This window comes from Magnolia sinica, chromosome 3 (assembly GCF_029962835.1).
Source record: "Magnolia sinica isolate HGM2019 chromosome 3, MsV1, whole genome shotgun sequence".
Classification (NCBI taxonomy): Eukaryota; Viridiplantae; Streptophyta; class Magnoliopsida; order Magnoliales; family Magnoliaceae; genus Magnolia; species Magnolia sinica.
Window position 1 is genome coordinate 105,150,451 of NC_080575.1, and position 144,179 is coordinate 105,294,629.

The 144,179-nt window shown below is 40.6% G+C and overlaps 5 protein-coding genes and 1 non-coding gene across 13 annotated transcripts; 2 read left to right on the forward strand and 4 right to left on the reverse strand.

The window, feature by feature from the left end:
• Positions 1 to 39,242: 39,242 nt before the first annotated feature.
• Positions 39,243 to 50,182, reverse strand: LOC131240544 (uncharacterized). 2 transcript variants are annotated; one of them, XM_058238833.1, is made up of 6 exons: positions 49,776 to 50,182; positions 46,152 to 46,904; positions 42,894 to 43,082; positions 40,171 to 40,296; positions 39,699 to 39,767; positions 39,243 to 39,522 (listed from the first exon to the last, which is right to left on the reverse strand). In XM_058238833.1, the coding sequence occupies exons 1-6, from the start codon at positions 49,827 to 49,829 to the stop codon at positions 39,415 to 39,417; spliced, it is 1,299 nt and encodes a 432-aa protein (XP_058094816.1). In that variant the 5' UTR covers positions 49,830 to 50,182; the 3' UTR covers positions 39,243 to 39,414. The 2 variants fall into 2 exon arrangements, with proteins under 2 accessions (XP_058094816.1, XP_058094817.1); XM_058238834.1 differs by lacking the exon at positions 39,699 to 39,767 and having other exon boundaries at positions 49,776 to 50,181.
• Positions 50,183 to 53,082: 2,900 nt separating this feature from the next.
• LOC131240546 (nicotinamide/nicotinic acid mononucleotide adenylyltransferase) lies at positions 53,083 to 58,983 on the reverse strand. Its single transcript, XM_058238837.1, has 5 exons — positions 58,829 to 58,983; positions 55,729 to 55,808; positions 54,156 to 54,257; positions 53,566 to 53,624; positions 53,083 to 53,455 (listed from the first exon to the last, which is right to left on the reverse strand). The coding sequence occupies exons 1-5, from the start codon at positions 58,920 to 58,922 to the stop codon at positions 53,353 to 53,355; spliced, it is 438 nt and encodes a 145-aa protein (XP_058094820.1). The 5' UTR covers positions 58,923 to 58,983; the 3' UTR covers positions 53,083 to 53,352.
• Positions 58,984 to 70,821: 11,838 nt separating this feature from the next.
• On the forward strand, positions 70,822 to 71,749 carry LOC131240545 (GRF1-interacting factor 1-like). The gene is given in 1 exon segment (XM_058238835.1): positions 70,822 to 71,749. A coding segment is annotated over 1 exon segment (669 nt). The 3' UTR covers positions 71,491 to 71,749.
• An 8,014-nt stretch (positions 71,750 to 79,763) lies between these two features.
• Positions 79,764 to 91,294, reverse strand: LOC131240547 (nicotinamide/nicotinic acid mononucleotide adenylyltransferase-like). 7 transcript variants are annotated; one of them, XR_009168798.1, is made up of 6 exons: positions 91,121 to 91,294; positions 89,348 to 89,429; positions 85,432 to 85,658; positions 85,187 to 85,268; positions 84,254 to 84,327; positions 79,764 to 80,584 (listed from the first exon to the last, which is right to left on the reverse strand). XR_009168798.1 is itself a non-coding variant. In XM_058238838.1 (3 exons), exons 1-3 carry the CDS (start codon positions 85,261 to 85,263, stop codon positions 80,451 to 80,453), a joined length of 285 nt encoding a protein of 94 aa, XP_058094821.1. In that variant the 5' UTR covers positions 85,264 to 85,417; the 3' UTR covers positions 79,770 to 80,450. The 7 variants fall into 7 exon arrangements, 1 of the variants encoding a protein (XP_058094821.1); XR_009168799.1 differs by having other exon boundaries at positions 79,765 to 80,584; positions 89,385 to 89,434; XR_009168796.1 differs by having other exon boundaries at positions 79,766 to 80,584; positions 89,385 to 89,429.
• A 17,094-nt stretch (positions 91,295 to 108,388) lies between these two features.
• LOC131239022 (MDIS1-interacting receptor like kinase 2-like) lies at positions 108,389 to 111,058 on the forward strand. The gene has a single exon (XM_058236584.1). The coding sequence runs from the start codon at positions 108,404 to 108,406 to the stop codon at positions 111,056 to 111,058; it is 2,655 nt and encodes an 884-aa protein (XP_058092567.1). The 5' UTR covers positions 108,389 to 108,403.
• Positions 111,059 to 135,184: 24,126 nt separating this feature from the next.
• On the reverse strand, positions 135,185 to 135,291 carry LOC131241735 (small nucleolar RNA R71). Its single transcript, XR_009169295.1, has one exon. It is a non-coding gene; the product is annotated as a small nucleolar RNA R71 (small nucleolar RNA).
• Between the last annotated feature and the right edge of the window lie 8,888 nt (positions 135,292 to 144,179).

Below are 144,179 nucleotides of genomic sequence, written 5' to 3' on the forward strand. Positions count from 1 at the left end.
AAAATCTCGAAATTTTGAAAAAATTGAATTTTTCATTTTTTATTTTGAAAAACCATTGATTTTCAACATTCGTCACCAATAATGGACCCCACCAATCATTACAGTGCAAGAAAGTGCGCAGGCCCCTGTTTTCACAAGCCAGCGAATTCTGGATGTTTCGGGATGCTATGGGCCACCATCTTAGGTCAGTTGGTAAATCCAAACCGTCCAGAGGGAAGCCCAATCAGAGCAGATCCCAACCAAGGAAGCAAAATGGAGGTTGAGATGGTCCGCTTTGTCAAAAACAGATTCCAAACACGACCCTGTTTGCGTTTTCGGCTGGCGTTACGCAAGGCAGTGCTACGTAAACCGACTTCACCACCGACTGGAAACTCCTATAAAGGAGGACACACAAACATGTAAGAGGGGCATTGTTGGGAACATGGAACAGCCATGGAGGCATCTGGTGCACGTGGAAGAGTTTTTTTTTTTTTTTTTGTTTAAGATATTATATCCCTGGCTAAACCTCTTAGCTTGGGCCAAGAGGTGAAGCTTGTAGTGTGATGGGATTCTGTCTATGTTTTTGATTCATGTTAGACTGATTTTGATGCTAGTTTGATTAATAGAAATCCTTTCAGTGTTTAATGGTTTGTTGTGACTAAAATTACAATAGATCTGCGATGGCTTTGAGTATTTTCTCTCCCTTTTATGATTATGAAGTCAGGAAGTCCTGTTATTCACCATCACCCCTTGGACATGATTGGATGATGGAATCCTTCCTAATGATCATACATCTCTTAGATTGGTTGTGGATTGGTTTAATTTTGTTGTTTGCTTTGTCTCATGGACATGGTTTTGTGATGGAATCCATTCTAATTTACTTCCTTCTTATCTCTTGAAAACTAGATTAAAGGAAGTTCATATTTAATTTTCATGGTTATATTTTCTAACTGGATGAAGATGGGACTTGAAGTCCAGTTGAGTTCATGAATCAAGCGTAGAATTCCCTGATCTCTACAAGTGGATCTTTGGCACCCTAGTTTCCCATCTTTGGTTTCTACAAATTTTAGATTAATATTTTCACTATTATTCTCTCATATTCATTCAATTTAGATTTCATCTTTTTCTAATTCTAGTTTTAGTTGTTTCCAGATTATGTATAGGTTTTAATCCCTATGGATTCGACCTCGCCGAGATTATTACTGCATAACAACCCTATACCTAGGATGTGAACACAGGGCTCAAATAAAGGGTTTGGATCTTGTAAATGTGTGCCTATGAGTAGATGATGATATTTAGATATTTGACTTTAGCGCAGGATGCGTACACCTTTTCTCCATGTAAAAAAGAATGGTAAAAAGGAAAAGAAAATTAAGAGCTGATTAGATACAGCCATTTCTTTTCCAATTCTTTCCAGCTAACACTTCATTTGCCGTAATGACTGATGAATAGAGGTAAATACATAATCATTTTTTTTACACGTGTATGAAACCGTGCGAATTTCACCTTGAAAATCAGGCAAAACACCACCTTCTAACATGTGTTTACAAGCCAAATTTTCATGGGCCCCACCATGATGTGTGTTATCCATGACGTCCAATCATTTTTTTAGATCATCTTAGTGTATGAACTCAAAAAATGAGGCAGATTCAAAGTCAAGTAGACCACACCACATAGGATAGTGGGGATTGAATGCTTACCATTGAAAACTTCTCGGGGGCTCCAGAAGTTTTGGATCAAGATGGTATTTGTGTTTTCCCTTTATCTATATCTGTGTAACCTTATGAACAGGATGGATCTCAAATAAGCATAATGGTGGCCCTACATAGGTTTCAATGGTACACATCATTATTCCCACTACTTCTTGTGGTGTGGTCCATGCATGCTTTATATTTTCCTCCTTTTTGGGCTCTTACCTCAAAATGATCTGAAAAAATGGATGGACGGTGTGGATAAAACATATACATCATGTTGTGGCCCGTAGAGTTTTGGCATGTAACAATGGACCACCTGCGGAGGAAGAAACTCAAAAAGTATAAATGTCCACGTCATAAATACTACATTAGTCCAATTACAACTAAATACAGCACATCACAATGACCCTAATACAATATCCAATGTACAAAGACAGTGAGACACTACTATAATCACCATGTAAGAAAATCAGGCTCAAGCACTCATTTGGTAAGCCACAAGGTAAAAATCCGTGGGCTACCCGCCAATGGAATGACTCAGAATATTGTATTGGTGTTGCCTAACGAATGAGTAGATTGACCTCATTCTCATATCAGGTGGAAATCATAGTGTGGCCCACTCTTTGCATGGATTGGATAGTCCACAAATGGGACATGTTTCATTACTTGGAAATAGTTAAATCAGTACGCCGTTTGTATGCTATAATTTCTCAATAAAAGTAGAGCATCTTATAAATAAAAATAATGCAGATGGTTTTGATATTATGTTAGACCACAAAATTATAACTTATATATATATATATATATATATATATATAGAGAGAGAGAGAGAGAGAGAGAGAGAGAGAGAGAGAGAGAGAGAGAGAGAGATTTGCATACTCGTAAGGTGATGAATTGCCTACAAGAAGATTTCTCATCACAAAGAGATAGTTTCTAATTTTATTTTATTTTATTTTTTATTGTTATTATTTGTATGCGTTGGCAACTACAGAATCCTTTCGTAGCTGCTGCTTTTATAGAGTTTCAATTGTAACCATTTTGGGATCTTTCATTACTTTCAAGGAAGTTGTTTTTGTACATTTATCATATCCATCCTAAGTGGATAAAGGAGGGGTTGTGTTTGCTATGGGAGAGAGAGGGTGTCATTAACGGTCACACGCTTTAACAAGTTTTTCACTAACAATAATACATAATAACGCATAGAAAAGATGAGAGATTATCAAGGATTTGTAAAGATCATATTAAATAAACATCTTAATAAAGAAGAAAATATCTTACTCTATGAAAATTATCCTAATCCACTCTAACACTAAGAATTGGGAAAATGCTCGATGGTTGATTTCATCCCCAATTAAAGCTTGCTTTAAATTGAGAATTCAAAGTTACTATTGATACTGCGGTCCTAATGAGATTGTGAAGTGCATGTTTAGAAGGATGAAAAGGGAGAAGTTAACTATTGTGAATCTAGAGAAATTATTAGAAAGAGGTGGATTTTGATCCCTAGACAAGGAAGATTGGTCACTTGTCCAATCTTATGATGGTGCCCAGATAGTTTGCTTGCACAGATGTGATCCAGACCATTCACCTGGAGGATTATATGGTATACAAGTAAAATGCATAAATTTACTGTAGTTAAACGATCCTATTTGTGTAATTAATTAATGGTGGTGAAAATTTTAGATGAAAGTAATGCATCTTGCTTGGTTGCCTTTGGATGATCTAATTGAATTGCAATAACTCAAAATCAATAACATGGAACAGGGGCCGCACTAAGAACTATTAAATAACAATAATTTTAGTGAGCTCATCTGATAAGTGCGATAGTTTCCAGTTGCCTGATCTGATCATCCAATCTCCCATGGGCTTGATTTCAAGTGATGCTGCTTTATGCATGTGGACAGTTTGATCCCACCCAGATGTGACACATTTGGATGTTTCGGTTGATATGTACTGGTATTGAACGATACACCAAACCTTCGGGGCATAAATGAGATGTGCGCATTCTCGGGTAGCGCCCAAACATGCCATCACATGGATGGCTAGCCTCATTTGCATGTTAGGGCCTGTTTGGGAGCTTGGATTCAAAACCCATGGAGTTGAAAACTCTTGAATTTGAAATTCTCTTGTTGTGGTTGGCAACCTGAATTCAGAATCGGTTATAGTCCAAAAGTAGTTAGGGATGTTATATCTACAGGGGTTTGAATTTAATTACTAAATTAATTTTAATATCTATAGTTAGTGTATGTAATGTTTAATACCATGGTTGTAAATTGTAATAAGCCCGTTGAAATATATACTTTGCCTGAAAATGATAAAATTCCAAGTCTCAAATGGCCCACAAGCATAAGATCACATCCGAGTCACTAACAAATGATTTTTAACTGTTGATTTATATGGACAATGTATAGACAGCGTAAATCATCATATTAAACTAATTATAATGATGCAATTGATAATATGATTGTTTAGGAATATCATCAGTGGGCCATGTGCCTAATAAATTAATAGCCTAGTGACACATTTTAGATGCAATCCAAGCTTTCACTTTAGATTTGAAACCCCCAATTAGTTTATGATGCCAAACATACTGAGTGATTTGAAATCCCTTCGAACCCCCAAATCCATCACGCCAAACAACCCCTTGGGTATTGCTAGGTTAGTATCAGTATTGCCATGATATTGTCATTGCTAACCATGCCACCAATAACAATCACGATAACTTCATATGTTGGATTTCAAATGGATGAAATTGCATAGGAGTTTGGTCGTAGTTATGAATTAAAATAGCATCACTACTCTTAATTTGGGATTTCTTTAGTGTTGGATTGGATCATTACAATTCACTCAATCAAGCATAAAAAACACCCAGTAATGAAATATATACAGACATTTCTGCAATGCTTCAATTAATTACTACTTTCAAAGAGCCATTCCTTCCTTATTCTATCTGCTGCAATTGGAAGCTTTGTACAAATAAATACAACTTCTAATCTTCAAATAAAGTAGTCTACAAAAATTTATACATTGCTTTTTTGCAATACCATCTCACTTATTAGAAGTGCCAGGCTATTCACCACACACTGCTTCAAGTTGGTATGGACGTGTGAGATCAACTCCATTCATCACAAAAATCAGACCTATCAAATCAACAAGTGGGACATGCCATATATTTTGATGTACAGTTGTGGCCCACCTGATGTGTGGTTATTGTTTTTTTGGGAGAAGGTAAGGTATGTTCATGGTGCCTGCTTATGATGAGCGGCTAAGATCCTGCCAATTCAGCAGGTGTCACAGAATGGCCATTACATTCTAAAACGAGAATCTATCCCCATCATTCATCATATCGGATGAGAGATGAGGACCGGTTACATAGAAATGGAGGTGAAAAAAAAAAAAAGAGAGTACAAAATCGTCATCTTGATGGAGGGTTCACATCCAAGATTGGATAGGGTAGTTGCACATGAAGGAATTCACTCCACTGATAAGTGATATGGGCAAAGATTTCCGAGCAATCAAGCATCTCTTCTTCTTTCACCCCTACCTACATAGGTATTAAAAAAAAAAAATGTACATTTTCTTCAAGTGCTTACGTGGCATATGGGTGAGATCATCCAAGCCGCCCATCAAGTGCACTATACAAGTGATTGGTTTAAAACCAAAGTGGTCCACTTATCAGGTAGGTGATTGGTTTAAAACCAAAGTGGTCCACTTATCAGGTAGGGTATATATGTACTTTGAATGTGGACTGTTGGCCGGGCTTACCTGATGCGTGAACTGGCCTACTTTTGTGCTTGGGTATGCAGATGGACGGATGTGATGAACAGCTTGGATCTAAATAAACATGTGCTATATTAGCATGGATTGCTGCATATATGTAGATCAGAAAACTTCAATGAAATTAGAGGAATGATCACATACATTTGAATTAACATACATTCGAGCTGTGTGGAGCCCCTCGCCAGAGAAACTTCCAGATGGATCATATATGCCATCCAATCCATTCATCAGGTGGGCCGATAGGGCATGCAAAAAATCAGGCCAGCTGTACAACACTCAGGTGGGCCACACCACACGAATATATTGGTTTTAGGCGTGTTGTGGATTGTCCCACCTGAGCTTTTCATTAGGATGACTTTCCTGATGGACGGTGAATATAGGAAGGCCCACCAGATGAACGGTTTGAATTCTAAGGAAAAACATATGGGTGGGCCCCACAGATCAATGTATGGTAATTACTATAACGCATGTGACCGTCCACTTGAAACTACGGCATTTTGGAAAATAAAGCTTACTTCATCGTCATCTTCATCTTCATGATTGCTGTAGCTGGGCCTTGCCACCTCTCCGAATTCGTCGCTCTTTGCGAATCTTCCCCTGACACGTGGACGGCTGTCGGCTTGCGTCTTCCGGCATGCATACTGCAATTTTTATTGCATTGCTAAAACTTAGAAGAGAAACATGCAATTCACATTCCACTCCAATATTAAAATGAAAGGAATGACTTTGAATTTCAGACATTCACGTGATACATACGTGCTCTGGCGTGTCTCTCTACATGAGCAAATGTGGCACGTGTGCACCAGGACGAGCAAAGTTCATCAGGTGGCATCCACTTCGTGTGTGCGTGGCACAAATATCAGGTGGGCCACGTGTGTATGTTGATTAATGTCGACCGTTGGTCGTGTTTGTTAAACGTTGACTTCGTACATGTGGTCCACATGATGACCGGCGATGATCAAGATACATACTCTAGGAGGCCCACTGAATGAACGGCGATGATCTTGCACACATATCCTTCTTTATCCGATATCGGCTGAGTGTGGTTTCCGATGGCTCAGATGGCAAGTAGTCATTCCATTTCTCAAAAATTAGTAAAGGGATGAATTGCAGTATCCTGACAAGGCAATTAGTACATGTGGGGCCCATCGATCTGAGATCAGGGCCGTTTATCTGAAGGAAGCCACAATGGATCATGGGTGAATCCTAAGAAGCCAACCAGACTAGACAATTGTAATCCTTGGTTCATTGGCCTAAAAATAAATGGTTTGAGCTTAAAAAAGAGCGGTTTGATCATCAGGTGGGCCAAACCATCAAAAGGTCTTGGCGGTTGGATTGGCCATAAAAATCATGTCATGGTCCCTTTGATGATTGGGTTCACTTGATGAGTTTTGGTCGTCCCATTTTCGTGGTGGGGTACACCTCTTGGATTGTATGTTCGGCATGTTTCCATACGATGGGGATCCCCTGAAGGGCCCACCAGGCCGACGGTCTAGATCTAAATCAACTGCCTGTAGACCCATATGTAGTTGGGCTCCCAACTATTTAATGCTTGTTTATTGCAGGATGTGCTATAGCAGGCGGGTACGTTTTGCCTCCCTTGTGTGGCCATCTGACAAGATGAACGCCCCGAGGTCCATCACCATCTTCCTCAAGGATTCAATCATGGGCGTGATTTTTGGATGTGCCCATGAAAGGGTAAGACATCCATCCGATCAGATGGTCTTCTAATTGCATGTGGAATACCCTTAAAATAAGGCCGGGACACCATCTACGTTGAATGTTGACAAGTGTTGTCATTTTCAGACCGTTCATTTATTTGTAACGCGTGGCCCAGGATTTTATGTGAGGAGTAGTTATCTCACGACAACCCTACAGGGTTATTTGGATTTAGGCAAAGCTGGACGGTCATGAACACACACAACCTATTCCTGCCTTTTTTTGTTTGTCAAGCACTCTGGATCATGGTGGACGTTATGTATTGTGGCACTCGAATGATGGCTGTTGCAAACGTAGACTTTCATGCATTTGACTGAACCCAATTGACTCAACCCCAAGTTCACGGCAGGTAGGCAGGGTCCTTGGTTTGGGCTAAGGCTGGAAAACTCCCCGCCCATTTGAAATTGGGTTGTGTGTGTTTAGCAATTTTTGGTTAGGTTAGGTCGAGCTAGTAAATCACATGTATTTCGGTTGGGTTTGGTCCTGTTGAGGTCAGGTTAACCCTCGAGCCTAGGCAACCCATTAAAAAATCAGGCTTGACTAGATGATTTTAACCATCATTATCTATTAAATATATAGCAATCATCGTCATCAACCTCATCTAATCTAGTCTTTATCTTTACTACTTGAGTCGACGATATGATCCTTTTATACTATTTTACGCCATCAGCAGTCATAATTTTAGTTACATCAAATATTATCAAGTCTTTTTTTATTACCTCCACTCATATTCTTTTGTGTATATTTTTATCTTTTTAAAACCTTCAACTTTGCAACAACTCACTCCTAATCAGCGTAGTTCTTAAACTTTGTTGTATATAACCGATTTATATTAAGACTATTTTTTCTTTTTTTATTACATATAGGTATTATTCCTACGTCATTTGAACTTATTCATTTTAAATCTTTTTTCTTGTCTTGCCACGTATCCATCTTAACATGCTTATTTCACCTATGCTTATACTATAAAAATTGGTTTTCTAGCTATCTTATAAAGTTTTCCTTTTAATTTGAATGATACATGATGAGCACATAAAACTCTAAAGCTACATTTCCATTTCTTCCAATCTGCTTGAATTATATGGGCAACATTCTTCTTAATCTCCCTTGTTGTGTTTTTAAGAATAAAAATAAATAAATTTCAAAAATAAAAGTTATTTTTAAAAAGTAAATAAATATATTTATTATTTAAACTTTTCATAAATAGTGTGTATACCCAGTCGGTAAGAGAAGGGATTTTTGCTTATGCAACCAGGGTTCAAATCTCCTCGAGAATGGTGCTTCGCACCGTTCGCGCACGCGTGGTGTGGGCTGTAGGGATGCTTGGGCGCTTTATTAGGCGTACTTAGCACTTGCGCGCGTGGCGTGGGCTGTAGGGCTGCTTGGGCGCTTTATTAGGCTCCTTTATTAGGAGCAAAAAGATAATCTTTTTAGCACATGGTTCAAACTTTTTTGGCCATGGTACAATTGGAATTAAATGAGGGTTTATCCTGATGATTTTATGACATTTATTGATTAAGAGTAATTGTGACATGATTGTACATGTGGCAGTTATGCCATGTGTCGCTTATGTGGATTCAGTTTTTCCTGTTGGATAACTGCTCCTGTCTGAATGGGTACAAAAATAACTGCCATATGACATAGAGTCATGTCCTTTCATAGAAAGACAATTATTTGCTGTGAATGGGTATGAATTTCTTGAAGAGGCTCTTTAGCACCTCTTCAGGAAGAAATCCATAACCTTTCAGTTGATATAAATCCTGGATACTATAATTCAGAAGATATACTCTTAATTCTTAACATTATATCATTTTCTGTGCAATTACTCTCAATCTAATCTCTTACTGAGTTTTTTCTGAATGTCTTAAGGCATATCGGTGTCAAAACTAGAGATCTGTTCAACACTTAAATGTGCAAATTTTCGTGTTGAAAATTGGATTGAGAATTGATTATATCCTGAAGACAATTTGCAGATTTCCTTGCACTTGCTGAAATTTCCAGAAAAAGGACAGCAAATCTATCTTGAGAAATCGACTATTCAAGTCGAGCCTTGAACCCGATAGATCTGGTCGTTTTCTTCTATCTTCCATTGTGTATTGGTTTTCTAACATCTCTAACATCCCTATCACATCTCTACTGATTAGCAATCTTAAACCATTTTCCTTTCCCACTACTATATATTATTATTAAAATTATATTATATATTCTCTATTTTAATTCAATTTAAAAATATTTAGTTTTTAAAACACCCATCCTTATATTTATCTGTCTTTATGTTCTTTATTCTCTTGCCAATCAAAACTATTATGGGAAAATCTTAAATGCTCCGAGATTCGAAGGGTCTGATAAGGACTGAGGCGATGATAAATAACCGAGCAGTGTAAACGAGGCGAGCCTTTGAGTGGGAGAGACTCTTAGTGTCTCTCGAACAACTTAACCTCGGGAAGACATCCGAGAGATGAAACTTCAGGAGGTCATGCTCAGCGTAATATTAACTCTAAGGAATGACCTCGAAAGAAATCGGAAGAATCAGAGCAACAGGGAAGAGTGAAGCGACTATTACGGTGCCTTGTTGTCGCACGATCAACTGGATAATCGTATAACCTCTGATATCCGCACATCTTTCGGTTGTGGTTAGTAGCTAAGATCACGTTGAGTTTTGTGGACACATCCACCCCTATTGAAAGGTATAAATAGTAGTCGAAAATACAAAAATAGGTACACAAAATCTCTCACCCAAATCCCTACTACACGCAACTTAGACCCAGGTTCCTAGCTTGACTTAGGCATCGAAGCGTCTCCTGTTCTGTCCAGGGTCTCCTTTATCATTCCTTTGAGCAGGTAGCAGTGGTCAGAACCTGAGCTCGGTGCTCGGAGCGGGTGTGCCAGATTTCTGCATCAACAAAAACTATATGTCATAGGCAAACAACATAAACCATAAGATCTCTTCTTGTAAATGCCTTGTTAACTCGTTTATAATCAATTAAAAAATGCATAGGTTTAATATCAACCCCTAATGCAAGCTTGCAATAATTGAGAACACACTTGTCTACCCCACCCGGTTCTTACATGTTTTCTCGCTCCCTCGTGTATATCCTTAATCATACTAATATATATAATTTTCTAAGGGTGTCAATGGCTAGGCTCGAGCCCGAAAAGTAAGAATTTTAATAGGCCTGGCTCGAAGACCCAGCCTAAAAAGTTAAAAATCTAGGCTGAGACCTACCCTAGGCTTAGCCTGCTAACAACCGTCCTCTCAAAACTTATGTTTTCAACACCCACCAAATTAGCTATGTGGAGACTCAAACTTAAGCCTTCTCCAAGTCAAGAAAAACCATGCGGAGATTCTCTCCTTGCCCTATATTTCTTCATTGATTGCCTAGGTAGGAAAAAAGTTTCAGTGGTTAATCTCCCCGAAGTGAAATGAAACTAATTTTCAGAGGTAGTTGTTTGATTTCTTAGTCCTTGCTGAATCATTTCTTCTCAAGGTTTCACAATACAGCTCACTTGATCATACAAGAATGAAAATTAAGGAAGACTTTAGTGGCTCACGTTCAACAACAACCAAAGGTTAATGACCATCATTGAATTGTGATTATGTGATAGTGGCCTTTATTTGGTTGTAATTAGAATATCGGACAGTTCTAATCATTAGACCATTTGCATCTTAGTGGATGGTGTGGACCTGACGGATCTCGAGGCTTGGCAAAGTCAACACGAAGCCTTGAGACAGAAAATAGGCCGTTAGATTTGGCTGATTTAGTGGCCTGGTGGACCACCATTCTTTTAGCTTCCATCACCATATGTGAGTCTATGGCATGCATGCATGCATGTTGAAAACAGATCGATCATTGGAATCTTGGACCATTGCAGATGGGGCATACCACAAAAATCCTACTGATCTTGTGATGACAGATCTGAGTGTTTGTTGACATGGTTGGACGACTGTATGTAGGTCCGTCAGGTGCACCACCTAATGTCAGGCTACGTGATATTGATCCAAAACTCAGGTGGGCCTCACCATTCCATTCAATGTAAAATCTGCCTAGAGCCTCTATGTTCAAGGGAGGTATTCCACGCTATACAAGCCACCGTTAATTAGTTGGTCCCATATACAACTAACGGTGGGCATCCCATCCCAACTGATCTTCTTATGGTGTGGCCTACCTGAGTTTTTTTTCTGGCCCAATTTTGGTTTCTAAAGCGAATATACAGGCGGTGCACCGAATGGACAGTGTAGATCTCATGTATGTTCTATCCAGACCCCTTCCAACTAGAGGTGGCGTGGTTCATTTACAACGGGCCCACAGTTTGTTTGCAAAAGCCCCAAAATCATGAAATCGGATTGTGTACTGAGTTACTCAGTACGCTCTTATCGTACTGAGTAAAATCAGTTGGGCAAACCGCGAATGCATGTGGTTTATCCACGCCGTCCATTGTTTTTCCGGATCATTTTATGGGTTCAACCCAAAATTGATGCATATACAAAGCTCAAGTGGGCCATACCACTGGAAAAAGTGGAACTATTGATTTCAACCGTTGAAAATTTTCTAACGCCCACAGTGATGTTTATTTGTCATCCAACCTGTTCATAAGATCAGAAGGACATGGATGAAGGGAAAACACAAATATCAGCTTGATCTAAAACCTCTGTTGTCCCCAAGAAATTTTCAACGGTAGATGTTCAATTCACACAGTTTCTGGTGATGTGGTTCATTTGAGGTTTAGATATACTCCATTTTTGGGATTAAGCCCTAAAATTATTTGTTAAAAGAGATGGACGGAGTGGATATAATGCATGAATGACACAGGGGCTCACGGAGTTTACTCAGTACGCTTACCGTACTGAGTTACTCATTACGCAATCCGCTTCCCAAAATCATACGGATTTGGGCAGTCATAACCATCTTTTTTTTTACCACTGGATTTTGACTGATGAGAAATATCTTTCGAACCGTCCAACATATCGTTAACATCGAGCAATCACCTTGATTTTCAGCTTATACTCCATCCTCAAGGTGGCCCAGCACTTGGACGGTTTGGATTGGTGTTCGTGGATGCCAGTTAAGAGTTGACAAAATTTAGTGAATTGTGGTAAAAAGAACACCGGGTGAAGGGATATAACTGTGTGGGGCCGGCAGAGATGTCCTTGACCAATCCACTCCGTCCATCTGTTTTTAAAGACTACAATAGGAAGGGTTCCAAAATCAGGTAGATCCAAAACTCAGGTGGGCCATCCCAAACGAATGAGTGGGGAATTAATGCCTTGGGGTGTCAAAAATTAATTTTTTATCAGGTTGATATTTGTGAATACAGTTTATCTGAGTGGTAATAACCCCATGAACGGTTTGGATGGAATATAAACATCATGGTCAGCTACAAAAAGGTTTCAACAGTGGACGTTTCCTTTCACACCGTTTCATTTGGTGTGGCCCACCTGAGTTTTGAATCTTCCCATTTTTACCATGTTGGCCCAATGTAGTCTTGCAAAACAGATGGACGGATTGGATATGTCAAGGACATCTCTGTGAGTCCCACACAGCCCCAGGCACATGAATATCTATGGGTGCCCGTGGTCACAGGCAATCCGCTCTCTACTTTTGGCATTTCACAAGTAGATTTATGTTGGGATTGGGCGATTATAGTCATTTGGACAATGTGGTTATTACAAAAGAGCAGGTAGAGAATGAAAGGTGGAGAAGCGTTTGTTGGCCCTTTTTGGGGAATCCCAAGTCCTTTTTTCCGAAAGCATGGATTCTCTTATAGAAAGAGACACTAGCTTCTCCAACAATCGAATTGCTAGATGCTTGCCCGGACCCACCGTAAAGCATGCATAGGACGAAATCCAGAACGTCCAATTTTGTGGGCTACATTGAGGATCGTAGACCTGACTCATCGGTGATATTCACAGTCGCAGTGTAAACCAGCGAAAGCAATCAGATTCACCCAATCACATTCGCAAATTTTCTAATTTCTATTGTATTTTGGCTCTTAAAAAATCCACCTATTTATAGATGCCAGAAAAATCCTTTCAACTTCACCAAAAATCACAAAAGATCAGATCATCTTGGCCGTCAATTAGAAGGCATGAGTATTGTCCATTGCTTCGAGTCTTCCCAACCACTCGATGAAAATCACGGAAACGTACAATCGATGGCTAGGATCACTCAAACGGTGAATTTCTTGGGATATTCCAAGTCCACATCAGGGCCGAAATGAACGGTTTGGATCTTGTAAATGTGTGCCTATGAGTAGATGATGATATTTATATATTTGACTTTAGCGCCAGATGCATTTACCTTTTCACCATGTAAAAAAAGAATCATAAAAAGTAAAAGAAAATTAAGAAATGATTAGATACAGCCATTTCTTTCCCACTTCTTTCCCACGTCACTTGCTGTAATGACTGATGAATAGAGGTAAATACATAATCATTTGTTTTCACGCTTGTATGGAACCGTGAGAATTTCATCTTGAAAATCAGGCAAAACACCACCTTCTAACATGTGTTTCCAAGCCAAATTTTCATGGGCCTCACCATGATGTGTGTTATTGTAGACATCCCACCCAGGCTAACATCTCGAAAAGGCTAAGACAATCTGGAAACCATGATCATAAATCCTAATCCCATCCTAAACCTAAAACCTTGGGCCAAAATCCCCAAACTTCCAATCCGCAGTCAGAAACCGTAATCCAGACCGTTCAATCCACATACAACCCCGCCTTTATCCTAAGCCCTAGTTAGAACCATTTACCCGAACCTAAACCGACTTATCCGAGTTGCAAAAAACTCAGAGAGGACCATCGGACGAACCAGCGTGTCACATAAAGCCCACATGCTCGGGCCCGGCCCGAACGCGGCCCAGTAGTCTGACTACCTCCTGCGGTACTTCGACTGCCACCGCTTGCGTGTGGACAGCTGTCCCAGCATCCAAAAGTCAATTTTTCTTCAAAATTACCCCCCCTACCCTCACTATTTACCAATTTACCAACCCCATAAGCCAATGAGAGAATGCCATGTGGCATCTCTCTCTTCTCCACCAACCACCACTTACCACCTCAGCATTTAACCCTCTCAAACCTAGTAATTATAGCAATGCCCTTGGAGAGGGCTATAAATAGCCCTCTCCTCTTCTCATTTCAACAACAACAACCAAGAGAGGGAGAGAGTAAGAAAGAAAGGGAGAAAGGAAGAGAGTAAGTGAGGAAGAGAGTGAGGAAAAGGGAAGGAGCTCCCAAACTTTCAAAGTTCTTATTTTTCAGCCACCCCCCTAACCACCCTCTTAACCTTTCCAACCCATAAGCCTAACCCAAATTGGTCATGGTTCAGTTTATGTCTAAGCCTAATTAAAAATCAAGCCAAGGATCCATCATCCTACAAGCATTCATCATGACACCTACTTCCTTCTTAACCCCCTTGCTTCTCTAGATCTCTCATGAACATATGCTCTGTGACTTGCCGTACACCGGATCCTGTCACATCAGAAATTTCTAGTGATCTAGTCCATTCTTCTTTACCTTTTTTACATAAGCATCATCACATCCGCTTTCTAGGTACACCATTGGACATATGCTCTGTAGCTTGCCGAAACCTCGGATCTTGCTACATCAGAAATCCGTGTGTGTGCCTAGTTCCATCTCAACCACATCATCCATCATCCCTTGAGAATATTTTTACCACACTAAGTAGAGATTGTACATTTGTACGGGCAGAGTGGGTGCATAACACCTTCCCTCTCTGTAACTGAGGTCCCTTACCTAGAATCACGGATCGCAGACTAGGAGTCAATTTAAGGTAGGAGAGTCTTCGGATTTCTCCAACCTTATATATTCGCCGGTTCTAGCCGACGGCGGGATTTGGAGATTAATTAGCTAGTGGCGACTCCAATATCCACAAATTAACCTAATCACCCCACCATCAAATCCATAAAATTTAAACCAGCGTGGGCGCCGATTTTCAGTGTCTACAGAATGACAACTCCGCTGGGGACATGTTAGCTCGCACGAGTTGAGACCCGACTTGAAAACGTGTGGTATTCCAATCTTAAGGGATATTATCTTTGCATTCGTACAAAAACAAAAAAAAATCTTCGGCCTGTTCTTCCTTAGGCAGAGAATCGAACCATGACCACTCGATCCCGTGCAGCCATGACCTCTCAAGCTACCCATGAAGAAGAGCCGACGGCTCAGCTAGCTCTCGAAACATCCTCACTCGCACCCGCACCTACACCCACACTGCTACCAGCAGCTCAAACAGAGCCACAAGTCAATACCACTATGCAAGAAATGGTCCAAAGCGTTCGAGCAATGCAAGAGTTACTACTTCGCCTAGTGCCAAATGCTACACCGAATGCACAGGCAACCCAGCCTAGTGTGCAAAATAGTTCACTCCCTCAAATCCCTTTTGCCTTCTCCCTCATTCCTCCAGCAAATCCCATGCTTCCTCTCCCAGAAGAGTCAGCACAAGATCAACAGCAGTCAGCAATTGGGAGCAACCCTCCTGCACATCACAACAACTCGGTTACAACACAAGTTCCCCCTCGTGGGAACCACAAACAAGAATTGGCGGATGCCCATGAAGGGGGCCATTTTCAAGTCCAACTCACTCCCCCTAACGGGAGTAACATTCCGAATTTGGCAGATACCACAGGCGAGAGCCATTTCCGGACATCACACCCTTCTCCGAAAGGGAGCGGCGTTCAATTCCAGCTTCCTCCTGCCACAGGGAGTCCACCGTTTTTCCAACAACCTCCCATTCTTGATCCATACGAATAAGAAGCAGCACAAGCCCTACAGCAAGGGATAAGATACCATCCTCAAAGCAAGTCTGAGATTGAGGAATTACGAGAGCAACTACAGATGGTGCAAAATCAGCTCCAGAGACAGCAAGGAGTGGACCACCCATCCACCAAATTCAGGGACCTTTGTCCCTTCCCAGATGCCCGATACCTCTGAACTTCGAGGTACCAAAATTTAAAAGGTATGACGGCAATGGGTGCCCTACAGCGCACCTAAAAGCATTTTGTGGGGAACTCAATACGATAGCAGGGAACGATGTAGCCTTGATACGGCTCTTCCAGAAATCCCTTAAGGGTGACGCTTTAGATTAGTACAACTCATTAGATAGCCATTGAATCAGAACCTGGGAAAAGCTCTCCCAGACAATCATTGACAGGTTCTCATACAACTTGAATATGGCTCCGAGAAGATCTGACCTGGCTGCCTTGAGACAAAAAAGCGATGAATCTTTATCGGCGTACGTAGGATGATGGCGAGCCATGGTGGCTCGAATGAGAAACCCCATCGATGACGAAGAGCAGATATCTATGATCGTACATTCAGTAAACACAGCATTTCTATATATCTAATCTCATATCCATATGTAAATTTCTCCCAACTCATCCAAACCGAAGAGCAAGTGGAAGCAGGGATCAGGGCTGGAACCATTTCCCCGTGGCCACACCAGGCCCCTTCAATCAAAAGAAACAAAGTCGAGGGAAAACCCATTGGATACGGGAATGGAAACAGCACTGCTCCCACGCAACGCCCTACGGAAGTTAACAACATTGTTGCTAACACTCAAGGCAACAATATGCTTTATAACCGGAGTCGCGGCAAGATAGGCAACATCAACCACAGCCAAATAGACAGTACCAACCACAGCAAGCCCAACAGGGATATCAGGCACAACCGTCTCAATAACAATAGCAACAACCTTGGGGGAATGCGCCAGACCCATACAAACAGGCAATGTTAGGGAGGAAGTTTACCCCTTTAGCACAAACATACAGTCAATTTCTGACTATGTTAATGCAAAAGCAACTTCTGACACCGCTTCAACCACGACTTCCTCTTAACCCTCTGCCACCTGGTTACAATGAAAATCAATATTGTGCTTATCACCAGGCTCCTGGCCACCTAACGGTCCGCTGCTTCGCCTTAAAACATGCGGTCCAAGACTTGATCGAAAGCCAGAAGATTGCAATCACCCCACAGGCCAAAAATACAGCTCAAGCCAACATTCTCCAAAATCCCTTGTCGACGCATCAAGCAGGATCCAGCACATCTGGCACCTCAATCGTCAACCACATTGAAGGAGGGCAACCCATGTACTCATCCCCGCATTATTCCATTGAAGCAATCATGCCCGATACAGCAAATCAGACATGGGGATACTAACAAGCGCCATCGCCTGGGCCACAGGTATTCCTTGAAGCAGCACCAGTTGCTCAACATCTTATTTTTCTCGAAGCAGCACCAGCCACTCAACCTCTTGCAGCACCATTAACATCGCCTCTTGTATTCCTTGAAACAGCACCCAATAGGTCACACCTTCAGCATCTTGCCCCACAAGGGGCACATTTAACTCCATCCTCGGTACATCCAAAAAGGTCAAATCTTGAACCCATGTTCCTCCCGATAGGCCTCCCTGATCTAACCCCGCTAACCTCGCAAGGGGCACCCTCAGTTCAAGCCCCAACATTCCTGATGCCTCACCAGCTGGCACATGCCTAGAGGATCCTTCCCACACATCAAAAAAGGGAAGAAAACTCTACTTTCAAAACCAATCAGGACTTGGTAGCACCTCAAGAAAAGTCATCGGATCCATCACAAAACATTCCAGCCACAACTCCCCATTCGCAAGAACCGCTGATATTCCTGGAAGGAAGGACAGTTCCCTCTTACGACCCAAAAGCAGTCCCATGGCATTACCCAAAATGTGATGACGTGGGTAACAACGGGAGGTATTTCAGGGGAGATAATCAGAATCCGAAAGAAACCCGAGGAACTTTGTCGGAAACCACTTGCAAGACTAATACTACTTATGACATAGCAGCTCAACTCAAAACCATTCCCGCACAAATATCCATCTGGGAACCCCTATGCACATCAAGATCGCATCGAGAAATCTTTACGAAAACATTAAATGATGCCCATATCTCCCTTGACGTACCCCCCGAAATGGTGGCAAGTATGATTGGACAACTCCTCGCACCACGAGCTATCACTTTCTCTAACGATGAGCTACCACCTGAAGGACGCAAACACGGGCGCTCACTAAATATAGTAGCCCGCCACGAAAATTTCAAAGTCCCACTCGTGCTTATTGACAATGGATCTAGTCTCAATGTTTGCCCTTTGAGGACTGTTGAACGGTTAGGGATAGAACCATCTGCTTTTAGGCCCAGTACCATGAGTGGTAGGGTTTTCGATAACTCCCGAAGACAAGTTGAGGCAGAAATCGACCTTGAGCTACAAATTGGACCAGACATGACCCTTGTCACATTCCAGGTCATCGACATCCCTGCCTCATTTAACCTTTTGTTGGGCCGGCCATGGCTCCATGCTGTTGGAGCCATCCCATCTACCCTCCATCAAAGGGTTAAATTTCCTTCGGGAAACAAAATCACCTCGGTGTTGGCCGAGCCAGAAACCATCCTCCCGGTAACGGTTAATATCCCAGAAACTGACATCCCGGTGATTGACGTTCAGCATGCAGAAGGTGGCGTATCTTATCACAGCTTCGAGTTCGAAGTTGTAAATTCAATCGCTAATCCGCGTCTTCTCGCTGTTGAATATGTCATCCCTCTTGCTGAGCGATTAATTCTGAACTACCGTACCGAGTTTCATGAAAAAGGTATGGTGGTAAAACCAGCACCTATCAATATACAGAGACGGGGACTGGGATATCAGCCGGCACTAGAAGATCAAGCTGAAAGGCCAAAAAAGTGTCAACCGTTTAAGTGCACACCCATCAAATTCATAAAGGCTGGGACAGTTTGTGAAGACAAGATGACTTCTCTTGAGGACCACCTCCAGCAACTCAAACTCGCAGAGCATCCTAACCAGGAGTCCATCTGGCCACCAATAAGGTGGGATAGGATCCTTAGGGCATCAAAAGCACATCTAAAGCCAGAGGCAGAACCCCCAGACCCATCATATGAAGTTAGGGGCATGGAAACAGGTCCACCCACAAGGGACCCGGAACCAGGAGTGCCCCTTACAGGTGATACAGGTAAGAACGCGGAGGAACCTGTCCCCGCTCACAGTCAAAGGGACACATCCCCACCACCAGCTCAACAACACAAGGGGCAGAGGCAGCCCATTCACTGGATCGATAAGGGAAAATGGCCTGCCCTTGACTGGACAGACATGAAGGTCCCATCACAAAAGGAGTCTGAGGAACCAGAAGAGCTCCAACTGCGAGGTGAAGAAATTGAATCAGATTCCGACACTGAGCCTAGGCCAGCAGACATCATGGTCATCAGGACAGATGACCCACAAGAACAGACAGAACAGAACAATGGGGTCGGACGGGGGAAAGAACCACCATGGACAGCTGTCCCCCTAATGATCGAATCAGTCGGCGAACCATTCAATGCCGGCCTTTAGAAAAAATGCCAATGTAAATAATAGGTGGTACCCCGAATTAGGACAAGACCAATCATGGTTTGCAACACCGTCCTGTTCGGGATACCTTGGCGACACAAAAAAATTAAAAAATTTTCAAAACACAAAAACATCATACATTTCAAAAAGTACAAAAAAACCAGATATTCCTCAAAATCACAAAATATCAAAAAATTCTCAAAATACAAAAATAATAGAAAAACTTTCAAAAACCATTATGCCAAAAACTTCACACGCATTGCAGGAGTTTGAAGTTGACTTGTATGATTTTAATCTAGAGTTGGACTTCAAACTCATGGGTTTGGATGAAACCCTGGATAAGGGAAATGATGATACTGCTCTCGAATTCGAGGATTCACTCGAAAAATTCGAAACAAAGACCAATATTGTAGTAGAAGATTTCGAAATTGTGAACTTAGGATCAACAGAATTCCCCAGAGAGATGCGCATCGGTAGATCTCTCTCCCCGGAACACAAGCAGAGAATGATAGAGTTTCTAAAACCGAGGTTGTCCAACTTTATTTTCTCTTACGAGGATATGCCAGGCCTCGATGAAAATCTGGTGGTGCATCATTTGTCAATAAAGCCAGACATGAAGCCTATCAAGCAGAAGCTGCGAAGAATGAAGCCAGAATGGGCCCTAAAGATTCGTGATGAAGTCATCAAGCAATACAATGCGGGATTCTTAGTAGTCTCCAACTACCTGGAATGGCTCGCAAACATCGTACCAGTTCCAAAGAAGGATGGGAAAGTCAGGATGTGCATCGACTTTAGAGATCTCAACAAAGCAAGCCCTAAAGACGATTTTCCTCTACCTCATATTGACACACTAGTAGATAATACTGCTGGACATAAGATCTTCTCTTTCATGGATGGCTTCTCGGGCTACAATCAAATCAAGATGGCCATTGAAGATCGAGAAAAAACTTCCTTCATCACACCATGGGGAACTTTCTACTACTGGATCATGCCCTTTAGGCTGAAGAACGCAGGAGCTACATATCAGCGAGTCATGATTGCCTTGTTCCATGATATGATAAATAAGGAGATGAAAGTCTATGTGGACGACATGATCATCTAGTCTCGCACAATTGAAGGACATTTTGATGACCTCAAAAAGCTCTTCGACAGGCTAAAAAAATTCAAGCTCCGCCTCAACCCCCAAAAATGTGTCTTCGGTGCAACCAGGGGCAAGCTGTTAGGCTTCATCGTCAGTGAAGATGGTATCCGAGTGGATGAAGCCAAGACCAAGGTGATTATCGAAATGCCACCACCCAAGACTGAGAAAGAAATTCGGGGGTTCCTTGGGTGGATCCAGTACATCAGCCGATTCGTCGCACTGTAAGACCCCTATCCTAGTATGTACCGTTCCGTAGGCTTTCGCGGTCCTCCCGATCGAATTTTAGCGACCCACGATGTGTAAATAGCAGTGGCGTGTGATCCTAAGTTGTATCCCGTATTTTAGAGTTGGTTCGACCCGAGACTTATACCCTAGCGACCGCGCCGTCGTCGTGGTTCTGATGTTGCATCTCGAGCGCCGAGGTGATACCCAGGCCAGAAGATGTGGGCCCATGTTCAGTTCGAGGAAAATACCGTGTTGTTGCAAAACCCAAGAGAACATCACATCAAATCCCATCAATCTCATCAATCAATTACACATCACCTCACATGTCAAAGTACAACCCCATCCCTAAGCAACCCCCAAAGTCAAACTCTCTCTTACATAAAGTACACCCACCACATCACTCACCCATCTCTCTCTTTCAACCTTTCTCTCCCTCATTCTCTCCAAGCAACCGTCCATGGCTTCCATGGGAGAGAAATTAGTGTGGCCCACTTTCTTACCTTCCATCTCCATCATCCAAGTCCGATCTCAACCGTTGAAGTCCACTCATTTGAACTCTAGCCTGCATTGGTGGAAGAATGAAGAAGAGATCTAACGGTGGATGCTTTTATTTGTTGATTTTGATGATTTGAAGGCCCACTTGTAGTGGGACCCATCTTGATGTATGCATGTATAAGGAGGGCGTATAGTGGCAGGGTCCCTACCCTCTCACGCTCGTGTCTCTCTCTCTCTCTCTGTCCTTGATTGCATGGCCCACCTTGATGTATTATCCTCACCATCCGATCTTGAGGCCCACCATGTTGCTGCCCAATTTTGGGACAGATCTGATGAAGGGAAAAACACAATATTAGCTCGATCCGTGGAGTGGCTCGTTGGTGTGGATCCTATCATCTATGTATGTATTGCATTTGTACCGCACTGCTGGGCGTGTGCAACCACATATGTCAGCTGATCTAATCCCTGGTGGGCCACATCACGTGGACCCACCCTGCAACATAAGAAACCCTAAATAACTATCCGGCGTCCAAAGAGTCTGGATGCTGGAATGAATCTTGATATAATATATATTTATATATAATATAAATATGCATATTGCGGTATTGCGGTGGGACCACATCCACGTGGGAGCCCACCTTGCTGCATATATTCAAACCGTCCATCAATGATGGTGGGACCCACCCCACGCGTGGGGGCCTACCTTGATGATATGTATATCCTCACCGTCTAAATCCCTGGATGGTGGAAAAAAAACGGATTGGCTGGTGTACTTCACGCCAACAAATAGCTGCCGATACGTCAGCAAGCTAAGTGGGCCTGATCATGACGTATGTGCTATATCTCAACCGTCCATCTGAGAAGCAGGTCCCACGCAGCTGATTTGCTGCTGATTTATGTCAGTAGAAGGGTCTGATCATGAAGTATGTGTAGTACCTGGGCCGTCCATCTGCTGGACGGCCAGCAGCCACAACTGCTGTGACGTTAGCAAGCCATGTGGGTCCCAATCGTGAGGTGTGTTTCATATCCAAACTGTTCACCATGTGGGACCCACATGTGGTGCATCTGCCTTCCATCCACACTGTCCAGTGGTTTGGACGGTGGGGAAACACCATGATATATGTGTCTTAGATCCAGGCCATCCGTCTAGCGGCCTAGACAGCAGCAGCTGCATGTCATCAACTCCGTGGGTCCCACCAGCCACGTGGCTGCCCAAGACGTCAGCAGATCTACTTACCAGGTGGCCCCGACCATGATGTATGGTATGCATCCACACCGTCCATATCATGGTGGACCTCACCGTGATGTGCACGTGGATCCTCACCGTCCATTGCTTGGACGGTGGGCCACCTCCATGTATATATTTCATCTAGCGTCCATTTAGGATGCTGGTTGCTGTTTATAGTAGTGATAATAATAATAATAATATATTATAATTTATATATATGGGATGGTGGGCCCTATGTGGGAACCCACCTTGGTATATGTAAGTGCATCCTCACTGTCCATGTGCTCTAGACGGTGGGACCTCTGTCCTAGACGTGTTGCATCCAAACCGTCCATCCATTTTGTGATCTGGTGGGCCACACGTGTGGACCCCACCACGAGGTGTGCTTTAATTATGCCATCCATCTCCATGGGCCGCTAATGCATGTGTTGCATCCAAACCGTCCACCTTTAAAACCTTCTTTTTTTTTTGGGGTCACAAAAGTTTTGGATCAGTATGATATTTGTTTTTCCATCCAACTTCGGTCTTTGTGACCATATAATCTGGTTGAACGGAAAATAAAATGATGGGCCCCACAAATTTAAACGGTGAAAATCAGTATCTCCACTATTATTGTGGTATGGCCAAGATGATCCTTCTATGGGATTTATTTTTGGTAATGCTCTAAAATGACCTTTAATTGATGTGTGGGCGCCACCCTGATGTGATGTAGGTTGTGCCCATTTGAGAGCCCCTTTTGATATATTTAGGCCCACGTGATGCGGCCGATTTGATGTATTTATAGCCCACGTGATGCGGCCTGATTTGATGTATTTGAAGCCCATATGATGCGGCCTACCTGATGTATGAGAGGCCCATGGATGTGACTCATTGTGATGTGTATTAGGGGGGAGCCCTCTATATGTTTGACCTTATGTGGGCTGCCCTTTAGGGGTAATGTCGGTTGAATGTCCACATTGGTAGGCAATGATGGTTAGATGTCCTCATTGTGACCTTCCCTTGGGCCCTGTTAAGCCCATTTTTACTGATTCCGATTGTCATGGCCGATTGCCGATTTCGATTGATGTGACCGATTTGCCGATTTTGATTATCGATCGATCCGATTGTCGTGACCGATTTACCGATTCTGATTATCGATCGATCCGATTGATGTGACCGATTTGCCGATTCTGATTATCGATCGATTCTGATTGTCATGACCGATTGCCGATTCCGATTAACGTGATCGATTTACTGATTCTGATTATCGATCGATCCGATTGTCGTGACCGATTTGCCAACTCTGATTATCGATCCATCCTGATTGTCGGACCGATTTGTCGATTTTGATTAGCGATCGAGGCTGATTATCATGACTGATTTACCGATTTTGATTATCGATCGATCCGATTGTCATGACCGATTTGTCGATTCTGATTATCGATCGATCCGATTATCGTGACTGATTTGGCGACCCTGATTATCGATTGATCCGATTATCGTGACCGATTTACCAACTCTAATTATCGATCGATCCCGATTGTCGTGACCGATTTGTCAATTTTGATTAGCGATCGAGGCTAATTATCGTGACCGATTTACCGATTTTGATTATCGATCAATCCGATTGTCGTGACCGATTTGCCGATTCTGATTATTGATCGATCTGATTGTCATGACCGATTTGTCGATTTTGATTATCGATCGATCTAATTGTCGTGACCGATTTATCGATTCTGATTATCGATCGATCCGATTGTCGTGACTGATTTACCGATTCTGATTATCGATCGATCCGATTGTCGTGACTGATTTGTCGACTCTGATTATCGATTGATCCCGATTGTCGTGACCGATTTGTCGATTCTGATTATCGATCGATCCAATTGTCGTGACCGATTTACCGATTCTGATTATCAATCAATCCAATTGTCGTGACCGATTTACCGATTCTGATTATCCATCGATCCGATTGTCGTGACCAATTTACCTATTCTGATTAGCGATCGAGGCTGATTATCGTGACCGATTTACCGATTTTGATTATCGATCGATCCCGATTGTCGAGGCCAAGTATTGAAGCCGATTTCGATTGTCAAGGTCGATTGTTTAGGCCGACTCCGATTGTTGAGGCCGATTCCAAGTGTCAATTCCGATTGTCGAGACCTATATGATGTATATACGAACCGTAGTCGAGGCCTACTGTGATGTATTCATGGCCCATGGGCAAGGCCCATTGTGGTGTATTTGTGGCCTATGGGCAAGGCCATTGTGATATGTATTAGGCCCATGATGTGTGACGCATTTGATGTATTCATGACCCATGTGTAGGGCTCACATTTCATGTATTTGAAGCCCATGAGCAGGGCCCACCTGTTATGTATATGTGGCCCTTGAGTAAGGCCCATGGTTTTATATATTAGGTCCTTGTGTGAGGCCATGAGTCTACTATATATTAGGCTTTATGTGGGTCATTCCTTGAGGGTAATGCTGGTTAAATGTCCACATTGTCGAGATCGATTATCAATGCCAGTTCTTGATACCAATTATGAGTATATGACAGCATAGCATCATGATACATGCCCATACGCATCATCTGTATGTTTATTATGAGATGTGATTGACCATTGCATATGCTATAGGGTAGGTTGTTCATGGGGCTTCCTGATAGGCGGAGTGCCCCACATGAGAGCACGACATATGCAAGATTGATGCATGATTGGACTGTGTGACTCAAGCATCTTGCATTTATGTGACATGACCACCGTACGCCCTAGCGACATCAGGGCCATAGCCTCCACAGGTATTTTGTGGATGGCCAGATGGGACACCGAAAATCTATTCTACATGGGGTGCTATAGATATCCCTGGGTGAAAGTCCCTGAACCCTCTTGGTTCTAGAGGTTACTCCAACGTCTAGACCGAGTGGATGCATGAGCGCATGAGGGCCGTATACCCTTAGGCCACATCTCCCACTGTGTCGTGGTCGGTTGGAAGGGGGTATGGCCTTATCTGCTTGAGAGGAGGGGGCAATGCTAGGCTGAGTTTGACCAGCTCGAGGAATGGGTCCGCTATCAACGAGCCGGGCCCGATATTGGTAGGCGGATAGTGAGGTCTCTTCCACTCACCTTGTTGCGCGCGATGGGGCGGCAATCTGGTTTGGAGTGTAATAGACCCTAGTGATTTTCCAGAGAGGAACTGTACTGATATGTGGACTTATTAAGCAGGCGTTGCATACTCATTTATTCATTCATTCACTATCCACTCGAGCTGGTGGTGCGCAACTATTTGTTACGTGTACATTCGCATGACTAGGATTTCGGTTGGGCGCGCGACTAACCTGAGATCAGGAGTTTACCACATTGAGTCTGACTATCTAAATTTAGGTATGGGACTGGTTTGGATAGAAGTCCCTTGTGATGGACCCCGTGACCTGCGATACTACATACTATCATCCCGACTTCACACTCCAGCATGGTCATTCCATTCGCACCACATATCGCATTACATCCGCTGCATATGACATTTCAGGTTACTATGTTTATGCATTTATATGACCTAGATACAACTGACAGTATTCATGGACTCATTAGGATTTGTATATTGCATTGCATCAGCGGCATCTGATATTTGGCTTGTTGTCTCCGCATTGCATAGCTGATCTACATTGCTTCATCAGTATATGATATTGTTTTTATTATGTTTCTGCGTTGCATAGCCTGGATAAGACTGATGGTATTTATTGGCATATCAGTATGTTTTCGTATTTCTCTAATTTTGTATGATTTATGATCTTATTAGTGTTTTTGATATTGTATGACTATGGGTTTATCAGTATTTCTGCTTACTCTAATTACTCTGATATTGCTTACTGGGCACTTACCTTGTGCACACACTTTCACCACCCACTAAGCTTTTTATAAGCTTATGCACGATAGATGCGTGCAGGTGGCGTAGGTTGCAGCAGCATTGAGCTTGGAGCGTGCAGTGAATTTCTGGAGCTTTGATTTTTGACATATGTATTTTCCTTTCAGCATTGTATTCAAATGTTTATATTAATGGATATGTGATGATGATGTTGTTCTTGTGATTTTGGTATACCTGTGGTTATGCTTCTTATGAGACAAATGCACGTTGAAAAATCCTCCTTGTAGGATCTCAAGATCGAAATTCGGCGCATGCGCGCTGGGAGCTGAGAATGGGGTACTACGGAGGCTGTCGGCACCGGATTTGGCGATCAGGAATTTTGTAAGCCCGATTTCCGAGTTTGGGGTGTGACACGCACAGCTCACACCCATCTATGAGCCCATATTCAACCTACTACGGAAGAACTCACCAAAGGAATGGAATGACGATTGTCAAGCAGCCTTCGACAAGATCAAAAAGTATCTGTTAAATCCTCCGGTGCTCATGCCACCTACTCCGGGTAGGCCATTGCTGCTTTATATTTCCGTCGCAGCAGAAGCAATCGGATTTGTTCTCGTCCAACACGATGATACCAGAAGAAAAGAACAAGCGATCTACTATCTAAGCAGACGATTCACGAGCTATGAAGCCAAATATTCCAGCTTGGAAAAGACATGTCTTACCCTTGTCTGGGCAACACAGTGGCTACGACAGTATATGATCGCTCACCCAATCTTTCTGCTCGCTCGCATGGACCCATTGAAATACTTGTTCGAAAAACCAGCACTAACGGGTAGGATCGCAAAATGGCAGCTATTGCTTTCAGAATTTGACATCACATATGTCACCTAGAAGGCAATCAAAGGACAAGCATTGGCCGACCATCTAGCAGCACACTCTCTGCTTGACTACCAACCATTAAAGACCTTCTTTCTCGACGAGGACATCCTCCTGATTGATGAAGAAGAAGAAAAGAAGGCAGGAGGGTGGACACTCTTTTTTGATGGAGCCGCAAATTCAAAAGGGAGTGGAGTAGGCGCCATACTCTACTTTCCCGAAGATGTCCCAGTTCCCATATCTAGAAGACTAGCATTCCAATGCACTAATAACGTGGCTGAGTATGAAGCATGCATCGCTAGTTTAAGAGAGGCCATAATCCTCAACGTGAAGAAGTTACGAGTCTTCGGGGACTCGCAGCTCATTATCAATCAGATAAACGGCGATTGAAGGACCAAAGATGAAAAGCTGATCTCGTATCACGTCTATCTAGAAAATCTAATCGAAGAATTTGAAGAGATCACTTTCTCTCACATGCCTTGGATCAAGAATCAATTCGCAGATGCCTTAGCTACCCTTGCTTCGATGCTGGAGATCCCAAAAGGAGTTGCTAAATGGGTACTCACTGTCAAACTTCAGGAGGAACCCACATTTTGCCTACAGATCAACGAAGCTGAACCACCCTCGAATGATCGGCCGTGGTACACAGACATCAAGAAATACCTCGAACATCAGAAGTACCCGGAAGGAGCAACACCAGTCGATTGACACACCATCCAACGACTAGCGGCACAGTTTGTGATCACTGGAGGCATTCTTTACAAGCGATCCTTCAACCAAGTCCTCCTCCGTTGCGTGGATGAAACAGAAGCAATGCAGGTTCTGTCAGAAATCCACAAAGGACTATATGGCCTACATATGAATGGACACATGATGGTGAACAAGATCCTACGACTCGGCTACTATCGGCTTACAATGGAGACAGATTGCTGCAAACATGTCAGGAAGTGCTTCAAGTGTCAGGAGTACACGAACCAAATCTATGCGCCCGCTTCCGAACTCTACAACCTGACGGCACCATGGCCCTTCTCTATATGGGGGCTAGATATTATCGACAAGATCAGCCCTAAAGCTTCAAATGGGCATGAGTATATCCTGGTGGCAGTAGATTATTTCACCAAGTGGATAGAGGCAGCATCATACACCACCATCGCAGCATCTCATGTGGTCAAGCTTATGAAGAACAACATCATTAGCCATTATGGGGTCCCTCAGGCCATCATCACTTACAACGGAACTCCGTTCGTCAATAAAAGGATGGGCGATTTTCTCGACAAATTCAAGATTCAATGCCATCGATCAAGCCCCTACCGTCTTCAAATGAACGGTGGAGTCGAAGCCGCAAACAAAACTATCATTCGCATACTAGAGAAGATGGTGAAGACATATCGTGATTGGTCAGAAATGCTTCCTTATGCACTCTGGGCCTATCGGACGTCTGTACGGTCTGCTACAGGCGCAACTCCTTACGAACTCGTATACGGAATGGAAGCAGTACTGCCAGTCGAAATCAAAATCCCCTCACTGCGGATATTGCTGGAAAGCGAAGTCGAGGAAGGCAAGTAGCAACAAGCAAGACATGATCAACTGCATCTAGCAGATGAAAAGTGCATGCGAGCGCGAAGCCACTCTCAATGTTATCAAAGAAGGATCGCTCGAGTCTACAACAAGAGGGTCCGGAAGAAGAGTTTCAAGGTCGGCGACATGTTCATGAAGCGTATCTTGCCACCGCATCTACCAGATCCTAGAGAAAAGCTCAAACCCTCGTGGGAAGGACCGCTGATCATTCAAAAAATACTCCCAGGAGGTGCTCTCCGGCTCACTAATCTGAAAGGAGATGATCTTTCCGAGCCCATCAACACCAATAATGAGAAAATCTATCACGAGTAATCATACCTAACCTTGTCAATGATTAACAATCGCAAAGCTGCATCCCTCACTCCCCCATCAAAAATAAAAACATGTATCCGCCATCTCTCCCATCAGAAACATCAATCGTCTCTCCCACAAAAGAAAGAAAAAAAAAGGAAGAAAAAAAGCGAGAAAGCAGAAAGAAAGAAAAAAAAAAGAAAGAAAAAAAAAAGAAGATCTCAAAAAGAAGACCCAGAAAGGAGAGAATAAGCTTATACCACATCCCCTAAATAATCCAACCAGAAACCAGCTTACGATTGTAATCAAAGACAAGTACAGGAAGGTAACCAGTCGGCCGGCTATGAAAGAGATCTCTCCATCTCCCACAACACTAAAAAAAAAAGAGAGAAGGACATGTCTAAGCAAAAAGGGCGAGGTGAAAACCCGAAAGGGCGCCTCGAGTAAAAACAACGGGCATGTAATGGACTTGATGAAAACCTGAAAAGGCGCCAAGGGTAAAAACAGCACAGCTGCCAAGGGGCAGGCAAGATCAAAAACTCAGGATGTAGTGAAAATCTGAAAGGACGCTACGAGCAAAAACGACGGGAAGAGCCGGACGTAGTGAAAACCCAAAAGGGCTTTATGGGCAAAAATGGCTAGAAAAAGAAAAAAATAAAAATAAAAGTGCAGGCATAGAAGAAGCCAAGACAGCGAGCATCACAGCAAGATACAAAGGAAAGATCAACTGCGGATTAGTTCTCTATCAAACTTTGCTCAAATCCAAGGAATGCGATCCTGGACACCCTCTCAGGTAACCAAGACCCTAAGTATACAATCCAGAGTACTGCACACAATGTGGGCTGAGCCTAAGATTCTGATCCCAATCATCCAAAGCACAAATCCAAACACAAGCGGACATTGACAAATATGGCACAAATAAAATATTTCATACCTTTAAAAACCTTTTTACAAGTACACTGCTTTTTTCTATATTGTGTTTCAAAAACAAAATCCTTCATGCATACAAAAATAAGCAATCGATCGAAAAAAGGGATCAAAGGTAAGCTCCTACCTCTCATTCAGCGATAATTTCTGTCTGAGTCTCTCTACCTCCATGTGCATGTAGAAGACTTCATCCCTCTCTAGACAATGTGCTGTAAACATACTCTCATCATATCGTCGTCCCACGCCGAGTCGACGAGCCATATCCTCATAAGTGTGGCGGAGGACAGCGATCTCAGAAATCAGGTGACCATGTGTGGCTAGTAAGAAAGACGGATTAATGAAAGGACATTCCTCTAAAGCCTCAAACGAATCATCAATGCACGAGGAGGAGGAAGCAACATCGTCCACCATGTCCTGATCAGAAATCTCGTCCTCCAAATGCCAACCAGGGACCTGACGATATAATGACTGCTCTGCCACCCATCGCTGGTATGGTACCGTCGCCATGGGAGGAGCCCAAGACTCGAGCTCCAGCATCGTCGCATCTAGAGATCCCTGCCATGAAATCCAGACTCGCCTATACAAAGTAGGCAGATCAGAAGGAAGTGGGGCATGCCCAAATCCAGAGGAAGCGAACTCCGGAATATCCTGCTAGAAACCAAACTGCCGAAGGAAGCGCACAGGATGATAGGAGCAGTACCCCCGAAGCCTTAGTAGCAATAGAGGAGTGCGTGCAGCGCTACAGATCAGGGGCGTCCGACAAAGCCAAGTAGCCTCCCAACTGATCTCCCACCCCCGAAGCTGAGTGAGCATGCAACGATAAAGCGACTCAGTAGCCTCAGCACCTAGCGGAAGGCGATCGAGCAACAAGCACAGCACGTCATCGCGACGAGAGTCCGGCCATAGAAGCTGAGGAGTCATGAACAAGTGCTCCCACAACCAAACCTTTAAAAAGTTATGGGTCAAGCTCAGGATGTTAGCAAAAAAAAAAAAGAAAAATCATGCCAAACAAGGAAAAAGAAAAGAGCAGAGAATACCTGAAGGAATGTGCAACAGCCCCGGAGGATGCGGGTCCGCCCCAATGAACACTTAGTCAGCCCTAGGAAGATCTCTGCCAGCACCGCAGAAGTGATACTCCTACAATGCAGAACACGGCGGAATACATCCAATAGAACCGCCAAAGAGGACCGCCGCCAGCCAGAGAAGAGCAGCTCAGCCAAAACATAGAATATCAACGCATTCAAACATTGAAGCTAGCGATCAGATCCAGGGGCACCTCGCGAAGTAGAGCAACGATCATACAGAACCGCAAGTGAAAGCTCACCAACCCTACCCTCCGCATTAGGAAGAGCCGTAAGAAACCCAAACAAAGAAATCAGATCAGAAGAACGAACCAGCTCAGAAGAAGGAATGTAAGGTTCCCGGGAGAGAGGAAGACCAGACAAGCGTGAGAACTCCTCCAGTGATGGGCCCAGCTCCAGATCATTGAAGGAAAACAGGTTCAGAGATGGAACCCAGTCGTGTGACACCGCACTCAACAATCGCCAATCTAGGCAAACTCGGTAGAAATGGAGAACCTCTCGAAAGCCCAAGGAGCTCAACTCGAAGATCTCGGACTAGGTCAGGCTCTCTATCCAAAGGTGCAGATGCTTTGAACAAGTATCACAGGGCTGCAATCGACAGGTCCGGACAGGCACGCCCTCCACAATCTGAATCCCCGGGTCAACAGGGGAATCATAAAAAATGGGCATCCCCTCGTCCAATAGGTCTATCTCATGATGAAAAAAGAAGCCAGACTCGCTCATCGCATTCCGCAAGGTGTCCTGAAAAGCTGCATCTGGTGGGCCTAAGCCACCAACAACCGTCACATCAGAAGCAGTCTGAAAAACACAAGCCCCAGGAGTCGCAGTATCCCAGTTGATGAACAGGCCTGTGCCTGATCCCCGACAACAGCTACCTATCCCAATGCTGTCTTGAAATCTGCACCAAGAATCTGACCCAATTCATCCGCGGGAAGTCCATCACCTGTCGGATCACTAAGATGGGGCCCGCCACCTACCAAAGCCTGATCCATCACATCTACACCGTCCATCAACGCTATACCACCATCCACACCACCCATAGCCATCGCTCCGCCAATCAAGCTGTCCCTCACCATCATCCCACTATCCTCACCATCCAAACCATCCACCCTCATCATATCAGCCCCTACGAATCTTGGTGGCCCATCTGGTATGGACACATCAAAATCCTCCAATCCCGTCAGCCCATCCCCAAACCACCATTGTTGGAGAAATCTAAGCCATAAATGGCATTTATTTCTTCAAAAGAACCCATCAATCCACCCATAAATAGCCCTCCTCTACCATTTATGGGCCCACCTACCTCTCATCACTCATAAACCCATCAAACCCCTCATCATGGCCTGCCATAGTAAAGCCAAAAGAAACAAGAAGCCAAAGAAAGAAGAGGACAAAGAAAAAAGACAAAAAGAAGGAGAAGAGGACAAGGGGAAGAACAAAAGTGATAGACGAATGGACAGGGACAGAGAATAAACGAGGAAGAGCAAAAGGAATGAGCAGAGAGGAAGGGTACTCGCTGGAAGAAAAGATGAATGGAGGCCGCACCCCGATTACTGCCTGCAGACCTGACACCTTTTGCATCGTTACACCACTGACAGGACAGAACGGAAGGGAAAAAGTTAGCGGGCGGCAGTCCGATTACTGCCCGTGGTAGTCCGACTACTGCCCGGGCCCACTTTCGGGCAAATTTCGAGCAGGGTCCGCTCCGGAAGGCCAAAATCCAAGAACAAACATCCATACACCCAATTGTGATTGCAAAGGTGATCAAAAGGGGAGCAACGTTGATTAACTGAGATTTCATATAAACATAGAAATTACACATCCAAGGATACAAGATTACATGATAAGATAAGCTAATCATCATCAGGAAGATAAGTATTCGTATCCTTGCGGTGAAAATGGGGCCCAAGATCCCTCCTCCAGCAAAACGTGCGCCGCCCGACCAAAAGCATGTTTGGGACAGCGGGCTGTCCTCAAGGGCTGTTGTGAGAAGATTGGTCCTCCCTTTGGACCAGCAAACAATACCCAAAACAAAAAATGAGTTTTTACCAAAACAGCCCCCAAATTTTTAAAATTACCAAAATAGCCCCGACATTTTGAAAAAATCCCAAAATTTCCAGAAAACCCCAGGAATTCCAAAAAAAAAACTCCAAAATTTTCAGAAAATTCCAAAAAAAATCTCCAAAACCCCTCAAATTCCAAAAAATTCCTAAAATTTTCAGAAAATCCCCAAAATCCCGAAGTTACCAAATTGCCAAAAATAGAACAAATCCTCAGGGAGTATAGCCTCAAAAAGGACACTTCTTCTAACTCATCAAGCCCCATTAATTTATTAGTGGAGGCCATCTGACCTTTTTACAAATAAAAACCAAACAATGATGCCCACCCGCGAAATCGAACGGATATTTTCCAAAAGAAAATCCAAAAATATATATATTTCAAATAAAATCCCCAAGGAATCTAGCTCCAAAGGGAATAGCTTTCAAACAAAGTTTTCAAAAATGCACGCGGCACACAATATACTGAGGAATCTTTTATATTCTCCAATTGCGGTCAGTGCAAACAGCTAAATAAGATTCTATCTCTCCCAATTTTCCCGGAGAATGATCGGATCCGTACATGATACATGTACGATTGGCTAGATCTCTATATCTGGACAGTCGTACGGATGCTAGTAAAATGATTGGATCTATCTCTAGAAAGAATAATCAAACTCAAAATGACAACAATCCATTATAACTAAAGTATCAGAATCAGTGGACTACATGGCAAAGGATTACCTGCACATACCTAGTTCTGAATGTTCACAAAATTTGATCGAGTCTAAGTCGGCGTAGTGAGTTCCCCGTAAGGCCGCACCAACGCGCGGGGCAGCTAACCATTTTGACGATCAAATGTAACGAACACTCCTAGGGTGATTACGTAGCAAAGGAAACGACAGACCAAACAGTATGGGAATCCTTGTAAAGCCGCGACAAATGCGTAGAGGCCCTTACTTTTCATACTTACTCTCCGATGCCATTAACAATCTAACGTAAAAGGGTTGTGATTGGTGACCCGTAAAGCCGCGACGAATGCACAGGGGACAATCACAACGTTTTCCTCAACCCTCGTGATGTGTGCAAGTCATCTTTTTCCAAACAGTCAACTGATAATGATGCAACGGCAGACAACAGATTCGAAACACTATCCTTTCTGACCAGAAGGGTGGGGTGTCCACTTGCTTTGGCCTTCGGTTGCCCACAACCTCGGTCAAAGAGGGGCATCTGTAGACACCCCACCCAGGCTAACATCTCGAGAAGGCTAAGATAATCTGGGAACCACGATCATAAACCCTAATCCCATCCTAAACCTAAAACCCTGGGCCAAAATCCCCAAACTTCCAATCTGCAGCCAGAAACCGTAATCCAGACCGTTCAATCCACATACAACCGAACCTTTATCCTACGCCCTAGTTAGAACCCTTTACCCGAACATAAACCGACTTATCCAAGCTACAAAAAACTTAGAGAGGACCATCGAACGAACCACGTGTCACATAAAGCCCACATACTCTGGCCTGGCCTGAACGCGACCCAGGAGGTAGTCTGACTATCGCGGGCGGTAGTCTGACTACCTCTTGCGGTACTTCGACTGCTGTCGCTGGCGACCTGCATGTGGACAGCTGTCCCAGCGTCCAAAAGTCAACTTTCCTTCAAAATTACCCCCCTACCTTCACTATTTACCAATTTACCAGCTCCATAAGCCAATGAGAGAATGCCATGTGGCATCTCTCTCTTCTCCACCAACCACCACTTGCCACCTCAGCATTTAACCTTCTCAAACCTAGTAATTACAGCAATGCCCCTGGAGAGGGCTATAAATAGCCCTCTCCTCTTCTCATTTCAACAACAACAACCAAGAGAGGGAGAGAGTAAGAGAGAAAGGGAGAAAGGAAGAGAGTAAGTGAGCAAGAGAGTGAGGAAAAGGGAAGGAGCTTCCAAACCTTTAACGTTTTAGTTTTTCAGCCACCCCCTAACCACCCTCTCAACCTTTCCAACCCATAAGCCTAACTTAAATTGGTCATGCTTCAGTTTATGTCTAAGCCTATTCAAAAATCAAGTCAAGGATCCATCATCCTACAAGCATTCATCATGACATCTACTTCCTTCTCAACCCCCCTGCTTTTTTAGATCTCTCATGAACGTATACTCTCTGACTTGCCGTACACCGGATCCTGTCACAGTAGAAATTCCTAGTGATCTAGTCCATTCTTCTTTACCTTTTTTACAGAAACATCATCACATCTGCTTTCTAGGTACGCCGTTGGACGTATGCTCTGTAGCTTGCCAAAATCTCGGATCTTGCTACATCAAAAATTCGTGTGTGTGCCTAGTCCCATCTCGACCACAGCATCCATCATCCCTTGAGATTATTTTTACCACACTAAGTAGAAACCGTACATTTGTACGGGCAGAGTGGGTGCCTAACACCTTCCCTCTCTTTAACCGAGGTCCCTTTGAATCACGGATCGCAGACCAGGAGTCAATCTAAGGTACGAGAGTCTTCGGATTTCTCCAACCTTATATATTCCGCGGGTTCTAGCCGACTGCGGGATTTGGAGATTAATTAGCTAGTGGCGACTCCAATATCTACAAATCAGCCTAATCACCCCACCATCAAATCCATAAAATTTAAACCAGCGTGGGCGCCGATTTTCAGTGTCTACAGTTATCCATGCCGTCCAATCATTTTTTCAGATCATTTTAAGGCATCGAATAAAAAATTGAGGCAGATTCAACGTCAGGTGGACCACACCATAAAAAATAGTGGGGATTGAATGCTTGTCATTGAAAACTTCTCGGGGGTTCCAGAAGTTTTGTATCAAGATGATATTTGTGCTTTCCCTTCATCTATATCTTATATCTGTGTAACTATATGAACAGGGTGGATCTCAAATAAACATAATGGTGGCCCTACATAGGTTTCAATGGCACACATCATTGTGCCCACTACTTCTTGTGGTGTGGTCCACGCATGCTTTATATTTTCCTCCTTTTTGGGCTGTTACCTCAAAATGATCTGACAAAATGGATGGACGGTGTGGATAAAACATATACATCATATTGTGACCCATAGAGTTTTGGGATGTAACAATGAACCACCTGTGGAGGGAAGAAACTCAAAAAGTATAAATGTCCACATCATAAATACTACATTAGTCCAATTACAACTAAATACAGCAAATCACAATGACCCTAATAGAATATCCAATCTACAAAGACAGTGAGACACTACTATAATCACCATGTAAGAAAATCAGGCTCAAGCACTCATTTGGTGAGCCACAAAGTAAAAATCCATGGGCTACCCGCCAATGGAATGACTCATAGTATTGTATTGGTGTTGCCCAACGAATGAGTAGATTGACCTCATTCTCATACCAGGTGGAAATCATAGTGTGGCCCACTCTTTGCATGGATTGGATAGTCCACAAATGGGACATGTTTCATTACTTGGAAATAGTTAAATCAGCACACCGTTTGTATGCTATAATTTCCCAATTAAAGTAGAGTATCTTATAAATAAAAATAATGCACAGAGAGAGAGAGAGAGAGAGAGAGAGAGAGAGAGAGAGAGAGAGAGAGAAGAGATTTGCATACTGGTACGGTGATTAATTGCCTACAAGAAGATTTCTCACCAGAACGAGATAGTCTCTAATTTTTTTTTTTATTATTATTATTATTATTATTATTATTATTATTATTATTATTATTATTATTATTATCATTATTATTATTTTTTAATGTGTTTGCAACTATAGAATCCTTTCATAGCGGCTGCTTTTATAGAGTTTCAATTGTAACCATTTTGGGATCTTTCATTACTTTCAAGGAAGTTGTTTTTGTGCATTTATCATATCCGTCCTAAGTGGATAAAGGAGGGGTTGCGTTTGTTATGGGAGAGAGAGGGTGTCATTAACGGTCACACGCTTTAACATTTTTTTCACTAACAATAATACATAGTAACGCATAGAAAAGGTGAGAGATTATCAAGGATTTGTAAAGATCATAATAAATAAACATCTTAACAAAAAAAAAAAAAAAATCTTACTCAATGAAAATTATCCTAATCCACTCTAACACTACGAATTGGGAAAATGCTCGATGGTTGATTTCATCCCCAATTAAAGCTTTCTTTAAATTGAGAATTCGAAGTTACTGTTGATATTGCGGTCTTAATGAGATTGTGAAGTGTTTGTTTAGGAGGATGAAAAGGGAGAACTTAATTACTGTTGTGAATATTCTAGAAAAATTATTAGAAAGAGGTGGATTTTGATCCCTAGACAAAGAAGATTGGTCACTTGTCCAATCTTAGGATGGTGCCCAGATGGTTGCTTGCACATATGTGATCCAGAACATTTGCCTGAAGGATTATATGGTACAAGTAAAGTGCATAAATTTATTGTAGTTAAACAATCCTAGTTGTGCAATTAATTAATGGTGGTGAAAATTTTAGATGAAAGTAATGCATCTTGCTTGCTCACCTTTGGATGATCCAATTGAATTGCAATAACTCAAAATCAATAACATGGAATAGGGGCTGCACTAAGAACTATTAAAAAATAATCATTTTAGCGAGCAATAGTTTCCATTTGCCTGATCTGATTAATTATCCAATTTCACGGGCTTGATTTTTCAGTGTAATGGTATTGGACGATACACCAAACCTTCGGGCCTAATGAGATGTGTACATTATAATTGCTAACCCACTTTCGGATTAGCCCCCAATCATAGCTTGACGTATTGTCTAAAACCGTTAGGGCCTGTTTGGGAGCTTGGATTTGGAACCCCCTGAATTTGAAATCCTCGTGTTGTGTTTGGCACCCTGAATTTAGAATCTCCTGTAATTCAAAAGTAGTTATGCATAATATATTTATAGGGGTTTGAATTTAATTAATAAATCAACTTTAATATATCTAATTAGTATATGTGTAATGTTTAATATAATGATTGTAATAAGCATGTTGAAATACATACTTTCTCTAAGAATGATGAAATTTCTAGTCTTGGATGAGCCACAAGCACAAGATCATATCTGAGTAACTAACCAATTATTTTTAACCGTTGATTTACATGGACAATGTATAGACAGGATCATCATATTAAACTAATTATAGTGATGTAATTGATAAACTAATTGTTTTGAGATATCATTAGTGGGCCATAATCCCCATAAATTAATAGCCTAGTGACACACATGTTACACATGCAACTCTTGGAAGGATTTTAATTAGATGTAATTCACCTTGTATTTCAATCTCTCTTAGAGGGGTCAAACACTGAGAATTTAAAATTCCTTCAAACCCCCTCAAATTCATGGTGCCAAACGACCCCTTAGGTATTGCTAGGTAAGTATAGTATTGCCATGAATGATATTGCCATTGATAACCATGCCACCCATAACAATCACAATAACTTCATACGTTGGATTTCAAATGGATGAAATTGCATAGGAGTTTGGTCGTAGTTATGAATTAAAATAGCATCACTACTCCTAATTTGGGATTTCTTTCATGTTGGATTGGATCATTACAATTTCAATCAATCAAGCATAAAAAAACACCCGGCAACGAAATATATACAGACATCTCTGCAATGCTTCAATTTACTACTTTCAAAGAGCCATTCCTTTCTTATTCTATCTGCTGCAATTGGAAACTTTGTACAAATAAATACAACTTCTAATCTTTAAATAAAGTAGTCTACAAAAATTTATACACTGCTTTTTTGCAATACCATCTCACTTATTAGAAGTGCCAGGCTATTCACCACACACTGCTCCAAGTTGGTATGGACGTGTGAGATCAACTCCATTCATCACAAAAATCAGACCCATCAAATCATCAAGTGGGACATGCCATATATTTTGATGTACAGTTGTGGCCCACCTGATGTGTGGTTATTGATTTTTTGGAAGAAGGTAAGGTATGTTCATGGTGCCTGCTTATGATGAGCGGCTAAGATCCTGCCAATTCAGCAGGTGCACAGAATGGCCATTACATTCTAAATCGAGAATCTATCCCCACCATTCATCATATCGGATGAGAGATGAGGACCGGTTACATGGAAATGGAGGTCAAAAAAAGAAAAAAAAAAGTACAAAATCGTCATCTTGATGGACGGTTCACATCCAAGATTGAATAGGGTAGTTGCACATGAAGGAATTCACTCCACTGATATGGGCAAAGATTTCTGAGCAATCAAGCATCTCCTCTTCTTCTTTCACCCCTACCTACATAAGTATTAAAAAAAAATGTAAATTTTCTTCAAGTGCTTACGTGGCATATGGGTGAGAAATCCAAGCCGCCCATCAAGTGCACTATACAACTGATTGGCTTAAAACCAAAGTGGTCCACTTATCAGGTAGGTATATATGTACTTTGAATGTGGACTGTTGGCCGGGCTTACCTGATGCGTGAACTGGCCTACTTTTGTGCTTGGGTAAGCAGATGGACGGATGTGATGAACAGCTTGGATCTATATAAACATGTGCCATATTAGCATGGATTGCTGCATATATGTAGACCAGAAAACTTCAACGAAATTAGAGAAATGATCACATACATTTGAGTTGTGTGTAGCCCTCGCCAGAGAAATTAACTTCCAGATAGATCATATGCCATCCAATCCATTCATCAGGTGGGCCAAAAGGACATTCAAAAAATCAGGCCAGCTGTAAAACATTCAGGTGGTCCACACCACACGAATATATTGGTCTTAGGCGTGTTGTGGCTTGTCCCACCTGGCAGGCCCACCAGATGAACGGTTTGAATTCTAAGGAAAAACATATGGGTGGGCCCCACAGCTCAATGTATGGTAATTAGTATTAGGCATGTGGCTGTCCACTTGAAACTATGGCATTTTGGAAAATAAAGCTTACTTCATCGTCATCTTCATCTTCATGATTGCTGTAGCTGGGCCTCGACACCTCTCCAAATTCGTCGCTCTTTGCGAATCTTCCCCTGACACGTGGACGGCTGTCGGCTAGCGTCTTCCGGCATGCATACTGCAATTTTTATTGCATTGTTAAAAGTTAGAAGAGAAACACGGCAATTCATATTTCCACCCCTAACATTAAAATGAAATGAAATGATTTTGAATTTCAGACATTCACGTGATACATGCTCTGGCATGTCTCCCCACACGAGCAAATGTGGCACGTGTGCATCAGGACAGGTAAAGTTCATCAGGTGGTGTGTGCGTGGCACAAATATCAGGTGGGCCACGTGTGTATGTTGATTAATGTCGACCGTTGGTCGTGTTTGTTAAACGTTGACTTCGCACATGTGGCCCACATGATGACCGTACAGGCCTGATTTTTAGATCAAGATGCATACTCTAGGAGGCCCACTGAATGAACGGCGATGATCTTGCACGCATATCCCTCTTTCTCCGATATCGGCTGAGTGTGGTTTCCGATGGCTCAGATGGCAAGTGGTCATTCCATTTCTCAAAAATTAGTAAAGGGATGAATTGCAGTATCCTGACAAGGCAAGTAGTACATGTGAGGCCCATCGATCTGAGATCAGTGCCGTTTATCTGAAGGAAGCCACAATGGATGATGGGTGAATCCTAAGAAGCCAACCAGAATAGACAATTGTAATCCTTGGTTCATTGGCCTAAAAATAAATGGTTTGGGCTTAAAAAAGAGCGGTTTGATCATCAGGTGGCCCAAACCATCAAAAGGTCTTGGCGGTTGGATTGGCCATAAAAATCATGTTATGGTCCCTTTGATGATTGGGATCACTTGATGAGTTTTGGTCGTCCCATTTTCGTGGTGGGGTACACCTCTTGGATTGTATGTTCGGCATGTTTCCATACCATGGGGATCCCCTGAAGGGCCCACCAGGCCGACGGTCTAGATCTAAATCAACTGCCTGTAGACCCATATGTAGTTGGGCTCCCAACTGTTTAATGCTTGTTTATTCCAGGATGTGCTATAGCAGGCGGGTACGTTTTGCCTCCCTTGTGTGGCCATCTGACAAGATGAACGCCCCGAGGTCCTCACCATCTTCCTCAAAGATAATTACTCTAAGTCTATTGGGTTTCTTGGACTCCTTATATAGACTTTTCGATTCTACAGAAAAGAAAGAAGCAAAATAGAAATAAATTTTATAAAATTTATAATTTGATTGATGAATGAAATAAATAATTTACTACCCTTTAAATAGGGATAGCAAGAAATGAAAGAATTTATGGAATCATATTACAACTAAAACTTTTATAGATTAGTGCGATAAAGAGTTATAATCAAATTAAAACTTAGTATTTATAATAAAAAAGAATTAAAATAGGAAACTGACCGTCGATCTAGTGGTATTTGGATGGCTAAAGTAGCTTATTATACCTCAAAATCATATATTTTACGTCTAATAACTTATTTTGGATTGCGAGATACGTTTGATTTAAGGTCTGACGGTCCAGATCACTTCTATCGCGACCGGACCTTTTTTGATCCATCTTGGCCATAAAACTGTTTGCGACCCACTCTACATCACCATCCACTGGGGCCCACACGCTCATATGGTCTGATGGTTTGAACCGTCTAGGTTTTATTTATCCTATGTTCACAGTTTAGCAATGATCCTAACCTCTAATTTTAGAATTGAATGCGACCTATTGAAAATTTATCTTTTGAATGTTATTAATTAACAACAGACAATAATGATCCCAACCATCTACTCAGCAGTAGGGGGTAGGACTGAAGGTTGGGCGGGTTCAACCCGACCGACTCGTGACCAACTGGACATTGGGTTGGGCTCGGGCAAGATATATTGGGTCTGATTTCAAGCTTAGGCTATACAAACACTAACCCGATAAAACTTGGATTGGACTTGGGTTAAGGTGTCAGGTTGCTCGACCCAACCCGAGCCCGATCAATATATAAGTTACTTATAAATTATAATTGAGTGTGGATCGTTTGTGTCGAAGGCACACTAGTGATGATGGGTCTCCTTTGTCCACATCATTTCCAATGACTTAAGCTAACAAGATATGCCGGATTTCTCTTTCCCAAATAGATTGCTTGTTATGCTACATAACTTTTAAAGCAGTAGTTGTCCTATATTTTAGCTTTTTTTTAAAAAAAAAAAAAAGATTGAAGTTCTTTATGACAAATAATCACATATATAATTAATAAAATCATAAATACAAAAAATAAATACTATATTGAAATATAATAAACTAATGTAATAACGAAAATATTAACACGTATACCCGATCAACCCGACCAAGCCCGCTTGGGTTGAGAATTCCCAACCCGAGGTTGGGTTGGGTTAGGATTGAGATACAGGAACTTTGGGTTGGGTTAGGGTTGAGCACCAATCTGACCCAACCCGCCGGACTTTCAGCCCTAGTAGGTGGTCCATAAAGCATAGATTCCACAACATGGACTGTTCCCATCATCGTCAGATGTGGGCCCAGTGGGCAGGGACATACTGAAACCCTGGGCCACTGGACCCACATCTGATGATGATGGGAACGGACGGGCTCTGAGAGGCCAACATGATGTACGGCTTTTATCCACACCATCCATCCATTTTGCCATATTATTGTACAGTTCAAGCCCAAAAATAACAAACATGGATAAAGAGAGAGAGATACCTTGATCTTTTTAGTGAAATTCCTCTCATTCCTCTTCTTGAGGTATCTATGAATCTTCTCTTTTCTTTCTTCAACGGAGAGTCTCTTTACTTTGAACGCGGACTCGTCAAAGGTGGACAGCTCGGATGTAAGGTTCGCTGGACTTCCACACCCGCTCACCACCAGCTGCTGATGCTTTTCATTTATGGCCTTCCAAAATTAACGACCAACAATGAGAGAAAAATAAAAAAACAACCCTTCAATATAATTACGAGAAATGATCACATAAAACCCTTAGGACATCCACACCATGCAAAAGGTGGGCCATCATGAACATCAGTTACTGCAAAAATGGGGCAGGTCCACTCATCAGTTGCTGACCACTGTTGAAATAAACAAACAGCTAATTATCTGAAGCAATTTACAAATGTGCCCTGCTCGGTAAGTGGATTGGCCTGATCATCTGCACCCTTGATCTTCTTTATGGTTCCCATCTTTTATATGGCTTAGATGTCTCCGACATTTCTAGTTCATTTCAAAAAATAATTTGAAAGTTTTATATTAGGGTCGTGGCACAAAAGTCTACTGGACAGTGATATGGAACAACATCCACTGTGGATGGACTGTTCGATATTTTTAAAACGAGAATGACCTTTTTATGGAATACCTCTAAAAAGTAGAGAGCGGATTGCGTACCGAATAACTCTCTATGGGGCCCACCATGTTGTATGCATCTTATCCATGCGGTTGATCTTTTTATCAGCTAATTTTAGGGTATTATGCCAAAATTGAAGCATATCCAAATCTCAAGTGGACGGCACCAATGGAAACAGTGGAGATAATGACATCCACCGTTGAAACCTTTATAGGGCCATAGTGATGTTTATTTGTCATCCAACCTGTTCATAAGGTCACACAGACATACATAAAGGGAAATCACAACTATCAGTTTGATCCAAAACTTCTATGGCCCTCAAGAAGATTTCAACGGTAGGCGTTCAATTCCTGCTGTTTCCTGTGGTGTGGTCCACTTGAGCTTTGAATATGCTTCAAATCCGGTCTCAGGCCCTAAAATTAGATGTAAAAAATGGATGGATGGCTGGATAATTCACATACATAATGGTGGGCCCCACGGAATTTATTAAGTATGCAACGCAACTGAATCCATCTAAGTCGGTGGTGTGTGGTACACCAGCCAATCCGCTTCCTGCCTGTGACCCCGGGCACTGCCTCATATAGATGTCCGTAACAAATTCACGTCCATCTATTTTGAAAGACAACAGTAGGATATGATAACAAATTCACGTCCATATGTTTTAAAAGACCACAGTAGTATAGGATTTTAAAGACCAGACAAATTCAAGACTCATGTAGGCCATGCCAGGAAACAGTTAGGGATTGAATGCGACCGTGTTTGTTCCTACGGTTTATTTGAGCAGTAAAAATTCTATGAACGGTTTGGATGGCATATAAACATCATGGTCAGCTCCAGTAGTTTCAACGGTGAACATTGCTGTTCGCACTGTTTTGTTGGTATGGCCCATCTGAGCTTTGTATGGATAAGATGTCTCCGACATTTTTAATTCACTATAAAAATGATTCTTGAAGAGTTTATAGTACGGTCGTGGCACAAAAGTCTCCTGACAGCGATATGGAACATCATCTACAGATGATGAACTGTTGGATATTTTGAAAATGAAAAAATAACATTCTCTATATATTATCTGTTAAAAATAAGTTCGAATCCGAAAAGACTACTTTTCAATTGAAATTTTTACTTCTCCCACTTTTTAACAAAAGAATTCTTTTTATGTATTGGATAAAAGTATTTTCTACGATTTTTTTTTTTTCCAAATTGAGGGAAGCGGATTGCGTCCATGTGGGAGAGTAAACCGTCCGACCAGGGCTCCTATAGGGCCCACAGTTATGTATTTGACTATCCACGTTGTCCATTCATTTTTTAGATTATTTTAATGTATGAGCTAAATAATGAGTCGGATACAAGGCTCAAGTGGAAGACATCAGAGATGATTCTTGCATTGAATGTATCTTCCATTTAATGCACCCAAGCTTACTATTTGGTGTGGTGTCATTGAGCGTGGGATCTGCTTCATTTTTCGATTCATACGGTGGGACCCACAGGTCTGGTCGGACGGCTGATTTCTGACCGGGGTTCGGACTCAATCCGCTTCCCAAAGTGAGCCGTTGATAAAGTGTTTTGTCATTAAAGACTAATGGTTGAAGTAGGCACAAGGATTATTATTCCACACGTAGACGGACGTGATGCGTGGGAAGTAGGCTGCTTGGGCATCTTTGGCGCGGACATGGATAGTGTACTACCCACAACCGTACTCCCTTCGTCCTCCACTCGCGTAACGTGGCCAAATTTGATCGGACGGCAGATAAAACTGTGTATTAACATAGCTAGCCCGTGGGATTGTTACTTTTGGACTGTGCTCTATAGGTTCCATAATGATGTATGTGTTTTATCTACACCATTCATCCATTTTTTTTTATCATTATTTTGAAGCATCTCAAAAATAAGGCAGATTCTAATATCAAGTGGACCACACTACTAGAAAAAAAAAAAAAAAAAGACAAACAATTACTCAATTCCAAACTTTTGTGGCTCCAAGAAGTTTTAAATGGTAGGCGTTCAATCACTGTGTTCAATCACCACAGTTCTCTTACGTGGTTCTTGCCTTAATGTTGGGCTCATGCACTTAAATGAGCTTGAAATTGGATGGACAACATAAATAAATCATGGTTCCTAAGGCATTGTTTTTAGCTACTTCCAGTGTTAGTAAATATGTGTCTGTGCCATATTTCCAACAGAAGTCTGTTATCCAATCAAATCTTGCACCGTCAACTAATTTCATAAAGTAATATTAAATCCGTGGACCTTTGACAAACATTACACAAAAAAATATCTAGCCCGATCTGAACCATGATGCCAATTAGAAAAGAAGTTGGACAAGCATCTAACACTGTTTTATGCATTTGGACAACTATTTTCTTGAAATTCATTTTCTAAATTCTTACGTTCCTCAAAACCTCCAGTGCAGTTTTATATAACATAGACACACAGTATCTGGACTCGCCGATTCAGATGGGCTCATTCAATCTCGAGTCGAGTCGGGGGGATTTTATATCCACCCAACTTGCCCAGAGAGGGGACTGAATCCGAGTCCTAAAACCATGCAAGAGAGCATGCACCGCTCAGCAAATGTTGCAAATGAAAGGTTAGCTGAACATTTATAAAACAAATATTTTCTGTACCTGTATATCTTCACAGCTGTAAACTGATTCCGAACAATAGATGCTCCTATTCTCTCCCTGAAAATCCAATTCCTGTGTCTGCAACTCTAAAATAGAACTTCCTGGAAACATTCCAGAACCTTCCATGGATATCCCATTTGAATTTCCCGCGAAGAAAGTATCCATACCAGAAATTTCAAGAACAGAACATGGTGCCAATGCCGGATCCAGATTCACATAAGACTGCAATGGTGGCGGGCACTCCTCTTCAAAAGAAGGCAGCAACAGCGGTGGTGGTGCAACTTCAGAGCAATCACCGTTAATGCTAATGACATCCGTTAATGGGATTTGAGATTCTAACGTCGAGATGTCGAATTGCTGGTTTTCGTTTTCATGGGGAGGAGGAAGAGGAGGAGGAACGGAAAGCATCGTTAAGGTGGCGGAGGCATCAGGTTCGGTCTCTTGTTGGGAATCGAGGAAAAAGGTGAGGTTGTCATCTTCGTTATAGTTGTAGTTGTAGTTGTTTTCTTCATTGTTGTTGTTGGTTTGATCGTCAGTACTAATGTTGTTGTTGCTGCCGCTGCTGCTGTTGTTGCTGAACTTTGTTATGCCGTCGGATGTGAATGAAGGAAAGGTAAGGTCAGTAAGATAGGAGTTTTCATCGAAGCAGCAGGCTGAGGAGGAAGAGACTTGGGAGGGTTGGAAGGTTTCAGGGAAGAAATCATGGCTGGAGAAATCGAACATTTGAGCTGTAATGGGGCTTGAAATACCCTCCTGTAATCAACAAAACCTTTTCAATTCAAATCTTGGTTTTGCTTGTGTTACCATATTTTTAAAGCTTTTGCAAGCATCTCCACCACACAAGTGATAAGCTTCAAGAGTGCAATCTGAACCATTGATCTAGTGGGGGAGAAAATGGACGATTAAACAAAGCATCCCAAAGAATTGGTCCAGAATCAGTGAGGGGAAATTCCTTTGATTTTGGATGCTTCGAATTTCTCTAGATAAGTATCACATGGTGGTCCAATATATTAACGGGTCGGATTGCCTTGGAGGTTCGTCAGATGTACGGTGGAGATGCTGGAGAAGTAGGATTTAAAGTGGGCCCAGATGGAATAAGCCCAAGCCCACTCCGGGCTGCATTTGGGTTCTGCTAGTCCTGATTTATAAGTGGGTCAGGTTAGTTCAGAGAGGTCAGGTTTGCAAGCTCCACAAGCGTGTCAGCCTGCCCATACACAAGTAGGTCTACGTGCTAATATGGAACACGTGTGTGAGATCTGAACTTTCCATCTGGTTGGACACAATGCTTAGTTCTTCTAGTGAAAAATCTGCCCGTTTCACTCCTTTGGTGTGTCCCCAATGTAAAAAGTGAACTGATGGCCCACATGAGGTGTGAAATAGCTTGATTTTAACATGAGAGGATCTAAACCGTGTAGGTCCACCTGATGGAAAGCTCAGCCTTCTTACACGTGTTCCATGATGCACGTTCTGGATCTAGCAAAGCCGCTTGGACTGAACCTTTTATTTAAAGAAATAACTATATAGTTCAGTAGCACATAATACAGCCCAATGCATGGCTGAGAACTGATTCTGTGGACCACATTCCAGTGGCCCCCGAGAAGTTTTTAATGGTAGGCGTTCAATCACCACTTTTTCCTGTTGTGTGGTCCACTTGAGAATTGGGTCTACTGCATTTTTGGGCTCATTCCCTAAATTGATCTGCTGAAATGGATGGACGGCATGGATATAATACAGATACATTACGGTGGGCCCCACAGTCGCGTCCAATACACACCCATCCTAGCTATTTTGCTGACAAGCAAGTAAAAAGCCAAATATTCTCTATATTTGTATAGTCTCACCATCTTTTGGGGGTGCGTAATACGCACCTTCATGCGAAATGAAGAACATAATAATAAAAATCAACATGTAGAGGAACAAGATTAGGGAACTCCACTGAAGAAAGTGTAGTGGTTGGTCATGACACGGGAAAGAGGATAAAAAGCATGAAAACGACGAGAGAAAGTGGTAAGAGATTTTTAGCTGTCTAATTAAGGGATGGAGATCTTCAATGGAAAGCTTAAAAGCATCATATTCCATTAAGATGGCCGTGACCCATCCACCTACACATGCCATACATTTGATTCAATCCACATTAATCAAATTGTGGGCCCCATTGTGGATGTAACATTTACCAAATTCATACTCGTTAAATAATAATAATAATAATAATAATAATAAGTTGTCTCAATTCAATTGTTGAATTAGATGTTTATGATCATCTTATCATTCATGCGATATGGCCCGTCCACAAGTGGGCCCGTGACTTGGACAGTCTGGATTGACTGCCAAGTCTACTCATTATGATTAAACCTTATACATGGCTTCGAACATATGAATGAAAGTCGTGTGAAAATAAAATTAGAGATGAATACTTAAGTCGGAGCATTTGGGACTATGCTGAAAAATATATTAAAAAACTCAAAAGAATTGACACTCCACGCAACTTAACCAGTTAATCATGAGTTCGTTCAAAACTCTTGAAAAATCATCCCAAAGAAATATAGTAAAACTCGGTAAAACACCAATTGGCATGACTAGACATTATTTAGAGAGCTTTGCTAGGCCCGCGTGCATTTAAAATAAAGCTTATATGCTGCGTGAATGTAGGTCCCATATTTAACACACCCATTAAATCAAATACGCCATAATTAGCAAATCAAATGTACGGCTCTAGTTGAAGTTTTCTAACCCATCCACCTGTTTCCTAAATTGGAGCCACATGCTTAGCCATCCATGCTTTTTTTTTTCTTTCTCTCGGACAACATGTAAAAGGACAAACCAACTCAGTGGATGGATAGGAATAGGATTGTGCACCCACATGTGTGTGGCATGTACATGAGCTTTATTATACACACGTGTGCACTTAGCAAAGCTCTCATTTATGTATTATTTATACTTTTTAATATTAAATATTTAGAAAACTGAGAATTGCACGAGTTCTCAATGGCTCACGTAAAATATGGCCGCGAATGTGTAAACGAAGACAGCCGCGATCGACTGCACCACGACAAAAATTGAAATGCTACAATGCAGCGAGTTTGATAGAAGAGTTTCTATGCAGCTCCCTCTTCACGGTACATATGGAGGAGTTTTCTGATGTCAGGTGACGGTGACTACTGCTCTGGTGGGCCACCATGTGGATTTCGTACGGCCCAATTATATAAGAGACTAGACAACCCTGACCATCCATTTGCTAGCTGTTCTTCTGATTGGATGTAGACTGGTGCTCTAACCGTTCACTCCCCTTTTTTTCTTGGGTAATACTACTCCACATGGTGGCCCACTAAAACAACGGTCGTGATTTCCAGATATGTTTGTCACATGCACAGAAAGGAGAGAATGCATAGAACTTGCATACATGGACCCGCATTCTAGAATTCCTCGTTTAAATGCATTGAATGTTAATGGCCTTGGGAGGCTGTTTCGGGTCACTTCAGAAAAAACCAGGGCGCTTTCTGCAATGGGAATATGCTATAGAAAAGATTCAAAAATTACAGAAAACCCCAGAGGTTGAAAATTCAGGTAAGAAACAAGAAACCGAAATTCAATCACAAGTTTCCGAGAGAGGGAGAGAATTATTACGAGCTGAAGCTGCTGCTCCGTCGGATAAATTGCGTCCTGTAACAACATTTCCATTGCAAGAATTCAAGCTATCTCGACCGTCGAAATTCCTTTCACCAAACAAGCGCACTGTTCATTTCATTCTCTCTCCCTCTTAGAAACTCGAAAAATCGAAGGATGGAGGTATTGTGGAGGGCGGGATAATTCATTTATATACCTTTCTGAGCGAATAACGGCGTTTCCGTACTTCGCCGTCAGTACAGGGTGTTTCCGCCGTTAACGGGCAGCCGCGAGCGTTTGGGTCTCCTTATCAACCACGTGGTCGTGACACGTGCACAACGCGTCCGACCTGGCACCAGCGATTCCCAGTGCTTTTATTGGCTTCGGTTGTTTGAACGGCCGAGCAGAAAATGGAACGACCATTCACTGTATTTTTAGGAAATTTATATACTGACTCTCCGTTGAACAGAGCAATAATTTCTTTGGCGGATAAATAACTTTCATACTCCGTCACTGTGGGATCGATGATACGCAGGCACTTATAAATTAGTTAGAAATTGCATACGTGGCATGTAAGTGATCCAAATTAGACCCACTAAAGTATGGTTCTCAGTTTAGATATGTCGTGAATAAAAGGCTAAATTTATTTGATTATCTGAATATCATCAGATTGGTAGATCTTTATTGGACAGTTTAGAATGAAAAATGATCCAATGGTACTATTTCAAAGAACAAGTGTCCACAGAGATTGGGAATGCTAACCCCACTATTTAGTCTGTTTAATTTTAGTTAGTGTATCCTAGGCGTACAATTTATGAGTGGCTGAGTATGAGGCGTTGTACTCTGTCAGAGTATAAAACGAAAATGACAGGCGAAATTAGCTAAAGTTGCTAGACGAAGCAGTACTGTATTTTTAGGACAGGTTTACGATGAAGAGGACCGTATGATACGGCAACTCGCATCTTTGAATAGTCTTCACACGTGTTTAGAATTCTGATAAGTGAGACCCATGGTTCAGTGACTGTAAGGGGATCTGTGGGGCCCACAGTGATGTATATGTTTTTATGTATGCCGTCCGTCCATTTTGATAAATCATTTTTGGAAATGAGCCGAACAAGGAAGCAGATCAAATCCTCAAGTGGACCATACCGCATGAAGAAGTGGAGATTGAATTCCTATGACAATGATTCTCAATAGGATGAAGGGACAACACAAAAATCAGCTGATCCAACAGTTTTCTTGGCTTAAAAAGTTTTCAGCAATGTCCATTCAATCCCTACTTTCCTGTGGTGTAGGTTACTTGAGTTTTGAATCTATTTGATTTCTAAACTCATGTCCTAATATAAAGGAGCAATCGGTTATATTTGATTTCTAAACTCATGTCCTAATATAAAGGCGCAATATGTTATTTGATTTCTAAACTCGTGTCCTAATATATAGGTTACACATGCTTTTAATAAAAGGAGTGGTAAGAGACTGGCGTCCCCCATCCACCGAGAATAAGCAGACGTTGACAGTACACCAGTGGTCTGGATTACGGAAATAAATGAAAATACCTGTATATGCAAAGAAGAGAGAGCCGTTCATCTGATCATGGCTGGAAGAGGATGAAAGCGGTCCCCACTTTACTGGACCCATATAAAAAGGTCAAAAAAGGGGGCCCACTTTTGCACCATCGTTGTCTCTTTTATCAAAGACTCACTCACGGTAAGATTTGGCTGCAATTGTTTCACATTGTATCATTTCTGTATACTGCATAGGGGGCCATTTTGGTGGATCTTCCTGAATTTCAGGCGAGTTCAAATTCACAGACGGTCCTACGTACTGAACCGTCCTGATCTTGAATTCGAACGAGCTATGTAAATTGCCTCTTCAATCTCTTTTTCCGAGTCACATAGCATTTCTCAGCATGGATTGAAGACTCGGTGACTCGGACTGACTAGTTTCTCCTGTTTTAAGACTGGACTCGCCTGAATTGAGTCCGAGTCAACTCAAACGAGTCAGAAATCCCTTTTGTTTTTTTTTGCCTTGAGTACAAATCTTAAATCAAAAGCTCCTGCAAAAGGAAGAGCTGCTACCCATGAATCCTTGAAAATTGAAAAGTCTTACTTAGGTAGCTTTACATCAATCGACCAGTAGATGAGATTCTTAGCCATTAACAGCAACTGCCCCCCACAAGATTGATTTCCACCTTTCAATCTCAACCGTTATCCAACACATTGTGGGGCTAATGCAAGTGGGTCTATCCCCCTCCACTTAAAATGATTAAGTTCTTGCCTATCCTTATAGGGTCAAATTCTCATGATTAAGTTCGAGATCACTTCAAATCATCTCAATTCCCTTCCAGAAAGTGACCATCACCATCAATTTTAGCGTATTTCAGTCAAACAAAGCTACGGATGTCCCGTCTCTGCACAAATTCATCCGACTTTGGACGAAGGATCGTGTTCTAGAATAGAATAGTGCAATTCCTCGTCAAAAATATTCCAGGTTCCAGGCATCAAGCACGCGAAGCCGCAATCATATTTACTTTCTGGGCCATTCCAGTCACACAGCAGCATTTATGCCGGATAGGGACAGAGACCTGCAGATGACAACTTGAAGAGAGTACCAACATTCTCTTAAAATGGTGGTTATTCCTAACTATAGTGTACATCGAAACTTGAAGCAAAGGATTATCTCCATAATCCTTGTATTATCGATTACTAATCTAAGCTTCTTGACTTGTCTACTTGACGAACCGACACGTGGGGGCTTCTCTCATTGCGCATGCATTTTTGCGTCTGATTGGGTTCGCAGTCGATCAAAAGCTGTGATCTTGACATTTCTGCACTATCTAGAGATCATCAATGCATTCGGTATGATTGGGCCAGGTGTCAGCTCATAGAGATTTTTTTTTTTTTTAAAAGAAGAAAATATCCCAGCTTAGCACCCGCCTACCCCAGAAAAAGCGTCTTGTGAGCCTGTTCTGAGCGACAGGACGCCCAACTCGTGCCAACCTTTTTCCTTGAGTGTGCATCAGGGGGCCCACCATGAAGATGGCCAGGAAAAATAGGCTGCTCTATTCATCAGGAGGGGCAGATGACTACATTGAATTCAAATATGGGCCCCTTTGTTTTAAATCATTCCTGTTTCTGTAAATATGTTGGCCATCAGATAGGTTGAGTGGCCAGAACTTCAGGCCAGGTTATCCACACGGTCGGGCCACCTGACATAGGTTGGATTCCGCTGGCATGTTGCATAGCTCAGAGATGTTTTTATGGGCTTAGATAACTTCCAGTCAGCAGATGTTAAAATGTTCCAACTGAAAAGCCACACGCCTAAACACGAATAAAGCATCCAGTTTTTCACTTCTGCTGGCTTTCCAAATAATACCCCAGCAGCCCAACACTCACTGGGCACATCAACATTTATACATTAGCATCATCTAATCTTCTTTTACTCTGGCCAACATTGATGTATCTAAGCCCATATGACCCAACATCCGCAAATGAGCTATTGTTAGATTAGTGCTAACAATTAACATATGCATGTAGTTTCCTATTTCTTATAATAAAAAGACCAAAGTTACAGTTTAAATTATGTTAGTCTCACAGGATCAATTGTCATCTGAATTCAAGTAGAGGTGGTGCTGATGGATATAATCAATCACTTCATCCGCAGTCAGATATTTCACTGATAGTCCTCTCGCTATGCACTCCCTGCAGTAAGTTCAAACACAACAAAAGGATGTTCATTTCTTTCACGTTACTTCCGACGAGAAGAAACCAATAGCCATTCACATACACTTAGCAACTAAAAATCGCTTTACCTTATTCTTGTTGAACTGATTTGATTTGGTACCAGCTCATCCACCACCCTGATGTTCCTCTGAAATAAACATTTACAAATGTCATTCAAGAGGAAGCACTATCTGTGAGTAGGTTAAGTAGGGTGGAGGTCTGGATCACTCCGAGTTCCTATACCACACGTGCATGTGTATGATGATCCAAACTCCTCATTCACCACAGAATACCGTTAATAGGTCATGTGCCAAAAATGACATTGGCAAGGAAATCCCCAACCATTTAAAGAGTGTTGAACAAAAATCACTAAACTTTGGTTAACTTCTGTATGACATTAATATTGTTAAGATTGTCTGATAATTGTAATTTTTGGTCTATGGACCATTTATAGCCATATGATGAATGACTGATTTGGATCATCATGGGCCAATGCCACTTATATGAATATACTGATTTGGATCATCTAGACCAATGCCGCTTGTATGAATAGAAAGATGGCAGAAGTAGGTGGACTAGATCTTGACAAGTATTAATGTTTTCATATTATAATCAATTTTCAGGAATTAAAATGAACACTGGAAGGAAAAGATATTGGGGATGTCTGTTAATTCATAACCTTGTTCTCATACAAAATGTCATCAGTGGATATTGTGTTCTCAATATCTTTCCCTTCTCTGCGAATGCAGATCACACCATAGTCTCTGCAGATGGCTCTGACCTGAACAGAAATTGGCATGTGAGGCATTTCCAGTAAAGTCCTTTCCTTTGTCACTCTGTCATGACACTATAACAGCAAGTGCATATGCACTACAGGTGGCGTACATCTACCAATGTTCATTTCTTCAGCAAACAATCAGTTCATAATGGAAATAGAGATGTAGTTTTGTTTTTTCTTTTTAAAATATTCTTGAGTGGATACTATAATGTTATTAAAAGAAAATGGAAAACCAAAGAGGCCCACGCAACCAGACAGAGGAGCATAGATGATGAGAGATCATCTAGCTAAGACGAAGAAGGCCAAGGATGCCACCCCCAAGGTACATGATACATCAAGAGACTCCTGTTACGGCCTTGAAAGACATTAAGCCCAGAATGCAATGGACAACCCTGCTCCTACTCCTAGCCCTTCGATCATTGCCCAGATACAATTTGGCTTTGGTACAAAATATTCTGTTATTGTGCTTCTTCCAAATTGACCACAATCCCACAAGAAAAACCCCAACCTAGACCACGACCTGTTTTTGTGATGGGTTGAGCTGAACCAACCCAACCCTGACATCAACATGAGATCATGAATGAATTAAAAATTATATATATAAAGGTCGCACCAGAAAAACTACCCGACCTGGATGGTTGCACCAGGTTAACTTGGACAGTTTGAACAGTTTCCTTCCCATACGTACTGTTATGCTCCTTCCAAATTGACCACAATCCCACAAGTAAAACCCCAACCTGGAGTATGACCTGTTTTTGTGGATGAGTTGAGCTGAACCAACCCAACCCTGACATCAACATGAGATCTTGAATGAATAAATAAATAAAGGTTACACCAATTGATCCGGGCTGTTGTATGAGAAGAACTACCCGATCTGGATGGTTGCACCAGGTTAACTTGGACAGTTTGAATAGTTTCCTTCCCATATGTACTGTTATTGCTCTTTCCAAATCAACCACAATCCCAAAAGAAAAACCCCAACCCAGACCACGACCTGTTTTTGTGATGGGTTGAGCTGAACCAACCCAAACCTGACATCAACATGAGATCTTGAATGAGTAAAAAATATAAATTAAGGTTACACCAGTTGACCCAGGCTGTTGCACCAGAAGAACTACCCCACCTGTATGGTTGCACCAGGTTAACTTGGACAGTTTGAACAATTTCATTCCCAAAATGGGCTTTTAGCAACTTGGCCCATTGCAGTGGGTGGGTAATGTCCAAACCACCTGGTTGGTTCCAGATTTTAAAACACTGCATGCAAGTATCATAGTGTATTTAGTGCTTTGAGTAACAACATGGACTGATGGACCAGCCTACCAGAAGATATGATTGATCAAAATACGGCAGTACAGAAATAACATAATCGAATCATTTTCAGTTCTGAATCCATCACAAAGAAGATCAGTAAATGAAATGGAGAGATTGTCTTCTCTGGATTAGAAAAATTATTATGGCAAGGCAGGATATATACCTGCTCTGGAATCCAAACTCCAGGGACACCAAAAGATTCAAGTAGATCAGAACCGCAAACAAGCATAACTTTGAGGGATTCTACATCAAGAAAAAAACAACCTTTCAAATTATCCTCAAAAGAAACGCTAAATAAACTATACTTGCATGGAAAATGTAGGTGGACTGTTAAAACTAAAACTCACATGACGTCAAGAGAATGAAATTTGCAATGAATATCCCATGGATGTAAGTTACAGAGTGGGGGCCCTTTCTAGCTAGAGATCACTTTATAGTTCACAACAGACAGAAATATAGAATGTCATATCGCACATGGACTAACCTGAAAATTAGAAGTCGACTGAACTAATAAACAACACTACTGTCAGTTGACTGCTGACACAAACTACCACTCAGAAATCCTCAGTTTTGGCAAAACCAAACCAGATATTGAAAACAAGGGCCAGGTCAGGTAAATGGGAAAAACAGCTATGATAATCTTTTTGTCACTATTGGTGCTATGATGTAATCCCTGGTTTTCATTAATAAGAAAAACCTTAATGAATCATCCACTCCCTAATCACAACCTTGATTATTTTGATAATCATCTGTAACACTCCACTGAGATAACTGAATCCAGACATGAATGAAGTTATCACTTTCAAACTTGCCATGAAAAAGCACAGGGTGAGGTAGGAAGTGTGTGCATCGGGAATATTAAAGAAACAATAAAACAAACAATGGAGCATGATGTGCTAACACCATGTAAAATATTAGTCGAATTTTACAAAAGATAAGTAAATGAACAGAGTCAATCTTATATGGCAAACAGAGAGGCTGAGGCAATACAGTGATTGAGTACGAAATTTAAGAACCTTGGATTCTGCAACATGACAACAATGACCCTCTTCAGGTAGGAGCTCAAGGATCACAAATCACTCCAGACTGTGGGTTTCAAGTGAACAATGGACACGTAAAAGTGATAATAAAAAACCTAGGCTCAAGTTTCGACTTCAATAAACATATTCTAACACATGCAATTTCCACAGGTGATCTTCCCCTTGTCCACCCAGATTGGTGGGTTGCCTTATATCGTAGGATTCTTCTAGATAGGATGCCGGTCCCAGTTTGGAATCTAGGAAGTTTCATGAATTCCGGGCTATAAAAGCTTGTATCAAACCACTCCTGCTTCTGAATTTCCTTTCCCTATCCATTGAAGGTGATTCTTTTATATAATCAATTGGTAGATTCTCCTCCTTGGCTCCTGAACCAAAATTTAAGTTTGTTTATGGATTTTCACCCTCATGTCTGAAAGGCCTTCCACATGCACTGGGAGGTATTTCTCAGCCATAGTTTTCCGTTTCTTTTATTGGCAAAGGTTAAGCTTAGCAGTAGATGTTCTTTGTCATGTAGTGGATAATAATATCTGAGATGCTGTCCTCATTTGCAGGGAACTTCCATGTAATGTGCTTTTGGCACTTTGAAATCTTGCTACCACCCCGGCTCTAGCTGCAAAACCTACCCTTTCTCCTATTACCACCTAGCACTACCATGACTCCATCAGAACCATGTTTGCCAAAATAAATTGTATGCTACTCATAGTTTTTGTCATTTTTCAGATATAGATCACAAGAGTATCTGCAGAATTTTATTTTATTTTTTGAGAGAGAGTGCAAAATAGATACAACCACCTAGTTGCTTCCTGTATTTATTAATACAGATATAGATTTTAAGTCTATCATATTATCTTAATCTTAAATAGTGATTTCTAAGGCACTCCCACTTACCAAATTTATTGAGAACAGCCACCGCACTGCTACTGCTTATTGCAACTAAAGTGTTGTCCAGCTTTTGCTTTCTTAATCTGAATAACTTCTTTGAAACAGAGAATTAAGAACCCACTTTCCAGGAATATAACACCAAAGAGAAGTAAAATTCTTGCTTCCAACATATGCAAAAATGGTCTGAAACAAAATGATTGCCATTTTATGCAGCTTTAAATGTTTAGTGTGTATATACTATATAGTAATCTTTGAAGAAGAAACAGACGTTCAGGTTCTTCAGTAAAACATGCACGCCATTAGTAAATGAACATGCATGAAGTTCAGAACTTTATAATATCCACTGGGTGGGTTAAAGGCTAACAATGTATAGCTTCCACACGATGAAAGTTGACAATCCCAAAAAGTTGGAAGCCAAAATGTTCGAGAACGTGTTCTAACAACCAAAAGGTGATGGCTAATCTAACTTCCAAAGCACAATCTTGCACAGATTGACATTTTTCAAAGTGATAATGTAATGTTACATATGCTCATATCCAACCAGTTGGACCGCTGATTTGCCATCCAACCAGCAGATATTTTTCATCATACGATGTTTTTGTGATATCCAACCCGTCCAAAAGGTATACCCCACCATGAGAATCATCTTATGCAAAAATCGTCCTCCTAATCCATCCATTTTTTGAGCCACACCAATATATCTTAATTATATCAATAGATATCCATTTTTCCACAGTATGGCCCACCTAATAAGTGGAATGGGTTGATATTTTCACCAGGCAATCGTCATGGTCGGATCAACCCATTGGAGGGGTTGGATTTGACACACACACACACACACGAAAGGTTGGAAGTTATACGCTGATTGGACAGTAACTTGTTGTCCAACCGGTTGGTTGTGAGCATTTCCCTTTGATTTCCATTGCTAATTACAAAGGACACAGAACTTTTAGAAGGCATTCATCAGAGTCCCAAATCTGCATCAATTTCATTGTAAATGTTAACAATGTAAGTTCTCCATTAAAAAGTAATTAGAATGGTCAGCATGACAGAAACAACATAAAGGTAAAAGAGGATAATCAAATATCTTCATGGATGCTAACAAAATTAGACACTTTAAGCTAAATTGCATTGTCTTATCACTTCGCATACCCTAAATTGAGAAAAGTTTGAACATTCGATTACCCTTATCACATAAACAAAAGACATCCTTATGGTAGCTAACATAATGCTAAATGGTGTAGATGCGTTAGTTGCTTTAACGTTCCATTAGATGAAAGCATATGTAGAAGTAATAAGGATGCATTTCAGTATATAACTCAAATGCATGGGACTTCATACCTCCAGAAACCAATCCACTCTCACACAATGAACTCCGAATTCTAGCCAAAACAGTCAGGGTACGTTGATAGCTGCTTTGCCTTGCCTGCAACATAAGTTTAGAGTCATTAACTTTAAGCAATGTAATGATGTAAACCAAAGGACCTTAGCATTACAGAAGTCCTGATGCTTGACATAAAATATATACAATATGAAAAATATAGGAAAAGAGCATGCTGAAATATGGTGATGAAGAATATATGGGACTCTAGTCATGCTGTTTTCTGGATTCTCATTCAATTGGAACACGTGTATAAAACGGATCATCCTTGTTTCCCTTTGCCATGGCTATCCTTGGCTCCTTTGTTTTATTTATTTATTTATGAATTTTGATAAAATTTAAAGGAATTGCAAATAGAACAAGAAGCTCGATCTCCAACTTAGAAATGATCTATAGAGACTATCTTTGGCCGAAGAATCAGCGTCCTCATTTGCTTCCTATTGGAAGAGTAAAAAATGGCATCTCAAGAGGATTATATATCATGGATCTGTTCAGAAGTAATGTGAGTCACCAATGCATAGGACTGTCACAGCTCGCAAGTCAAATCAACCCACCTAATAATATGTTAATGGTATCCCTCCATAGCGACCAGAGAAGGAAACCAAGAATACTTTGGGGTTCCTCCAGTGAACCATTATCAGAGTCCCAGATGACAGGAGGTGATGCAATCAGGCTCTCTTCAAAAGGGAATCATAAAATATCAAGAGTTGGCCCCACCTGATCACATCTGTGGGTCCACAATCCATGGCACACGCCTGTCGCATGGGTCCCCTTACATCACATGCCTGTTAGTAGTTGCTTTTGCTTCCAGTTATTTAGATGCTATAATTGTCCAAAGTACCCTGTCATGTTCATTGGGAAATAAGCAAGCATCGGGGGTATTTTAGTCTTTTCCATTGCAAGCAGGGTTTCTTGTAAAATTGCTATCATCTCAAACAAACTCCCACCAGATCGAGGGTGCAACCAAGAAATCGTAAAAAATTTTTTGGAGAGATGAAATCATAGAAGTTAATTTCAGCATACCTGATGCAGGACATGAAATTAAATATGAGGTGCCAGATTTCAAGTTTTAGATCATACCAATTTCTAAACAATAACAAAAAAATCACGTCCCACATACGTTCAAATATTCAACAAGGGGAATCTATGGGGGTCCAAGACTACACACGTTTAGGGTTGGATCAAGTAACATTATAAACCAAACAATACCCAATGGAGTGTAGATTCATCCAATCCTGCAAAGAACTGTTCCCCGATTCAAGAGATTCACCATGTTTCAAATAGGGGAAAACCTAGGCTTTGCAAAAGTTGGAAATACTTAAAATTTGAGATTTTCTAGGGTTAGGGTTTGGAATTTAAGGCAAGAGAGGAGTGAAATAAGGAAGAGAGAATAACTTTTGAAAGTCCACACATGTGGACAGCAGCCCAGCCCAAACGCACGTGTGGGTTCATGTCCGCACGTGTGTGGGGCCCACGAAAATGGAATCGGCCAACTAGGGATTGGTCGGCCAGGGAAGGTCCACCCTCACGCCAAGTTTCACGTCGATAGGCAGTCCGGTGTGTGCGCGGTGCTCCGCCAAAGTTTCAGCCCTCTTGGAGGGCCATAATCTACAAATCTGCTGTAGAAGAAGATTTGGATACAAAAAAGGGGTGGATTTGAAGAGGGGTGACTTGTGCGAGATGAGGCATGTGGGGTGTAGGAGGTGGGGACGATTTGGGATAGTTGTGGCTTCGCACCACGGTAGTTAGCCCTTCGAAGAAGGGAGGTTTTGCACTTAATTAGATTCTTCAACTCAGAGAACTAGAGAAGAAAAAAACGCAGAATTTTATTCATTAACTTCAATGAAAAAAACTTACAAGGGGTTGCTATTTATAAGAAAAACCCTAAACCCCAAAAGTCACGTCATGTGCGCACACTATTACTTAGAGACGAAGTAACAAAAATAACAACTCATCAACACAATCAAAACCGTTCATGATGCTTCTAATAACGATAATAACCAAAACTCAAAATCCTAGATCATCTAGGATAGTGGGCCACGATCATGAGATCCAATGGTGGAATTCCTATGATGATCGGGTCCACTTTAATGCTCCATAACACAACCGCCTAACTAAGAGGTCCTCTATAGAGGTCGTCGTCGATCCAGATTGATAGTGGGGCTTTCCTCCTTGCGTATGTGCGTAAAGTGGGGGGCGTGCACATGCGCGGGATGTCCCCATCAACTCTCCCCAGTTGCGAAGGTTTCGCCACTGGCGAAACAAAACTCCTGAACCGCTCCAAGATGTCAGAATTAAGTCTCTGAAGCTGGGCGTGACTTCCACTTGACCAGGAACTTTTGAAATCCGTCGTCCGACGTTAATACTATCTGATGGTCCAGGATATCCTCTATCTCCTCTCTGGGTATGGGAAGGGTAGATATGGGAGGTAGAGGCTGGGAAGATGGGTCGGGAATGAGCCATGGATCAAAAGAAAGGTCTGGGGAATCAGGATGGTTCGGCGAAAGGCCGGACAAGATATCCGTGGTCCCCTGAAATGCAACTAGATCATCCACATTGAATGTAAAACTAATTCCCAAGAAATGTAGAAGATCTACTACATACGCATTGAGACCGTTTCGTTTTATAATTTTGAATGGTCCAGCGCTATGTGCGTGTAATTTACGAACGGCTCCATAAGGGTACCGTTCTGGCCTAATACGGACCATCACAATATCCCCTACATTGAATCCCTTTAATCGTTTATGTTGGTCTGCAGAAATTTTATAATGTTCATTACTATTATTGATCTTTTGCTTGATTTCTTGATGTAATGAATGAATGTGATGTGCAAAGGACTGTGTAGACTCTGATGGCCTATGGGACAGGGACATAGGGAGAAGATCAATAGGCTTCCTAGGTTTATATGTCACAAACTGAATAGGAACACATCACACCAAAGTGTGTCTTTATATGATCCGAACTAAATAAGAACAAGACAATGGTGCGAGACTGGAATGGAAGTTTCATCAATCCAAGACACTCTATAAGGTTGAGGATGGGCTTCAAGCTTCAAACCCAAACGGCTCACAATGCCGGTTGATGCCACGTTGGCACAACTATCGCTATCTCGATCATCTTGCAACTCTTATCACCACATTTTGTGTAAGTATCGAAGATCGTGTTGCGGCGCCAATCATCGGTATTCTTTACTTGTGCAAAGGCGCAACGCACAACTGTAAGGGTCGCGGACTCTTGCGCTCCCTCTTCCTCATCACTAGGGGTTTCTGTTGGCTCATATGCCTCACCGTTACTTTCTAGGGGCACTACTTCTACTTACCCCTCAATAAGGAACACCTTGGTGCCCTCTTTCGTGCCACACTGGTGGGCAAAGTGACCAAACCCCTGACACCTAAAACACCTAGTCGCATCGCTTTTGCGCGAGCTAGATCCAACAACTTCTTTGCCCTTATCATCCTAGGGCCTAGACTGAGAACTACTGGAAGGCTTGTACTGATATCCAGTGCTAGGTTTATCCCCAGACGGGTTGGCCTTAGCGCTAGAATCACGAGACTCAAACCGCCTTCTCACAGATGCTTTGAGGTATTGCTCGACCTCCAACATCTGTTCAAAAGTGTCTGTCCTTGGAGAGCAATTCTCTCCTAATGTAACGGAGGCTCGTCTTAAATCGAGCAAGAGTACAGGATCCTCATCAACTTCACACCTGATCAAGTGCTCTTCGAACTTCTCGATGTATTCCGCCACACTCATAGAACCTTGTCGAAGAGACTGTCATTCCTCAACCAACCTCAAGTGATAAGAGAAAGGGAGGTACTTCTCCTTAAGAGTTTCTTTCATTTCTCCCCAATAGACTATTGGGGGCTTCCTTGACCTTTCTTTCTTTCGTTCAATAGTAGCCCAAAACCTCTTTGTTTGGCCCACAAGCTTCATCTTGGCGAATCGGACCCAACGAATATCCGACATGTCACACTCAAAATAGTGGTCTATATCCACCAACCAATCTAGAAAAGCTTTAGGGTCCAAGTGACCATCAAACGTAGGGGCATTTACTCTAACTCCCTCGAGGAGTTGCACATCTGAGTCATAATGATTATGATGTCCCTCGCGGGGTGGGTGCATGGGTGCGCGCCCATGACCGTTTCTTTGGCCACCTCCATTCCTTGGTCTATCCTCTTGATCACCTGCTTGCGATTGGGCGTCTTCCTTAATGGTGGTCTCTAGTTGGGTAACGCGCACATTAAGCTGATCTAAGCGTTGATCAATACATTGTTCCAAGCGCCTACCCAAAGACTCAAACTGCCAGGTTAGGTCATTCACAGATTCTTTTAATTGCTCCATGTTTAGTGCAGGGTGCAAACCAAAACCATGACTAGTACGCGTGAGCATACAACCATTCACTCAAAGATCCTCTAATGCAACTATATGCGTCTAAATGGGACTAAATGATCCTACAGGACTCTATATGAGGGAAACTACACAACACTACTAAAATTTCAGCAACATAACTACCCAAATAGTTTGTTAACAGAAAATTCAGCCATGAAAATTGGAAATTTTCTGACAACAAAAAATTCAGCAGTCCATGTTGTGAATGATGGGTCCTAAACAATCCTATATGATGAGACTTGATGCAAAATAGATGTAAGTAGATTAAACCCTAAACATGCAATACATTCCCCTATGAAAAACCTAGGCTTTGATACCAAATTTGATGCAGGACATGAAATTAAAGATGAGGTGCAAGATTTCAAGTTTTAGATCATACCAATTTCTAAGCAATCACAAAAAAATCACGTCCCACATACGTTCAAACATTCAATAAGGGGAATCTACGGGGGTCCAAGCCTACATACGTTCAGGGTTGGATCAAGTAAAATTATAAACAAAATAATACTCAATGGAATGTACATTCATCCAATCCTGCAAAGGACTATTCCCCAATTCAAGAGATTCACCATGTTTCAAATAGGGAAAAACCCAGGGTTTGCAAAAGTTGGAAATACTTAAGATCTGAAATTTTCTAGGGTTAGGGTTTGGAATTTAAGGCGAGAGAGGAGTGAAATAGGGGAGAGAGAATAACCTGAGATAGTCCACACGTGTGGACAGCAGCCTAGCCCAGCCCAAACGCACGTGCGTGGGTTCCTATCCGCACATGTGTGGGGCCCACGAAATTGGAATCGGCCAGCTAGGGGTTGGTCGGCCAGGGGAGGTCCACCCTCACACCAAGTTTCACGTCAATCCGCGGTCCGGTGTGTGCGCGGTGCTCCGCCTAAGTTTCAACTCTCCTGGAGGGCCAGAATCTGCAAATCTGCTGTAGAAGAAGATTTGGATACAAAAATGGGTGGATTTGAAGAGGGATGACTTGTGGGAGATGAAGGATGTGGGGTGTAGGTGGGGACGATTTGGGATAGTTGTGGCTTCGCACCATGGTAATTAGCCCTTCGAAGAAGGGAGGGTTTCGCACCCAATTAGATTCTTTAACTCAAAAAACTAGAGAAAAAAAAATTGCAGAATTTTATTCATAAACTTCAATAATTAAAAAAAAAATCTACATGGGGTTGCCTATTTATGAGAAAAACCCAAAACCCCAAAAGTCGCGCCATGTGCGCACACTATTACTTAGAGACAAAGTAACAAAAACAACAACTAATCAACACAATCAAAACTATTCATGATGTTCCTAATAACGATAATAACCAAAACTCAAAATCCTAGATCATATAGGGTAGTGGGCCACGATAATGAGATCCAATGGTGGAATCCCTATGATGATCGGGTCCACTCCAATGCTCCATAGCACAGCTCCCTAACTAAGAAGTCCTCCATAGAGGTCATCGTCGATCCAGATCGATAGTGGGGCCTTCCTCCTCCTTGCGTATGTGCGTAGGGTGGGGGGCGTGCGCGTGCGCGAGATGTCCCCATCAATTTCTCAAAAGGCTTCCATCTCTCCAAGGTCTTGAGAATATTGATCTCACTGTACGACACTTATTTCTCATCCCCAAAAATGTTTCTCACCCTTCTGACTTTAAACTCTAACAAAACATAATCCCTTAAATCAGATATCTTTTTAATCGTCACTCCAAAACTAATTGGACATTTGGCTTCATTATTAAAAATAATGTTTCTTTCCAAAGCCTTAAAAAATGACTGGTATGAGAATTCTCCATAGGATGCATGCTTAGATGGGAAGCTTAATGACCAAGCATTAAGCTGGCGATCCATGTCCACATCAGCCACTGCATGAAACAATCTAGAAAAGCTCTAATTTCCTCTACTAAAGTAGGGAAGAAAAGATGGACCATAACTTCCTCAGAACTCCAACACATTACCTCTGTGTGCGTGCGTGCGTGCGTGTGTGTGTGTGTGTGTGTATTGAAAGGTGCAATTTTATTAGACCAAAGCGGAAAAAAATAAATAAATAAAGCAAGGAAAAGAGAACAAAACAGGAGAAAGCAAACCTAGGCCAATAAAACAAAAGCAGCCCCCAAGGCCACACAAGAACCTGGAATAGGCCAAAAGGTACACTAGGCACACAAAGGGGCCCAATCCCTGAATAGCAGAACCACTCAATTAAACACGCTTTTAGCAAGAGAGACTTTTGTCGCGAAAACACCAGTAGTTTCTCTCCCCAGATAACCCAAAAGAATGCTAGAAGATTGAGACTCCGTCTCTCCCTGCCCAATGTTCCTCCATCTGCTGTGTACCAAACGAGCAAAAAATCTCCTATGGAAACAGGCATGGCCCAACAGATGTTAACTAAAGAAAGCATCCTGGACCAAATGACTGTCAAGAATGGGCAGTGGGGAAAAAGATGGGCAACGGACTTAGTTTCTCTTTCACATAGGAGGCACATGTTCGGCAAGATCATTCCCCTCCCCGCTAGCCATGCAAATACCATGATCTTGGGGAGGACAATGTCCACATGAAGCTGGAAGAACTAGGCGGACCTGGACCGCCGGCTTGAAGAGAAGCTTGAAGAAGGAACAGACTGTGAAGGAACCCAGGACTTTTGGCTTCTAAACCAATGAGTTGTTCTCCTCCTAAGGAATAAAGGATCCCTGCAAGCGGGAAAGCTGACAATTTCATTGTTCCTCCTAAATGGAGGAAGCCAAAGGGCTTCCATTCCTCTTCCTGAAAAGCATTGGGCCACAGGAACATTGATATCAGTGTTGATAGAAGCCAAGTCTGGGAACTAGGAAATTAGAGGCTGCTCCCCCAGCCAAGGATCTAACCAAAACCTCACCCTTGTTCCCTTACCAATCAAGAATTCTAGACCTTTAAATACAGTTTCAACCACCTGGTTTATGCCTTTTCAAATGTAGGATGAACGATAGAGTGAAGTAGGTTTCGTCCACCATCCCATTGGGGAAAGACCATATTTTGCAGCAACTAGAGATCTCCACAGGGCCGATTCCTCTATAGAGAACCTCCAAACCCACTTGCCCCAAAGCATCGAATTAACCAAATCCAGGTCCTTAATTATGACTCCTCCTTGCGAATAAGGAGTACATACCTCCTCCTAGTTTAACAAGGGGAATTTTAAAGAAGAAGATCCCCCCCTACCAAAGAAAATCTCTATGCATATTATCAATTCTGGCAATAATTGATTTCAGGCATTGGAATATGGACATGTAGTATACAGGGAGGTTAGCCAAGGAGTCCTTCATTAAGGTTAGCCTGTCACCGTGAGAAAGCAGATTACTCTTCCAAGAGGAGAGCTTCCTCTCGATTCTTTTGAGAAATCTATCCCAAAGGTACAAAGCAAGCTTTCCCACACAGAGGAAGATGAATTCCGAATAATTCACAATTGGATTTGTTTACTTTCAGTCCTGATATGGGCTCAAACCAGCAGTTAGTCATGCTAAGAAAGTCTACCATGTAACCTTCTGCTTCACAAAACAAGAGTGTGTCAGCAGCAAACTGAAGATGAGAAATACGGTAAGGAAAGTTATCAACCAAAAAACCATCAAACAAACCAACTTCCTAACCACGGAAAACGGAAAGGAGATCCATTGATTAAAATGGAGAATCTTGCCGAAGAGATGCACGCATCGATCCAAGATCTTCATTTCCTACCAAATCCCAAACGGGAGAGCATATAATCCAAAAATGACTAATTCACATGGTCGTATGCTTTCTCACAGTCCAATTTGCAGACAATACCCCATCCGTTAGCTTTAAAACACAAGTCAAGGCACTCATTTTCTATTAGAACAGCCTGCAACAAATCCACTCTGGAAAAGGGATATAATTTTCGGAATGACCTTACGCAATCGTCGACTGAGGATTTTTGCAATAATTTTGTAAGGGCTAGTAATCAGGCTGATGAGATGGAAATCCTTTAAGTTGACAATACCCTCTAGTTTTGGGATGAGGGCTATGAAACTACGACCCAACCTAGGGGTTAAAGAGCACAAGAAGAAAAAATTCATCGACACATCTACTCAAATCATTTTTCATCAAATCCCAAAAAGCATGAAAGAAAGAAATGGGGCAACCATCAGGTCTCGATGCTTTATCCTTTTCAAGAGTTAAAACGGTTTCTTTAATTTCATCAAGAGAAATTGAGCTTTTGAGATATTCAGATTCCTCCTGAGATAGGGATTCAAAATTCAAATTGTTAGGTCTAGGATGATCAAAGCCCTCATCCGAAAGAAGAGAAGAATAAAAGTGGACAATCTCATTACAGATTTTATCCTTAGCAAAAATAATCTCTCCACTGATTAGAAGGGAAGAAATAGTATTAGCACACGGCCGAGCACTAGTTATACTGTGAAACTTTTTTAGTATTCCTATCTCTCCTGAAGCCAAATTGTTTGGGATCGTTGACGCCACTTAATTTCTTCCTCCCTAAGCCTAGCATTATAGTCGGATAGAAAATTATCTCTAAGCATAGAATCTTCGTCTGACAGCTGGCTCACCTCTTCTTTGATGTCCAGAACTTGAATGTTGGAGAGTATCTTATCAATCTCCTTTTCCCTAAGACCAAAAATCTCTTTATGCCAAAGTAAAACCAAGATGCCCTTTAATATAAAAGGAAAATCACCAATCATTTATTCCTACCGAGCAACTATGACCAAATATTGTTCCAGCAATACCAGAATTGTTGACAGGATAGCCGATCCATGAGGGATTACACAAATGAATTCTATCGCCTGTCCACGAGAAACGATCTGGTCGAGATTGAGTCACAATAGGTCGCCAGATTCATGGGTTACGTACGATGATCCAAGATCTGACTGTGAGGCTCACAGTGATGTATGTGTCCAACCATTTTGAAAGCTCATTTTAGGGCATGATTCCAAAAATGAAGTGGACTACGCTGCAACAAACAGTCGTGATTGAATCCCCACCATTAAAAACTTTATGGATTCCATCCAACATGTTGATAAGGTCACAAACACCTAGATGAAGAGACCACACAAATGTCATCTTAATCCAAAACATTTGTGGCCCGCAAGAAGTTTTTAATGGTCAATCACTACTATTTCCTGCACTACTGTTCATTTGGGATTTGGAACTGCTTCATTTATTATTTTTTTTATCTTGCCTAAAATGAGCTTTTAACACGGATTGACGCGGCAATGGATCTGGGTCTCACCTAATCTGCTCTCATGTCTTCTTGGCCTCACCAAATCCAATCACGCCACAAGGAGCGGTTTCAATAAAGTGAGGGTAATACTAAGTTTGGTCAAGTTGACCGCCTACTCACCTTGGTATACGTGTTATATATCCACACTATCCATCGGTCTTGCTAGCCCAAGAATAAAGTAAATCCAAATATCAAGTGGACCACACCACTGAAAATAGTGGCGGACCACACCATAGGGAGCAGTTTCAAACTGAATTTTGCGTTTTCCTTTCATCCAAGTCTATTTGACTTTATTAACAAGTTGGATGGAAAATAAACATTGCAATGGGTTATAAGAAGTTTTTAGTTGTGGGTGTTCAATCACTATTGTTTCCAATGGTGTGGTCCACCTGATATTTAGATCTACTTTATTTTTTGGCCCAGGCCTTAAAATAAGGTTGGAAAACAAATGGATGGTGTGGATATACAACACATACATTAAGGTAGGCCCAACAATCACGGCCTAACCTAATTTGGTGTTACCCCGATCAGACCGAATCCATTTTTAGGGAGGGGATATTAATTAAAATAACTCTCAATTATGACATAATAAAGGCACTAACACCAGATTTTTAATGCGTATCTTCTTTAGCCCTCAATCACTTTTTAGTTTTTGGAAGGATGAGAATGCTCCTTTACAAGCAGTATCCTCGTACGACATTAGCTTGTTGCAAAAGTCGAAAAGACCTTTTGAGAATGGGGATTGAGCTCAACTAAATTAATTATTGGGGCCGCCCCTTGGCTAATCTGATCCGTTCACTTTAATCGGATAGCCATGAACCCATAATAGGGTTACTTCAAAAGAAATTTGGAATTTTCTATGGCCTACAACTACATTAACATTGTGAGTTAATTGCTTTGAATTGTTTCTTTCGGTGTGGTCCATTCGTGATGAATTTTGTACTCAAACTTATACAGCATCTCATCTAGACAATGAACGAGGAAGTCAAATTGGCCACCTAAGCGGAGACAAAATTGGAACGTCCCAAGGCATGAAACTATGCTCCGAACAAGATAACCACTTTTGAACCTTCACGGGATGCGGCACAATCCTAGGGAAAGGATCCAATGGGGGGCGTCCTTGACCTCCTCCAACCGCAAACTGAGATTCGGAGAGTGGTCAAGTTAGACCCCAAAGGCCAAAAACCGCTGCTATTGTCTAAGTAGAAACCCTAACCCCTACGCTCCGCCTCAACCGGACAAGTCCTACCAATGTTGCCAACGTGCTCATCAATCTAATGTGTGTCCTTAGAGGTAGATGGCTAATCTAGCCATTATCGATGGGAGAGAAGAAGATGGAGAGGACGAGCCGGAAGTCAATGACGTTCAACACGCCGAGGATGAAGGAAAAGGAAACGAATGGACTCACGAAAATCACAATGTCTTTGATCATGAGGAGGTTTTTGTACACGCTAAAGGAAGTAGATCCGCAGCAGCACAACATCTTTCGAATGAGGTGCATCGTGAACAAAAAACCAGTGATCTGATCATAGATGACGGTAGTAGTAAGAATATCATGTTAAAGATTATGATAGAAACGCTTCAACTAAAGACAGAAAAACGTCCCTAATTGTACACGATTGGATGGATTAAAAAGGTCAGCGAGACAAAGGTAACCGAACGATGTCGTATTTCCTTCTCCATTAGTAAATATTATAAGGATGAAGTAATGTGTGACATAGTTAATATGGAAGCTTGTCACATGTTACTTGGTAGATCATAGTAGTATGATGTTGATGCCGTGCATAGAGGCCGGGATAATATATTTATTTTTGTTAAAGATGATAGAAAGATTATCCTCACCTATATGAGAACAGAGAACCAATCCAAGACATATAAAGTGGAGTGGCGGTTCCTCTTAACAGAACGAGATTTCGTAAAAGAATCCGAGGAGATGGGAGATATATATGCACTGGTCGTAAAGGGGGAGGAAGTAGAGCCCATGAATATTCTAGAGAAGTTGAAACCAATATTGTAGGAATTTAAGGCGATCATACTCGATGAACTTCTCGATGGGTTGCCCCTCATGCGAGTTATGCAGCACCACATTGACCTTATCCTAGGGGCAGACTTGCCCAATCGCTCTTATTTTCGGATGAGTCCGAAGGAGTAAGAGATCTTATAGGGACAAGTGGAGAAACTGATCCGTAAGGGTCTAGTAAGGGAAAGTATGATTCCATGTATTGTGTCAACCCTGTTGATGCCTAAGAAGGATGGGAGTTGGCACAATTGTATTAACAACTGAGCTATAAATAAAATAACTGTATCTGGATGAAAAAAAGTCACTGAGAAGCTGCTTGTAATAAGAGAAAACAGAGAGAGATGTAGTAACATCTAATGCAGATGCAACCCATGATGGCAGCTTTCGATCCCAACAGCATCACTACAGATATCATTCAACAGTATCTGGATGAAAACAAGTCACTGATTCTGCAGATTCTCGACAATCAGAATGCAGGGAAACTTGGTGAATGTGCACAGAATCAGATAAAGCTTCAACAGAACCTTATGTACCTGGCCGCTATTGCAGATTCTCAACCTCAACCGCCCCCCATGCATTCTCAGTTTCCACCTAATGCTGTCATGCAACCGGGGGCATGTTACTTGCAACACCAGCAAGCACAACAGACGACACCACAGTCACTCATGGCCGCCCGATCAGCAATGCTGTATGCACAGCAGCCACTGTCTGCACTGCAGCAGCAAGCTCTTCATAGCCAGTTGGGCATGAGCTCTGGAGCAAGCAATGGACTCCACATGCTGCACAGCGAGACTGGTTTGGTAGGCAATAGCAGCATGCTCGCAGCCAGGGGCTTCCCCAATTTTGGCCACAGCACTGGGGAGGGCTTGCAGGCTGCAAACCAAGGAATGGCAGGTGCAGGCAAGCAGGATGCGGTAGGTGTGGGTTCCATGGCTGGGAATGCAGGAGGCCAGAGTAGAGATGGGACTGAACCTTTCTACTTGAAAGGCTCTGAAGGAGAGGCAAACTGAGGGGCGGTGGCGGCCGTTGCCAGCCAACTGATGCAGATGGGGAAACCTCTGAGGTTGTTAACATAACTTGTAGGATTTTATTTTTTTTAGAGCTAAAGACGATTCTGTTGCCTATTTGAGCTTGTGGGTTCTTCAACTATCTGATGAATGATGATGACAACGGCGACAATATCGATATGAAATGTTTTGTTTGAGACTTGCATTAAGTATTAGTTATTGTAAATTTGTAACTTAGCCAAGGAATGGACATTTTCTCTCACATGATCTCTCCAAAAACATAAAAAAATAAAAAATAACTGTGAAGTATCAGTTTCCTATATCACAGTTGGGTGACACATTAGACATGCTGGAAGGGGCAAAGATATTTTTCAAACTGGATCTGAGGAGTGGCCACCATCAAATTTGTATTCGATTGGGCGACAAGTAGAAAACGGCATTCAAGACCAAATAGGGTCTATATGAGTGGTTGGTCATGCCATTTGTACTCTCGAATGTGCCTAGAATGTTTATGTAGTTGATGAACCAGGTTCTAAAATCATTTATTGGGTGATTCGTAGTAGTCTATTTCAATGATATTCTGGTTTACAGCAATGGTGAGGCAGATCATGTGAAGCATCTTAGGCAAGTACTTGAGGTGCTCACAAAAAACAAATTATGCCCCAATCTAAAGAAGTGTAGTTTTCTGATAGATAACCTCTTGTTTTTGGGCTTTATGGTGATGTGGTGACATCCATGGGGATCCGTGTAGACTAGGAAAAGGTGAGAGCCATCAAAGAGCATCTGGTTCCGAAAAATATTCATGAAGTGCGAAGTTTCCAAGGGTTGGCGACTTTTTATTGTCGATTCATGATGAATTTTAATGCCATCATGGCCCCTATTACTGATTACATGAAAAAAGGACAATTTCAATGGACTGAAGAGGTAGATTGAAACTTTGCAGAAATTAAGGAGGAATTGTCTAGCACCTCGGTCATGGTGCTCCCTGACTTTAACAAGCTATTTAAGATAGAGTGTGATGCTTCTTATGTGAGTATTGGAGGCGTGTTATCTCAAGAGGACAGACCTGTAGCATTCTACAATGAGAAGCTAAGTGAGGTTCGTAAGAAGTGGTTGACAAGCGAGCTAGAGTTATATGCAGTCGTCAAGGCCCTGCGTCATTGGAGACACTATTTGATCAAGAGGGAGTTTATCCTCTGTGCAGACCATCAGGCCCTCAAATATATTAACAATCAAGCTAATGTCAATTGTGTGTATACCAGATGGATTTCTTTCTTGCAGGAATTCAAGTTTGTGTTGACGCATAAGGCAGGGTAAGAGAACAAGGTTGCTAATGCACTGAGTACACGAGCGACCTCACTAGTTACCATGACCGATGAGGTCATGAGGCTCAAATGACTCGAAGAATTATATGCAGATGATGACGACGACAACGACTTCAAGGACGCGTGGGCCAGATGCCAGGTGGGTCAGTTGAGTGACTTACATATCCATGATGGTTTTCTCTTCAAGGAAAACTAGTTATGCATTCCACGGATTTCATTGTGAGAGCACGCCATTCAAGAGTTACATGGCAATGGCCTTAACAGTCATTTAGGGTGAGATAAGATGATAACCCTTTTGGAGGAGCGATATTTTGGCCATAGTTGAAGAGAGATGTTAGGAATGCGGTGCAGAGGTGTCATACATGTCAAATATCTGAAGGGTGGTCACAAAACATAGGCCTTTACACTCCTTTACCTGTACCTAATGACCCTTGAAAGGACTTGTTCATGGACTTCGTGCTAGGCCTTCTGCGGACCCAGCGACGTATGGATTCGGTATTTGTGGTGGTTGACAGGTTCTCTAAGATGACCGTGTAAGAAGACCCTAAATGTGACCCACGTTGCTAATATGTTCTTCAGAGAGGTCATGTGACTACACAATGTCCCCAAGACTATTACCTTAGATCATGATAACAAGTTCCTCAGTCACTTTTGGAGGACTTTATGGCGATGATTTGATACCACCTTGCAGTTTACCAGCACTTACCGCCCCCGGATGGATGGACAGACAAAAGTGGTGAATAGCAAACTCGAGAACCTCATACTTTGTATCTTTGGTGATAAGCCCAGGCAATGGGATATTGCTCTCACTCAAACAAAGTTTGCCTTCAACAACATATAGAATCAGTCCAGACCTAGTCTCGTTGCCTAAGTTATCGGGTATGAGTCTTATTGCAGAAAATATGGTAGACCAGATCACAACCTTCTAAGAAAGCCTCTTGGGGAACCATTCACTGGTTCCTGCACTGAGGTCACCTTAGGTCCTTCCTTCAAACTCTCCGAGGAACTAAGAGCCCACACAGGATACATGATCGACATTGAGCGCTACCCTGTATGGAGGAGAGGCAGCTAACGAGGTGCTAGGTACTCTTCACTTACCTAGAAGAGCCCTTCACATGATTTAACCTTAAAACCATGTTTTCGTCCCATCTAAACCGCGATCTACGATAGAATCCCAACAGTCCATAGCAGTTAAGGCAAGGGCCATGATCGGCAGAAGGAACAATCACCCTTTGCCTGCTTCCATTAGGACTTCATTTCGCAACCCAAGGGAAGTGGTATGCATGCTGATGTTATTATTATTATTATTATATATTTTTTTTATAGGAGTCTAATACTAAGTACAAGGAAGAAGTTGATAAACATCGATGCTAGAAGGTGTTTGAAGTGGGTGATAAGATGTTGGTTCACCTACTCAAGGAAAGGTTTCCATCTGGGACATACTTCAAGCTTTGAAATAAGAAGATAGGTCTTGTACCAATAATCAAGAAAATCAATGATAACGCATATGTTGTTGATCTTCTCGAGGGCCCAGAGATCTCACGAACGTTCAATATGACAGATCTGTATGAGTTTCATGAGCCAAGTCTGTTGAACTCAGGAACAAGTTCTATTCAAGTGGAAAGGACTAATGTAAAGCAGGCCACACACACATTCTTGGCACAACTGGACCAAAAGAAGCCCAAATGAAAGCGGACGTAGTCTATCAAATTTGGGCCCAATCCTACGTAGTGCATGACGGAACCGGGTCTCATGTGTGTTCGGATTGAAGAAATTCAATCTAGGTAGGGAGAAATTGTCGTTCGAAATCTGGACCATAAATTAGGTGTAACTTTTGCTTCGAGTATCATCACAGAACGCACGACCTATCGATCTTTATGTAGTGGGCCATACAAGGTCAACCAACTCACATAGCCGTTTTGCAAGAAAACGCATCATTCCAGTCAGTGTTTAAGTTGTCGGTATCGTTACAAGTTTCGCTGGCTAGGGATAAAGATATAATATCGTTATCGCCGATAATATCGCCGATAACCGGAAATTCGGAGAAAAATATGATAACAGTGAAATTTTTTCATGAAACTTCAAGACATGCCTAAATATACATATTTGTCTATTTAGAAATTAAAAATTTGTAAAAAAATGCATTAAATAATAAATTTTCATTTAATGGGGCCCAAAAAAGCATACATTTCCATAAGAAATTACTCTAATAATAACCAAAATAAATTTATCTTAAGTTTCAAGTTGACCACACCATATGAAACAGTGGTAATAATAATTTCCACCATTGAAATATTCATAGGGCCCAGTGATGTTTATTTGTCATCCAAACTGTTCATAAGATCACAGGGACATGGTTGAATAAAAAACGGAAATATCATGTTGATACAAAACTTTTGTGGCCCCCAATAATTTTTCAATGGTAAACATTCAATTCACAAAGTTTCATGTGGTGTGGTCCACCTAAGCTTTGGATATGCTTCATTTTTTGGCTTGTGCCTTAAAATCATCTAATAAAATGGATGAACTGAGTTAGATCAAATACACAATTACTATGGGCCCACATTTTACTCAGTGTGCAATTCACTTCGTTCCAGCGTAGTCCGGAAGCGAATTGGCAGGTGCACCTCGTACCAGCTATTGACATCAACAAGTGATATGGGTCTGATCATGAGGTGTGTGTTATATCCAAACCGTTAATCCATTTGAAGAGCTCGCCTTAAGCCTTTAGACGAAAAATAAGACAAATAACTATGAAGTGGACCACACTGCAAAAACGAGTGGGGGATTGAAATTCTTTTTGAGGTCACAAAAGTTTTGGATCAATATGAAAATTGTTTTTCCACTTCATTCAGATATTTGTATTTTTACGAACAGATTGGATGCAAAATAAACGTTATGGTGGGCCCTACAAATTTTTTAACGGTAAAAATCATTATCTCTGCTGCTATCTATGGTGCGGTCCATATAATCTTTGGATATGATTCATTATTTGGATAATGCTCTAAAATGAACTCTAAGAACAGATGAACGGTGTAGATATAATAAATACATCACTGTGGGGCCAACGTAACTTTGATCTCCTTTAAACCGTTCGTACAACTCGGAGCGTCAGTGCTGGACTTCGCACGACACGTACCTACAGCAGCTATATAGCTGGTGTGAGGTACAGTAGCCCATCCGCTTCTGATGGAACCCTAACTGTGGGACCCATTATGAATTATTTACCTTACATCTGCACCGTCCATTATATATGAAGGATTATTTTAGTATGTGATATAAAAAATGAACCAGATTCAAATCTTCAATGGATCACACCACAAGAAACTTTGTGAATTGAACGCATATCATTAAAAACTTCTTGGTGGCCACAGAAATTTTGAATCAAGCTGATATTTATTTTAACCCTTCATCCATGCCTTTTTATATTTAAAAAAAGGTTTGATGACAAATAAACATCACTGTGGGGCCTAAGAAGGTTTCAACAGTGAAAATCATTATTCTTATTGTTTCTTGTGGTGTGGTCCACTGGAGCTTTGGATATGCTTTAATTTTGGGATTTACCCCTAAAATAAACTAGAAAAATGAATGGACGGCGTGGATAAATCACATACATTCACGGTGGGCCCAGAAAATTTACTCAATACGCTGAAGCGCACCGTGCGGCTGTTTGCTTCCGCTGAAGCATAAAAGCAAAAAAAAAAAAAACCAAAAGAAAAAAAAAAAGGGTTTCGTCTGCGAAGAGGGTTTTCCAGCGAACAGGGGCGATTTTCGCGAGGTTTCAAGCAATCTCCCTAAATCTCTGATTTTTCGCCGAAATCATGTATCTATGAGTCACACGAGACGAGCGCTGTCGATTGCTGCCCATGAGATTCTTTGCTTCCGAGTTCCGATCAACCATCAACCAGGTATTACTGAAATCAAAGGTTTATTTTTCCATTTTTACCTATTTTGTCGGAAAAAATCAAAGATTATCGAAGATATCGCCGATATTTCGCTGATAATCCAAAGAGAAACGAAAAATGGGGGTTTCGGTGTCGCTAGACTAGTGACACCGATATTATCGGCGATATTATCGACATTTCGTCGACAATGCGAACACTGATTCCAGTTCATAATTATGATTTTAGGAAAAAATTATTATTGTTAGCAATTTCTATTCTTGTCATATCTCTTTATTTTTGAGTTTTAGGATTTTGGTCTTTTTTAGAAAATAATCCTAATCGTGCTAAGAATCCTTCGAATTACCTTGCAAATTCAAGGTTTTGCCTACTTGAGGAAGACGGTGATCTTCTTCTCATTATTTCACATCCTTCCCTAACTCAACAACTCACTCCAACTATCAAGAATCTGTAGAAGGACCGGACAAAGAAAACTCTTTTGTATCTGTTCCACACCCTCCTAAACACCACCTTGTTAGGAGTATCGAGCATTTCTAAACCATCCATAAGCTCAATTGACAAATCAACCCTTCATCTAATAATTTTCTGCAGAGATGATGAGCCAAAAGCTTGTTATGTGACATTGTCTATAAGGATAGTTTAGTCATTTGTCTATTTAAGAGTAGTTTATTCATTTGTTGTATTGAAGGTTAGCTTCGTCATTGTGATAACCGCATTTTGAATATACCTTTTTCTCTCTTCAATGAAGCTAGAGAAAGATTATTCTTTCAACCCTATTGCAAACTTCATAGCTAATATCTCCATCTATTTAATGTTTGATAAACACATAGATGGAGATTTACACGAAACTTAGGATACTGAAATGAATTTAACAAATAAAACTCTCATTACTCAAGAAAAAGAAATAATCAAAACCTATGCATTTTGGACTTTGACGCCTAAAACCTACATGAGAATCATGTATTGCCCAACACCTAACTGATTTAGAATGTGTGTGTGTCAAAATCTTCTTGTGGTTGATGACCGGCAGGTCTGGGGCTGGTTCAGGCCTGGATTTTGAACTGGTCTAGGGCAGGGCCAACCAGACCAGGCCTATTCAAAATAGTTTGCCTGGCCCATGCCCGCCCGCTGCCAGACCAACCCACAGCCTGCATTTGATACAACACAACTCACATTGCTTATGACTTCATTGAGTAATGCAGATCCTTCAACCATGTAGATGAAGAACATGTGGATTTTACCCAAAATCTATAATTATTTTGTCAGATCAGACGGTATAATGGAACAATCCAAAATGGACTTCAGGCATTTTGTTAGCAACACAGTGTTGTGCCAAGACAAACCCAATTCTAAATGTATACCAAGGGATCAGAACCAGAGCCATTTATTAATAGCATAAAGTTTTGTAAACTTGAGTAATTACCGATATTCGAGAAAACAATCACTATAAGTTCACGTTTAATAACCAGAGCTTCAAATTCATATTGACAAATCAATGATCCCTGTCGGGACCATTTTTATTTTTATTTTATTTTATTTTTTGGATCTTAAAGAATGCATCCCGTATCTCATGAAAGACCTAGTAATCATCATAATATTTCCAAAATGACTATGATGATGAAAATAAATTAAGATAAAATCTGTTCATATTCTCTCCTGGAATAACAAAAGAATGAATTATGTATCATTATATGCATATTATCCGGTAATCAAGGTCATTTAAGGTGTGGGGTATAGTTGAGGCAGTTGAGCCCTATGACGCAAGGTATAAGCCTTGAGACGTAAAGCCTTAAAAACATAAATAAAAAAGAATATTTGGAAGAAGGAAAAATAGTAAAAAAATAGAAAACTTACTGATCCATTGTCATCCATCCATCCATAAGACTAAGAGTAAAATTGTCCCAAAAAGAAACAAAATAAGTAAAGAAGAAGAAAAGGCCGATTTTTCTCAAATGCCTCATGTGAGGCATGTGCCTTGAGGCTACGGCATAAGCATTGTCTATATGAGGCTTAAGCCTCATGTAATTAAACCTCAAGACACTGTTTTAAGTATCGTTATCGCATAAAGTATCGCACCCTCTGGATACGGATAAATATCAGTTATCGCATGGGATATATTGGTTGTATCGCGTAATGTATCGCTATTGTTGGGAAACATGGGAACTTTGGGAAATTGGTCAAATTTTTCAATGAAACTTAAGGGATTGTTGAAAAAGACATCAAAACACATTTAGAAATTAAAACATTACAAAAAAAAAAAAAAAGTACAGATAATAAGGGTTTTCTTTGTATGGGGTCTTAATATATGTGCTTTCCAATTGAACTGATGCAAGTATATTCAAAGTTTATTCATATAATTTATAAATGTAAGAAGACACGTATGGAAACACAAGCAATACATTCAAAAGGAAAAGAAGAATCACTCGATCAAGTTACATACATGTTTGATTTTGTATTTGGATACAAACATTGCAACTCATTTGTGAGAAATTGAGAATTTTTTATTTTTCTCAAATTTCCACAACTTGACCCATCTCCGCCAAATTTCGAAATCGAAGTTCCAAATCCATGATTTTTCATGAAAAACATTAAGTATCATAAATTTGTAACCATGGTTTAACATGATTTACAACAAAAACATGGATCGAAAATTGAAAATACTCACTGGATCGAATAGGTGGGATATATCGGCACCAGTGTTCGAATTATCTTCGATATTATCGAAATATCTCTGATATTATCTCAGCGATACCGATAACACTGGTAACGATACCGATAACGCTCGTAGTATTAGAAATTTCAGGCATTAGCAACGTATTGCTAAGTATCGCCAACATATCAATATCACTAATGTAATCGCCAATATTTTCAACCATGTAAATTTTAGGTATCACTTGTATTGCCAAAGCATCAATATCGCCAATATTTTCAATTATGTAAATTCTAAGTAATGCTTGTATCATAAGTGTGTCGACGATATTTCAATAATATCAGCAACATATTCATATCATCAAAATTTTATTTATTAGAAAAAAAATATATTTTTTAAATTTTTTTCATGGGCACATGGTTGTATGTAGTGTTCAATTTGTCATTGATAATATTGATAATATCTCGATATTATTGATATTGCAACATGCACGATATTGAGACCACAACTTTCGTTTCCATTACAATTGTTGATGATTTCTTGGTGAAATATCATGTGTTGTTGATATTTTGCAATATTGACGGATGTTTGGATGGAAGGTTGTATGGTTAAATAGGTCGGATGAGATGGTTGGACTGATTTCTTACAACATCATATGCTTTTAAGGCCCCATTAAATGGAAACTTGTTATATATGCATTCAGTTTGCAAATTTTTTATTTTTAAATATGCAAATATGTACATTTTAACATCTCCTAAAGTTTCGCCAAAAATTCCACCGTTTTTCCCATGTTTCTCCACATTTCCGGTTATCAGTGATATTATTGGTAATTTCGATATTGTTTCCGTATCCCTGGTCAGCGAAACTTGTAGTGATACCAATACTTCGAACACTAAGCGGCACTACCTGTGCATTTCATATCTCATAGGTGGGATACAAGATATATCGTGGGATATATTGGCTGATATCATCGATATTTAAAACACTGCCTCAAGAATAGCCTTGAAGGCCTTTCTTCTGCCCCACCAGGAGGTGTGAGGTGCCTACCTTTAAAACTAGGGCTCTCGATTGAACCTTTTTTTTTTTTTATACCAATTTGTATGTATTGACGAGGTACAACAAAAAGCTACATACCCTTTTCTTGTATGCATCATTCACTGGTGACATGTAGCCTCCAATAACACAATAACCTTCCGAATTCAATTTATCTCTTGCCAGTTCTAAGCATGAAATGAGAAGTTGATTAAATACATGTTGGATATTAGTGTTAGCTTCCAAAAGATATGAAATCATATTGCCAATCAAGTTCAGACAAAAAATGAATGATGACATAGCTAACAATTCTCAAAAAAACATCTATAGTTTTTTAGCATAAAAACATGAGATCAATTCACAAATCAATCTAGTCATAAGGGCCTGAATCAATTGCCAAATGAATTTCTCACCTAGGAATCACAAAACACTAATAATAGAAACAAAAAGGGATTGAAAAAATTGTTACCAGCACAATGCCACAATCACTATATTGAGTCTTCAAATCAATTTTTCTAAACTTTGTTGCATGTTTGGTCATCCACGTCAATATTCATGAATCATGATTTAATTGAAAATTTTCAAAAGAAAATAATAATAATAATAATAATAATAATAATAAAAGAATAAATAAAATGAAATCTAAAACAACATTTTTGTTGCTAAATTCACTAAACTTAAAATATAGCCGCTCTGAGGAATTTGAAAAACAATGCTTTAGCTTGTGAAAAGCATTTTTTTTCTTGAATAATTAACATGGACATTCATTGAATCATATAAGAGAGTACCTCATGGTAGGGTTTAAGAATAAATTGATCTCTACACACCCATTTCAACTAGAATAACCGCAAATTCATCTGCTTCTCCTCCTAATTAACAACATGAGATGTTTAACCAAGATGATGCTTAGTCTCAAATCTCATCAATGATAAAGGACAGTCTCTAAGCTTGCTTTCTTTCAATGATGCCTATTTCCAGATGTTTTGAGAATCTTCTTCAATTATTAGATTCCTGAGTACCAAACTAGGAACGTTTTCTGATCATCACATGCATCAACCAAGCCATCTCAAATAATCTCAAAAACTTCTCTATATCGCTGTTGCGAACTCAAAATGGATAAATGAGTACTTCATGGTTTCAGCATTTCTCAAACGCATGATGCACCCATAAAGGAACTTTTTGTGAAGAAGGATTGTTTTTATGAACTTCTGGAAGCTTCTCATCTAATTAGTGGTTTGCTTACTACAAATGGGCTATGTTAACGTAGTTGTGTTATAATTTTCCCTTGAAATGTAGGCATCTTGCATCAACTGGCTCAAATCAATTTACATATGGCCTTAACATTAGTAAGTAACCTGGCTTGTTATGCTTGTCACTTTGTTATTTGGCTAGTTATACTTTGAAATAAGTTTGACTACTGCAAAAATGTTTCTCAAGCTCTAGATTTGAAATTCGATCGCATATCTGGATTTTAAATTGTAATTTAATATTTTGATGTGTTATTTATTAGGTGCTTGGTCTCCGTAATTTTTTCTATTTTTCAATGTTATATTTTCTTCAAGTTCTATGTCAACACGTCCACCATATCAAGACCTACACCCTGTCCTGTATTTCACCTTTTATAACAGTTGTGCAGCTTGTGCTAGAAACATTATATGCAGAATAAAAAACATGTGGAAACAGAGGTTACAGGCATGGTATCCCAAATTGGTTACGTATCGGCCGTAACAGCCAATACGTAACGGTAACGGTGGGACCCGTTATGTGATACGGGGTCGAAACGGCCGTTACGGAATTCTGTGACCGTAACGGCTGTTACGGGGCCATTACGGACCCGTAACGGCTGTTACGTGCCCTTGGGAAAAAAAAAAAAAAAAAAAGAAACTTACCGTTTTTTCCTTTCTTTTCTTCTTCTTCTCTTTCTTCTTCTTCTTCTTCTTCTTCTTCTTCTTCTCGAGTAGCTGCGGCTGCGGCTGCGGCTGTGCCCGGCTGCAGCTGCGCCCTGATGCGGCTTCTTCCTGTTCTTCTTCTTCTTCTTCCTCTCTCTCGCTCACTCTCCCTCTCTCTCTCTCAATCTCTTCTTTCCCCCTTTCCCTCTTTTTTTCTTTTCTCTCTTCTTTCCCTCTTTTTTTCTTTTCGTTTCCCTCTCCATTTTTTTTAAATTTGCAGCAGCTAGCTGCTGACTGCTGTAGGTACGTGTCACGCAAAGGCGAGCGTTGACACTCCTCGAGCTCCAAGTTGTACGAACGGTTCAAAGGAGATCAAAGTTATATGGGCTCCACAGTGATGTATTTATTACATCTACACCGTTCATCTATTTTCAGAGATCATTTTAGAGCACTACCCAAAAAATGAATTATATCCAGAGATCATCTGGACCACACCAAAAATAGCAACAGAGATAATGATTTTCACGGTTAAATAATTCTTAGGGTGCACGGTAACGTTTATTTTCCATCCAATCTGATCAGACCCGAGTGGGCCCCACTATGACGTATATATTTTATCCATCCATTTTGCCACGTCATTTTAGGTCAGGATTCAAAAAATTAGTAATATCCATCCATTTTGCCACGTCATTTTAGGTCAGGATTCAAAAAATTAGTAATATCCAAATCTCAGGTGGACCACACCATAGGAAATAGTGGTTATAGAATGCTCACCATTAAAATTTTCTTAAAGTCCAATGTAATGTTTATTTTTAATCTAACCTATTAATTGGGTCACATTGACGTGGATGAAGGGAAAACACACATGTCAGCTTGATCTAAAACTTTTCTAGCCCCCAATAAATTTTTAAAGGTGAACGTTTAATTATTGTTGTTTTTTATGGTGCAATCCACCTGAGCTTTGGATGTGCCTCATTTTTGGGCTCATGCCCTAAATTTATTTGGCAAAATGGATGGTAACACATTCATCACGGGTGGGGCCCAAAAAACTTTGACACGTGTTGCACTTTACATCCGAGTCCCTCCTAATTCAAGCCTTAAAAAATTGTACACGAGACATATATTAACTTAAAATTTGACAATTAAATTATGGACTGCAATTGCCAACTCACAATGCCAAAATCAAATTATTTGAATAGTTTTAATTGTTAATTTGTGAACTTTTATTTTTTTAAATAGGGCCTTTTGATTTATTTTTATTTTTTATGATTCACTATCTAAAAAATGTCCACCAATTTATAAGTGGGATAATGACAATAAAAGGCATGAATTTGAGGCTGATTTGGAGAATAGATTGGTCCTCCAAGTCAGCCCCAAATTGGCAACGCCATCTACCTGAATTTAATTTCATTTTTTTAAAAGAACTATTGGGAGAAATGATATCAAGTTGTTAAGTACATAAATTACATATTTAAAAAATTAAATATATGAATTTTGTAGTCAAATTCAAGTTACCTGGTTAAAAAATTAATCAGACAGTCCGAAACAACTTCTCACCAAAGAGTGGACCGTTACACCACCATAAACATGTTCCAACTTATAAATGAATGCATATTTGGAGTGTTTAGAATATTCCGGATTTAATCCATATTTTTTTGGCAAAAAAAAAAATTTGCGCCGTTACGAGCCGTTACGCCCCCGTATCCGTATCGGTTTCGGAGGGCACTGTTACGCCAACCGATACCGATACGGGACAACTTGCAGGACCACACATAAATTATGAACGAAACAATTTTAGTAAAAATGTCCTGCTGAAGTAATTCGTACAGGTTAATTGGATGCTACTAGATGATGATGATGATGATGATTGACAGCAACAATGATGATGAGTAACTGACTCATATGGGTCTCCACTGAAAATTCAAACATACCAATAATACGCTTAACAGATAGCAGAGTACAACTTACCAAACATGCGCAGGTGCATATATGTAGGAGGATTGAAACTTCCGCTCAATACCAAAACAACACAAATCTGTTCCCTAGTTTTTATTTTACAGAAGAAAGACAACAAGCAAGCACGTCATTAGGGAATTGGATTGAACAATTATAAACTTTGGAGTAAGTTGGTTGCAAAAGAAAATTGCAACCATACTACCACAGTTTCAAAACTATCATCTCAAATTGAGTGCAAGATGGGGACCGGCCAGAAGGTGAAAAGCTATTAATATGTCTAAGAGAACATACAACAGTGCACGTGATGATCTGAATCACCCTCATTCCTCTATTTTCTTCCATCATATGACACATTGTTGGGTCGTTGCATTGCAAATCGAGCCAATGCCATAAACCCAGGTCCAGCCCACTGACCTCAAGACTCAGTCCAAACTTGGCATAGCGTACTTGGGCTAAGCTTGGCCTACCCAGCCCATTTGTCATTTGAACCAGAACTAAGAATAGGGAAATCATCCTCTCAAATAAGCAAATATATAAAACAAATAAAAGCATGTTTACATGGATAAAAACATGGAAGAATTTTCATGGGCCTTTCTCCAACTGCACTGCCAATGAGAGCGGGGAGTACCGAACTGAAGGAGTACCAAACAAAACCTCAATGAGAATGTCTTACGAGTAGTGGGATGAACCATGCTCTTGTCTATTGAAGTGATAGAGTTTTTGTACAGGCATCAGACATGGTACTTTCTATCAATAATCTCGTTTTTTCTATTTTAAAAATTTTTGGTTTTGAAGAGAATTTTAAGTATCCATCTGCACGGGAAAATCTCGTGATTTTCAGGAAATTCTACCAAGGGAAGAAATCCCAAAAATCTTAGAACTACATTTCTCTCTGCCTGAACCAAACACAATCTTAAAAAGAACTTGGACAGAAAAATCACTTACTTGCTTAGAGCAGTCGATGAGATGGTTTGATCCATGATTCTGAAAGATAGCTTGTCCGTTGGTAATGGTATTTCCATATTTCCTGGTAAAGAAAATGAACTATAATCACAATAAAACCAAAATTTATGAAGAAAAAACACCAAATCGAGGAGTTGTGGAAATCTGCCATTGAGTGGTTGGTCCGATTTGCATTTTCAGATCACAGAGAGAGAGAGAGAGAGAGAGAGAGAGAGAGAGACGCGGACCTGTTTTAGGAGCGGATCCCTGAGAAAATTCGGCAGTTTAGCCAGCGGAAATTATCTGATGAGCTTGTAAGGTGTGTGTGTGTGTGTGTGTGAGAGAGAGAGAGAGAGAGAGAGAGAGAATCGGGTGTAGGCCGGAGCTTGGAAGATGCGCGGAGCGGGTATGAGCTTAGAAAATGAGGGGACGTAGGCCAACACTCAAGCCTCTAAACTCTCTCCGTGTGAACCACCTGAATACGTATGAGCCTTAATTTTAGTCCTCATGCCTAAGTTCTGGAGCCCACCCAAGCTACGACTGGCTTTCCAAAAATCATATGAAAATAAAAATATATCCTTGAGACGCTTACCACTCACGGAAATACTTTTTGAGGCGCATCATTTTTTTAGAGGACCCACTGTCATGTGTATGTAAGATCCACTCCAACCATTAGATGTGTAATCCTACATTATGTCGGTGGCTAAAAACTCAAGATGACCTGTGATTTTGGTGGGCCACACCAAGGAAAACAATTGGGAGAGAGATGTCCACACTTGATATTTACAGGACCCACCGTGATGATTACATAAAATCCACTCCAATCATTAAATACCACACTGAAATTTATACCTAATGCCCAAATATCATACCCATTCATTATTGAAGTTTCGAAGGGTGAGTGTTGTCCCATACACTATTTCATGGGGCTGATTTTTGGGCCTTGAGCCTAATGTGGAATTACACAGGGTGAATTTCAAATAAACACCAGATGGGGCCCATCCTAGACAGCAACACTTTTGCCAATGTGTGAAATAACATTTCCGTCCTCCTTAAACTTTCCTTGCTCTGATGTAAGACGTGGAAGAAATTTCAAATTGCATTTTTTAAACTCCAACGGCCGGCTAGCTGGATAGGCTTGTGGACGATTAAGTCCAAGCCCAGTCTGATTTAGAAAAGGCCTGAAATTTAAGTCCGAGCCCGGTCAATCCAGTCCAAGCCCAGTCGATACTGATATTAGTGAGAAATCCACTCCGTCCATCCTATTCCCCAAATCGTGTTGGAACATGCACCAAAAAATGCCTGCCGTTAAAACCTTACTTGGGTTATATGCCAGTCAAACCGTTCATGAGGTCCTTCCCTACGGGTATGAACTGAAAAATACAAAACTATTACCCTGATTCAAAACTTGTGGCCCAAGGTATGTTTCAATGGCGGATAATCAATCCTCACTTTTCCAGTTGTGCAGCCCACCTGAGTTTTGTATCTGCCTCATGTTTGGGCTCATATCCCAACTTGATCTGAAAAAAAAAAAAAAAGAACAGATGGATGGACTGGATTTCTCACAAACATCAAGGTGGGCCCTATGATCTTTTCTTGACATCCACGCCATGCATTATGTCTGCCCTCATCACGTTCATGGCGCTGAAAACCCAACTCAACCCAAAACTCAGGTAGGCCACACCCTGTAAACTCCTGCCTAAAACCAATAAAATCACATGGTGTGGCCCACCTAAGTTTGGAATGACCTAAAGTTTCATGACAACGTCCATCCTTGTGGGGCTCATCTTATGAATGGATTGAATGACATATACAAAACACAGGATCTTCGTACAATATCTGAAAGTATTTAGAAGTGGGTGTCCCCATCACAACTGTTCCCTGTAGTGTGTGGCCTGGATTGGTCTGATTTTTTATAGATGTCGGCTGAACATGAAGGGCCTTATATTATGGATATGGACCCACAAATGAAAGTTGGTCCAACACAATTTATAATAGGATATGCTTATATTCTATAATAGTTAGTAGAAAAGCAGGCCTGGAAAGGAAGACCAAATCTACCTATTGTCAACTTCTGCTGAACTTTTCAAGCATTCATACAAAATAGCTTGTGCTCGATTCGGCCTTTGTTTTGTCGTTCGAGGAAGAACTGAGGATGATTTGACTGACTTATAGAAATAGTTATTGCAAAAGCATCTCATTCTTCTTAATTTGAAAACTTGATTATTGTACACAACCACCTCAAGTACATGGCCTTTTAGATCTCATATAAGATTAATTAATAAGTATTAACACAATTTTAATTAAGTGGTGATATTTCTGCAATGTGAAGATGACTACTAAAGTATTAGTTGTAGAATTGTTTAGAGGTGAAAAAATTCAATTGTAATTATTAGGAAGGATGATCCGGCGCTATGAGAATCTTCTTATATTAGAATGACATAGCACACACTTTAGAATTAGTTTAGAAGACCCTAATTTGCAAGACAACTCAACCACTGCAAGAGATGCCTTTGGCCACTATCTAAAATTGTAGATGAATAACCATACATCTCGTAACATTTTGTTGAGTACCATGCACAAGGAACTCATACCCATATATAAGGTGTGTGAGACTGTTAATAGCTCATTTTCATTCCTGTAGTAGTTAAATGATCCCCGCATAAGACTTTGTGAATGTCCTAAAATTGCATAGATATTATTAAATCTTATAAGCACACCCATCTAGCTTTTCAATATCTGACATTTTGACAGACAGTAATTGGGAAATGGTCTATAGAAAAACACCATATTATTTGAAAGACAAGATGGAAGCTCCCATTGGCCACCATCCTGTGGACTGTGGCTACTCATCCAGCGTACACATCATACACAAAAGCCAATTAACACCATCCACATTACTAATCCATTTGGTAACAGTGATTTAAAGAAGGAAAAAACATTGTAATTGAAAACACCTTTGCAAATTAATGATGAGTTTTAAACCCCACAACCATGTACATAAAAATAGCAATACTTACCACAAGCATGATGGATTCCAATGTGGAGACTTTGAATTTTTATTTTTTTTAGCTAAACAATGATTCTTGTCTTGGAGTGATTTTCACCTTTGTGGCATGCAAAAATGATGGTCCAAAATTAATAGGGCTCATTGTTGATGGAGCATAGAGAATATACCACATTGATTAGACAATCTGAACCACCCAGTTATTTGCTATCAATTGGATGGTCAGCAATCTGATTTCAGCAAGCGATGTCTATGCTCCTCCACGGTGGGGCCCAGGGTATGGACAGTCAATGTTACCATAAATGCATGCAATATTTACCTTGGATGAGACACACGGAAACCGTACTCACCATCCATAATTGGGCCCACAATTTGAATAGTCAGGATGATGCATAAATCGAATGTGTCCAATAGATGAGTTACTGATAAATGGTTATGAATGCTCGGATGAAAATAAAAAATCATAAACTTTCAAGAAGTTATCATGGCCAATTAACGTAGGCCTCTTATCGGGGTTATCCCATATGAGCATGGCCTACCCCAAGGATAAGGCCGGTGGTCTATACTAGGTGGGCCACATGTGTGGATGGTCAGGAAAAAAAATTAATTAATTAAAGAATCACTGGTCCATTCCGACATATGAAGCACATGATTAGTGACCAGTCCAAATATTATGGAGTGGTAAGAAAGAAAAGTGTTTTAACGGTCGAACAATCAGCCAGGAGAATTGAAATTAAATGACGGTATATGTATAATATTTTGAAAAAACAAGCCACGTGGACCTAGGTCCTAGTGGATGTGCTGAGCTGAAATGGCCAATTTGAATTTTGTTTCACGTACTCTAGTATTATCTACTACATACTAGTAACATACAACCAATATTGGGGTACCATACCATAAGCTACAAGAATTTCATGTCCCCCTAAACAAGGTATCCTCCATTGATATATATATACACACACAGTGTGTGTGTGTGTTATAAGTTGTTTATTTTCATTCACATTCACCCATGCTGAAAATTGTACATATATGCAACCACGAGATTAGAATTTGTCTAACCATTTAAAATCTAAATTAGGAGGCAGTTCATGGTGCATTTGTAAGTATACCATTTGCAAATCCTTTCAAGCATTAATTTTTCATGCAGAATTCATTACAGATACCATAAACAAGACAAAGCAAAGAACTAGTAACCTGAGTTGTTTTCCTGTGACCAGTCTCACTAGATACCAGCACCACCTGTTCTCCATACATAAACAGTTAAACAGAACTCAGAGCATGACATTGAATAACATAAGAAGTCCATCAAACTAACAGTCTACAGAATGTAGTAAAAGAAATATGAACTCAACATGTATGAAGTATACAGTACACTTGTGCCTATTCTTTCAGTTTACTTTTGGTGCATGCATTATCTATGGCTGTCTGTCAAATATACAAATCTGCATGCTAGTTGTTTGAAAAAATGATTCAACCAAGACCATCTTTTGAATGAGTGCATCATTACAGTTTTTGCATTTATGTATTTCTATTTTGTTGATGAATTACTTTACTATGATTAATTGCACATCATTTTTAGGCTTTAACCAGAGATTTAATTTGTACTCTCTAGATTTTATAGGTGATGCTGCTTGCATGTTTCAGGCGATTGATGAGAGAGTTTACACATATGCATGACCACTGCTCATCAAGCTGCTCATCCAACCTGATTCTTGGACCAAGCATAAGTTGTGGGTAAGTTTTCCTAACATGTGTGTGAAGCATTGCCCAACCAAATGCATCCACATGCACGCTTTCCATTAAGTGGGTCACACTTTTTAGAACTTTTGGCTTAAAAATCAAGTGTTTCCTTCCTCAAGTGGACCGTATGAAACAAATGGATGTTCGAAAGAGCTGTATTAGCCATTCTTTTTTTCTATTTTCTTTTTTTTTTTTTTTTTGTGGTATATTGTGCCCAACTTCAAGAGGAAAAAAAAAAAAAACTAGATTCTTGTGCAAGGCTCATCTAATGGAAAATTGGGTTCTCAAACAAACGTTCCATATTAGCGTGTGGCCGCATGTGGATGGTGATAATTCCACATGCTTGTGGGCTCAGCCTCTGTTTCATGTTAACTTGATATGATTTTTTTTAGTAATTTAGTAGTATCATATGGTAGTTGGTGTTACAACATGTATAATGTTCAATTGGAGTAGTGTAATTTTTGTTTTATATAGAGAACTCATTGAGGAGCTAATTCATTTACACTTGTTTGCATTCTATCCATGCTTTGAAGCCCATATTGGATGAGTATACTAATTGCACATTTTAAGCTTGAAATGTGTTCGTGTCAGTAATATTCCTGCAACCTAAAAAATTCGCTATTTTAAGCTTGAAATGCACTAATATTTGTTACATGCTCTGCATTTTAATTTGGGGAAATTGTTCATTAGTGTTTGACTTATTTCAATGTATGCATTGTTTTACCTGTAATATGTTAGTTGAAAACTGAAATAAGAAGCAATTTCTTTACATTTTAGGTCTGGTAGGGCTTCCAGTACTATTTTTCTGCTTTATGGATTACACATCTCAAAGACTTGAAGCATTGGTGATTCTAGCATGCATCCAAATTGGGCCAATCATTTCAATAGTTTGGATCACTCAACTACATGCTCCACTACTCTGAAACAGTGATCCAAACCATTTAATCACTCAACTGTGGTTAAGGAGACGGCAGTTATTCAAATGAAAAGAGATAATACAGATTATTAAATGGGGCAAAATCAGATTATTAAATGGGCAAAATCAGTTGATATTAAATGGACAAAACATAAATGGGCATTCCACCCTAAAATCCGAAAAACCCTAAATCGGTATTGAGATTGAGAGAGATTGAGAGAGAGAGGGAGAGAGAGAGAGAGAGAGAGAGAGAGAGAGAGAGAGAGAGAGAGACCTCAATGTTCCTGGAGATTTGAGCCTTCAACCACAGATTCAGAGAGAGTGAGATGGCGTGCGTGGGTAGGGCGGTTGGCAACAGAATCTTCGGTGGGGATAGAGAGAGACAGTGGGAAGAGAGATCGAGCAAGGAAGAGAGAAAGAGAAGGGAGAGAGATCGACAGGAAGAGGGGGGGGACTTAGGGGGACGCGGATTTCCTTTCGCAGGAAGGTTCCTGCGCGGGAAATCTAGGTGGGGACCCACCGTAATGGTCGTAAGAAATCTACACCGTCCATCCGTTGAGCTCATTCTAGTACTTGAAACCAAAAATTAGAGGGATCCAAGACTCAAGTGGGCCTCACTAAAGGAAAATGTGGGTAGGGAAATTTCTACTGCTGACAACTCCCTGGGTCGACAATGATGTTTACATGCCATCCATACCGTTCGTATTCCTGCTGGGATGAACCGATAGACTGATTCAAAACTTCCATGGCTCCATGAATATTTCAACTGTGGAAGTTTAATCCTCGCGTTTTCGGCCCACTTGAGTATTGGATCCGGATAGTTTTTGGTCCCATGGCCTAAAATAATGTCAAAAAACTTAGGGACGGGGTGGATTTCTCACAAACATCACAGAGGTCCCCACCTAGGTTTCCAGCGCAGGAACCTCCTGCGAAAGGCTTTCGCAGGAAATCCACGTCCGACTAAGGGTGAGAGAGGGAAACAGAGACTGGTTAGGGCCGGAAACGGATTGACTACTCCCCCTCACACCAGCCTGGTGGCTGGTGGTCGGTGTTCTGTTGGTGATGTATTTGCTACATCCATTCCTTTCATCCATTTTTAAAGATCATTTTAGGGTTTGATCCAAAAAATGAGATGGATATAAATCTCAGGTGGATCACACCACAGGAAAACAATAGCGATTAGATATCCACCATTAAAATCCTCCCAAGGCCCACTGTACTGTTTATTTGACATCCAATCTGTTGATTAGGTCATACATGCCCAGATGAAGGGGAAAAAAAATATCATCTTGATCCAAAACTTTTATGGCCCCAAAAAGGTTTTTAATGGTCGAAATTCACTCTACATTGTTTCCTGTAATGTGGTCCAATTGATATTGGGATATATCCAATTTTTTTCTTAGTATTATAAAATGATATTTAAAAATATATGAACGGCATGGATGAAACACATACATCATGGTGGAGCCCAAAGAGCAACGCCCACCAGCCATTGGCTGGTGGCAGGGGCAGTAGCCAATCCGTTTCCGCTAGGCCGGCGCTGACCCTAACCACGTTCCAAATGAAAATGGTATTGTGTACTGAGTAAACTCAGTTGGGCCCACCGTGAATGTATTTGTCTTATCCACTCCGTCCATCCGTGTTTTCAAATCATTTTGGTGGTTGAGCCCAACATTGAGGTATATCTACAGCTCAAGTAGACCATACCACGGGAAACCGTGGGAATAGTGATTTCCACAGTTGAAACCTTTCTGTGGCCCACAGTGATGTTTATTTGTCATCCAACCTGTTCATAATATCACAGAGACATGGATGAAGTGAAAACAAAAATATCAAACTGATCTAAAACTTTTGTGGCCCCATGAAAAATTTTCAATGGTAGATGTTCAATTCACACTCTTTGCAGTGGTGTGGTCCATTTGAGCCTTGGATATGCTTCTTTTTTTAGATAAAGACCTCAACTTATCTGTTAAAATGTATGGACGAAGTAGATAAAAGGCATGAATGCACCGTGGACTTCAACTTATCTGCTAAAATGTATGGACCAAGTAGATAAAATGCATGAATTAAAATGCATGAATGCACCGTGGGACCCATGGAGTTTACTCAGTATGTTAGTATGCTACTCGGTACTCATTCCGCTTCCTTTGGTAATCTTTCCAGGCAGGGCTCTGTGAGGCCCACCATGATGTAAGTGTTTTATCTAGGCTGTTCATTGTTTTTCTCAGTTTATTTTAATGTACAAGGAAAAAAATGAAGCTCAAGTGGACCACACCAAAGGAAGTTGCAATGATAATGACACCCACCATTAAACCTTTCGAAGGGCCAGCGTGATGTTTTTTTACCTTCCAACCTATTCGTAAGGTCACATAGATGTGGATGAAGTGAAAACACAGATATCAGCTTCATCTGAAGCTTCTCTGGCTCCCAATAAGTTTTTAATGATGGACATTCAATCCCCACTCTGTCGTCCACTTAATCCTTAGACCTGCTCCATTTTTTATATAATATCTTAAAATGATCCGAGAAAAGCGTGGAACAGTATGGAGAAAGTCAATCCATGACTTGGGTGGGTCACGAGCTTAAAAATAAAGTCAATCCACGACCTGGGTGGGCCACACTACATAATATAGTTGAGAGGGGTTTCTCACTCCTTAAAACATTCATAATCATATATTGGGCCCACCTAAATGTGATTCACAGATCCAAACCATTCTTTGTATGTGTTCCACTTGGATGAGGGGTTAGACCAAGTTTCAACCGCATCCAAAACTCGTGTGGGCCCCACTAAGTGCTTTTATATATTTTATGATGTCTTCACATATTTTAGATGGTATGGCCTACCTGAGTTTCGTATACGGATGATTTTTGAGATATCTCATAACCTAAAGGGGACACATCAAATGCATGGTGTTGATGTTCGACACACATTATGATGGGGCCCACAAAACTTACTAACATCAATTCTTAGGTTTGCACGAGGTCAGTAAGTTGGGTCACAAATTTGACCTGACTATTTAGCCCATTTTAGATGTGTGATCTATTTATTCTATTTTACTAATTAATAGTTTAACTAGTTACTCGCCCCGATTAGGCTACATGTGAGAAAGATATTTGGCATACAAGATTGATCAATAATATGATCGCCCATATATATCTTCCGATCTAATGGTCAGATTTGAATGAAATTTAATTTACACATATGAAGTTATTTACTCTTCAATGTTGACTGATTAGATTGTCCAAAATCTGATCAAAATCTTGACAAAATTGTTCGTTTCCCATTTAAAAAGTATTTTGGACTAATCTGATTTGTTTGAAGTAGGCTGAATTTTGTAGTATATCCTATTTAACACGTTATGAATACATATGACCGTTCCATTCATATCAACTTTAGAATGGTTTTATCATAGAAATAGATAAATCTTGTCATTATAAGCTATTCTTGCAAATTTTTAATTTTTTACTAAAATTTTCAATTATCTTCAAAATACATGTTATGGGGAAAATTGGGTAAGGATAATCAGGGTCAGCCTGAGGTACACGACTCGTATGATGAGGCCTCGGAGGGAGGAATTACATTAGGGGCCAACTCCTAAGTCATGCCTCTGAGCTACCATCCTGATTTGCCGGTTCGAACCATCGTCTTCATCCGAAGGAGAATGATTGAGCCGAGCCCTGATCTTCGTTTTCAGTATTAATCAGCAAACTCCGACCTCTGTAACTTCTCAACAGGCTCCGACTTAGAACTCGGCTTCATGTCTGCACGATTCGTGACCGAGTTGGAATACAAATACTTCATATGTCGAGGCTAAGGTCGAGCCAAGACATGTATGTGCTGTGTACAAAGGCCGAGGCCGACTTTAGGCACGGATGTATCGCATGCCATGGTTGAAGATGAGCCTGTAATGGTACTTCGCACGCCGCGTCTAAAGATCGATTTAGACTCAGACGTGGCCGACGATCTCGCCCAAAGATACGCGCAATTAGGACACGATACGCCATGCGATCCAAAGATTGCGGATAATATCTCCGCGATCATAATATCCCGTTGATTGAGTGAATCATATCGAGATTAACTGATGTGAATCATCTAAACCACATGTATAAATACCAATGGACCCCATTGCTACAGGTATGCAAGATCTCGCATCCTCTCTCTACATTCAACTTAGACCCAGATTCCCTAGCCTGACTTAGGCATCGGAGGGTCCCTCGGCTGAGCTAGGGTCTTCTTTGCTCACCCTTTTTGTGCAGGAACGGGATACTTCGAGGGTTTGCCGCATTGAGTGGAGGGTGGTCCAGATTTTGACCTCAACAATACGTATCAAAATTTTTTTATTTTTTTTAATCACTTCATTTTTAACATTGTCAAATTTTCTTCAAAATTTTGAACTTTTTTTCAAAAATCACAATTTTATTTTTAAAACTTCCCAATTTTCATTTTCAAAATGTCTAATTTTTGCCAAAAATCTCATATTTTTTAAAATCTCATTTTCTTTTTCAAAATTTGAATCTTTCTCAATCGTTATCAATTTTAAATCTTTTTTTTTTTTTTTCAAAATCTCAATTTATTAAAAAATGCAAATTTTATTATATTCAAACTTCGATTTAACCAGTCACTCGCCATGATCGGGTTTCAGATGAGAAAGATATTGGGTGGACAAGATTGATCAACAATATGATGGGCCATATCTTGCGATCCAATGGTGGTTTCAATACCGCGACTCGCGCACCGATTCGATACCTGGGTCAGGAGATGTGGGCCTGCGTTCATTCCGAAGAAACGATGCATATTACGAATTCTGAGAGAATCTCTACAACATGTCCCATTAATCAATCAAAGTACACATTATCACTAGTACAAGTCAAGTACAAGCAACTCATCTCTCTCTTTTTCCCAAAAGTCAATTCTCCCTCTCTCCACCTATCCCTTCCTTACACCATCATACCTCACACCTCATCCCTCTCTCTCTCTACATCACCCTCTCTCGTCTCTCTCTCATTCATTCATTTCAAGCTAACCCCATGAAAATCCAACGTCCAAGAGAGAGGAGAGAACTAGGTGTGGCCCACCTCCCCACCACCCAATCTCACCATCCAAAGATCATCTCCACCGTTGAAATGCATCCTCCGGAGCTCTAGGATGCATTGATGGAAGAAGAAGTCCAAGAAGATCAAAGGTGGGTGTTTCTATAGGCCTAGATTTCATGTTTTTATGATGGCCAAGTGAGGCCTACTGACTGATGGTATGAATCTCACTTTGGACCCTAAGTGTAGCCGATGGCCTACCTTGATTCTTATGATCATTCCATGATAGGGCCATTCTTCATGGACCCCATCATGATGTTTATTTTCCTTGCATGGATAGGGTCATCTAGACCTTACATTTTTGTGGAGAAAGGATCTCCACCGTTGATTTTAATTGGTGGGCCCATATGTAATGGGACCCACTTGATGTATATCATAAATCATGGAAGGGAGGGCCCATAGTGCCAGGGTCCCTCCATCACTCAATCTCTCTCTTTCTCTCTCTCTCTCTTTCCCTCTCTTTCATTTTCTTTTTGTGTGATGATGTGGCCATGTGGCCCACTCGTATGAACCCCACCTTGATGTATGTCTTATCCACAACAACCAACTATTTGGTGGCCCACCTATGGCCACGCAGTGAAGTGTGAACATGTCAGTGTGGTGTACTGATGAGCTAACAAACCAAATGTCAGTTTGATTTAAAAAATTTTGGGTGGGCTGCTCATACAGGCCCCACCTTAAAGTATGGGTCTAATCCACATCGTCCATTCCATTCCTCAGATCATTTTAGATATTGAGCTGAAAAATGAACCCAATTCGATTATCTAGCGGGCCATATCTTTGTAAACAGTGAGTTTTACCGTTTAAATCCGCTATGGTCTACTTTGATATTTTTATACACCAAAATACATCAAATATTGGGCTCATTTGGACTGTCTTGAGCCGTAGAATCCAATGGGTAAAGTGGATTTATCTGATTCGAGCCCCACATACGAAAAACCTCCAGAAAACAGGTTTTCAAAAAAAAAAAAAAAAACAGCAACAACATCCTCTACACTGTCGACAGGCAGGGACATGGGTCCCAGCCATGGGCCCCATCGTGATGTGTGTGAACATCCATGCCATGCATTGGATATGCCTCCTTTTGGCTGTGGGCCACCCCAAAAATCAGCCGTACTAGGAGCTCAGGTGGCCCACACAGCAGGAAATAGTGAGGATTGAGCGTCTGCCATTGAAACCCTTTTGTCACAGAAGTTCTGTGATCATTATGAAATTTGTTTTTCCTTTTCATTCAGGTCTCTGTGACCTCATTAACAGATTGGACGGTAGGTAAAAGTTATGGTGGGCCTCACATGGGACCCACCTTGATCTATGTATTTTATTTCCATGCCATCCATCAGCGTTTTATCAACACTGTCCATCCAAACGTCCACGCTGGACTGGCCTGGATATATATAATATATATAATATATATTATATTATATATAATATATTATAGTATAATATATATATATATATATATATATATATTATAAAATATAGTATGGTGGGCCCCACGTGGGGACCCACCTATTTTGAGATAAGGTGGGCTGACGTATCAGATGTCAGCCCGTTAGGTGGACCCCTCATATAAACCGTCCATTCCTTTAGCGAGCCGTCTTAGGTGGGTCACGTGCGTGGGCCCCACCCTAATGTATGTGAATCATCCAAACCGTCCATCCATTTGATCAGCTCGTCCTAGGGCTTGAGATTTAAAAAATTATAATAAGACAGATCCAGTTATCAGGTGGACCACACTACAGAGAACAGTGAGTTGGAACGTCCACCATGGAAACCCCATTGGGTTACAGAGTTTTAGACTAATATGATATTTGTTTTTCCCTCTAAATCTAGGTCTTTGTGGCCTTATGAATAGGCTAGATGGGAAATAAACCCTATGATGGGGCTCACTGGAATTTAATTGTGGAAATCATTATCACCACGGTTAGATATATTATGGTCCAGTTGATCTTTTGATATGATTCAATTTTATATAATACTCTACATTGGTTTCTTAAAAATAAAAAATAAAAAATAGATGAGTTGGGCTCGGCCCATTCGACTTCACCCATTTTATTCGGCCCATTTGACTAGGCCCGATTTGATATACATGAGGCCTATTGGCGCGGCCCGATTTAATATACATGAGGCCCATTGGCGCGGCCCGATTTGATATATATGAGGCCCATTGGCAGGGCCCGATTTGATATACATGAGGCCCATTGGTGTGGCCTATTTGATATACACGAAGCCCAATGGTACGGCCCATCATGATGTATTTTGGCCCATGGGCGGGGCCCACCCCGTTTGTATTGTTAGGCCCATGTAATGAGGCTCACTTGATAAATGAGTCCTAGTATTTAAGACCCGTGTGATGAGGCCCATGTGATGTATTTGAGGCCTAGGTGCAGGGCCCACCTGTTGTGTATTCGAGGCCCGTGTGATGAGGCCCATGTGATGTATTTAAGGCCCAGGTGCGGGGCCCACCTGTTGTGCATTCAAGGCCCAATGTGATGTGTAACTTTTCCATGATGTATATAATGATGTCTATGTAGGCCACTCCTTGGGAGCAATGTTGGTTAAATGTCCACATTGATGGACACTGATGGTTGAATGTCCACATTGTGACCTTCCCTTGGGCCTTGTTAGGCCCATTCTCATCGATGTTGATTGTTGAGGCTGATTATCGTGACCAATTGCCGATTCCGAATCATCGTGACCGATTGCCGATTCCGATTGTTAAGGTCGATTTCGAGTGTCGATTCCGATTGTTGAGGCCGATTTCGATTCTCGAGGCCGATTTCGATTACCAAGGCCAATTGTTAAGACCTATATGATATATATGCGACCCATAGTTGAGGCCCATTATGGTGTGTATTCGGGCTGTGTGATGTATATACAGCCCGTGTTTAAGGCCTAATATGATGAATACAAGGTCTATGTGATGGTGCCCATTTGATGCATTTGAGGGTCAGGCGATGGAGTCCATTGTGATGTTATGAGGCCCATGTAAGAGGCCCATCGTGATGTGTATTAAGCTCTTGAGTGAAGCCCATGGTGTTGTATATTTGGCCCTTGAGTGAGGTCATGGGTCCACTATATGATTAGGCTCTATGTGGGTCATTCCTTGGGAACAATGTTGGTTAAATGTCCACATTGTCAAGGTTGGTTGTCGATGCCGGTTATTGATACCGATTTATGAGTATGTGACAGCATAACAGCATGATATATGCCCATATGCATCATCTGCATGTTTGTTATGAGATGTGGTTGACCATTGCATATGTCCTTGGGTAGGTTGTTATAAGACTCCCTGATAGGCGGAGATTATCTCACATGAACGCACGGTATGCGCAGGATTGATCCATGACTGGATTGTATAACTCATGCATCTTGTATTATATGTTGTGATTACTATACATCCTAGCACATCAAGGCCGTAGCCTCCACAAGTATGTCGTGGATAGCTAGATGGGACATCGAAAATGTTTGGTTCGAGCATCTAGGTACTTTCGATGTCCGTGGGTGTTCCTAAACCTCCGTGGCCAGGAGATGCCCCAATGTCGAGACCGAGTGGATACATGAGCGCCCGAGTACCAAATACCGGGAGGTCACATCTCCCACTATATCATGGTCGGTTGGGAGGGGGTGTGGCCTTACCCGCCCGAGAGTAGGAGGCATAGCTAGGCTAAGTTTGACCAGCTCGTGAATGGGTCCGCTATCGACGTGCCAGGTAGATATTGGCTGACTACTAGTTAGGCGGATAGTGAGGTCTCTTCCACTTGCATGGTCGCACGTTAGTAGGCGGCGATTTGCCTGTAGAGTGTACTAGACCCCAGTGATGATCCCAGAGATGTACAGTACAGATTTGTGGAGTAGGCGTTGCATATTCATTCATTCACTATTCACTCGAGCTGGTGGTGCGCAGCTATTTGTTATGTGTGCCTTCGCAATGGTCAGAATTTTAGTTGGGGCGCGTGACTAACCTGAGATCAGGAGTTTACCATATTGAGTCTGACTATCCAAATTAGGTATATGACTGACTTGGATAGAAGTCTCTTGTGGTGGATCCCTTAGCCTGCGATACTACGTACTATCATTCCGACTTCACACTCCAGCATGGTCATCCCATTCACACGGTATATTGCATTACATCCGCGGCATATGACATTTTGAGTTACTGTGTTTCTGCATTTATATGACCTAGATATGACTGACGGTATTCGTGAACACATCAAAAATTGTATATTGCATTGCATCCTCGGCATCTGATACTTGGCTCTTTATAGATCCTCATTTATATAGCTGATCTGTATTACGTACTTTGAAATTGTATGACTTATGGATTTGTCAGTATTTCTGCTTATTCTAATATCTTATGATTCATGATCTTACTAGTATTTCTGATATTGTATGATTATGACACTGTATTGAATACTTGACACTTACCTTGTACATACACGTACACCACTCTCTAAGCTTTTTATAAGCTTATGCACGATAGATGCTTGCAGGTGATGTTAGGTTGCAGCAGCGTGGAGCTTGGAGTATGTAGTTGACTTCTGGAGCTTTGATTTTGACATATGTATTTTCCTTTCAGCATTGTATTTAAATGTCTATATTAGTGGATATGTGATGATGATGATGTTGCCTTTGTGATTTGGGTAAACTTATGGTTATACTTCTTATGAGATAAATGTACGTTGAAAAATCCTCCTTTGTAAGATCCCATGATCGAAACCTAGCATATGGGTACTCGGAACCGAGAATGGGGTACTACGGAGGCTGTCGGCACCGGATTCGGCGATCGGGATTCCTGTGAATCTGATTTCTGGGTTTGGGGCGTGATAGACGTGCCGACGATTTCGCCCAAAGATACACGCCATTAGGACATGATACGCCATGCGATCCAAAGATTGCGGATAATATCTTTGCGATCATAATATCCCATTGATTGAGTGAATCATGCCGAGATTAACGGATGTGAATCATCTAAACCACATGTATAAAATACCAGGGGACCCCATTGTTACAGGTACGCAACATCTCGCACCCTCTCTCTACATTCAACTTAGTCCTAGATTCCTTAGCCTGACTTAGGCATCAGAGGGTCCCTCGGCTGAGCCAGGGTCTCCTTTGCTCACCCTTTTGTATAGGAACGAGATACTTCGGGGGTTCGCTGCATTGAATGGATGGTGGTCTAGATTTTGACCTCAACAATACATATCAATTTTATTTTATTTTTAAATCACTTCATTTTTAACAGTGTTAAATTTTCTTCAAACTTTTGAACTTTTTTTTTTCAAAAATCACAATTTTATTTTTAAAACATCCCATTTTTCATTTTCAAAATGTCTAATTTTTGCCAAAAATCTCATATTTTTTAAAATCTCATTTTCTTTTTCAAAATTTGAATCTTTCTCAATCATTATCAATTTTAAATCTTTTTTTTAAAAAAAATCTCAATTTATTGAAAATGCAAATTTTATTATATTCAAACTCCGATTTAACTAGTCACTTGCCACGATCGGGTTTCAGATGAGAAAGATATTGGGTGGACAAGATTGATCAACAATATGATGGGCCATATCTTACAATCCAATGGTCATATTTGAATTTATGGTCAGTTCAAATTGTCCAAAATCAATCTAGATCTAGACAAATTGATCATCCCATTTAAAGAGTGTTTTGGATGCAACTGATTTGTTTTAAGTCATATTGAGCTGATTTTTGGTCTCTATCCTAATTATCACTTACGTTTCGAACATACTTTACTGTTCATATCAAAATTAGTACGTCCCAATTACATTTCATTAAACTTGGGCTATCATTTTTTTCACAAGTGAATCTTTATGCGCATAAATGGTTAAAGGTTCAATTATGGATGTGCCCACTAATTTAGTAAAAAATGTTTTTTTTTTCCACGGATAAATCTCTATTTCCATTTAAAAATTACATTTTATTTTTCAAAAAATATATTTTTTTATTCTTAATTTTTCTTTCAAAACTTTTAACAAAATATCGTTTTTATTATCAAACATTTCAAAAAAAAATAAAATTTTAAATACAAAATTTGAATTTTTATTTTCAAAATCTCAAATTTTTTTTTTTCTCAAAAATTTCAAGATGTCGATTTTTTTTTCTTCAAAAGCACCATTTTGTTTTCAACTTTCCAATTTTCTTTTTCAAAATGACATATTTTTTTTTTCAAAATCTTAGTGTTTTTATAAATCACCTTTTCTTTTAACTTCAATTTTCAAATATTTTCATTATTTTTCAATATCACAAATTTTTTCAACTTCTTTATTTTACTTTTCAAAATGTCTTTTTTTTTTGTTAAAGTATCGATTCTTTAATCTCGTTTTATCTTGAAATTTTCAATTCTTTCAAACTTCTCCATTTTTTATAAAATATAATTTTTTTAAAAAAAACTAGTCAATTCCTATCAAACTTCTCAATTTTATTTTTTTTTCAAAATAGCAACTCTCATTTTCTTTTTCAAAATATTTTACTTTTTCGAAGTTGTCAAAATTTTCATATTTTTTTTCTTTATAATTTTCTTTTTTAAGATATCATTTTTTTTCTCGAAGTCAAATTCTTTTTTTTTTTCAAAATTATCACTTTAATTATTAAATATTCATTTTCTTTTTCCAAAAAATAGATTTTTATTAAATCAAGGTTTTTCTTTTTCAAAATCTCATTTTTTTTTTCAAACATTGTTAAAATTTTTAAACTTCTCAATGTTCTTTTTCATATGATATTACAAATCATTTAAGTAATAGTTTTCTTAAAAAAAAAGATAATAATAATTTTCACTCATTTGATATAAAAACAAAATAAAAAATTCTTTACATTTAATCAATTGATAAAAAATAATCTGAGATACAAATATGTACAAGTAAACATTGAAATTTTATTAAAAAACATTTCTTAGACTACAATAAAATAGAAAATTTCACCAAATTCTAAGAAAAAAGTTTTGGGGAAAAGTCATTTTACGACGGACCATGATCAAATGCAACTAAAATCCGTTGCAAAATTGATTTTAGCGATGGATTTTTGTCCGTCGTTAAATTCCGCGACTTGTTAACCTTTATTTGGAGAGGGTTTCAGCAACGGACATTTACCTTTAGCGACGGATCAAGTTCGTCATTAAATCAAGCCACTTTTATGACGGATCAAATTCGTCGCAAAATCCGTCACAATTCTGCAATTTTGGTGTAGTGCCAGCTTGGCTACTTGTGAGTGCATTTCTCACCACAGGGTCATTTTTTTAGGCAGAACCATGTAACCCAACGCATCATGGGTCCAATGAGATTTGTATGACGCCCCTCCATTCATCGATTTCTCCATCTCATGTTATTAGGTGGGCAAAAAAATGAGACAAATCCAAACATCAAATGGTCACCAAAAAGATGGATTGAATGCCCAACATCCAAACCTTCTCAAGGCCTACAAAAGTTGTCTGAGGCTAATATGTGTTTTACTTTCATCATCTTTATGGGAGTCATGTAATGATTGAATTGGATGGAATATAACCATCATAGTGATCGGAAAAATTAATGAGCCTGGGCCAGGCAAAATCAGAATTTTGAATAAACTCATCCCAAATAGTTCAAAATTCAGGCCGAAGCCAACCTCAGGCCTGACCGGTTGATAGCCCTAACGGTTGGCCCAATCATAGCCTTTTCATCCCTACTTTTCATGTGGTGTTGCCCATTTAGAGTTTTGGACCTAAATCCCCACCGTTCAAGATCCCATTTTTGTTACACATGTCAAGTATTGGAAATTCACAAGTGCCTTTCCAAAATCCTATTATATATACTTTTTTGAGGTTTCTTAGCTCTATTTTTGTCTTGTTAGGAGTTTTTTTTTTTTTTTTTAAAACCAAATCCGTATGAATATACAACATCCGAGAACATCAAAAGGAAACCACGAAATTCGAAAAAAAGACTTATCACCATATAATGAACAAATCACGAAGAATATATAGTAGATTTGATCTTCTTAAACCGTCCCTTCTAATATTATAATAGGTTTTGTAGAAAACTACGAGAAATCACTACACATAATAAAACTCTAAATTGAGAAGATTTACTTTAATGTCAAATTTTTAAAGAAAACAATAATACATATCAACCCTAAAAAGAACATAATGTACAAAAATACTCTTATATAAATAAAGCCACTTAACATAAGACCAATGAATAAAAGAGAAAATACATTGTAAACAACGATACAAATATAATATAAACAGGTGAGGGGGCATACCCCTCCATTTTGTGTGTGTGTGTGTGTGTGTGTGTGTGTAAGCATGTCTCTCATTTTTCAGATCCCAACCTAAATCATTCTTGTGACTAATCTATCAATGATTAATATCATCTTCACTATATACTATATATGTGTGTGCACACTTGTGTTTTAAAATCTCAACTGTTATTCCTAACTCACATTTATACCGACAGAGGCCATTAAAATTCTTGTAGAAGTGGTACCTTTTACATATTAATTAACGACCTAGATCATGCTTGATGGAACAGCAGGACGGTCCATGTTGTTGAATCTAAATTAGCTGATTCATTATGGGATCATTTGGATTCAGGAGGGACGTGACTTTCCTATAACACTTGACAATCCTAAGAATCCAATCATACACCAAAAATGGACGGTCCATTTTGATCATAATAAGTCCAATTAGTGATCCAAATAATCTTTCTTGTAGTTATCATCTTTGATTTCTATTTCTTAACAGAAAACATATAAATAAACATTTTGATTGTCCAATACTGAGCAATGACTATGAAAATGGAAAAAACAGACCATGCCAGCCAAACAACCTTTCAAAATAAAATCAAATTTATGAAAGTAAGTTTTCATAAAGAAACATGCATTAAAAAAAAATTAAGAGTGACCACCAAACATGCCTAAGAAAAATAGTAAATGGAACTGAAATGATAAAATAAAAAGGTGAAAATTTTGACAGGAGCTAATAAGGAGAGTTAAAAGGATTATTTATTTATTTATTTAAAAAGTGATTCATCCTTACCAAACACAACATAAAACTGTGTTGTACTGTGCAAGAATGGATATTTTTCTAAAGAAATATGCATAAAAAAAATGAGTGGCCACCAAACATGATTAATAATATTGAGAAGCAGGATTGTGAAATGAAAAAGAAATCTTCAAAATTTCAGTGGGACCCAGTTTGGAGGGAATCAATAAATTCTCTTTAATTAGGAGCATTTATTTTATCTGAACACAACATTAAACTCTCGGTTATATTATGTAAGAAGGCGTTAAGAGATCCTCCTAATCGTTACATTTGAAATAATTATATATAACGATATTCATATATTAGTTGAATGCAATAAAGATCATAAGGAGATCCTCCTAGTCATTACATTTGAAATAATTATATATAACTATATCTATTTTAGTTGAATACAATTAAGATTATAAGGAAAAAAATGAGAAATGAAAATAAAATGAAATAGAGAGAATGAATATATGAAGTATAAAGCTCCCATACAAAGCAAGCTCTCTGCCACTATGCTATGGAAGCAACACACCTTATTTATATTTTAATATATATTCCAAGTAATTGAGATGGCTTCAAATTGAAAAGTCATGTACAATTCTCTCACATTCGGAGCCTGTCCTATAATATTTTTGTATCTATAACAAGAAGCTCTTTAGGCAAGCCAAATACCATGAGATCCGATAATCCCATTCCAGAATGGCCTGGGCGGAGCCCTCAAGAATTTTTGTAAAATAAAGGAAGGTTTGGGTGCGCTCACACTTTGCGCAATGGTGGTAAGGGTGTGGTCCATTGGAGCGCAGAAGAGAGATGGGAGGAGTGGGTTGGATGAGAGAGAGGCAAAGGGAGATGGTTGAGGAGATGGGAAACGTGGATCAGAGGTGGAATGGTGGAATCACCATATTTTAGGTATTAAAAGAAAGTCTGAACCCACAGAGATTTTTGGCTTGGGTGAGCCTCACTAAGGTTTTTATGGGAAATCCACCCTCACGAGTAGGTGTTTCACCATATTTTAGGGTTAGGGCTCAAAAATCAACCTAGTTTATGTTTTTGATGGATCACATGATTGGAAACCGTGTACAAGGTAACACTTGTCCTCTAAATTGTTTCCTTTTGTGTGACCCACTAAGTAATGAATGGGCCAAGTGTTTGGGCACAGGCCTAAGTTTTGGAGTGAATTTTATGTAATCATGGTGAGAGTGGACATCTCTCTCCTAACTGTTTTCCTTGGTGTTACCTGTCTGAATCAAGGGTCATCATGAGTTTTTAACCATGGTCATAATGTAGAATTATACATCTAATAGTTAAAGTGGATTCTACCTGCCATGTTATGGTAGTAGGCCCCATAAAAATCGGGTGGACCTACCTCTCCAAGCTTTTTCACTAATAGAAATACAAAGAAAGCAGATTTTTATGGGGCCCACAACGACGTGTATGTAATATCTACTGCAACCATTTGATGTACAATCTCACATTAGGCTAAGTGAAAAAAAAAAACCCAGGCTAACCTATGTTTCAGGTGGGCCACACCAGAGAAAACAATTGCAAGAGAGATGTCCACCCTTGATTCTTACAAGGACTATCATGGTGATCATATAAAATCCACTCTAACTGCCACACCAACATTTAGGCATCGGGTGCAAAAATCAACTGCATCCGTGACACAGGTGAGCTAAACGAAGGGAAACTATGGGTGAGCATTGTCCTCTATACTATTTCAAATCATGTGGCCCACTTGAAATAATGATGGAGTTTTTGGGCCATGGCTCAACATGGTGTAGCACACGTTAGTGGATTTCAAATCAACAACAAAGCGCGGCCCCACCCAAGCTACGACCAGCTTTTGGAAAATCATATGAAATAATATCCTTGAGGCACCCAACCGCAGTGATGTATCTACTGTGATGTGTATGTAAGATCCACTCCGTCCATTAGATGTATAATCTTACGTTATGCTCATTGCTAAAACTCTAGTTGACCTGTGATTTTGGTGGGCCACACAAAGGAAAACAATTGAAAGAGAGATGTCCACACTTGATATTTACAGGGCCCACCATGCTGATTATATAAAATCCACTCCAACCATTAAATACCACACCTAACTAAGGCCCAAATATCATACCCATTTATTATTGAGGTAGGCCATACAAAGGTAAATAGTTTGAAGGGTAAGTGTTATCATGAACACTATTTCTAGTAGTGTGTACCTAACAAATGGTTGGGGCTGATTTTTCAGGTCCTGAGCCCAACCTAGAATTAGGCAGGGTGAGATTCACAAAAATACCAGGTGGGGCCCAACCTAGCCGGCGACACTTTTGCCTATGCGTGAAATAACATTTCCGTCCTCTTTAAACTTTCCCTGCTCTGATGTAAGATGTGGAAGAAATTTCAAATTGCATTTTTTGAACTCCAACGGCCGGCTAATACGACAGACTTGTGGACGTTCAAGTCAAGTCCAGCCTGATTTAGAAAAGGCATGAAATTTAAGTCCGAGCCCGATCACTCCAGTCCAAGCCCGATCCACACTGATATTAGTGAGAAATCCATTCCGTCCATCCTATTCCCCGAATCGTGCTGGAACATGCTCCAAAAAATGCCTGCCGTTCAAACCCCATTCATACCGTTCATGAGGTCCTCCCTACGGTTATGAACTGAAAATTACAAAACTATTAGCCTGATTCAAAACTTGTGGCCCCAGAATGTTTCAATGGTGGACATTCTATCCTTACTTTTCCAGTCGTGCAGCCCACTTGAGTTTTGAATCTGCCTTATGTTTGGGCTCATATACGAACTTGATCTGGAAAAACAGATGGATGGGGTGGATTTCTCACAAACATCAAGGTGGGGCCCATAATCTTTTCTTGACATCCACGCCATCCATCATGTCTGCCCCCATCACGTTCATGTCGCTGAAAACTCAGCTCAACCCAAAACTCAGGTAGCCATGCACACCCTGTAAACTCCTGCCTAAAACCAATAATATCACATTGTGTGGCCCGCGTAAGTTTGGAATGACCTAAAGTTTCATGACAACATCCATCCTTGTGGGGCTCATCTTATGAATGGATTGGATGACATATACAAAACACAGGAGCCTAGTACAAAATCTGAAAGTATTTAGAAATGGGTGTCCCCATCACAACTGTTCCCTGTGGTGTGTGGCCCACCTATATTCTGGATCGGTCTTATTTTTTATAAATGCCGGCTCAACATGAAAGGCCTTGTATTATTAGTGGAAAAGCCGGCCTGGAAAGCAAGACCAAATCTACTTATTGTTGACTTCTGCTGAACTTTTCAAGCATTCATACAACATAGCTCGTGCTCGATTCGGCCTTTGTTTTGTCGTTCAAGGAAGAACTGAGGATGATTTGACTGACTCAAAAACAGTATCAAACCTTCGACTATAAATTAAGCATATCCATTTTTATCACAACATAGGCTATAACAGCAATGGCCATTGAAACATCTCTCTCCTTCTCTCTTCTGCTTATATTGTCAGCCTTTCTTTCTTCCAATGTAGTTACAACATCCACCTTCAGAGAAGCAGAGACTCTAATGAAATGGAAAGACAGCCTCCTGCAATCACAAGCTCTCCATTCATGGTTGCTTCCTTCCACTAATGCTAGCACCATAACAATCTCTCCATGCAAATGGATTGGGATCTCATGCAACAGTCTCAGAAGTGTAACAGAGATAAACTTACCTAATGCCGGCTTGCAAGGTAAGCTAGATAACTTGAGCTTCCCCTCATTTCCAAACCTCCTCCATCTTAATCTCAGTGGAAACTTCCTTACTGGAACCATCCCAGCTGATATTGTCACTCTTTCTAGACTCGTCTCCCTCGATATCTCAATGAATAATCTCTCTGGAGTTCTACCACTTTCAATGGCTAACCTTTCTCACCTTTCAGAGATCGACATCTCATCTAATGAAATAAGAGGCGAACTAGCTCCAAGTTTCTTCACCAACTGGACCAAACTCACCTCCCTTCAGTTCCAGAAAAATCAACTCACTGGGAAAATTCCATCTCAAATCGGCCTGCTTAAACATCTCCAGATCCTACGCCTTTGGGGAAATAAAATCAGTGGTTCAATACCTCTAGAAATAGGGAATCTGCAGAGTCTGACTAGGTTAAGTTTATGCATGAATCATCTTAGTGGGCCAATTCCTCCATCTTTAGGTGACTTGACCAGGCTGACAATCCTCTACCTCTTTGACAATCAAATTTCTGGTTCAATTCCCGCAAAATTAGGAAATCTCAAGAATTTGGTTGAGTTGTCGTTGTCAAATAACAGTCTGACTGGTCCAATTCCTCCCAGTTTAGGTAATTTGAGAAACCTTACAGGTATGTTCCTCTTCAATAATCGAATCTCTGGTTCAATTCCTCCAGAAGTTGGGAATTTGGTAAATCTCATCATGCTTGACCTGTTTAGTAACCTTCTAACAGGTTTTATCCCTTCCACTTTGGGGAACTTGACCAAGCTTGAAGTCCTTAAAGCATTTGACAACCATTTAACTGGTGAGATCCCAAAAAGCCTCAAAAATTGCACTAGGTTAACCTTTGTGAGTCTTGAAGGAAACCAACTCATTGGAAATGTATCAGAAGCCTTTGGTGTATACCCACATCTCACATACATGGATGTCAGCTACAATGGGTTGTTTGGTGAACTCTCACCCAACTGGGGAGAATGCCGAAATTTGACAAGGCTACAGTTATCTGGGAACAGGATCACAGGTAGAATTCCTCCTGAGATTGGGCAATTGAAGCAGCTACGAGTACTTGGTCTTTCTTCGAACCATCTAGAAGGAGAGATTCCAAAGGAATTTGAGAGGCTAACTTATTTGTTCAACTTGAGTTTAAATGATAACCAACTTTCTGGTCAGGTACCAAAAGAGATTGGAAAACTCTCCAATTTGGAGGTTCTTGACTTGTCAATGAATCGCCTAAGTGGTCCAATACCACCTCAATTAGGGGATTGCTCCAAACTCCGATATCTGAAATTGAGCGAAAATGATTTGAATGGAAGCATTCCATTTCAAATTGGTAACCTAGTATACTTACAGGATTTACTAGATCTCAGTCATAACTCGCTCAATGGAGAGATATCACCACAACTTGGGAAATTGCATGTGCTGGAAAAGTTAAACGTCTCCCACAACATGTTGTCGGGCTCCATTCCACATTCTTTTGAAGCAATGATCAGCTTGCAATCTATTGATTTTTCATACAATGCTTTGGAAGGTCCTCTTCCCAACAACAAAAACTTTCAGAAGTTTCCTGCAACGGCATTCATAAAAAACAAAGGTTTATGTGGTGAAATGCAAGGTTTGAGACCCTGCAGCGCCCCTTCAATAAGGCATGGTGATGCAAAGAAAGGCCGCCAAGTCCTCATCTCCATTGTTCTTCCACTCTTGGCAGCCTCATTTCTTTTATTTATGGTCGTCGGCGTTTCTTCCATTTATTATCAAAGACAAAGAAATAAAGAGGAGGTTCTTGAAAGGAGCAGCAGAAATCCATTTTCAATATGGAATTATGATGGGATTGTTGCATTTGAACAGATTGTGGAAGCGATAGAGGGTTTCGACGACAAATACTGCATCGGAACTGGAGGATATGGAAAAGTTTACAAAGCAAATCTACCATCAGGCCAAGTAGTAGCTGTGAAGAAACTTCACCCACTTGAAGGTGGGGATCAATCCGATCAAAGAAGTTTTAAAAATGAGATTCGAACATTAACAGAAATTCGCCATCGCAACATTGTAAAGCTTTATGGTTTTTGTTCCCATGCTCAATTTTCATTCCTAGTCTATGAGTACATGGAAAGGGGAAGCTTGGCTAGCATCCTAAGCAACGATAGAGGAGCTGTAGAGTTGGACTGGACTTTAAGGGTGAAGGTTATTAAAGGTGTGGCCCATGCATTATCTTACATGCACCATGATTGCATCCAACCAATTGTCCATCGAGACCTATCAAGCAACAATGTTCTGCTGAATTTGGAACTTGAGGCCTGTGTCTCTGATTTCAGCACTGCAAGATTGTTGATACCAGATTCGTCCAATTGGACTACGCTCGCCGGCACTTACAGATACATTGCTCCAGGTTAGCTATTAATTCATTCTCCTAACTTTAAAAGTTTTATTTGCAATTGGTCTTTATTTTTTCTTAAGCTTTACCTTTTATTTTATTTTATTTTTTGTTGGCAATTACATACTAAGGATTGTGCATAAGTTGACATACTGTTGTCAAATATTGGAATCTAGGGCAACTAGAAGATTCCTTAGTCCAACAACTGTAAAAGGCCTTATAAAGAAACATACATGGGTTTGTACTCTTACAATCTCCAAAGTCAAAACTAATATAATAATGCAAAAGATAAACATAAGAATGTATTTTCTTTGCTACACTTGTGGTCCATCATTTTACATTATGCATGGTAGAGATAATGTGGTTGCATGGTAAGACTAACCATAGTTCAAGAATTACCCAACTAAATTATTCATATTTTATCAGCTATTAAATTTGTGATGCTGACCATTTTTCTTAACCGTACATTTGTCGGCAACCAATTGGATGGATAGTTTCTTGTAAATGTCTCATGATAGGTGGGGACCATCCCTTTTTGTAGGTCCCTAACCGAAGGTCTGTAATTGGTTGCCTGTGATTAATAGATCAGTGACATGGGCCCACCTTTATATATATATATATATATATATATATAAATTAAAAAAAAAATTTGGATGGATAGGATCCTCCAATAACTATAATTTTTGGAACCTACTCCATCTACAATATGGGCCATGCTTTTAGATTGTCTGGATATATGTCTTACATAGATATTCCAAGTGCATAGATGGATGTGTTATCACTTTAAGAAATGATTGAAAAAACTCAGTTGCTTCTGGCCCATACGAGTAAATGTGAAAATGATGCGTAAGGAAATAAATGTGGAAATGATGCATACGGAAATAGGGCATGCTTCAATGCTCGGCCAAGAGATCCCAGAGGATGGTTGGGTTTCCTCCATTGCACAAGGGTTTGACAGCTCTATGGTCCAAACCGTTGATATGATGTCCCACATAGTGAATGCCCCACACAAAAAAACTAGTTACAAGATCGAAAATCCTTGAAACAATGCCCATAGCACCCAATCCTAGCCGATGAAATGTGCAGCTACAAGGATACCTACATACACATCAATGACTTGGTTTACACGTGCCAACTTTTCATGCGTTTGGGATTCCCGAGGCACACATAAAGGTAATCCCAGACATGCAGATGACCCAACACAATGATTAATTTGGTTCTTTTATTGTGCGGGCCACTACCATGCATGTGAAAACAATGGATAGTTTTAGAAAAAAATTGCCAACAGTCCACAATGTTTGCGAAACAATGGACCATCCAGACTTTTTAGTAAGATCATCCAAAACTTTGGCCAAATCTCTGCACCTCTCAGATGTGCTGAGTATGTCTTATTTGGCATATGCTCAGTTTATAGAGATGTCTTGGGGTTAACAAGCACAAAAACTTAGAAGAAATGAAATCTAGATTAAGAAATAGAGGTAGGTTTGATATATAATTAAGACTTTAGCTATTAACGATTAAGAATGAGAAATGATCATGACTTAACCAATCTTCCTTGCAGAGCTTGCATATACAATGAGGGTAACTGAAAAATGCGACGTATATAGCTTTGGCATTGTGGCACTTGAAGCGATGATGGGAAGGCATCCTGGGGAGCTCATCTCCTCTCTGACACCACCAAGTAGACAAGATACACTGCTAAAGGATATGTTGGACCAACGTCTCCCAGACCCGACGGCTGTGGTTGCACACGAAGTCGTATTTGTGGTGTCCATGGCACTTTCATGCATTCGGCTGGATCCAAACACTCGGCCAACCATGCACCACGTTGCTCAAGAGTTGTCTATTGGTGGGTCTTCCTTTTCTCCAGGGCCATTCCATGCACTTAAATTACATCAAGTCATGGATCTTAAGGTATAGTTGGGTGGATGAAAATCATCAAGGTTGAGGGTGTGTAGTGGCAAGAACATTATTACTGTGTGTTTATTGTATGAAAATCATCGTATGTAGAGAAGGTATTTTTCTTGCTATGATATGTACGTAATTTTAGTGTGTGGAATTGGTGTTTATCTAAAATGTAGATTTTCAGGTGAAGCTTCTCTTTCTTTGTGGCTCCCACTTGAATGTTTGTATATCGTTTTTATTGTATCAGTAAAGTTACAGGTGGTGTGCTCCTACATTTCTCTTAAAAAATAGTAGACTTCTAGGATTGGTGATCAAAACCCAATTGTTATAAAGGTATGTTGAAAGAATAAAAATGTTTCATTGTATGTGTGATGGTTATCTTCTAACTGAATGTCTTCTAAACCAAAGAATTTACCTTGAAGGAGATGTTATACTTTTTGAAATAATAGTTTTCTACTAACGTATTATTAGGAGAAGAATGGGTATATTTATTAGTGAGAGAAGGTACCAATTGTGGTTTTGTTAATTGAAAAGGATAAGAAGAAAAGAGAAAGAAAAAAGAGCAACGACTTCATACTCCGGCAATGTGACTCAAGATAATTATACTATACCTCAAGTCAAAGTGTCTACTAAATCTACTCCATGAATAATTGGTAGGATTCAAGAGCTCATGCGGCCTGCTTTGTTCACCCATTATGTAAAGTAATAAGGACACATGAGTCACTCAGGACTAACATAATTTCACAACAAAGCTGGACCACATTCCTAATATTTAAATTAAGGTGACCTGCATGAGCTCCATGAGCCCATTTCTACTTTGAATCCAGCTTGAAAATACTAGCTTGGCCCATGGGCAAAGCTTGGGCCGTTCAGTTTTTGGTTTGGGCCTGAGCTCAAGTCATTGACTCACCTAATTTCATTTGCTCCCAAAGTATCCCATTCTCCATGAATGCATACAGCTGGTTTCGCTTCTTTGGACATCTATTTCATTGTGTATTTGTGCCCCACTTGAACAACAGAGAGATTAACAACATTTAAATGCAAAATAGTGATTTTAACAAATTTGGGCTGGGCAGCATAGAGTTTGGGCCTAACCAAATTTCGGGCTCAGGTTTTGGTTACTTGGCAGGGCTGGTGCGGGCCGTGGATCATACGTGTAGGCCTGGCCCAAACCTGGCTAATTACAAACCTAATATGAGTCTTAAGTGGGCCAAGCCCGAAGGCCAACAGAGCTTTGGACACCAAAATATAAACGGCTAAAGAGAGCATCAGAGTGGTTGGGTTGGAGAAAGGTTGCAGGTTTCTCCTCTCCCACTCCAAAGGGGCGACCGAGAAGAACACAGTCTCATCGAAGCCTAATATGGTAATTTTGTTAATCTCTAACCCTAATCGCATCCTTGATCTGGACTATTCATCTCATGGACTCACCATGGATGGATCATATCCTAAAATTTGCAAGCCGAGATAAATCTATACCTATCGAATTGAACTATTTCGTATGGAGTGCTGGCCATTTCCACCATTTTTTTATACCACTCATTTGTAGGTGGGCAGTTCGGACAGCTAAGATTATCCAACCAGTAATATTTTTCTTAGGTTGCGAATCCATTTGGGTCCACCTGCCTCCAGTTTTTGTGGTAGCTAACATGTAAAATCATGCATGCATGGAGCATGGATTCGAAACCTCTTTTTCCTTGTTGACATAGGGCCTTTCCTTCCTGTTTAACATATTAACTGTTTTGTTAACATACGTCTCTGCAAATTAATGTTTAGGAATTTGGACAGACTGAATATTCTGTTCAAACGCATATACATAGAAGAGTGCACGAACATGTACACATGCATTAGCTTTTATGAATGGCTATGCTGTTGTCATGGCTTAGATGGGATTTTTTCTCTCCCTTTTTCATTATCAATCACTCCTGCACATAATGTCCAAAGTGTAATTAATTTGCGAGCACTATGTTGATGTTGAAAAACTCAGGCCCACCGACGAAAGCAATCCTTTTGGTTTCCAGTTTCGTTAAAATGCAGCCAAGTTGCTTTTGAAAAAATAAAAATAAAATGCAGCCAAGTTGATTGTCTACTTGTGACATGGAAATTTTCTCGTGAAATCAGAATTTAGGTCAGGCGAGTCGATTGGTCTGCCATTTTGTGCACTTTACACGAGAGCATAATTTAGCAAGTTTAATGAGACAACTATATTTTCCTTTTCTTTTGGATCTGTTTATTTATTTCTTACTTTTTTAATATGCATTTGTTGGTGATTGTATTCGAGAAGTCAAAGGAGGAATTCTATTTCCCATTTCCCACAAAGATGTATGAGAAATGTTTTCTATGACATCCATGCTTCCTGGAATTTCATGATGTCAATACTAACCAAAAACAAAAAAAAACTCCATCACACTTGTGACACTTTTGTGCATTGATCAGGATCATAGATTTGGTGGGCCATCATGTGGATAGGACTTATGAGAACAAATACCCAGATGACAAGATTATGGTAGCCATTCCAACAGTGGTCTGAATATGGACATTTTTGTCTCCATATTGAGCTAAAACTATGCATTTGTTAATGCAAATGCGTACGTGGACTGATCTAGATCCATATTCTTTTGAAATCTTTAGCTAGAAATGTTGTAGAATAGTCTCCAAAGATGAAGTCGCTGTGGAAATGATTCCCACCAGACCACTGGTCAAGACTACTGATCAATCAATCTCCTCTGTTTCAACCAGAGGCAACACATGCCAAAAGGGATTCAACACACGCTAAATTTTAATAAAAGTAACCACAATGTGCTGTTACACGCAAAGCCAAAGAGGCAATTATCCTTTGGCAACTAAAGAAAAACCTAATATAATAAGAAATCACCAAAACACCCTTGAATCTCATCACAAACATATAGGCTTATCTTAAACTGGTTGTACCTCACTTAAACTGTATAAGAATTGTATGATCACGGGATCATTCTGAAGCTATTAAATTTGTGGTGCTGACAATTTTTCTTAACTGTACATTGTTGGCCACCAGTTGGATGGGATTGGATAAAATCCTCCAATAAGTGTAATTTTTGAGATCTGCTCCATCTACAATATGGGGCCACGTTTTCAGATGGTCTGGATTGATTTACATGGGTACCATGGATGAGTTACACTATTTAAGAAATGATTGAAAAAGCTCATTGCTTCTGGCCCATATGAGTAAATGTGAAAACGATGCATATGGAAATATGGCATCCTCTGCAATGTTCAGCCAAGAGATCCCTGAGAATGGTTGGGTTTCCTTCGTTGTACAGGGGTTCAACAGCTTTATGATCGAAATCGTTGATATAATGTCCCTCACAGTGAATGCCTCATGCAACAAAAGAAGTTCCAAGATTGGAAAAATTCTTGAAACGATGCTCATATCACCCAATCCTTGCAAATGAAATGTGTAGCTACAACAATACTTATAGACACATCAATGCACTCTGGTTTACACATGCCAACTTCTCATGCATTTGGGACACTTGAGGCACACGTAAAGGTAGGCCCAACCATGCAGATCACCCAACACAATGATTAATTTGGTTCTTTATTAGGCGGGCCACCACCATATGAAAACAATGGATAGTTTTCGAAAAAATCAATGCCAACATTACACAATGTATACATGTAGCATGGCTGGCGAGTGAACTATCTTGACTTTTTAGCAAGATCATCCAAAATTTGGCCCATCTTTAATACCTCACAGATGTGCTACATACTTCTCAGTTGGCATATGCACAGTTTATAAAGATGTCTTGGGCTTAACAAGCACAAAAAACTAAAAGATATGAAACCTTGATTAAGAAACCCGGGTGACTTTGATACATGATTAAGAGTTTAGCTATTAATGATTAAGAAGGAGAAAAGATAATGACTGAAGAATCTTCTTTCTTGCAGAGCTTGCATTTACAATGAGGGTGACTGAAAAATGCGACGTATATAGCTTTGGTGTGGTGGCGCTTGAAGTGATGATGGGAAGGCATCCTGGGGAGCTCATCTACTCTGTGATCACCAAGTAGACGTGATACACTGCTAAAGGATATATTGGACCAACGTCTTTTGGATCCAATGGCTGAGATTGCACAGGAAGTCTTATTTGAGGTGTCCATGGCACTTTCATGCATTCGGCTAGATCCAAACTCTCGGCCAACCATGCACTACGTGGCTCAAGAGCTATCTATTGGTCGGCCTTCCTTCTCTCCAGGACCATTCCACGCATTTACATTACGTTGACTGGTGGATCTTAAGGTATAGTTGGGTGGATGGAAATCATATATTGAGGTTGGGGGTGTGTAGTGGCGAGGACATTATTATTATGTGTGTTTATTGTGTGAAAATCATCCAATGTAGGTAAGGTGTTTTCTTGTTATGATATGCATGCAATTCAGTGTGTGGAATCCATGTTTACGGAAAATTTAGATTTCCAGGTGGGGTCTATATCTTTCTTTGTGGTTCCTACCCTGGATGTTTGTACATAATTTTTATTATATCAATAAAGTCATAGATGGTGTTCTCCCACCTTTCTCTAAAAAAAAAAGATTTCTATGATTAGTGATCAGAACCCAAATGTAATATAGTTGAAAAATAAAAAATGTTTTCTTTTGTGACAGTTATGTTCTAACTGAAAGTCTTCTAAGCCAAAGGATTTATATTTTAGGAGTTATAATACTTTTTTGAAATACCAATTTTGTACTATTATTAGGAAAATATGACTGATACATTTATCAACGAGAGAAGGTATCAATCGTGGTTTCTTTAATTAGAGGGGAAAAGAAGAAGAAAAAAAATAAAATAAATAAAGAATGATGACTTCACGCTTTGGCAATGTGAGTCAAGATGATTATACTAACCTCCATCCAAAGTGTCTTCCAAATCTATTCCAACTAAAAGGCATAAAGAGTTGCTTGACCCTTTCTCTATATTCAAACTTGATGTTAAGAGGTTTAAAACTATCATTAAGAGGCTGTTATATTTCATTGATATATCCTAGTTCACATAAATTGAATAAGCCTTCTCATTTTGGCGCGGAGGTTTTTTGGTTTCTTTCTAAAAGACCAAGTGCTTTAAAGAACTTCGACTTATATATGTATTTTTTCTTATTTAGATGTGTATTTTTTGTTGGGATAGCGTAGAAGCAAATCTGAATTAGAATCAAATAAGAGAAAATCAAACTAATTAAATCAATCAAAGCACACAGAGAATACACGAATTTATATGGAAAAACCCTTGAGGGAAAAATTAACGGCACAAAGCGAGAAGCAATCCACTATAAAAAGCAATATTACAATAGATGAAAGCACTTACACTGATGAGAACTCCTTCCCCTAAGAATACCCTAATCTCGATTACACCCAATATATATAACACAATGCCCGAAATAAGAAATAGATCATGCACTTACGAAGAATTGCACGTACCGTTAACCGATTGATCGACATCGATCGAACAGGCCATGTTTGATCAATCGAACATGCCAAAAACAGTTGAAAGAGTTAATTGAGATTTTCCAAATTTTACTGATTGATCGATCGATCGAGACTGTCCAAAACTTATCAAGAGAATATCTATATAATTGGAGGTTCACTCGATTGATCAACCATAGTAGTAGATTGATCGAACCCTGTTTGTTCACTCGATTAATCAACTAGGGTAGTTGATCAATCGAACCCTCTTGTTTCATGTACAAATTGAAGACATCTGACAAAATTTTCAAGACTTGTTTAGGAGCTTTGAAAATACTTGGGATGTGATTTTCTTTTCAAGACAATGATTTACTTTTCCCTGTTAAGTTCACCTTTTCTACAACTTTGCCATATATGAGATAATATTAATATTTGATGGAAAAATAAATAAATTTCATTTTTGTTATAAAGTAAAATATGATTATATTTGGGAGCTTGAAAAGTTAAAGGAGAGTGAAATTTCTTTGAAAGCCATGTACCAAGAAAGCATTCGGAGAGTGGGAAAGAAAAGAAAGGGTAAGAGATTTTTTTAAGACGTCTTCTATAATTTTTTATTTTAAAAAAAAAACAAAAAAAAAATAAAATATGCCATGCTAAGGAGCTAAGAAAGCATTTTGGGTGGAAAAATATTTTTCAAGAAAATGACATTTTCCTTTATTGTGAGTTCACTCTGGGTCACACATCTAACCTGGAATGCTTGTTGGACATCTAAATCATGCATAAGGTAGCCTAGACAGATGACCTCACACAAAGATTAGGTTGCTCATCAGGCGGGCCACCACCGTATGAAAACAAAGGACATTTGAAAATGATGGCCCACAATCCATATTCAATGTACACGCTTGTCTTTCCTGGTAACTGATAAGTAGAATATGCTGACATTCTTGTGGTGTGGTCCACTTGTTATTTGGATCCACGTTATTTTTTGGGATGATGCCCTCAAATGATCTGGAAAAATAAATGGACGGAGTGGATAAAACACATATCATGGAGGGACCCATGGAGCACCATCAGTAGCTACCGCAGTACTAGCAGAAAAGGTACGGCTGGTGACTCAAACACTACCCAGCTAACTGGTGTCAATGATTCATGGGCTTCACCATGATATATGTGTTTTATCCATATCGCCCATCCATTTTTCGAGCATATTGTAGGACATGAAGCTAAAAATGAGGTTGCGACTCCAAAGCCCAAATGGACCAGACCATGGGAACGCACTAAGGATTGAAAGCTTAGGGTCAGAAACTTCATAGTGGCCACAAAATTTTTGGAGGAAGCTGGTATTTGTGTTTATCCTTCCTCTGGAAGGTTCATGAGAAATAAACATTATTGTGGGCTCTAGGAAGGTTTCAATGGTAGACATAGCTTTCCCCATTGTTTCCTATGGTGTGGTCCACTTGAGCTTTGGATTTGCCTCATTTTTTGGCACATGCCCTAAAATGATCTGGAAAAATAGATGGATGGCATGGATAAAACACATACATCATGGTGTTTTGTCGTGGGCTGTGTACATTCATGAACATGTTGATGATAAAGTAATATTACCGTGTGCCTCATGGAGGTTTCAATGGTAGACATAGCTCTCCCCATTGTTTCTATGGTGTGGTCCACTAGAGCTTTGAATGTGCCTCAATTTTTTTGCCCATGCCCTAAAATGAGCTGGAAAAATGAATAGATGGCACCGGTAGAACATATACATCATGGTATTTTACTGTGGCCGAGTACCTTTATGGATAGGTCGATGACAAATAAACATTACCGTGAGCCTCCGCCGCAAGGTTTTAGTGGTACACATATCTCTCCTCATTGTTTCCTATGGTGTGGTCCACTGTATTGAATCTGCATTATTTTTTTGACTTATACCCTAAAATGAGCTCGAAAAATGGATGAATGGCATGAATAAAACACAGATCATGGTGGGGCCCACAGAGCTTTGGATTGCATCCTACCCGGCTTAGATGATAATTTGGTCAAACAGGGCTCTGTGGGGCCCACCATGTGGGCTTTTATCCATACCATTAATCCATTTTGCAAGATCAGTTCAGGGTATGTACCCAAAAATTATGCAGATCCAAAGCTCAAGTGAACCACACAGTGGGGATTGAACTCTGACCATTAAAAGCTTCTTGGGAGCTTCGGAAGTTTTGGATCAAGCTGATATTTATATTTTCCATCCATCTATATCTATATGACCTTATGAATAGGTTGGATGGCAAATAAACATCACTGTGGCCCCGTAGAAGGCTTCAAGCTGTCAGTATCACCGCTGCTTCCTCTTATTTGATCCACCTGAGCTTTGGATCTGCCTCTCATTTTTTAGGCTAATATCCTGCGATGATTTAAAAAATAGATAGATAGCAAAAGTAAAATCCATACATTATGGTAGACTCGACAGAGCCCCTGCCTGGTGGGATTATTTTTCGGGGTGGGGCATGAGGCCAATCCACTTCTAGCTAGTTGGCTGGTGTTGGGGTCGCTAGCCAAACCTGTCCCTACTAGGAGTGTCAGTAGCCAACACTACAAGAACACTACAAGAAAATTGGCTTTTACCGGCGGTCAAAACCGCCGGCAAAGGCCAAAAAACTGCCGGTAAAGCCTTTTGCCCGCGGTTAGGTAACAACCGATAAAGGTGGCGTCGGTAAAGTCTTTACTAACGGTTGTGCTGGACGCCGCTAAATCGTCGGCTTTTTATTGAAACGCTATCAAAGGCTATGGATAAAATCCGTAGCTGAATATAGCTATGATTATAATCCGTAGCACAACCGTAGCTATATATTTAAAAACATATGGCTACAAATTAAATCCGTAGCTATAGAAGTCATGGCTACCGATAACCCGTAGCCATAGAGCAAATCTTTTTCATCAGTAAGAAAAATAAAGAGAGAGAGAGAGAGAGAGAGAGAGAGAGAGAGAGAGAGAGAGAGAAGAAAAGAAAAGGTGACACTCATGTATCCTAGTTTTTTTTTTTTACACTGCGAATGTTATCATCCTTGCTTAGGCCTTCTCTTTCACTTGAGATGTTATCAAATGATGCAATGTGGTTGCTTGGATAACTATGCTTGGACCTGAATCCCGAGAGCGGATCGAACCAGTGCGCTTGAGGCTGAAATTCATCTCATTGCCCTTGTGTAGAAAACGTCGCAGTGGCCATGGAAAGACCACCACCAGGTGCGATGAATAAGGCTGGTCATGGGCCTGATGAGCATTGAATTCGTTGAAGCCTAGCAAATCTGCCTAACCTGCAGCCCACAAAATGAGAGAAGACATAAATGAAAGGACTAAGAAAGGGAAATGGATATCAATTAATATATTGAAATGAATAATCATACAAATAGAGTTTAAAGAATTAAACATTCAACATATAATCCATGTTTCTAAAGTTATTTAATCAAGCCTACATTTACAAGATATAAAATATTAATGATAAAACAAGCAAATGATACGTGTAACATCATCACAAATGAGGAGTCAATAAATAGACTATTCTCAAAATTTTCTGAAATTGTTACTGCAAAAGGGTTAATTTCCCTATGATTCAAAAAATGGTAGGTTCTGGTAATATTCTCCCATTGAATTGGGTGTGAAATATTCCTTTTCACTATCTATTTGAAGGTTACTGATCAAATAAAGCTTCCACCCTCATTCTTTTTGGAAAGATAGGGCGCTTTATTAAAGCTTAGTTGATACAACCATTTAGAACAACCAGCATTCCTAGTCCAGTCAGCACTGGAACAAATGGGTCGGTCAAACGGCCTTTGACCGAGCTCCCTTGCAAAAACAACGTCAGTTTGAAATTGATGGCCTTTAACCTCCAAAGTGGCCCACCATGGCCGCTTTCTGAACGATCCAAACCATTCGTTTGGCTCATGGGACCAGGCGAATCATAACCATATAGGCTTTTAAGCTCATGTAAAGGAATGGAGATTCTGGGGTAAAACCATTCAAAGACACACACGCGGCTAGGATCTGAGGCGTGGGACCGATCTGTAGCTGCATAGGTGGCCCGTGATCGGCCTAATCGTGCCATCCAATGTCCAGGCAGAGTCATGCTCTTCCATTTCCAGAAACGGCCAAACAAGGGCCTGCATAAGAAAAGCAAAAGGGAGACTTTACTCTTTGGGAAGGGGGTGCTGGTGTGTTTCTAGCTACTCTTTGGGCCACGTGGAGAAATCTTAGCCCTCCCTTGAAAGGTAGTATGAGATGAGAGAGAGAAGGATCTCATCTCATGAGAAAATGAAGAAAACTGGATCTTCTCACGAGATAACCTGAAACTAACGTTTGGGGTCCAAAAAGTAGGCTCCATGTCGATCAGATGTCCCATCTGGTCCGCTCAAACGGACCAGATCATGCCAACATAGATGGGATAGTGATCTGCCATTAATGGCCAGATCATCTTCCCCAATAACCCAACTGGATCTAATCACGAGATGGGCCCCACCAGACTTAAAAATTTGCTTTTCTGGTGGGCCAAGGCACCAACTATCCATCCTAGCATGTGGATAGGCCCCATGCAAGGCCACTTTTCAATCACAATCATTGCATCAAGGGCTCTTTTCTAGCCGTTGGTGGTTCTCTCCCACTGCTATAAGAAGGGCACCGTTGCCCTCGGGATTCGCACCAGCAAAGGAGAAAGGAGAAAGGAGAGAGAGAAAGGAAAGAGAGAGAGAGAGAGAGAGAGAGAGAGAGAGAGAGGAGTGAGCTGAGTGAACGGGTCAACTCAACTCGGCCCGCTTGTGGGTTGACTCCGTCGAGAGAGAGAGAAGGAGAGAGCTGTGTCCACTCCACTCCCAGAACCCGAAACCATCAGGTAACAACCTGCCATCTAGTTGCACCTAGTTGTTAGAATCATAGTCAGCAAAGCGAGGCCCAGTCCAACCTTCACCATGACTGTGTCTTGGACCGAAACTAGCCTTCATCCTGACTGAGTTGTGGACCGAAACCGGCCTTCACCATGGCCGTGTTTTGGGCCGAGCGTCTACCATGGTCCATGAAGTAAAAACGGCCTTTGATCGGGCCATGTTAGGAGCTGAAAATAGCTCTCAAACAAGGCTTAGATGTGGGTCGAATCTAGGCCAACAATGAGTGTATTTTGGGCCAAAACCATGCCAAACGATGACTGGATTTCGGGCCGAAATCAGGCCAAACAGGGGTGGCGTTTTGGACTGAAACAAAGCCAAGTAATGGCTGCGTGTTAGACCAAAGGTAGGCCCTTAGCAAGTTCAGCAATGGGCAGTGAATGGTCGTAAACAAGCTCTGAAAATGGCCCATTGCGGGTTCAAATATCAGGCTGAAACCACGCCTTGGTAAGACAGAATAGACTTGATTTTGAGCAAAACTCAGCTCGCTGTTAGCCCATGTTCTGTGACCAAACAGCACCTTCAAATGGACTATGGCATTAGTTTTAGTAATGATTCCTCAAGTAGTGCTAAAAAAGCTCTGCGCGCCCCCACCATGAAGTATTTGTTTTATCCACATCATCCATCCACATTTCCAACTCATTTGAGGGTATGAGTCCAAAATTGAGGCAGATCCAAATCTCAGGTGGACCACACCAAAGAAAACAATGGTGATTTAATGACTACAATTTAACTCCAACCACTAAAAATTTTCGGGGACCTATTATAATGTTTCTGCCATCTAACCTATTGATTAGGTCACACCGACCTAGCTGAAGGGGAAAACATAAATATCAATTTAATCCAAAACCTTTGGATTGAAGGTAGGGATATCTTAGAAACTAAAAAATGTGGCTACTAATCGAGGCTTAGATTTCATCCGCAAGAGCCAACCTACAGCTTATCTTTTACATGCACAAGTCTTTCCACCTGAGTTTCTCTCTGATTTCCAAAATGCAGTTTCTTATATGGATACCGAGCATTACTTTTGTTTGATGAAGAAGAATAACTTCATGTGGATGAGATCTACCTCACCAATCAGGTGTGCCGCTCTTTATTTGGACCAGCGCTAACAAATTAAGCCGATTTAAAAGTAAGGTGGTACAAACCATGAGAAACAGTTGAAATGAGAAGTCTCACCATTAAAAGAGTCCAAGTTATATGAGGTGCCACCATGGTGTGTATATACCATCCAATCCATTCATCTCACATTTCACACCAGGACTTATTGATTTACCAAAAATTAGGACATTCTGCTACTCATGTTGGCCAAACTATATGAATTTAAAGTTGTTAGGAATGATTTTACACCATTCACTATGGTGTTGCTAATGTAAGTTCTAGATTTCACCAAATTTCCAGGATTCATAGTGAAAATTTGATGGCCCGACTGATGGACAGGGTGGATCAGATGTATGTTTATCCAACATAGTGATTGCTTAGCCATCAAAATTCATCCCCTTCATGTGACTATACAATGCTATCATAGACCCGAATTCTCTTGTGAGGCCCGTAACCTAGCCCGTACTGTTCTGTAAGCTTCCGCGGTCTTTCCGGTCGAATTCCGGCAACCCACAATCTGTTATCTGCAGTTGCGCGCAATCTTGAGTCGTGTCCTGTATTCCAGAGTTGGATCAACCGAGACTTGTACCCTAGCGACCGCACCGTCGCCGTTGTTTCGATACCGCGTCTCGCGCGCCGAGGTGATACCCGGGCCAGGAGATGTGGGCCCGCGTTCAGTTCGAGAAAAACACCGTGTTGCAAATTCCAAGAGAATCTATCACATCAAATATCAAGCACACTCCCATCACTCACACTCATCCCCAAGTACAACCACCCTCCCCAAAAGTCAACATTTTCTTACAACAAAGTACATACTTACATCACTCACCATCCCTCTCTCCCATCACTTTCTCTCATCACCTCTCTCTCTCTCATTCTCTCTCTCACTCTCCCACGCATTCCAAGCCCCAACGTCCAAGCTTCTCAAGCTTCCATGGAGAAGCTAGTGTGGCCCACCTTCCTATCTCCTAATCCCACCCTTCAAGCCTCATCTCAACCGTTGGATCACATTCTTTGGAGCTATAGAACGTGTTGATGAAAGAATGAATAAGAGATCTTGAGGTGGGTGCTTTTATTAGGCCTAGATTTTCTTTTGATGAAGGGCCAAGTGAGACCTACCGATTGATGGTATGGATCTCACTTTAGACCATAGGTGTGGCCGATGGCCCACCTTGATCCACATGATCATTCCATGATGGGGCCATTCTCCATGGACCCCATCATGATGTTTATTTTCTTTGCATGGCTAGAGGTCATATAGACCTTCCATTTTGGTAGAGAAGAAATCTCCACCGTTGATATTTGATTTGTTGGCCCCACGTGTTATGGGACCCACTTGATGTATGATTGATTGCAAAGGAGGGCCCATAGTGTCGAGGTCCCTCCATCATCACGTGTCTCTCGATCTCTCTCTCTTTCTCTCTCTCTCTCTCTCTCTCTTTATATATGATGAAATGGCCCTGTGGCCCACCCGGATGGACCCCACCATAAGGCATGTATTTTATCCAAACCATTTATAGGTGGGGCCCACTTTATATGTGTTGTTCCACACCACCTAGCCATGTGGTGGCCCACCTAAGAAGGGCCCACCTTAAATGCATTTGTTAAGCCCAGAACCGTCTAGCATCTGGATGTGAACTGGGAAAACAAATATATTTGTTTGATTTTTATTTTTTTTGGCTTTGGAGAGGGCCAGTTGTATAGGCCCCACATTGATGTATGCATTCAATCCACGCCGTTCATCCTATTTACCAACTCATTTTAGGCGTTGAACCGAAAAATGAAGCTGATTCAACTTTCTGGTGGGCCACACCTTTGAAAACAGTAATTTTCACCATTCAAATTCACTTAAATTTTTCTACACGCCGAAGCATGTCCAATATTGGGCTTGATGGATTGGTTATGAACTGTAGAATCCATTGGGTGGGATGGATTCTCCTAAAGTGGGCCCTACATACGAAAAACTGTGATAAAACACGATTTAATATATACACACACACACACACACACACACACACATATGCAGCAAACGCTACTGCTGCTAGAGGCGTGCAGGCAATGCTTGTCGCGTGTAGGCGGGAGGACAGCAGGACCACGGTCCAGCCGTGGGCCCCACCATGATGTATGTTAATTATCCACACTGTTCATTGGGTGGGCCACTTCCTCAAGTGGGCCCCCTTTAAAGATCAACTATAAATATGGCTCAGGTGGTCCACATCATAGGAAACAACAATGATTGAACGGCTGCCATTGAAACCCTTTTGGGTCACCACAGAAGTTTTGAATCAATATGAAATTTGTTTCCCTATTCATCTGGGTCCGTGTGACCTTATCAATAGGTTGGATGGAAAGCAAACGTTATGGTGGGTCCCACGTGGGACCCACAATGATATATGTATTTTATTCCCACCGTCCAGGTAGACGGTGGAGCCCACTGTGATATTTGTGTTTTATTTCCACCATCCAGGTGGACGGTGGAACCCATAATGATGTATGTGTTTTATTCATACTATCCAATGACAGTGGGACCCACCATGATGCAGGTGTTGCATCCCAACCCTCTAAACCATTTTAAGAGCTCATTTTATGGCATGAGCAGAAGAATGAGGCAGATCTAGGATCAAGTGGACCACCTATATGTGGGTGTGGCCCATTGGATATACATATGGCCCGTGTGATGTGGCCCACTTGCCACATTTAGGGCCCATGGGTTGAGGCCCATTGTGATGTATTTGGGGCCCATGGGTTGAGGCCCATTGTGATGTAATCAAGGTCCGCTATTTGAGGCCCGTTATTGAGGCCCACCGTGATATGTATGAGGCCTGTTGTTGAGGCTCACCTTGACACATATGAGGACCATATGATGAGGCCCATTTGATGTATTTGAGGCCCATGGGTCGAGGCCTAATGGGATGTATACAAGGTCTATTGCATTGTGTGATTCCACCATGGGTTATGTAATGACATTTATGGCGGGCCATGCCTTGGGAGCAATGTTGGTTTGATGTCCACATTGTAAGAATAATGTTGGTTAAATGTCCGCATTATAACTCTCCCTAGGGCCCATTGATAGGCCCATATTTGTTGGGTGTAGGCCACCTAGACCCATCTTCGTTGTGAGGATAGTTCATCACCTTACTTTGTGTAACTCCATGATTTATGCTCATATGCATTATATGTATGCTTGAAATGAGTAGTGAATGATCATAACATATGCCATTGGGTAGACTATTCATGGGACTCATTAATAGGAGTTACCCACATGAGTTATGTGTTACATCTAAATTGTACATCGGAGGGCCCCACTAGCTATATTACTATTGTAGTTGATGTCAGTAAGTTCCATGGGGACCACTAGATATATGTGTTGCATACCCACACCATTCGTCCAGTTTTGTGGGAACCACCGTGAGGTATGTGTTCATCCAGGCCGTTCGGCCATGTATCCCACCGTGATATATGTGTTTCATCAACGCCGTCCATCTACCTTCTATGGTGTGGGGCATATTGAGATGTACGTGTCTATATTCACACCGTCTATTTGGACGGTGCTAATTGGAGCCGACCTTGATGTATGTGGCCTTCCATGATGCGTGTGCTATATTCACCCGTCTATCCATTTGGATGGACGTGTGGTCCACTTTGATTTATTTATTTAATATCCACATCATTCAGATAGTGCTGGACAATGTTTGGACCGTGCTGATTTATATGGGCAATGTTTGGGTGGTGTTGGTTTACTTGGAAAATGTTTAGACAGTGCTGATCACATTAGTGAACCATGTACCCCTATAATAGTGTACAGTGATACACATGGTACACCTACAACTATTGAAATGAATTTTGGTGTAATCCATGCCCACTTGAAGCCCATTGGTGTGGCCTATCCATGAGGCCCATCATGATGTATTATTGGCCCATGTGCGGGGCCCACTTGTTTATATTTTGGCCCATGTGACAGGGCCCACTTGCCTTGTATTTTGAGGCCCATGTGATAGGGCCCATCTACGTTGTATTTATGGCCCATATGATGGGGTCCACCTGTTGAATCTGAGGCCCATGGGCAAGGCCTATTGTGATGTATTCGTGGCCTAAGGGCAAGGCCCATTGTGATGTATTCATGGCCTAAGGGCAAGGCCCATTATGATATGTATTAGGCCCATGATGTGTGGCCCACTTGATGTATTCGAGACCCAGGTACATGGCCCATTTGATGTATTTGAGGCCCATGTGCAAGGCCCACCTGTCGTGTATATTAGATCCGTGAGATGTGACCCACTTGATGTATATGTGGCCCGTGAGTGAGGCCCATCATGATGTGTATTAAGTTCTTAAGTGTGGCCCATGGTGTTGTATAATTGGCCCTCGTGTGAGGCCATGGGTCCATTGTATGTTAGGCTCTATGAGGGTCATGCCATGAGGGCAATGTTGGTTAAATGTCCACATTGTCGAGGTCGATTGTCGATGGTAGTTATTGATACCGATTATGAGTATGTGACAGCATAACATCATGATACATGCCCACATGCATCATCTGTATGTTTGTTATGAGATGTAGTTGATCATTGCATATGTCATTGAGCATGTTGTTATGAGACTCCCTAAAAAGTGGAGGTTATCTCGCATGAGCGCACGGTATGCGCAGGATTGATGCATGACTGGATTGTATGAATCATGCACCTTACATTATGATTACTGTATGCCCTAGTGACATCAGGGCCATAGCCTCTACAGGCATATCGTGGATGGCCAGACGGGACATCGAAAATTTGTTCTAGCATCGGGCTGTCATAGATGGCCCTGGGTAAAAATCCATAAACCCTCTTGGTACCAGAGGACGCCCCAACGTCGAGACCGAGTGGATACATGAGCGCCCAAGTGCCGAATACCAGGAGGCCGCGTCTCCCACTATGTCGTGGTCGGTTGGAAGGGGGTGTAGCCTTACCCGCCCGAGCGTAGGGGGCATTGCTAGGCTAAGTTTGACTAGCTCATGAATGGGTCCGCTATCGACGTGCCGGATAGGTATTAACAGACTATTGGCTAGGCGTATAATGAGGTTTCTTACGCTCACTTGGACTGTGCGGCTGGGAGAGCCGCAGTGCCATTTGAAGTGTACTAAACCCCAGTAATGATCCCAGAGATAAAAAGTACTGATATGTGGATTTATTGAGCAAGAGTTGTATACTCATTCATTCACTATCCACTCGGGCTGGTGGTGCGCAAATATTTATTACGTGTACCTTTGCAATGGCCAGGATTTCGGTTGGAGCGCGTGACTAACCCGAGATCAGGAGTTTACCACATTGAGTCTGACTATTTAAATTTAGGTATGAGACCGGTTTGGATAGAAGTCCCTTGTGATGGACCCCATAGCCTGCGATACTACGTGCTATCATCCCGACTTCACACTCCAGCATGGTCATTCGCACCGCATATCGCATTACATCAGCAGTATATGATATTATTTTTATTATATTTCTGCATCGCATAGCCTGGATAGGGCTGATGGTAATTATGGGTCCTTCAGTATGTTTTCGCATTACTCTGATATTGTATGATTTATGAACTTGCTAGTATTTCTGATATTGTATAAATTATGAGCTAGTCATTATTTTCGCTTACTCTAATTTATCTTATATTGCTTACTTAGCACTTACCTTGTGCACACACTTACACCACCCTCTAAGCTTTCTATAAGCTTATGCACGATAGATGCGTGCAGGTGGCGTTAGTTTGCAGCGGTGTTGAGCATGGAGCATGTAGTTGACTTCTGGAGTTTTGATTTTTACCTATGTTTTTTCCTTTCAGCATTGTATTCAAATGCTTATATTAGTGGATATGTGATTTTGATGTTGTCTTTGTGATTTGGGTAAACTTGTGGTTATGCTTATTACGAGACAAATGTACGTTGGAAAATCCTCCTTGTAGGATCCCAGGATCGAAATCTAGCGTATGCACACTGGGAGCTGAGAATGGGGTACTACGGAGGCTGTCGGCACCGGATTTGGTAATCGAAAATTTTGTGAGCCCGATTTCCGGGTTTGGAGCGTGACATCTCTCCTCCTCCCTCCCTCCACGTGGTTGTGCACCACATCTCTAAGTTAACAGTTTCAGGCTGTAAATGAACCACAACACAATAAACATGCCTAAGCCCGACTATTGGCCATCTGGCCCATGAGCTTAACAAACTCAGACCAATGCCAACTCTAATTTAATGGTCCAATTAAGCCTCAACCGTGCAAAATAAAACCTTGTAATAGACTAGACTTGACAAGCCCAAACAAATAAATTTAAATCCAGACCAAACTAATCCATTCACGAGTCCTACTTCTTGGAAATTTGCAAAACCTAACAAAAATGGAGACTTCGACTCAAAAAGTCGCTAGAATTGTTTGTTCTAATAATGCAACCGTGGAAAGGAAAAATAAGTGGTGGGTATTGGTTACAGTCTTGGATTTCATTGAATTTCCAGGATTCATAGTGAAAATTTGACGACCCAATTAATGGACGGGGTGGATCAGATGCATGTTTATCCTATATAGTGATTGGTTAGCCAACAAAATTCATCCCCTCCATGTAACTATGCAATTCAGGATATGCAATTTAGGCTATTGTAGACCCAAATTCTCTCCTTCTCCCTCACGCCATGTGGTTGTGCACAACATCTCCAAGTTAACAGTTTCAGGCTATAAATGAACCATAATACAATAAGCATACCTAAGCCCGACTACTGGCTATCTAGCTGTTGAGGGTCAAATATTTCATATTAGACCCCAGTTGTTACCTGACTTACGAATATGATAATGTTTTAACGGGCTATTTTAATTGTGTTTGTGATGCAAGGAGAATTGACGAGCATGGATTGAAAAGGAGGCTAAAGGCATGGATTTAACGCTCAAACATCACCAAGGCATTGGACGGGACTCCATGGGACCAAGATAGAGGATTTACATGCTGGAGATTAGAGAAATTCCAGCCACTCACTTTAAACAGGCCTGAAAGACGTCCATAATGCAAGATCACAGGGTTCCCACCATCCGATCGGCTCCAAACTTCATATATGGCTTGAAGACCATAAATTAACCGTACACGTTAAATATCAGCTCCCAGATCCCCATGGAAGTGGCCCAACGGACAGATCAGCCCCTTTAAATCCTGATTTAGGGCCCACCAGGCATCCGGATATGCTTCAATTATGATCTCAACAGGTTAAATAAGCTGAAAATTCAGATGAATGGAGCGGATTTATCATGAACATCACGAGTGGATCCCACTAGCAATGCCAGTGCACAGTGCGTAGGTGCACTCAACGTACACCGCATCCTATGAAGTCGGTCAGCGTGTGTTGACCGACTCAAAATCATCTTCCACGCCAGCGGTCGGACGCACGTCCACCGGTTGATCGCTGTGGGGCCCATCCATCATCCATTATGATGATCAGAACCGTCCATTGTGTCTCTGGGGTAGGGAATACCCTCACCTAGGTGGACTTTTGGACCCATACACGTGTATGCACGTGGATCGTCAAAAGACATAAGATGAACAATGAATTGAGTTAGTACAGTGGGCCACACAAGAACCTACCAAAACTACTCTTTCCTGATTGAATTTTCGCCAGGATTTCAATGGACGTGGTGGATTTCTCCCTAGACATCAAGGTGGGGCCCACCGATCATCACAGCACTGTAAACTCTGTTTCGCAAACAGAGCTTGCGAACGAATTTTGTGGGCCACCACCGTGCTTCATCGGTTGGATCTGGGCTGTCCATCAGAAGCCCACACTCCCTATCATCCAAGCTTAGATGATGGAATTGAAGGAAGAAATGGAGATCGGTTTTCAACCGTCTAAAAGGAAGACGAACGATGCAAGAAGAACTCTGGTGGGCCACACCAAATCCAATCCACAAACATCCATACCCGGATGGTTTTTCAAGATCAATCCAATGGACAGACTGGATTTTTCATAAAACATCGACGTGAGCCCCAACGACTGTAGCAACGCTGAGGATGGCGCTCTGCTCGTGAAAACTGGACGCTGTCCATGTTGTTTTGCGAGACAGCTGCGTAAAAGCTCCAACGGATCCTCTCATCGTCTTCGTAGTGTGGAAGTTCCACCACCCCTGGATGTATAAAATACAAGAGAGAAGAGAGAGGGAGGGATCCAAGTTTTTGGACGTGGGGAGCTTGGGGAAGTTGCATTCAACCTGCGGTCGGGACGTTTGGACGGCAGTAAAAGGGAGAGTTTTTCAGTTGCTGGTTTGATTAGGTTTTTTATTTATGAATTGTTTGAGAATTAGCCCAATCATGGTTAGCTAAACCTCTTAGCTAGGGCTAAGAGGTGAAGCTTGTAGCGTGATGGGACGATTTTATGCCTTGGATTCATGTTTATGAACTGACGTTTGATTCTAGTTGATTAATAGGAATGCTTTCAGTTTTTAATGGTTTGTTGTGACTTAAATTACAATGGATTTGCGATGGCTTTGAGTATTTTCTTTCTCTTATTTTTTTGTTGTGAAATTAGGAAGCCCTGTTGTTCACTATTGCCCCTTGGACATGGTTGGATGACGGAATCCTTCTTAACATCCATACATCTTTTGATTGGTTGTGAATTAGTTTAGTTCTGTTATTTACTTTGTCTCATGGGCATGGTTTTGTGATAGAATCGACTCTAATTCTCATACCTTTCATCTCTTTGAAAACTAGATCAAAAGAAGTTCAGCTTGTGTTTTAGTGGTATATCTTCCAACTGGATGAAGATGGGACTCGAAGTCTAGTTGAGTTCATGAATCAAGCATAAATCTCCTTGATATCTACAAGTGGATCCTCTGAATCCCTAGTTTATCACCTTTGATTTCTACAAATTTTAGTTTCCTATTTCACCATTATTCACTCAGATTCACCTGATTTAGATTTCATCTTAGTCTAGTTCTAATTTTAGTTAGTTTCAGATAAACGTACAGGTTTCAGTCCCTTGGGATTCGACCTCGGTCTCACCGAGTTTATTACTACATCACAACCCTATGTTTAGGGAGTGAACAAGTTTTTAGCGTCGTTGCCGAGGATTGACGGTTACGTTTTCTGAAATTAACTAGTGTTAGGATTAGTTTAAGATTAGGATTTTTTTTTTCTAATTTTAGGTTTAGATTTTTCTGATTTCTAGAAACTAACCTGTTTTCCTGTTTTGTAGGATCCTAACACAAACTTCTAAATTAGTAATCCCTTTCTAATTCCTCTACTTTTTCTATTTTTAGAATTAGGGTTTGAGTTTTAGAAATTTTCTAATTCTAGTATTTTTTTTTATTTTTAGAAAATAATTTATTTTTAGAAACTTTCCTCTTTTGTTTTTAGAAACTAGGTTAGTTATTTCCCTTTTTAGAAATTCTTTCTAATTTTAGAAACTAAGTCATCTTCCTTTATTTTATTTTTAGAAACTTTCCTTTTTAAAGAATTAGTTTATTTTTTAGAAACTTTTTAATTTTAGGTTTATATTTTCTATTTTAGAAACTTTCTAATTCTGGGTCTTTTTTTTTTAGAAACTAACTTAGCTTCTAGGTTTAGGGAACTTTCCTTTTTAGAAACTATTCTCTTTTGTTTTCTTTTACAGGATCTTAACATAGGAACTTCTCATTTGGTACCATCTTTCTAACTTCTCCTCTTACTTTCTGTAATTTTCTAATTTTAGATTTAGATTTAGATTCTTCTTTTAAGTAACTTTCTATTTTCTAGTTTTAGAAAGTTTTCCTTTTTTTTTAGAAACTAACTTTCCTATTTTATTTTTAGTAATTTTCTAATTCTAACTCTTTTAGAATCTAACTTTGTTTCCTAATTTATTTTTAGAAATTTTCTACTTGTAGACTTTTTGTTTAGAAACTTTCCTATTTTGTAGGCTTTTAAGATAGAAATTTCTAATTCAGTAAGTTCTTTTTCTACTTTCAATTTTTCAGATCTCTTTTAGTAACTTACTTTCTAGTTTAGGACTTTCCTAATTTATTTTAGAAATTTCCACTTTCCTTTAGGAATTTCTTCTTTTAGAAACTAGTACTTCTATCTTTCTTTTTAAGGATTTTCTAATTTTAGACCTTCTTTTTAGAAACTGACTTGTTTTATTTTCTTTTGCAGGTTTTTAACTTAGGGACTCCAATTTGGTAACTTCTTTCCAACCCTCTCTTTCTTTCTAGATTTTCTTTTCCTTTCTTAGGATTAGGTTTCGAATTTGATTGAGGACTGCTAGTGTTTCATGCCCAAGTGGGCCCGTGACAACACTCGACGTCTCTTGACTGAAGGAGGATTGGTTGAGGGGTTAACTATCCATCGCAGGACTAGACACCACTCAAAATCCCCTGAGTTAATTGAAGTGATGGTTGAAAACCAACCTCTTCTACCCCAACCTAGGGTGGAGGACATTCATGATGAGAATGAGGTGCATCAAGCACCCCCGCCTTGTACTTTATGAGATTATTTACAACCAGCGGGGGTGAGTACGCCCTCATGCATGATTTTTCCTGAAAATATAGGACATATGGACATCAAGCCAGGGGTTATCCAACTCCTTCCTAAGTTCCATGGGCTTGAATCTAAAGAACCATATTTACATTTGAAAGAGTTTGATGAGATCATAGCCACTTTATATTTTCAAAATGTGTCTGAGGACACAGTCAGGCTGAAACTCTTTCCTTTTTCCTTGAAGGAGAAGGCTAAGACGTGGTTACATTCACTGTGTCCTAGATCTATTGGCACATGGAATGATATGCAGAAGAAATTTATAAAGAAATTTTTTCCACATCATAAAACGATTATCCTTAGAAAAGCAATCATGAACTTCACCTAAAAGGAGGATGAAACATTTTACCAATGTTGGGAAAGGTTCAAGGATTTGGTCAGTTCATGCCCACAACACGGCTTTGAAACGTGGCGCATTACAAATTTTTTCTACGATAGACTGACATCTTCCATGCGCCAAATGGTCGAGACAATGTGTAATGGAGAATTCATTAATAAAAATGTTGACGAGGTATGGGATTACCTCGATAGTCTTGCTGAAAAAACACAATCATGGGACTATTACCCAAAATCGAACACCACGTCTAGGCCGACTCAATCTAACGAGAAAGGTGGATTGTATCTCTTGAAAGAAGAGGATGATCTCAAGTATAAAGTAACTACGCTCATAAGAAAAGTTGAGGCTATGGAAAGAAAGAAGGATAAGGTTAATGAAAGTGTTTGCGGCATCTGTGATTGTAACATTCATACAACTGAAAATTGTCCTATGATACCTGCCTTTCGAGAAGTGTTGAATGAACAATCCAATGTCGTAAATACTTATCAAAGACCTTTCAATAGACTAACCTCTAATACGTACAATCCTAGTTGGAAAAATCATCCAAACTTTAGTTGGAGAAATGGACAAACTGCTACCCCTCAGTTTCTTCAATCAAAATCCAATTTAGGGGAAACATCAAGAAGAACCGGTTCAAAATTTCATGCAAGAGCTGACCCAGGCAATGCGAGATTTTCTTTAAAAGATGGATTCACGTATGACGGTTATAGAAAAGGGGATGCTTCCTGCACAACCGCTCCCCAATCCTAAACCGCAATACGAGAGAAGTAATCTCAGCTCTTCAAATCAAATGGAGCACGCTAAATCCATCACCACTCTTAGGGGTGGGAAGATCAATGATAAAACCCTTCCGGTTAGGCCCGAAAAGCCTCAAGAACCAGAAGAGGACAACAATGATGGATCTAGTGAGGCTTCACAAAAATTAGAACCGGAACTTCTAGAAAAGCCAGTTGCTCCATTTCCCCAACGGTTGGTCTCACCAAAACCTCTATCTAACTCTCAAGATATCCTAGAGGTGTTGAAACAAGTGAAAGTCAACATTCCTCTACTTGATGTCGTAAAACAGATACCTTCATATGCCAAATTTCTGAAAGACTTATGCACAACTAAAAGACGGCAGAGTATTCAAAAGAAGATCTTCTTGACCGAGAAAGTGAGCGCCATCCTAAAGCAAGACGTGCCACAGAAATTCAAAAATCCTGGTAGCCCAACCATATCATGTGTAATCGGGGACCATCGAATTGATCACGCACTTCTTGACTTAGGAGCGAGCGTCAATCTGATTCCTTACTCGGTATACAAATAGTTAAGTTTGAGTGAATTAAAATCCACCCTAACCACACTATAACTTGCTGATCGCTCTGTTCGTGTACCAAGGGGGATAATTGAGGATATGTTGGTCCAAATTGATAGATTTTACTATCCTGTAGATTTTATCATCCTGAACACTCAGATTCCTGTCATTCTTGATCGCCCATTCCTTGCCACTTCAAACGCAATTATCAATTGCAGGACTGGTGTCATGACTATGTCTTTTGGGAATATGACATTGGAGTCAAACATCTTTTTCAATAACGGCAGAAACTTAGAGGATGGTGACGACTTCCATGACATTAACATGATTGACTCTTTCGTAGAAGATACGACACCTCTGACCTTATCCTCTGACCCTCTAGAGACGTGCCTGACCCACTCCCATGATTTTGATGATGACATGATTAGGGAGACGTGTGTCTTACTTGATACTGCACTGGTACTTGAAGTTAACCGGTGGAGGCCACAATTTGAAGAGTTGCCCCAAACTGATGTAGTGCCTCTACCGTCTAACCTCAAGCTACTGAAGCTTGACCTAAAACCTTTGCCCTCTGATTTGAAATATGTTTATTTAGGTCAAGATGAGACATACCCGGTGGTGATCTCTGCCCACCTGGAGAAAGAACAGGAGAGTATGCTCATATCTACTCTCATTGAGCATAAATGAGCCCTTGGATGGACGATAGCGGACCTCAAGGGAATTGACCCCTCGATTTGTACTCACCATATATATCTTGAGGATAATGCGAAGACCGCTCGACAATCACAACGTAGACTAAATCCAAACATGAGGGTAGTGGTTAAGGCCGAAGTTCTTAAACTATTGGATGTGGGTATCATATACCCCATATTCGATAGTCAATGGGTGAGTCCAACTCAGGTAGTTCCTAAGAAGTTTGGGATCACCATCGTAGCCAATGTCAATAATGAACTCGTACCGACTAGAGTTACTACTGGTTGGAGAATGTGCATTGATTACAGGAAGCTGAATACCATCACGAGGAAGGACCACTTTCTTTTGCCCTTCATTGATCAAATCTTGGAAAGGCTAGCTGGTCATTCCTATTACTGTTTCCTTGACGGGTATTCGGGCTACAATCAGATTGAAATCGCCCCTGAGGACCAGGAAAAGATCACATTTACATGTCCCTACGGCACCTTTGCCTACAGAAGGATGCCATTCGGATTATGTAATGCCCCTGCCACCTTTCAGCGATGTATGATGAGTATCTTTTTTGACATGGTGGGAAAATATCTAGAGGTCTTCATGGACGATTTCTTTATTTTCGGTTCATCTTTCAGCAAGTGCTTAGATAGTCTTAAATGTGTGTTGAAAAGATGTGAAGAAAAGAACTTGGTACTTAATTGGAAGAAGTGTCATTTCATGGTTCATAAGGGAATTGTCCTTGGACATATTATCTAGTCCAAAGGAATTGAGGTGGATAAGGCAAAAATTGATCTTATCTCCAACCTACCCCCACCCAAGAACATACGGGACGTGCGATCCTTCTTAGGACATGCTGGGTTTTACAGAAGATTCATAAAGGACTTTAGTCTCATCTCTCATCCTTTACGTAATCTACGTCAAAAGGATGCACCATACGAGTGGACTAAGCCATGTCAGGAAGCTTTCACTAAGCTTACGGGCATGTTGACTAGTGCACCCATCATATAACCACCCGACTGGAGCCTTCCTTTTGAGCTTATGTGCGACGCTTCTGATTATGCTCTTGGACCGGTTCTAGGTCAGAGAAAAGATAAGAGGCCTTACGTCATTCATTATGCGAGTATGACTCTAAATCCTGCCCAAGTGAACTACTCGACTACGGAAAAAGAACTCTTAGCCGTAGTGTTCGCCTTGGACAAATTTAGGTCCTACCTGATCGGATCCAAGATCATTATCTACATAGATCATGCGGCACTCAAGTATCTTCTTTCTAAGAATGATTCTAAGCCCCGCCTGATAAGATGGATCCTTTTACTCCAAGAATTTGATTTGAAAATTAAAGATAAAAAAGGAGAAGAGAACATAGTGGCCGATCACCTTGCTCGCCTTAATACCTCTGATTCCCTTGAGGCGACCCATATCAATGATATGTTCCCTGATGAACAACTGTTCAGAGTCTCCCATTCACCTTAGTTTGCTGATATCGCTAATTATCTTGCCATAGGTTCCATACCGACACATTAGACTGCACAAGATAAGAAGAAATTTTTTACCAAGGTACGTAACTTTTTCTAGGATGATCTATATTTATTTAAATATTGCCTAGACCAAATCCTGAGGAGATGTGTGCCAGACGTTGAGCATCAGAGTATCATCTCTTTCTGTCATTCACAGGCCTGTGGTGGTCACTTTTCTGTCAAAAAAACCACAGCCAAGATTTTACAGTGTGGCTTTTATTGGCCCACTATGTTCAGGGACACTCATGAGTTTTGCAAAGCTTGTGAGCGTTGTCAGAAATTGGGAGTGTTGTCCCATCGAAATATGATGCCCTTGAATCTCATTCTTATCATAGAAGCATTTGATTGTTGGGGCATTGATTTCATGGGACCATTCCTCCAATCTTTTGGACATTTATATATTTTGCTCGTTGTAGACTATGTCACTAAATGGATTGAAGCGATTCCGTGTTGGAATAATGACCATCGCACGGTCATTAAATTCCTAAAAGAGAACATCCTTTCCCGATTCGAATGCCTCGAGCTATCATTAGTGATGGGGGCTCACACTTTTGTAATAGACCATTCGAAAGCTTAATGAAGAAATACGGTATCTCTCACAAGGTGAGCACCCCATACCATCCATAGACAAGCGGACAAGCTGAGATTTCCAATAGGAAGATCAAACATATCCTAGAGAAAACGGTTAACCCTGATCGTAAGGATTGGTAAACCCGATTGACCGATGCCTTATGGGCATACGGTACTACGTTTAAAACCCCTATTGGAACGTCTCCCTTTAGACTTGTCTATGAGAAGGCTTATTATTTGCCTGTGGAGTTGGAACATAAAGCATACTGGGCGATCAAAAATTTGAATTTCAATCTGGACAACGCTGGCTCGCTACGCAAACTTCAGTTGAATGAACTCGAAGAAATCCGGAACGATGCATACGAGAACTCGAGAATTTACAAGGATAGAATGAAGGCGTTTCATGACTAACGTATTCTACGGAAATCATTCATACCTGGTCAAAAAGTCCTTTTGTATAATTCTCGATTACATCGCTTTCCAGGTAAGCTTCGATCTCGTTGGACTGGCCCTTATATTGTGGTCACTGCGTATCCTCATGGGGCTGTTGAGATAAGAGATCCTGACAATGGCAAGAAGTTTAAAGTAAATGGACATCGCTTAAAGCCATTTGTCAAGAAATTTGATTCAGAGGACATGTCCATACCTTTGACTAATCCTGTTTACCAAGATTGATCTCCTAGTCTGATGGAGGTATAGGTAGGTTTCCTGTTTTCATGGGATTAGGGTAGTTTGCTTTATGTTGTTCTAGGTTAATTTGCTTTCTACATTGTTTTAGGATAGTTTTCTTTTGTCAGTTTCTCTCTTGTGTTAATTTGCTTTCATGCTGAGATCTTTGTGTAAAAGCTTTTTGAATCCCTCGTCCAGGTACAATCTTTCCATTACTTCTCATTTACTTTCATTGTCACATGTACATTGTGAGCATATCTTTTACATTGAGGACAATGTAGATTTTAGGTTGGGGGTGGGAGATCAGGTTACCCAATCAGTATTTTCTTGGTCTTGAGGCAAAAATTGTGAAAATTTTTAATTTTTTCTGAAATTTTGTATGAATTTGAAGTGATTTTGACGGCCATCTTGGATTTAAAATTACAAGATAAGTGATGTTGAAAATTTATGACTTTTGGATTCAGCTATTTGTTAGAATTCACAGTTAAGTTCGAACTATTAATCCATGGTTAGAGGTTTTAAATATTGATTGAGTCATGAGTTCACAAAACACATGTCGTTTATCCATTAAGGGTTCAGTTCGATATTAAAGGATTAACTTGGTGATCACTAAGCTTGAAAGGAACCAACCTGAGAAATTGAAAGGATTGGGCGAATGGTCTACACCATAGGTTTGCTCCCTATAGGTGTAGATTTAATCCCCCATGGATGATATGTGAAAAAGTTGGGTGTACAGTCTTCACCATAGGTTTGCTCCCTATAGGTGAGGATTTGATTCCCCTCATTGGCTTTACTTTTAAAAAGTTGACATAGTGTGAAAATCATCAAAAGCTAGAAGAATGGATCAAGTTTTGGTTTAGGTTATCATGAATTCTCTTGTGGTTACCAATGATATCCTGAAATAGAGAAGTGAATCTTAATAGTGTTAAGCCGAGATTACACTACACACTCATGGAATTCAATGTTTAGAATTGTTTTAATTAATGGATTAATATTTGAACTTGATTATGAAGTTTACCATGAGCTTGATTCCGGGAGAAGGTAATGCCAACAATTATGAATCTTAGACTTCTAGTTCTAGATTGTTTTCAAAAATCACTCGAGTTTATAGAAATTGTCCTGTAATTTTTAATCTATTTTTCGCATACTTTGCTCGGGACTAGCAAAATGCTGGTTGGGGGTTGTGTTGAGGGTCAAATATTGCATATTAGACCCCAGTTGTTACCTGAATTACGAACATGATAATGTTTTAACGGGCTATTTTAACTGTGTTTGTGATGCAAGGAGAATTGACGAGCATGGATTGAAAAGGAGGTTAAAGGCATGGATTTAATGCTCAAGCATCATCAAGGCATTGGACGAGACTCTATGGGACCAAGATAAAGGATTTACACGTCAGAGATCAGAGAAATTCCAGCCACTCACTTTAAACAGGCCTGAAAGACGTCCATAATGCAAGATCATAGGGTTCCCACCATCCGATCGGCTCCAAACTTCATACATGTCTTGAAGACCATAAATTAACCATACACGTTGAATATCAGCTCCCAGATCCCTGTGGAAGTGGCCCAATGGACAGATCAGCCCCTTTAAATCCTGATTTAGGGCCCACCTGGCATCCGGATATGCTTCAATTATGATCTCAACAGGTTAAATAAGCTGAAAATTTAGATGAACGGAGCGGATTTATCATGAACATCACGAGTGGATCCCACTAGCAATGCTAGTGCACAGTGCATAGGTGCACTCAACGTACACCGCATCCTATGAAGTCGGTCAGCGTGTGCTGACCAACTCAAAATCATTTTCCACGCTAGCAGTCGGACGCACGTCCACCGGTTGATTGCTGTGGGGCCCATCCATCATCCATTATGATGATCAAAGCTGTCCATTGTGTCTCTAGGGTAGGGAATACCCTCACCTAGGTGGACTTTTGGACCCATACACATTTATGCATGTGGATCGTCAAAAGACGTAAGATGAACGGCGAATTGAGTTAGTACAGTGGGCCACACAAGAACCTACCAAAACTACTCTTTCCTAACTGGATTTTCGCTAGGATTTCAATGGACGTGGTGGATTTCTCCCTAGACATCAAGGTGGGGCCCACCGATCATCACAGCACCGTAAACTCTGTTTCGCAAACAGAGCCTACGGATGAATTTTGTGGGCCACCACCGTGCTTCATCAGTCGGATCTGGGCTGTCCATCAGAAGCCCACACTCCCTATCATCCAAGCTTAGATGACGGAATTGAAGGAAGAAATGGAGATCGGTTTTCAACCATCTAAAAGGAAGACGAACGGTGCAAGAAGAACTCTGATGGGCCACACCAAATCCAATCCACAAACATCCATACCCGGATGGTTTTTCAAGATCAATCCAATGGATAGACTTGATTTTTCATAAAACATCGACGTGAGCCCCAACGACTGTAGCAACGCCGAGGATGGTGCTCTGCTCGTGAAAACTGGACGCTGTCCATGTTGTTTTACAAGACAGCTGCGTAAAAGCTCCAACGGATCCTCTCACCGTCTTCGTGATGTGGAAGTTCCACCACCCCTGGATGTATAAAATACAAGAGAGAAGAGAGAGGGAGGGATCCAAGTTTTTGGACGTGGGGAGCTTGGGGAAGTTGCATTCAACCTGCGGCTGGGACGTTTGAACGGCAGTAAAAGGGAGAGTTTTTCAGTTGCTGGTTTGATTAGTTTTTTTATTTATGAATTGTTTGAGAATTAGCCCAATCATGGTTGGCTAAACCTCTTAGCTAGGGCTAAGAGGTGAAGCTTGTAGCGTGATGGGACGATTTTATGCCTTGGATTCATGTTTATGAACTGACGTTTGATTTTAGTTGATTAATAGGAATGCTTTCAGTTTTTAATGGTTTGTTGTGACTTAAATTACAATGGATTTGCGATGGCTTTGAGTATTTTCTTTCCCTTATTTTTTTGTTATGAAATTAGGAAGCCCTGTTGTTCACTATTGCCCCTTGGACATGGTTGGATGACGGAATCCTTCTTAACATCCATATATCTTTTGATTGGTTGTGAATTAGTTTAGTTCTGTTGTTTATTTTGTCTCATGGGCATGGTTTTGTGATAGAATCGACTCTAATTCTCATACCTTTCATCTCTTTGAAAACTAGATCAAAAGAAGTTCAGATTGTGTTTTAGTGGTATATCTTCCAACTGGATGTAGATGGGACTCGAAGTCTAGTTGAGTTCATAAATCAAGCATAAATCTCCCTAATCTCTACAAGTGGATCCTCTGAATCCCTAGTTTATCACCTTTGATTTCTACAAATTTTAGTTTCCTCTTTCACCATTATTCACTCATATTCACCTGATTTAGATTTCATCTTAGTCTAGTTCTAATTTTAGTTAGTTTCAGATAAACGTACAGGTTTCAGTCCCTTGGGATTCGACCTCGGTCTCACTGAGTTTATTACTACATCACAACCCTATGCTTGGGGAGTGAACACTGGTCCATGAGCTTAACAGACTTAGACCATTGCTAGCTCTAATTTAATGGTCCACTTAAGCCTCAACTATGCAAAATAAAATCTTGTAATAGACTAGGCTTGACAAGCCCAAACAAATCACTTTAAATCCAAGCCAAACCCATCCATTCACGGGCCCTACTTCTTGAAAATTTGTAAAACCCAACAAAAATGAAGACTTTCACTCTGAAAGTCGCTAGAATTGCTTGTTCTAATAATGCGACTGTGGATAGGAAAAAGAAGTGGTGCATATTGGTTACAATCCTAGATTTCATTGAATTTCCAGGATTCATAGCAAAAATTTGACAGTGCAACTGATGGACAAGGTGGATCAGATGCATGTTTATCCGACATAGTGATTGGTTAGCCAACAAAATTCATCCCCTCCATGTGACTATGCAATTCAGGCTATTAGAGTTGCGCAGATAGCTGTTTCAAGGAAGCTATGACTACTTCATCTTTCGAAAATTTCGACTATTCCAGATTAGTTATTTGCATGATATCTTCAATGTCAGCTTCAAGCTTGCTGGTCTTTAAATCTATTTCATGCTCTTGAGTCTCAAGATCAAAAATTTGTTGTTTAAGACTCAAACTCTTCTTGCCAATAACCAACAAAGAATGCTTAGAAGCATTCACTTGTTCATGGAGAGAATTGAATTCTCTATTGTACCTAGAAATTGTCGTCATTGCCCTCACAAACTTATCTTCAAGCTATAGC

Coding starts and splice junctions, on each gene's coding strand:
- LOC131240544 (XM_058238833.1), bottom strand. CDS start 49,829: ATGGAAATGTTGTTACAGGACGCAATTTATCCGACGGAGCAGCAGCTT. Junction 43,083..46,151: donor ACAGCTGTGAAGATATACAG/GTACAGAAAATA, acceptor TAATTTTGGAAG/GCCATAAATGAAAAGCATCA. Junction 39,768..40,170: donor AAGATGAAGATGACGATGAA/GTAAGCTTTATT, acceptor ATGTTTATATAG/ATCCAAGCTGTTCATCACAT.
- LOC131240546 (XM_058238837.1), bottom strand. CDS start 58,922: ATGTTGCAGGCAAGGCAAAGCAGCTATCAACGTACCCTGACTGTTTTG. Junction 54,258..55,728: donor GAGTTTGGATTCCAGAGCAG/GTATATATCCTG, acceptor ATTTCTGTTCAG/GTCAGAGCCATCTGCAGAGA. Junction 53,456..53,565: donor ATCAGTTCAACAAGAATAAG/GTAAAGCGATTT, acceptor AACTTACTGCAG/GGAGTGCATAGCGAGAGGAC.
- LOC131240547 (XM_058238838.1), bottom strand. CDS start 85,263: ATGGAAATACCATTACCAACGGACAAGCTATCTTTCAGAATCATGGAT. Junction 84,328..85,186: donor TCATCGACTGCTCTAAGCAA/GTAAGTGATTTT, acceptor AATAAAAACTAG/GGAACAGATTTGTGTTGTTT. Junction 80,585..84,253: donor TATGCACCTGCGCATGTTTG/GTAAGTTGTACT, acceptor TTTCATGCTTAG/AACTGGCAAGAGATAAATTG.
- LOC131239022 (XM_058236584.1), top strand. CDS start 108,404: ATGGCCATTGAAACATCTCTCTCCTTCTCTCTTCTGCTTATATTGTCA.